At 39.6% G+C, this 144,179-nt stretch overlaps 2 protein-coding genes across 8 annotated transcripts; both read right to left on the reverse strand.

The window, feature by feature from the left end:
* Positions 1 to 6,165: 6,165 nt before the first annotated feature.
* Positions 6,166 to 114,562, reverse strand: SLC24A2 (solute carrier family 24 member 2). 7 transcript variants are annotated; one of them, XM_072358906.1, is made up of 11 exons: positions 114,423 to 114,562; positions 111,581 to 112,653; positions 58,750 to 58,788; positions 57,595 to 57,703; positions 41,393 to 41,443; positions 36,322 to 36,417; positions 34,126 to 34,214; positions 23,143 to 23,271; positions 16,187 to 16,276; positions 15,603 to 15,769; positions 6,166 to 13,502 (listed from the first exon to the last, which is right to left on the reverse strand). In XM_072358906.1, the coding sequence occupies exons 2-11, from the start codon at positions 112,511 to 112,513 to the stop codon at positions 13,253 to 13,255; spliced, it is 1,953 nt and encodes a 650-aa protein (XP_072215007.1). In that variant the 5' UTR covers positions 112,514 to 112,653; positions 114,423 to 114,562; the 3' UTR covers positions 6,166 to 13,252. The 7 variants fall into 7 exon arrangements, with proteins under 7 accessions (XP_072215007.1, XP_072215008.1, XP_072215005.1 ...); XM_072358907.1 differs by lacking the exon at positions 114,423 to 114,562 and adding an exon at positions 114,276 to 114,411; XM_072358904.1 differs by lacking the exon at positions 114,423 to 114,562 and adding an exon at positions 114,199 to 114,411.
* LOC140263754 (uncharacterized) lies at positions 71,991 to 76,273 on the reverse strand. Its single transcript, XM_072358903.1, has 2 exons — positions 72,997 to 76,273; positions 71,991 to 72,610 (listed from the first exon to the last, which is right to left on the reverse strand). The coding sequence occupies exons 1-2, from the start codon at positions 75,784 to 75,786 to the stop codon at positions 72,590 to 72,592; spliced, it is 2,811 nt and encodes a 936-aa protein (XP_072215004.1). The 5' UTR covers positions 75,787 to 76,273; the 3' UTR covers positions 71,991 to 72,589.
* Positions 114,563 to 144,179: the final 29,617 nt, after the last annotated feature.

The raw sequence follows: 144,179 nt of genomic DNA on the forward strand, positions 1-144,179 counted from the left end.
ATTAACTAGTCTTTGTTTTTGTTTTTGTTTTTGTTTTTTGTAGAGGCCTGTAGAGAATGGGCTGTGGGAAAGTCTAGCTGGACAGTTTACTCAGTCTGCACCACAATATCAAAGAGAATACAGGCTTAGGAAGGAGCTATGCACAGTAGTTAAATGGGGGTAAATTATTACGGTGATGACGAAACAAAATGAGATGCTGCATCATGCAGAAATTAAGATGTTCCCCTCCCTGCTATATTCCCTACCTGCTTTTACATTCTCCTCTTGACCTCTTATCTCTGTACCCACGGGGTGATCATCAGTCATGTGGCAGAGCTGTGCTGTCTGCAGCTTTGATTCTGAGGATTTAGAGAACCTGGTCACTGAGTTCTCCTTCCTGAACATTTTGCCATTGTTCTTCGTACAGAGGCACTGAAGGTAAAGTGAATAGATGCTTCTTCAGAGCTGTTGAAGGAACATTTATTTCACATTTGGGGAACACATAAGAGCTTTTCCACCTTCAAGTATGGAACATATTTTACTTAAGAAGTACCTTCCCATAAAAAGAAGCAATTATGGAAATACAAAACATATTTTTTTATAAGCATCTTGGGGACAGGAGATAACCATTTCTCATGAGTTTTCACCAGCTGCTGTGAAAAGAAAGCTGAAATGCCTAATAGAGCATGTGGAATTAGATTAAAGAGAGCTTGTAGAAGGAACACTGTATTTAAGAGATGTTGCTTAACTCAAACTCTGTCAATTAGAGTATATTGCATTGAAAAATTTACACTACTTTCCAGCAGCATTTTATTTTTAAAGTGTAAAAGCTACCTTGTCCTAATAGTGCACATAGGAAATACATATTATTGTTCTGCTACGTTTTCAACCTACATTAGCTACAGCACCTCAGTTAACAGAGTGTGAGGGCAGAAAGATGTTAATGGGGCCAGTCAGTGCAAAGAAACCAAGATTTCATCCCCCATAGGTGTAGGTATATCTTCTTGCTGTAGCTCAGTGTAAGGTGTCACCTTATGCCAGAGGAGACTCTTGCTCTAAAGCACGTGCTCACTAGCTTACAAAGTTAAGCATTATTGCAGGAGGTTTGAGTACAACAAAAAAAGTAATAGAGCTTTTCACTAGCTGAAGCATAAATGCAGAAGAGGAGCTGTAACCTCAAGAACTCAGTACTCACGGGCTAAAAAACATAGGCAAGCAAGACAGTTACACAAGGCAAATATCTAGGTCTTCAGCAGTCTGATGGATGTAACACATACTAACCAACATACAGAGAATGGATATAGAGATGTGTACCTGTAAATTAAAAGGACGCTGCTATTTGAAGTTTTCTCCCAGTGAAGGACATTAAATGCAATAAATCACAGAAATATTTTAATACCTGTTTTGTAATTCTGATTAAAAAAAAATAAAAAAATGTATTTTTCACTGTTTAAAATACTCCAAATAGCCAAGATTCTAGGCACTAATTCTGTTTGCAACTTTGATACCATGAAACAGATGCCATTTGTCTTACACCACAGAAAACACCTCTCCATCAGTGTGCGGAGTACCTTCCTAGCAATAAATTCATACACGCAGGTGTTGGCTACTACTTGCGTGAGATTTCAGTTCAAAATGACTGACTTGATTTTTTCTATTTCTACTTAATCAGGCTTTTCAGGACCCAAATGAAGGCATAAGCTCTTGAGACAAACTCTGTCCTCTGTAAATGAAAATTCAGGGGGAAAAAAAGTGGAGTTGTGGCTAGAAAAACAACTTGTCCTAAATTAGCTTGGATTTCCTAGTTGCTAGTTCATTCAAGATACCTGCATTTTAACTGGCATTAAAGAGGGTGCTAACCTACAGAAAAAAACAGATTCACTAAGGACTTTGCTGTTTGTATTTCCATGTAGGTTCTAAATGATCATGTAATTCCCTGTTCTTTCTTCTGAAGGACTACAAAGCCTCTTTGCTGCAGACTCATTGGCTGCCATCAGGGAATAGGCAGTGCGGCCTCAATGCACCTTCAGGTGCAACTGAGCTGGACACATCACTGCTTGCATCCTGTTGGTCAGTGTTCTGTGTTGCATTGAGAGTTCATGCATCTGATGATGATGGCCAGATGAGTGTTTTCACTCAGGGTCCTCCTGGTATGTGGGCACCTCCACCATCTACTTCTGAGGAAATAATACAACTGAGTCAAATGTCACGCATTTAGGGAAATAGTGGTCAGTGTAGAAAAACAACAACTGCAGGTCTTCCTAAGTATGCTGTGGGGCTGAGGAAATGCAGCCTACGTGGCTCCAGTTAAGAAGCCACTTGCTGTGCAGTTAATGAAGACAAGCAGGCTCATCATCTAGGCCAACCCCCTTTGTCCTCCCTGGGACAGGTGAGGAAGACTTTTCACAGTGGTAATGTGGAGAAACACAGGATTTTGTGTAGGGACCTGCTTTTTATCGGCAGAGGTAGTCAGTGCTCTCTATCAATTCCCCATTGCTGCCCTTATTCTGTGACATTCAGCCCAGAGGATGATGCTTTGGTTGCAAGGTTGCCAGCAGGAATTTTGGCTGGTGAGTAGAACAGCTGCCATAATGCTAAGGTAAGTGTAAATTTGGAACAAGAACACACTGCTTACTCTGTGTGCCTTGGTTGCACATTGCTCTCTCCTGCATTTGGGGTTTTATTGTTGTCTCCTTGACAGCAGGGGTGATTGCCTGCAAGTGTCCTCAAACACACCTGCTGCTGGACACTTTGGTATTGATGTAATTCCAAGAAAACGAGGGCTCTGGCAGCCATGTGGTGCCGTTTATTAATCCAGATGAGACTGCTCATGTGCACTGAGGACATGACCTTGTGCTGCAATACACCTGCCTCCCTTGGCACTTCCTAGGAGCAGTGCTTCTCTGGGAGAGCAGTGAGCCGAGCTCTTCCTGATGCAGTTTGTGGTAGAACTGGTGGCTGGCAAACAGCTTTTTTGCCTACTGCCAGAGACCTCATAAGTCCTGTATCTTGAATTCTGTGGCTACAGCTGCTTCAGCCAATACACACACACATATATATTTTTTTTCTATTTCCCTTCTGTAAGCCAGGACTGTTGACTTCACCAAGGTAGGTTAAACACTGAGTGCACGTAAATTAGTGTCACCTTCCTCCTGGTACCCAGACTTGGGCACAAACCTACTGTGAAATGAATGAGGACATGCAACACTAATGAAAGTTTCTCCCTTTTCCTTCCATGACAGTAGAGCTAACCCTCACCTCTGTACTTTCATCTACTTACTGGTCCCAAGGACAGCTAAAAGTAGCACGAATCATGCTGCCAGGTGGGCAAACTGGCCTCGTCTGGAGGACAGCAGTGCCTGAGGTGCACCTGGAGAAGTACTTTGTTGGCATCATTCCCCTACTCTGCTCTTTTCTGTAAGCAAAACTACACTTCTCCTTGGGGTCCAATAGATTACAAAGACACAGGTGGCTTGAGTTACTAATTTAGCTGAAAAAGTAAAAAACCTCTGAGGTTTAAATAAAATCTTCAAGCTGAGAATCAGGGTTGCATTAGAGCTATTTCACTCTTATTTGTCCAGGGCTGTGGTGAGGGTCCTTCCCACTGCCTGGGTTTTAAACAGGACTTAAGATCCTTGTGCTCTGGGCATTGCCTAACTTTGACCATGGAGTACCTTTTTATGACAGCCTTTATTTCAGGGACTGGGCAGTGTGGGGAGTGGAGATGGCAGGGGTGTGGAGAGGCCTAGAGCAGTAGAAAAGGGGGCAGATTTGGCTCCACTGTGTTTGTTTTTGCCTTTCCCAGGACAACAAGCTAGCAGGTTTCAATAGACCTTTTTCCTTTAATTTTTTTCTTCTTTTTCTCCAATGAGCTAAGGAATTCACTGACGCTTCTGATAGCCCATAAACACTGAACCATTCAGCTCATTGCCCTGGATGGATACAAGTTTTCCAGTACCAAAACTAACCCTTCTGAAGAGTCTGGTGTGTTGTGAGACGTGCTGCAGTGCCTGAGACAAGAAAATGCAGATGCCAGGTTAGTGAAAGCTGGTCATTGCCCTGGGAGCCCAAATCGACCCTGACAGCATGGCATGGTATCAGGACAAGTATATGGGAAGTGATGTCATGTGTAGGTATAGATGTTCACAGGGAGACAGAAAATTCTTGAGTGGTTTTCCTTTTCCCTCAACCTAGTTAATAGCCAGGAATATGAAATAAGCATGTGAGGTCTGTGTTTTTTGCTGTCACCAAACTGAAAACCGTACTGTCACTTCACAGTACAATTAAACCAGTCTGCAGGGAGACAGGAAGGAAAGCAGTCTAATGAGTAATTCTAGAAACAAATTATAACTGATAACTTTCTTATCAGTTTTCCTCATGCTTCCCTCCATACCCACACATCCTGTTCTCTGCTCTCTTCCTGGAACTAAATGTTCAGCTCTGTGGCCTGCTGTCCCTGGCAATACCCCTCAAACTGCAAGCCAGACCTCCTTCAAGGCTCAGAACCAGCTCTGCTGCAGGCACTCGCCCATTACTGAGGAACAAGCATGTCCCATTTTTGTACATCTAATGCAGCTGTCTGGGGAAAGCTGTAGCGGAGGGTTTGTATTTGCACACATTTGCAGACATCATTGCCTGTAGAAAGGTGAAACATGGCTGCAGGTACCCAAGAAGACTTCTGGAGGTAACTCTGGCTCATTCGAGTCTGCCAGTCTGTTAATGAAATGCCTAACTTGATGCCATGTACCTTTTGCATTTGTGGCTTCGGGGAGAATTACTGTAGATTTAAGGCCTAATCACTGCCACCTCTGTGCCCCCCGAGACCCTTGCACACAATAAGTGAATGTCACACCAGACACTGTTAAGGAAATCTGCATATACAGGAGATGACAGGATGATTCAAACACCCTGTGTATATAATCTGTATCTCTGTGTTCTCTACAAGGGTTTGGCACAGATATTTTTCTCTGAGAGAGGTGCTGAAAGAGATGGAATTCCCTGTTTTAAAGAGAAGCTCTGAAGCCTTCCCAGAGAAGGGATCAAATACTCAGTTTTAACAGCACACATCACTTTTCTCCCTGCCAGTGACCCCTCCAAACAAAAGCCCTTGTCAACAAAAGAGCAATAGCGAGTGAGCAGAGGTTTGTTTTTAGTAGATGTGGTGGATGAGGCAGTGAAGTACTTGCCTGCAGCAGAGGAAACTATCCATCATTCTCCTGGAGAGGACTGAGGAGGTGACTTAACATGTTTTTCTTCCTCCCCTGCACCTCCAAGGCACGCTGTAGTAGTAAAGGATTTCAAACCTTCTGCCTCCTTTAAAGAGTAGTGACAGCAGGCACGAATATCTCAGGACACCACTGTTAATGCATACTGTACTTGTAAACTACTTGTGCTTTTCCAACCAACATTTTTAAAGTTTTGGTCAAAGATGAATTAAAGATCTCTATGAGCCCTGGAACTTTAAGTTTTGCACAACACTTCGTCATATCTTAACTCACTATGAAGGAAGATCTGGGCTACTACAGAACAGTAAGTAATAAGGTCTCTTTGATCAAATAGAATTGCAGAGTGCCCTGTATAACTTGTGATGTCCTCTTTGCTGGAAAGAGTGCTTGATTATAGGAATTTATTAATATTACTGATCTTCTTTTGCTGTTAACTGTTAAAGAACGTTCTTTCCTTTGAAAGCATCTTTCATCAAGCCACAGACTTTAAAAAGAAAAAAAACCAAATATCCTAGTTTACAAGGATGTAAGACTGAGCAGTCAACAAGGTGCAAAACTAAAGAGCTGCTTTTAAAAGAAACTGAAAGCAAACAAATCAGTGAACTGCAGGGAAACTCAGCCCAAATGGGTCAACAGACAAGCTTCAGGAAGTTGCTGTCTGGTAGACTCACGCTGGGATTTTAGTGAAAAATTCCCATTTAACTAAATTGTAAGCTCACTCAAACACAAATATTCTCTTTGCTCTGTGTATGCACAGCAGGCAGGACAGTGACTTGGCAAGAGGCACTGAGTGACGCTTTAACATCTACAATTAAAAGTAGTCATGCAGATCCCCATTCAGCAAGCAGTTAAGAAACTATTATTTTCGAAGCCATGCTGGATCCAAGAAAATTAAGACAGGAAATAATGAGCAAAGTGACAGACCACCAAGCCTTTTTATTATTATTTATTGTTGTTATTGTTATTCACACTTAGACAACTCAATTACATAAAGTGATTTAGATGAAGAGCTGTATCAATATCATAAGGTCCACATATTTATGTGGAAAAAGTGTACACAACACAGTGAAACATTCTGTAGATGCAGTGAAGTAGGACTGTTGATAGAAGGGATTATTTCCGAGAGCCTATGTACAAACAAATATAACTTTCATACTATGTACAAACTTATACTCACAGAGAATACAGTGATTCAGAGATAAGAGAATTTCATATAGTGAGTAATGATCCATACACATGAACACAAGAGAAAAACTGGAATTTTCTGGGGCTTGCTTGGACCAACTTCCACAGTAACAGATTTATTTAATATTTGAGATGAATAAGATTGGGGACATCAGGTTTTTATCGCAGTAAGTTGAAAATGAGAGATGGAAAAGTATGAAAACTACAAATTGAAACAATCAAGCTAAAAAATCTGTATTACAAAAATAGCATCTGATTGTCAGTTATAGCATGCTACGGTTACTTTCACACGACAACGCAGAGGCCTGATCTTGCCATCTCTAATGACAGAAATAATTCCCACTCGCGGGAATCAACTCCCCAGAGTCAGGACTGCAAAAATAGGACTGTGTAACAGAGATCTTGGTAATGGAAATGAACACAAAACCAAACAAATTCCCTTTGACTTGACCTAATTTTGACAGAGGATTAAAAGAACTGTTTGATTTGTGATTTGACCATGAAATACTTACCATTTTCTTTTTTTATTTCTTCCTATTTCGCCTTTATTTATTTGCTAGAAAAGATGTGACAGGAATAACCTGGATCACATGCTCTTCCTGAAGTATGGGAGCCTTCCTTTACAGTGGTCTTGGTGGGACAATGTGTTGGAGTAACAGGAGGATTTAATTGCGTCCTTGGGCCTGACTCTGCGAGCATTGTATTCCTTCTTCTGGGGTGAACATGGATGGCAGGACTGAGCTCCTGCTGCAAGGCAGTGTGCAGCATTTTGTACAGTCTCACAGGGAATCTCAAGAGTATGAGCAAACTCCCTCTGACTTACTCACAGCTCCACTAAGGCAAAACCAGATCCTGCTTTACTGTACATTTGTTCGATGGTATTTTACATCATACCTTAAAGATGTGAAATGGATTCTTCACTTTAAAATTAATTATCCCCTTATTTAGAAACCCGAAGCTAGTCTTCTGGGCTTTTATGGCTTCTCTTTGCATTAAGACAACTATGTGACTTAAAATGAAAGTAAAAAAAAAAAAACAACAAAACAAACTAGTAAAGTGCAAGATCTTTCAAAACACATACAAATTTTGTTGTTTAGATTGGTTTTGTGTTTGATGAGGGGTGAATTTGCAATTAATCTACATGAATGTAAAGTTCACTTTCCATTTTCTACCTGCATCATTCCTTACTCAGTCTTGTCCTTGGCTACTTATGGCTCATTTGGGAATGAGTGCCCAGCTGCGCACCTCTTCTACATGTGCTCTAAGTGGTTACATGGCTTCTAGGCTGGGGCTGACTCATATCTGGCTGACCAGGAGCAAGGGCTCAGGTGACTACATGGCTTCTGGAGAAGAGATGGCTTACATCCAGCCAGGCTGGCTCATGGGCAAGGAGAAAGTGTGAGCTGCCTGCACACATCCAGGTGAACAAGTCCTGAGATACCGTACACTGACCATTAGCAACACACAGCAGGTCCACATTACTTATCTGGACTATGGGACTGTGATACACATATGACTTCTGTATCCAATGGCGCACTAACTTCAGGCTGGAAGTTCATCTACCCAGCCCAAAAGGAATATATGGCTAATATATATATATGACTAATATCTCAGTGATGATATTCCCATAAATAGCAAGAGATCCGAGAAGAAACAACCTTAACATCGCCCAGGAGCGAAGCCCACATCTGACGGACTCTGCTCCATGCATCTCAGTGCAAACTATCCCATTTGCAAGTCTGTGAATCACCATTTGCCGATGTATCTTCTGCTACAACTTGATGCAAGAACTGCATCAAACTTTTCAGGAAAATAAGAATAACCTGTTCAGAGGAACTAACCACTCCTCTTTCTCAGTTAGCTGTGTCGCTGTTATTTAGGAGAGGTAAAATGTTTTCCAAGAATACAAGGGAATGCCTTTTTTTCCTCCTTTAATACAGCCCCCAGAACAAATTAGTGTGTTGCAGGACTGCATTTATGAAATACAGGATCCTAGGATAAAAACCTGTCTCTTGTCCAAGTAACTGGCAGAAATTGTCTGGATTTCAATGGGCTGGTTGTTGGAGAAGGGATTATTTCTTTGTTATATGTTAAATAAACCCATTTGATACAGACTCATATTTCATTCAGAGCATAAGTTATATGGATCCCAAGATGCTATCTTAAGGAATTACAACTGAGAGGAGAATCATTAAAAAAAAAAAAAAAGAAAAGAAATAAATGTATTTCTGCTCTTTCTCAAAATATGTGAAGAAGTAAAAGACAACCAGAGAAATAATCCCTTAAAAAACGCCCAAAAGGTACAAATATTTCTAAGCATCTATTTCTTATAGTACTTGGAATAACCACAGATTTAATCTACCTCTTTATGGACCTTCATATCCACACACAATGGTACCATGAGTGACAGTTACCATAAACTACTTCAGAGTAGCATATATGGAAATTACACGGCAGGTTCATTGCCAGTACAAACATCAAATGGCAGTTAGATAAGTTGCTTTGTCACTCACTGTGCTTCATGTTTCATGAGGATTACTCAGACATCAACATCTACTGAATAAATAGGTATAGGCATACAGGCAGAGAGAGCCTGTCTGCACTACACAAAAGCACTACCTCTCAGTAAAACAGACAACTAAGAAATGCTCAGGCATTTGCTGAAAGATTTTTTCCATGCCTACATGTAGCTCTTGAAGAGATCATCTTCAGATCACACTTCTCACTACGCTTCTGTAGTATCTACCCTACTGGTTCTACAACAGTATCTTCTGCAAATGGAAGCTGGCTTTTTTATTATTTTCTTCTTCTGCATGTGTGTGTAAAACAGCACATTCTTGCAGGGCTTTAATGGTATTTTGCATTCTCTTCTTTAATTCCAACAATGTCAGTGCTAAAAATGAGCACAACAGGTTATAATCTGATTCATGACCTTACTCGAATGTTACTGGAAATCCCTTCCAAAAATAATGTCCAACACCAGCTCTGCTCAGGTGTGGGGATGCCATGGAGAGCTCGCTACTCAACCTGAAGCCTTATTGTCTACTACCTTACCACGCTGCCAACCTGGGGCTGGCCAGAAAACACTAAGCAATAACAAGATTTTTATTTTAATGCCAATTTTGATATTGATAATACTTTTATGCCTTGAGAGATCATGATCAGCTGAATAAATAAGCTCAGGCATATGAGCACATGATCATCAGACTTCCATGAGGAGTAATGCAATGCAGGACTCAGGCTGTCTGAGGGACCAGTTCCCTAATAAAGTAATTCAGACCTTTTTCTGAATGAAAATAGCTATTTGATTTCTAGGTGTACAATGCTGAGAAATGTTCACACATCCTAGAGCGAAATGGTTATGGACAGTGGGGAGCACCTTCTGCTGGGAAAACAGTGATTTCTGAAAGAAAAGGGTGAAGTTAAACTTTGACGATTCATCCCATGGTAAATCTGCTCTCGCTTTGAAAAAGGGGTGTCTTAGCAACTGGCATGCTCTGGGCACACAGTGACTGCTGCTGCAGCTCTCAGCTTCTCGTTCAGCTCCACACTTCACAGCTTTCAAATTTCTCCTGTGTGGGAAGACGGGTCTCCATTCTCTCCCTCTTTACCCTACCAGAACAGATACTGTCTTATTTCCAAAGAGTACACAGTTATCCTGCAAGTTCGTTCCAGGAATTCTACAAGTGGCTTTCAGAGCCAGCCTCTCCTAGAAGCACCGCAGACCTGAAATCTCCCCTATCTCTGGAGCTGAGCTGCCTTAGCAGCAGTTACCCTGCTGCTTGAATAATGACCCGCCCAGCAGATGCAAGGCAATGGGAGCTGTGAGCTGTCTCCTTCCTGAGGGGAAGAAAATTACTTCTAATACCTCCCAAGATAAATGTGTTGATAGGGGCAAGCAGACAAAGACAGCACCCTTCAGGAAAGAAATGAGTCAGTTATTTTAACAGTGTATGAATGCCATTATAGAACAGCAGCCCTAGCCCTACACACACAGTTATACCTCCAGCCTGTAATCATGCCATCTTTGGAATGACATGCTCGCAGTGTGCAGGGCTTTCAACTCTTACTCCTCACTCCCAGCCTGCCCTCAGTGGGGCAGGCACTCCACTGCTGCTGCCTGAAGGTTTTTTCCTTTTCATTCCAGGGATTACCCTGCAATGGCCATGTATGTGAAGAAGAAAAAATAAACAATCAAAACAAAACAAAACAAAAATAAATAAATAATATATATATATATATATGTATGTATATATATTCCAAAACAGAGTAATACACTGAACAGAGATCAGACTCTTGGCATCCCTTGGTTTCTTGATCTAAAATGTAAGCCAGTTAATCTAAGCATTCTGTACATTCTACGTGGCCATGTACACTGCACAGACCCATCTCAATCCTGCACATGCTCTCATAGGTCACACTGCCTTACACTGCTCACCTGGGAAAGAATCACTTGGGTCACACCAAAAGCTGCCTTGAGCACTGTCAGCAGAAACAGAAAGTATTTGGTGGTTCTCCCAGGGCAGGCTCTACTGCAGAGTCAGCTTTGTTTCTTGGGACACCGGCTCCATTTGAGCTCAGAATTTGAGTCATGGATTTTCTTTTGCAGAACTGCTGTTCTTTTCAGCAGAGGGCACTGTAGGTATGTCTGTACCTATGTTCCCCTTATGTACACACATACACAGAAACAAACATTAAGAGGTCTGTAGAGCTACGGTTAATACAGGTGATGATTCTGGAGCAACAAAGGATCTTAAATACAGCTACAGTTTTTTGCTCCTAATGAGAGAAAAGCTTGCACCAAAGTTCACTAAGAAGCAAGAGATACTGCAAGTATATGCTGAAGATCCAATGCTGCTTCTGAATGCAATTCTTTAACTAGGACTTAATTTAGAATAAGACATGAGGAACAGACATTGCAACTCCTAGTTTTCTTGCTTTTGCTCAGTAATATTTCACTTTTTTTCATAATATCTCACAATAGTAATATTTCAGTAGTTTTTAATGTGCATTTCTTAATGTTTTCTCTACCATTGCTTTCTCTCAAGTTCTTATTCTTTAGCCAGCTACTGTTATATACAAACACACATAACAGGAATACAATAACAACAAAGGGATGAGTGAAAAGCAAATAGCAAGGGACACAGGCAGGAAAGCATGATGACAGCATCAGAAAAACAGACGAGACAAAATGTGCTGAGCCTCCTGTTACACAGCTGTGAGCATTACAATGTCATTGTGAGCACAATACGAATACAAAACGATGTTGAAACAGGTCACAGACATATACTGAAATTTCATGAACTCTAACTGCAAAGAAAGACTTGAAGAAACAAACACTGAGTATCTGGAATAATTTCTTAACACCTGTTCCAGTTCTCCTGCTTTTTAATCATCCAGGAAACATGAACACTGCATTGCTTTCTCTCTCCTTATTGTTATTATATATATATATATATATTTATTTATTCTAGCTTTGGACATCCTCCTCCTCCTCCTCTCAGGATTTCAGTAAAAGAATATTGCATTTTCACTCCTTTCCAGGCTTCTTTGGACATTCACACTTCCAGCAGTAATGAATATTTTTCACATAGGTTTCCTGCAGTTCCACTATTTTTAAACTATTTTTTCATACCTAGTACAAAGACTTATATGAGCAAAATGAACTGCCTCATATCTGTACAGCAGCTGAGTATTTCTTTCAATAATGACTATCTGTAGCTGTGAAGGTCTTCACGCTTCAAGTAATGGAGAAAGACAGTTTGTAAAGTATATATCCACTTCAGCAATTAGGCTGCCATTTTACAACTATCTCTATTTTCTGTATGAAATACTATGCACAAGCAAATTAGCCTTTTACTTCTGGCATCAAAAGGCAAACTCATCATGGTAACAGCATCTGAAAGCCATTGGTACTGTTGGTAGTATTGCTGCGTTAGAAAAAAATGCTGTGTTCACATATCAGTTGTATCATCGCTTTGCATGCTGCACTGGTATTAAAGAAAACAGCAAATCCCCAGACAGAAATCCCCAGACAGGCCTCGCCTGTGAATAGAGTGAAAATCTGCATCAGTCATATATTGGTCAGCCAACACAGTCCCTTCAGTGCTAGCACTGGGGTTTCAGCAGTCTGAAGAGCTTTGCAAGATGTAATAAATCATCATTGACATCCTGCTGATGGCCTTTGTAGTCCTGTGATGCAGATGACCAAACCACTGGTAACTCCCTGGCACTGCTGAAATCACATGTGAGTCCATCTCAGCGAAGAGACGTGCAAGATCTTCCTTCCCTGTGAATCAAGCACTCAGCAAACACTTTCCACTCAGCAGCATCAGGAGATCATCAGATAAGTGTGGGAGGCAGTGCCTCCCCAGAGTCAGTATTAGCATTCCCCTTTAAAAGATTATAGCTTAAAGAAATGAGTACTCTGTATATCTGTGTGTACTATGACAGAGAAAAAGAAGTCTGCGGATGTGTACCATAGGCAGTGGAGAAAGATTAGCTTTCACCCTCTCAGTGCGTGTGCAGCATCCCCAGTGCTGAGTGGCGAGGTTGCTCTGCAGCCAGCGAAGAACACCTCGGTACAGCTGGCCTCAGCTCCATGTGTGAGTGCACTGCTCTGCAGCAATCAGTCTTTACTCCAAGGTCCTCTCTTTCTTTCTCTCTTTGAAAACTGAATGGTAGGAGATTTACAATTTCTTCCATAGTGGCTTTTTCTTTTTTTTTTCCTTTTTTTTTTTCTTCTTTTTTTTTTTTTTTAATTTTTATTTTTTCCCATTTCATTTTGATATATATACGTATATATATATATACTGCATAAATAAACATCTATAACTCTGTTTCTCAAGAATTAGCACTTTCCACTAGATGGAGACAGGACACTGGATCACTTTGTCCTCCAGGAGGACGCTGACAATCAGGAACACGAAATAAAGCCCAAACATGAGAAAGCCCAGGAATTTGTTCATCCTCCACTTGCAGAAAGCGATGGAGAGGATGACAAAGAGCAGCATGATGAAGAGGAGGACGATCGCGCAGAACAGACCATTGCTGCTGACAGTCACTGGGGAGAAGTTGTTAATCACAGCATACAGGAGCCATGGGAGAGGAAGGCTGTTAAAAAGAAAAAAAAGAAAATAAAAATAAGAAAAAGAAATAGAGGAATTGAAAACACAGCAGAGATCTAGAAATAGGAAACAGAAAGTTTCCGGAGGCACTTCAAAATGCAACCAGAAGCTTCATGCATAAAATGAGGCATGAAATCTTCTAATGTGTGCATAAATCTGATTTATCAACATGCTTGTGGTAGCATGAGATTCAGGCTCCTCACTCTCCTTTCATCATGACATTGGTGAATGGTATTTCCCCCAGCTGGAAGAAATCATTGGACACCTGCCTGTGAGCAGGGAGACTCTTTTGTTTGTTTCAGGACTTCACACCATCTGCACAAGAACCTACTTCATGTTCCTTTCCAAGAGCCCACCAGCAGAAGGGTGGCTTACCCAATGTGTCCTTCCCATAAAGAACCAGCACTCCAGAAGGCATTACCCCCTAAGTTCAGACTTTCAAAGTCATGATGCACATTTACCATAAAGCCTGTGCAAAAATGTGAACTTCAGATGAACCTTAGCTTAATTTCTATTTCTGTGTTTACTGTCATTACATTTCTCATCTCTGATGCCACAGAATGAGGCAACATCCCTCAGGAGGATGTCAAGCTGAAATAAATATTTAAGCCCCCGATCAGAGCTTAGCAGGCTTAGAATGCATGAAGAGAGCTGTCAGAAGCTCACAACATTCAAGCTTTGAATAAGCAGCTCAAGAGAGAATAATTCACTACAGCCTCAATGCTAACTAAACCAAACCGCAGCTACACTGTGCCATTTCAGTTGTTCAGGCGCTAAGTCTAGCAGACTGTGCCACAGGACAACAACATTTCTGCTGCTAGGAAGACAAAACATATATTACAGAAATGAAGTATTGCCAAAGAGAAAAGTTCTTCCATGAACCTTACATGCTCTAGACTGAAAAACTCTGTAATGCATAAGGTTTTCAGAAGCCTTGCTGGTCTGTTGCTAGAGGAATTTATTTCAAACCCTTCCTGATTCTGGACTAATGGGAAAAAGAAAAAAAAAAAAAAAAAAAAGGCCCATTTTTTTTATGCAGTGTCCAAAGGTACTGCATTAGCTAGGAAATAGAGTAAAAAAAGCTGTTTCCTTAAACTTTGGGGTTCCATTTGGTATCAGTGCAGTTGCTGGTATATTTTCATCAGCTCACACCATGATCTGTTCCACACCTGTACTGTTCTTCTGACTGGACTCTGACTATGAACATGTCTGTTCTTCAGAAAAAAAACATCCAAAGATGGAAAAACAGAGAGTGGACATGACTCAGTGCCTCCACCTATGCTGAAGATGGGAAGGAATAAAGACAGTTCTGTTTGTACACCTCATACACAACTTTGAAATACTAAGGCACAGATTACAACATGGGACGGACCAGGACTTGCTTGATCTCAGTGGGTCAAATAGGAACTTGAGTCCCAATACATGCCTCACATCCCTTCCCTAGAGCTGCTGTGAAGCAGTAAAGTATAAACAGAGCATTTCCACTGTATTCTACTGCATTCTACATTGCTTCACATTGTTAGAGATACACAAAAGCACCTTTGTGTTAAAGAGAATTTTTGCAATTGTTAGTAGTTTGGAATTTGTCAGGTATATAAAAAAAAATCACATCAACAACAGCTTATGAGAGTTACACAAGACATTGATGTCCATTTGTTTTTAACAATGCACTGAATACTGCAGAGGCAATGAATTATTTGTTGATCAGTGGCTATAAAGAAAGCCCTAGTACAAGTTCAGTGCACAGTAACTCAAGAGAATGACCTGACAAAAGCATAAAAACCTTCAAAAATTCCTTCTTGGAACAAAGCCTTTGGACTTCTTAAAGTGTAATTTACTTGCCTGGGCAGTTCTGCAGTGAGTGAAAGAATCAATCAGGCAACAAGTCTGTAGCAAGTCCATCATTCAAATGTCTATAGACTTCTGAACACTTAAAATTGCAACATCCATTGACTATTTTCATCACTTTCTTTTTTAAACACCAATAGCAGAAAACTGTTTTAGGTAATGCCTTCACAAATCTAAGGCAACAATTCTAAGCACAAAACAAATTTCTAAAACACAGCTTTCTTCCTACAGGACTTACCCCACTGTGATGTCAAATATGTTGCTTCCAACAGAACTGGATACAGCCATGTCCCCCAGACCTTTGCGTGCTACAATAACACTGGTAATAAGGTCAGGAATGGATGTGCCAGCAGCTAAAATAGTCAGACCCATAATTTCTTCACTAATACCAATGGTTTCTCCAACCTAAAAAGGTTTGAGCAAGAACATAAAAAAACATGAGTTGCAGTCCTGTGGCGGAGAAATGCTTTCTGCTGTAAAGCTGCTTAGGAGGGAATATTATCCCAGAGCTTCCTGACTATCTCGGAGAATACAGTCAGGACTGGAGAATTACTGTTTTCACAGAAAATCAGAAGGCATTGACAAGCAGCTGCTGATGGCTCAGATGTTACCAGAGTGATCAAATCCTGTGATCAGGACAACCACAGCTCTCTCAACTATTTTCCATTTACTGAGTACTGATTTTACTTCACCCACTATTGCAGCTCCTGAAATAGAGGGTTTCTCAGCATGAGAGACACGATAGACTCTGATTCTAAATGGTTTCTCACAGTGCAGAACACAATGCAATGCTTGTATTTTGTGCCAGCATCACCCTCTTACCTGATGTGCCCACCAGACCATCAAGTATGAAAAAAATGCAATCCAACTGATTGAGCCAAAAAACGTGATAGGAAAAAATTTTCTTGACCTCTGCAAAAGAAACAAAGACGAACAGTGAACACCTGTGTTGAAGGCTGTTTTGCTGAACTCTTATTTATTCACTTCCTGACCTCTTATTTCTTCTTATAATCTGTTATAACTATCCACTCTGATCATTATATCATTAGGAAAAAAGACATTAGGAAACTGTTTTTCCTCACTGCTGTGTGTTTACCTGTGCCTCATTCTTGTACTGGCTTCTGTTGTAAAGGAGTCTATGGCAAGATTAATCTCTGAACAACAGCTTTCATAACAAATGGCATGTTTTTCTGTTGTCTGTTTCTATCACATGCTGTAACACTACAATTTGCTAGTGTTGAGCTGAATGGAGATCTAGAATCTAGATTTATTAGTAGCTTCATGCCTATTGGGAAAGAATGTTTCCAAGTTTACAAGTACGCATACATTTCATTCACATATTAATAGCTTTCTGCAACACAGTCACTATAACAAATGTTGTCATATGGCGGATTTGGAAAAATACATATCCAAAATTTATTAGGGTATTAACGTTTCTTGGGAAAAACAGCCAATATTTTCAATTAGAACAGAAGATGCATTAAGGATACATTTGCAGCAGCTTTGTAGAGAAGTTTGTTGTAAAAAAACCATGAAACGCTCCCCCTGAGGCCCCTCATTGAATTCCAAAATCTGTGTCACACCAGAGAAACCTCATTTTCATTTTCTGTGTCTCTTCTACTAGTATTGAACTTTGAATAAATAGTATAATTGCAGCCAACTAATAGGTTATATTCAGATTAATGATTTATTTTGCTTTTTGTTCTTTCCAGTCTTTTGCATCATCCATTTCCCACTGCTTGTTAGATTTATGAAACGAAATGTGATAACTACTATGAGAAGTAAGTGTGTCTGCAGTTAAGCAGCAGATTATCACTGTATAAATCAGATCACTGTTTAAAATGAAATTTATACTGTGAATGAATGCTACTAATCTTGAATGAAACCAGTTCTTTAGGGGCATTCACCAGCTGAAAAAAGATCATCACGGCAGAAGACTTCTGATGTGCTGTTAGCAAAGTCCTACAAATTTTCCTCAATGACTAGTGGGAATGCCAGAGGTCAGTTATACCAACCTGGCCACCTGTTTGAGCTGCTTCTAGATCCTGTGCAAACTCTTCCTGTTAAGCTTTCATTCCACTTCTTGCTGTGCATATATGCCTCTATGGAAGTGCACCTTGCCTACAGCCCTCCGCACTGTAGGATGTTCCCCTGCAGCACCACCAGACCCTGCTGAGTCCTATGGGCTCTTCCTGGCTGTTCAGGGAACAGACAGGACTGAAAAGTTTTCCATCAACACAACTTCTGCAGGGAAAATGCATTGTGTGTTTTGGCAGCTCAACTATCTTGAACTGTGACAAAGCAATGGATGCAATACAAACCCATTGACAAAGGACAATTAAGACATTTAGATCAGCTTTACAGCAGGTGCACTTATAGGCTGTACTGTAGAACACTTCCTCACTTTCAGTGGTACTTCTCATAAAGCTAAATGTCCTCCTGAAAAGTGGGTTGCAAACACTGACTGGCACATCCAACACAATCCTGTAATTGAATGTTCGCAGCAGTACACATTAATGATGGAAATTTAACAGTGCTCCACAAAAACACATAGAAATACATAAACAATAAACTGAACTTCAGCTAGAGTATGAAAACCATTCCAGAAAACTGTCTTAAATGAATGTTGTTTAAATTCAGGGATAAATAACCACAACAGCACTCGAAAACTTATTTTTAATATACATTTCACTATTGTCACAAGCACAGTTTCTAATTCAATTAGATTTGGTTGATCTGCTTCTTAACTCTTTATGGAGCAAAGAGAGTGACTTTTTTGAAACAGAAGTCTGAACTTTCATTACTTTAGAAAATCTGGAACTGAAATCCCAGTTTTAAACTTGTTCAGAAATCATACGCCCTTTTGATTCTAAAATCAAATTTTTAAATGCACTGGGGGTCTAAGGACCTTGGTCTGAGCAGGAACTCGTATTTAAAGGAAAAAGAGGATGGCCAAAAAGCAGAAATCTGACACTGGAGAGAGAGAAGAATCAAGTCCAGAAAGGATAAAAAAATATAACCAGCATTTTGAGTTTTTAAACTTAAAGGCTAGTAGATTTTTTTTCAGCATTGCTAGCAGTCAAGTCTTTCAACATCCAACTTTTTTTTTTTATCTTCCATGTAAAAATGGGGACTTTTTTGCAGTATATGTGGTAAATGAGTTGGTAACCTTCTTGCAGCTGGTCACAAAATCTAAACAAGAGTGCATCATAGCAGGGGAAATTCAGTGATGAATATACAGCACTCCAGAAATAGGCACACACACTGGCTTACGCAAATCCAATACAGCAATAGCTGTACTGGCCAGTAATAGCTGTCAGCCTAATGAGAGTATGAGATTATATATACCAAGCTCTTGCTAAATAACTGGGCATTTCAAGAATCACATATCTGCATAACATGGAGAACTGGATGGCTAAAGATTATCAGCCACTAACTTTGTAGGCTGTGTATTCCCAGTCTCAGTCTTCCACCAGTACAATTAACTGATGTGCAGCTGCTCAAGATTATGAGTATTTTGATAGACTTAACAGTTTCATTACCTACTTTAAAAAGAGGGATGTTTAAACTCAAAAAGGGCAGAAGTTGAAACTTGTTCATGCTTTAAGTAATGAAATCAAGGATGGATGCCATAAATGCTGCTATATAATTTGCATATAGATGAAATTTTTAAAAAGAAGAAATAAGAGTGCCATCTTTCCTTTTTTTTTTTTTTTTTTTTTTTTTTTTTTTTTTTTTTATGATGGATTTTTCTTCCAGAGTAAAGTAACAGTCATGCCTGTTTCGTAACTATTGACAGTATTCTTTTGAGATATATCTCTTTGTAGCTCCCTACTCTATAATATACAGGGCTGCTAATTCCAAATATTTTCTTAAAAGAATTAGTCAGAGAAAACAGAGAGGAACGCTTCTGTCCACTGTTTTCTGGTAGCCATTGTGATGGTTGCCTTACCAAGGGAGAGAATCCTGTTTATTACCAATTGGCTTTGTTGTGGTCATGGTAAAAGACAAAGGAGAAAAAACACACTCGATTCAGTTTGTATTCTATTTTCTTTAAACAAAAGAGAAAGAACTTTGTAGCTTTGCTGTAAATTGGTTGGTTTGGTACTTTTCCTGTCTATTAGTAACTTAAAGGACATTTTTCTTGTTACATTTCTGTATTGAATTCATGTTAGTCTCTGAAAAACAGGTCCTGAAAACAAGCGGCAAGAATGATGAAAGTACGATAAAAAGTGAAGATTTTTCTTTTAAGAGTTTGATCCTAAAAGACAGTGAGTCCTTAGTAATCTGCAAAGTATCTAACTTCATTTTAGACAACATTATTACTGATATCTTTAACCTGAATGAACCATGTGTTTGTCTCATGCATAAATTTATCCGTACTGCAAGCTTTGATTTTCCTTCCATACTTGACAGTGCTTAAATCTGATTACTCAGAACCTGTTCCTGTAACTGGATCTGTGAAGGAACATCTTGTCCTTGTCCCCTTGGTAACAGTGCATCTTTGTGTGGCAACAAGAGTTCATGTAAGTTCTTGGCTGGTGATGGGAATTTGCAGAGATACATAGAACCATATGGGTCAAAAGACAAGAAAACAGGACTAGTGATAGCTAATTTTCTGTCCTGTAACAGAATCATAGAATTACAGAATGGCTTGGGTTGGAAGGGACCTCAAGGATCCCACAGTCAGGGCCACCAACCTCCAGGTCTGGTACTAGATCAGGTTGCCCAGGGTCCCATCCAACCTGGCCTTGAACACCTCCATGGACAGAGCAACCATGGCCTCTCTGGGCAGCCTGTTCCATCACCTCACCACTCTCTCTGTAAAGAACTTCCCCCTGACATCCAATCTAAACCTTCCCTCCTTGAGCTTAAAACCATTCCCCACTGTTCTATCAATATCTACCTGTGTAAAAAGTTGATTCACCTCCTGTTTATAATACTCTTTTAAATACTGGAAGGTTGCAATAAGGTCTCCTCACAGCCTTTTCTTCTCCAGACTGAACAAGCCCAGCTCCCTCATCCCGTCTTTGTAGAGGAGGAGCTCCAGAACTCTGACCAACTTCATGGCTCTCCTCTGGATACTTTCCAACAGCTCCACATCTCTCTTGTATTGGGGGCCCCAGACCTGGATGCAGTACTCCAGATGGGGCCTCACAAGAGCAGAGCAGAAAGGGACAACCACCACCCTGTCCCTGCTGGCCACCCCTCTTGTGATGCAGCTCAGGATACCCTGGTCTTCTGAATTGCAAGAGCACACTGCTGGCTCATGAAAGGATAGATTGCTCAGTATGGATGAAACAAATGAAATGGCATTCAATATCTGCCACTGGACCATTGGGTCACCTTGGTCATCTCACTGTTCCTTCAATATTTCAATATCCCTAACTGTACAGGGTGGACAGTCACATTTATGATCTTCGTACAGTCACTGGGAAGATGTGTTATTAGTACAGAAGAATTGATTTCTTTGTAAAACACCTGAATCACACAACCAAATAGTTCCCCAGAGGCACACCTACTTCTGCCAGTAACATCGTTGGTGCTACAGTAAGGCTTTTTGTGTATTCTTGTATTATGTGAACAGATAGTTAAGATCAAGGCACTACACATACACTTAAGCAGGTCAGCTGAGGAGTCAGTTCTATCTGCACATCTGCATGACAGAGCATAACAGGGCAGTGAGGACTTTTCAGACTTCATAACCAGAGTTCTCGGTAAATGAAACAATTTTTCTAGAGCTTCTGGGTGTTAGGAGAGAAGTACAGCTTGGTCTAATATTAGTAAATGCAATCAACCTTTCTCCACCAAGTGCAGGCAAAATATACTTCAGAAATGAAATTCTATGAGGAAAGAAAAACTCATTTTTGAAAAGTGGACACCCACAGAGGATGTCAAAGGCTCCATATGGTCTCTCAAAGCAGTGTTTAGCAGACTAGTGCTCATTTTGTACAACCACATGCTAATCTGAGCATCCTGATGCAGAATTTGGATTTCTGACTAAAATTACCACACTTGCAAATTGAGCCCCTGACAGTAGGCCTACCTACAAAATCTATTTAAATACTGTTTTAGTGTTTTAACTTTTGCCTCACAGGTTTCATGGAAACTTGTTTTCTGATGCACATGCTGAGCTGTGAAATTGTGTTTTCTTTTTGTTAGGAAAGGAAGAGAGGGGATGGCACACAGGCATATGTGAGAATATTTTAGAGACAAACACTCTAATGAAGCCTCCTTTAAAAGTTAGACAGCTGGGCACAGAGAGTTTATGCAACCATCTGGTTAATTCTTTGACAGTAATGTTCAAAGAAAGCAGCTTCTCTTACCGCTGCAGCCTGTTACCTCTTTTGCTATTATAACATGTAATTACAATCTGCATTTGTCTTGCTTCTGTATAAAAGCCTGTGCCTTTTATTGAATTAATTTTTAAAATGTTGTTGCTCATTGACATTGCTGACATATAAACTGTACTTACTTTTTATGTTACAGGAGGTTATTTTAGTTGCAGAATGTCAGCATGTCCACTCTGCTGTGAGCAATACCAGTGTAAATATTCACACACATAATACACAAGTTGCACACAAGTTCCTAATATATCTGCATTACAAAACCATTGTTGTAACTGTTCTCATTTGTACTGAGCAGAATAATGGAGAAGTCTTCATGTTCAAAAGGAAGAAACAAAATTCACATAGAAGGTGGGCATGAGGAAAGAAACAAACCATTTAGAAATCCATGTAGTATCTTTTCCTCTATTACCAAACATAAAGACTTCACCAGAGTTGTTCAAAAACTTGAAGAAAATAAAGCTTGAAGGTTGGAAGGGAAGATGTCAGTTTGTATCCTTTGAGAAAATTTTATCTAAAAACAGAGGTCCTCTTTTAGCTGTTTTTTTGTTTTGTTTTGTTTTGTTTTTGTTTTTAGTACTGAAGTGAATTATTCGTGTGTCTGGGATGAGAAATATGATAAGGAAGAGAAAAGAACTCAGGGTGTTGATTCATAAACTTATATGCTGTGTATTGTTCTCTTGCAGCACTATTTTTGATCCAGAAAGGAAGGGAGATTAAATCAGTACAAAAATACTTTTCAGTCTATATTTTTCCTTTTCTTCTACTTTCTACAAATCTTGGTATTATATGGATGGGGAAATGTAAAAGTGGTAAGACTTGTCAGCTTGTTATTTTAAGTCTATTTCTTTTGGGAAGCAGTCTCACATGATTTCAAGTCATGTTGGGGATAACACTAAAAAGTGTTTTAAACATGGGAAGACTTTGGATCTTGCTCTAGATTGAAAACTAAAAGATGAGTAGAACACAGAGGTCTAGCAGAACATACATCTAGGAGAGATGCATATTGTTATATGGGAACTACAGAGAAAATCTAAAATCCTTCCAGTCTCGCTCTTTAGGGCACTGAAGACGGGTGGAATTCCTCAGTACTGAGCAGTACTCATAATGGCAGAGATCTAGAAACGCAGATGTGAAGGCCCCGAAGAAATTTTCAGAGCTTTCACTCTTTTTCATAAAATATTAAAGAATAAGAATGGCAATTTTTTATGGAGCTATTACCAACCATTTGCTCACAAGCACTGGTATGTAGATCTGAAGATTAATGACGTTACCCCCTTAAAGAAGAAATGATTATACTATCACTAAATCACTATTTCTATCTAAAAAAACCCACCTCACAACAGTCTCTTTCAGGAGACATTCAGGCATTTTGCTAGAGAAACCCCCCAGCTGCGCAATACACCCCAACTTGTAACAGCAGGTACTCACAGGATTTCTGACATCCGGGAGAGAAACCCACAAAGGGAAAACAATGGGCAGTACAAGAAGGTAGGTGAGCTGCTTGCGTGGGGTGTCAGGCCAGGCGAGGCTGAGAGGCTGGTCCTCGTCCTCTTCATTCTGTACAAAGAAATGCAGGGTGCAGAATATGTAAATGGATAAATAAGGCTAGGGACTGTTTAAAGGGAGTCCTTAGGATTGCACTGTGTTTCAGTAAGAACCCATGGGGGCTCAAAACATCAAATCAGTGCTACACTTAACAACATTAGGTAGGACATGACATAGTAAAAAGGTTTTGGCCACACTATGTGGTACTCTCCAGAATAGGCTGCCCAAGGATGTGGGACTGTGGCTGTGCTGACAGTGATGCTGGTCCTTTGGGATGCATGCAGCAGTGTTGCACCTCCTCCCTAAAAGGGAATTTCACTCTTCCCGTGCTTCTGAAACACCTCTGTGACCCCACAGGATACCCCCTGGGATGTGGGCTGGTCTATTCAGGGATTAAAACCAGTCTGCACAGCCCCAAGCCTGGACACAAAGATTGATATATACATAAATAAATGCATGGTGGCATACAAACACAGATATACTAGTATATGCAAAGATGTATGCATTACAAGCATGCAAACTACTTATATATATGTGCATATATATACATATATACTTTGTAGATTATGTACCAATGTCAACAGAAGATCATGTTTTGTTAACACCTACATTTTGTAAAACTCAACTTATGTGATTGTAAGACAACAGTAAAGTGACTAGGTCATAGTTGCTATTGTTATTAAAAGATCTGAAAAAGCATGCAGACACAATTTGTAACAGTCCACACAGCACTAAATTGGCTCCTGAGAAGCTTAGGCTAAAAACCCCTGGCTTTTAGCTTTTTACCTAAGCCAGCAGATGACTTTTACCTCATGGCCATAACTTACTGAAATCTGACCTTTGGCAGACTGTAAGTGCAAGAGTTTATGGGGTTATTTCTCCATAAATTAATCAATTCTTTTTTATTCTGGTAGATGCTGTTGAGATGGGAAGATCAAACTGAGCTAGATGCTCAGCTTTGAAAATTGATGACTGAAGTAAAATTTCAGCATTAAAGGACCAACAAAGGGTTGCCTAGGTAACCTTTTCTGAGTGGCATGCATATAACTCCATGAGCTGACTTAGCAGGAATAAAGATCCACAACAAATTGCTTTATAAAAGAGTACTGAATGACAAAGTACTTTCTGAATTGTTGAATTTATAAATTAGCTATGATTAGCAAGTATATTTAATCATAAAAATATCTTTACATTAGTCTGATTTTGCACATAAATCCATACAATTTTCATGCAATGGTACTTCAGCACTGGTCCTGCACAATGGTAGTATGAATGACAACAGCAAAGCAGCACAAAGAATTATGTCTGGAGGTCTGTCAGATGTGTCTTGGGAAACCTTGCTCCACCTGTTTAAGACCTTTCACTTGATGGCTGTATTGCTTCATCCATCTTCCCAGGACAACTACAGCTCAAAATCTACGTCCAAATTCAAACTCAGAGTGGAGGAGGGAGAAAACATTTTCCCTGCTACTGTAACTGCAAGATACATCACCGGTGCTAGAGACTGCATCTCCACTTCCTATTCCGTAAATTAGAATCAGCATTTCATAAAATAATAGAATCATATAATTGCTCAGGTTGGAAAAGACCTCAAAGATCATCAGGTCCAACTGCAGCCTAACCATACTACCCTAACTTAACAAACCCTGTGCTAAACCTCACAATCCTCTGCTTAATTTGATTTTCAAATGCTGGCCTTCCAAAAATCAGTGGAAGTAAGTATGTTAAACACAGCTGTAAATACAGCTTGTGTGGACTTCAAAACAACGCTGAGCTATCCACTGAGACTGAAGAAATGAAAGAGAAATAATTTTCAAGGCTACAGTGCTGTGCAAATGTGGATGTCATGCTCTGGGCTAAGCAGCAGTGATAGAGAATGACTTAGCATGGATTTATGGTGGAGATTGCTTGCACTGTGGTTTCAGCCTATCTGCAATACAGATACTGAATATGCATAGACACAGTTTGTAAGAACTTTAGATGGTATGACAAAAACTCAACATGTAGAATATCATGCACAATTCCCTTCTTCAGGGCTAAGACGACAAACATAATGATAATATGATATGCATGGTAGAATTCAGCTATCTACAAATGGATATGCTGCTGTCATTTTTTATGCCTTCTGGCATTCCGCTTGACCTCCAGATGCTCAATCAGAAGCTTAGAATATTCTGCTAGTTTACAACATCTCTGCCTCCACTTTGCAAGAATCTCTGTTTCTCCGTTCCCACTCAGGTGGTGCTACCCATTTCTATGTAGAACTCCCTTGGTATTAACACTGCAGCTAAATAGGTTATAAAGATACTATAGTGACTATATGGAAAAGTCACATTATGAACTCTGGAAGTACTCAACTGGGTACACAAAAATTCATTTTAAACTAGATCTAATTGCTGCCACAAAAAACGCAGACCATATTATAGTGAAGTAAAACCTGAAGCAGTATGAACAATCACAGCTCTCCCACTTTTCCAAGTTCATTCTGGTATCTGTAGGGATGGTCTGGAATATGCAAATGAACAAGCAATTGTACCCTTGCATATAAATATATAAGTTGTTTTTTACATTACAAACCACAAGAATTTTCTAGATAGTCATTAAACATATAAATTCTTCCAGAAGCAACTGACAACAGTTCCATTTTCTCTCAATCAGCACAATCAACTGAAAACTTATTCCCAAGCCACATTTAAAAGTTGGTCTCTGGTAGGTAGTATGTGCTTTGGAGGAAACAGAAGAACATAAAATAATGCAATATTTCTGGTTTTTGAAGATGCAAACAGTGACTGGACGAGGAGGACAGAAATAGGCAAGGTCCCGGTTTTGTCAGCACCTTGCTTCTGGCAACAGCCACACATGGGCACTCAAAGAAAAAGTACTGGATTGTGTGGTATATCTTCATCTTTCACAAATGAAAAGCCTAGACAAAAGCTGCATTTGATCTTCATTTACAATAGTTATTTGTGCACTTCCATGAAATTTTCATTAGCTGTCATAATTCTTTCCAACCTTTGTTTACTGCACCCTAGCTTTTTTCCTGCTGAGCTTGGGACTTCATCACGTACACATTTCTGTGCTCATTATTATACATATACTCATACATAGATGGGATAGATATAGTACCTTAGTAAGAATTAATAACTATCAAATTAATTCTCTAAAAGGCAAACACTCCCCTTGCCTATCCTACTATGGTTAGTGGAGCACATCTGTAAATGACAAAAAAATATAGTTCTGATTTCCTGTTTTGAAGAAATGAAGCAAGAAGTGTGATTCTGTTATATGTTGTCTTTCAGAACCTGTAACAAATATTCTTTCAACATTTGTTTCTAAACAGACACACACATACTCATAATCTTACTCCTGCTACTTCAGTTTTAATTCTAACAATAAACAGTGAAAAAATCTCCTAAGCTTCCATTGTTCACACTTTCTACACTTCCATTGTTCACACTTTCTTCCATTGTTCTACACTTTCTTTCAACCAAGAATATCATCTAAATCTTGTCTGTAATCCCACAGATGAAATCTCTTATTGGTTTACTCAGGATTGATCTGATGACTTCTGCCAATCTCCCCCCCAAAAAATCTTTCCAAAGATAGGAAGATACGTGTTTCACTTTATACGAGCAACACAAACATATGGAGACCTTTCACCAACAGCTATTTTGTTTGTAAACAACAGCTTGTAGCAACCTCCATCTACTGAAGTCACAGTGTAAGATGCTGCTTCCTGCAGGCATCAGAAAGTTGTTTCCTTGGATGCTCGCACTCAAAATTTATCATCTTACTAAAAATAGCTGCTTATCTGGAACAGCACCAAACTGCATTTTTATATATATATTTAACTGGCTGTAGTAAAACATGGAAAACAAGTAAAATGAACCATCTCAAACTTATCTGAAATCCTGAATCTGCTGCTGCAATAGCACATGTCTTACAAAAGATAGAGCACTTGAATTGCAGACATTATATTCTGGGGGTTCGCTTGTTAAACCAACTCAGATGAAGAGCTTAGCCATAAATTCTCCTGGTTGTACATTTACTGCACGTTTTGATACACGACATCAGTAATAGCAAACAATTTGTGTCAGGATACCAACAGATAGGAAACTGTAGACAGAGAATACATACAACTTCAACTTCCTCATGCAGGTATAGATACAGTACCACCTAAACAACTTCTTCCTTTGCCTGGTAGTGATGTAAAGGACTGTTGAACTATATTTTTTCTTGAGAGTGAGGAGTCAAACTCCTTACAATTATCAAATCAATAAACAATTATGTAGTCTCAAAATGTTCTTTCTCAGGTGCTATCATTCATTACTGAAACTGATGTTTTTTTTCTTTACAATAGAAATTCTCACATTCATTTATTTCACCAGAAAGGCAGAGGACAAGGGCTACTGGAACCCTACTGTGAATTCTGCAACAGCCTCGTGTCCCCACTTCAAGCTTTCTGTTTTTTATTGGGATCATGCATTTATTTTCTGTTACATCTCATTTGGAAAAACATGTGAAGGAAAGTGAAATTCTGAGGTGGTATGGTAGTATGCAATTTCTAATGAGTAGGTAGGTCAGAAAACAATGGTGTCTCTCTCACATTCTGAAGGAAAATTCAAGAAGGGAGTAAAATTAAATCCCTCAGCTTTTAAAACATGTTTAGTATTTATGGACTGACATCTCAGTGCAGTCAATTTTTATTAATCATCTCTTCACCCTGAACTGACTGAAAATAACTATGCTTCAAGAGAAGCCTGTGGAAATGAGCAAGACACAAGTAGGTATTTGCTCCAGATTCTGTTATTGCAGCCATTGCCATTTCAGGCTCTGGTGCACATAGCTTAAAGCAGCATTCCCCAAGCTTATATGCAGTTTTCTATGCCCATGTAACCACTGAAACTCTTTGGGAAAATGGAAAAGAAATGACTGTAATAGTCAAAAGCCAGCCTACCAGCTGAAGTAACAGCTATAGTGCTATGGAGATACAGTTGAAGAATATGCCTTTGTGTCACTCCATTTTCACCTGCCCTAATTTTCAGGTAAGTCAAAATGGCATACAGCAGAAAGAAAAATATGAAGTATGCAACTAAGTAGCCTTAGGAAATTAAAGAACAATCCGTTCTGATGGGAGTCTAATGCAATCATACAAAGGGTTTTATTGGCAAACAAGATACTGGCATTTATTTTAGGCTGAATGTGGCAACTGAAAAGAGTTTTTGCCTTAGAAAAACATATTTTTAATGATGACACAAATGCCAGGCATGCTGGAATATATCACTGTCTTCCAACAAAGGCTGCTCTCATCTTCTCTACCATCTCTCAACTAAATGGAAATGCTTTATATAGCCCAAGAATTATAGCCTATGACAGAGAAGGCAACGCCACTTGGATTCAAATCATCTTAATTTGATGCAAAGGGAATGAGGACTCCATGGTAGCAGAGAGCTGCCTCCTTCAGAGACTCTGTTCTGAAATACACTGCATTGTCTTGCTGCTCTTCGATGGGGAAAGGAAAATACATCTTACCATGCAGTATCTCAGGTAAGTGTCATGGTTGGTATGTAAACATTTTCCAGTGGAGTTACCATGGAAACTGGTAAAAGTGTGCGAATGTGTATGCATGTGCGTGTGTGTGTACGCACGTGGGTGGGAGGAAGAGGTGTTATCTCCAGCCAGGGAGCTATTTTTAGGAAAGCCACTGGCTAAAACGACTATGATTGAGCACACTTAATCAAATGCTTGTTAAGAAGGTGGCAGTGGGTGGAGGGGAAGCAATTGGACTTCTCAAAAGGATCATTTCTCTGAAGGACACCCTATAAAACATTTAATGAGATACTGCCAGTGTTCTTTTAGTCTTCTCTCATTTCATCACACACACTCAGTATTGCACTATGAAGTTTCAAATAACAGAGTTTTCTCCTTTGTGGCAACCTGCTAAAGGTTAAAAGGAAGAGTACAGCAAGTAGAAAAAAATCCCCCAGGAAGATGGAATATCCAGCAGGAGGGAAGGCAATTTCTGTCAGCAAATGAGGCAAGAATGTCTTGCAGACTTTATGATGGAAGGAGGTATTGTTCCCTGGTGGGCTGGGAAAAAGATGACAGACGTCTGTCCGTCCTCTCCAGGAGGGGGATCCTGGTTTTATCAAAGTAGAGGAGATCAGCTGCTGCTTTCAATGGGAGTGGTATTTTACAAGTATTGCTGTCTGGGACAATTGACTGCATTTCCGGGTATGTTTTCTGAACAGCCATTCTAAACACCTGGAAGCAGCAGCAAAATAGAGTTCACCTTGCTGAGCAAAAGCTTGGGCTAGCAAGAGGAGAAATGAGGTTCCTGAATACCAGTGGATTTGGGTTGTGCTTGTTTGCAAGAGAGAAAAGGATGATGACCACAACACAGACTGACAGTGGGGGATAAATTATTAGATCCCTGTTTAAACCTTCTAGATCCTTGGTGCAAACATATCTTAGGAATACTCAATGACATGCTGTGTGGGAGTAAACTCTTCGAAAGGGCTGATAATAGCAGGACTAGGGGAAATGGTTTTAAGTTAAAAGAGGGAAGATTTAGGTTGGATGTTAGGGGGAAGTTCTTTACTAGGAGAGTGGTTAGGTCCTGGAACAGGCTGCCCAGGGAGGTTGTGGATGCCCCGTCCTTGGAGGTGTTCAAGACCAGGTTGGACAGGGCTCTGGGCAACCTGATCTAGTAAAGGCGTATGTTTGGTGGCCCTGCTAGGCAGGGGGGTTGGAACTACATGATCCTTGAGGTCCCTTCCAACCCGGGTCATTCTGTGATTCTGTGATTCTGTGGAAACACCCATACCCAAACCCATAACTTTCAGGACGATATTTTTTCCCCAAAGGCATATTTGCAGCTTGGTTCTTCTAGATGGACAGCATATCTAATCTCTTCAGTTCTATATGAGCATCTCTGGAACACGCAGTTACTAATGTTTTCAGTGATTTAGACGTCTGTCTAAACAAACTTACAAACTGGTTATGAACCATGTATTTGGACATACACAAATTGCAGACTGCAAAGGAGTAAATTTTATATTGCATTTCCAAGTTCTGCCAAATTCTGCCATATAATTTCCTTTTGCTTCAAAAAAATCATGCCGCCATTATTAATCATACTACCAAACCAGACAAAAATGACATTCTCAGGGTAAAATGGTGAACGATTGTACTCAAAAAGATCAAAATTCAGGGGTATTTGTTGGCAAAGACTTAGCTGTAATGAGCTAGTTCTTGTGGAAGAAAGAGAAGAAACTACTGTCAGGGTCTAGCTGTCATACTATCCTGTGCCTTCAGTACCACTTCCCTGATAAAAGGTGCTCTTGGCAATGATAACACTGTCTTTGAAGATATGCCACTTCCTAGGGTTACGCAGTGTCTGCATAAAGTTTGGAGAAGGTAGAAAAAAGTCCCATCAGGGCAATGACCTGTTTCCCCTCCTCTAATTCTAACCTTCATCAAGTAACAAGGTCTTATGAATGCTGTTTGTGGGATTCCACTGTTGTCTACAGCTTTATAACCAGCAGTTAATCCTGTTAGCTTCTACGAGGTCAATATACTAAATAGAAAAAAAGGGAATGGTACTGAGTTTGTCCTCTTTTTTTCTCCTTCCTGCTTCCTGAGGTGATGAACAGCTATAAAAACAGCTAGAGGATGAAATGTATGAGCAGCAAGCAGACTTCACCTTTCACCAAGGTTTGGTTGAATGATTTCCCTCTACAGGAAGCAAGTTCCCTTAGATGTCAGTGGAAGTAGATAAGGATCTTTGTTTCTTTGCTTTTGTGTCTCTTGACCTTTACTTGTCATACTATCTGAAACCTTTCTTTTTCTTTTCTCTTTCCCCTTCTGTTCTTAAACTGCTTACTTAAGATCTGCTGTATTTTGCTAGCTTCAAGTATCACAGCAAGGCCAGTTGTTAGCTTCAGGGTGAAGCCACAGCTTGGGAAAGTGTGCCAGGAAGCTGTGCACAAAAACCTAGGCAATTAATTCAGGAAAGCTCCCTGTACAGAAGGGAGTAGCCAGGGAACCTCATAGGGAATCAGGGTCCTAAGTACCACAGAGATCTACTTGCTTGTTACGTACATAGCACGAATGAGTAGACTATTTTTATTACAGCCTTTTCAGAATTCCAATATATATACTTAAATTACAAAATAAGTTCCAGCGTATCAGTTAGAGAAGCAGACTGAGTTAGAAGCAACTGTCAGGTTATCACTGGAAGAGGACAAAATTAGAAAGGCCACTTGGGAGGGAGCCAGCATAAGCCATCTCAGAATGGTATTAGGAGACTGCTATTTTCTTCTGTGACAGCAGACACTTAAAATCCTTTCTTTCAGATTGATGGAGATGAAAATGCAGAATCACTCCTCCACCAGTTCCAAGCCTCACCATTTGCTCCATCTTTTCATTTTGACAGTGACAAATAATGTATCCCACCCCTGATACAGCACAGTACATTTTCAGAACAACCTAATACTTACTTGCTGAAATTAACAAAAAAGTTCCAAAGCCTCCCTCATCAAAATTTTGAAACATCTAAATGGAGATGGGAGGAAAAGGAAGAAAGCATTGCTGAGCAATGTACTCCTACAATAATTTTCCCTCCTTATCCTGAGATGTTTGAGACTGAAAGCTTTGTCTTGAAGGACGAGGCTGCTTGACCTTGCTGATTTCTGAACAAGCTCAGGAACCACTTCATTAAAATGCAAAGTGATAGCATAAGGACATTGCTGTGAAATATGATTGCTTAAGATTACTCTTCCTTCTTTGTTTTCACTGAGCAGTTTCAGTACTAAAAATGTGGCAGAGCAAGAACAATTTCCTTGTTAAGCTACTGAGCGCTCTTAGAGTCTATTAGAGTTACCATACATCCTACAGACTGTTTCACCAAACAGGTTACACCAGGCTATGCTATCCTTTATTGACATTTGTGAACAGAAGTTGGAAAACCACACTGCTTTGGATTTTATTACTTATTTTGCTGAAGTTAAATGACCTAATTTACCCTAAAATGTTGAGTATTAATGTGGAATATTATAGTGCTGAGATTCTTTATGCCACAGATTCTACTCAACTCTTTTACTTGAGTAATGTTCTATTAGGATAATAAGGATCTTTTAAGCAGTATGTCAGTCTGTACAGCTTATATCAACAAAAAATGTAATTTAATGTTCTACTAAGTTCTTCTATCTATGGCAGACTCATTACCATTACTTGATTACTCAGGAAATCAAAAACATCCATCTTTATAGACAGATCCTCATTCTCCATTTCTATTCTCAAAGACCAAAATTATCTTCAAGCAGTGAAGAATTAAAAAGCCTTCTTGTCTGATGCAGTGCACTAACCCTCTTGTTGGCCAAAACCATCTTGCCATTACTCCACCTCTGGCTTTGTAAAAAAAAAACACTTTTCCCAAAGACTCATTCTAGGTTTTTCTCTCAGTCTTGCAGAAAGAGGCACAAAGTTGGGTAATGTAATCCAAATATATTTATATTCCAGTTAAATTATACTGTTTGTAAAGGATAATATTGTTCAGAAAGCAGCCAACAGAAATAAACAAACACTGTTATTTGTACAACTTTTTTATCATTATTATTATTATTATTTTTTCAATGGCTTGCAGAACCTTTCTAGGAGAGAGTTATACTTACAGAGATATTCCAGCCATGAACAAGGCAAGGTGATCTCTAATCTGGACTAAATTTTTTGTCAAAGAAAAAATAAGTGAAAACAGCTAAAATATTGAAACCTAAGCCTTGCATGATCCAAAACAAAACAGAGGCATTGCATTTTTTGCATGATTTTTCTGTGCGTAAATGCAAGACAGTTCATTTATATTATGGGGAAGATCATACTATGGCATAAACCTCTTTTCAGCCACCTCTAAAAGCAGCTTTCTTGTGTCAGTACATACAAACAAGACCATTATACAAAAAATCCATGTACAGACTATTTTTAACAAGACTTTCTTTGTGTAGGTTTGGCTGCTTCAGCCTAAAAGCAGGGTCTAAGTTTAGCAAAATCAGTTCACCATCTTTTTCTACTTGTTTGCCTGCTTGGGTTGTAGGTCAGACTAGTTGTATTTAAAAAAAATAAGTCATAATAAAAGATCATGGGAAGGCCTAATTTGTCAGTCAGCTACACCTGAAAATCAGTGTTTACTTCAGAGAGAAACTAGTTCATCCACGCAGCCATTTCAGTCATGGTGTGAGTTACATTGAGTTACAAAGTTACCTAAAAATGTACGCGCTAAAATAACTCAATTTAAGTGTTTCATTTCTTCTTCTTTAGGTTTTAACCACATACAAGAAGAGTCACAGAAACACTAATATAACTATATTAAAACATAATTTTTTATGCCTCAAGATAACAGAAGGCAGAGCTGAAAAATCTGTACACAGCTCCTACTTTTGCACCTACTTTTAACTACCCTACAAAGCACAACATGATAAGCTGCATTCGTATGAGAACAGGTTCTGTGCAATATCATGATAATCAGACAAGCAATTTCCATTCGCTGTGCTCAGGGCTGTGAACATCCTATCTGATGAGCACAAATGTGTTTCCTAAAAGAATACATTTTAGACTGCTATCTTATCCAACATAGAAGGGCATTGGAAATGTGCAAAGAGACTTCAGTTCTTACATACAGCAAACCATATTATAATATACTGTGTTCAGTAATAAATGAAGATTATATTTATTATAGGCTTCCTATTTGCAAGTTTTTGCTTTTAGGAGGCATACTTTCACTGAAAAGCAGAATCAAGCATGCAATATATTTACTGATACTACAAAATAATAATAATAATTAAAAAAAAATAGAATTAAAAAATCACTTACCTCTTCATCAACATTATGGGCAATTCCATTCTGCACTGGTCCTGAATCACTTGGTGGTGTTACTGCAACTTCCACTTTTGCACCTTTCTCTGTGGCATCATCCACAAATAAGAGCAAGAAAACAACACAGTATTAAAAAAAGAAATCTATTAGTGAAACTGCAGTCATGTATTCAGTCTGTTTAAATCATCAGATACTGACGGTGAACAAACCTTTAAAAGAGAGAGACCAAAATTCTGGCTTTCATTTGACCTCATTTTGTATCAAATTCCTATAAGTCACAAACTTGTGTTTGAAGAAACCATTGTACTGGGGCTTCTGCTCCAGAAAAATGTACATCCTTGGCAATACTGCATGTTCTTTATGCTAAACTGAGCCTAACATTTCAGGTAAACACAATATATAATGATCTACAAAGACACTGAAGAATGCAAGTGAGGGTTTGCTTTCAAGAAGAAACAACTTCTTAACACACTAACCTCTGCAGTTTCTAGTTACTTCCAAAGTGTAATAAAATACCTTCTTCTTCAAAAATATGGGAAAATAATAAATGGATGACCTTTAAAACAGAGTCCTAATGCCCTTGTGCAAAACTGTTAACGGGATTAAAATGATAAAATTGGGCCTTCAGTTTCTGACAGAACATTTATTCAAATTTATTCTGACTTTGTCTATCTTGGAATTCTCTAAACAGCTATCACCTCTTTCGGTATGTGCTAGCTGAAAATGTCAACAACCAAAAATCTCTTGGAAAATTTGAAGTTATGGGGAATAGTAATAAGAAATGTCTTACACAAGTTCAGCATGCATTATGGTATGCTCTTGTGAATGTAAGTAAATACAGCTGTCAAGTTACATTACTGCTATCCTGAGATTCCTCTAAATTAAAAATCTGAGATCACAGCCGAAGCTGAGTGCCAGACTGCCTTTAATTATTTCAGTGCATGTGTATTGTCTCTTAACCCCACACTCAGCATTATGGTTTATCAACAGAGTCCCATTCAGTTGCTTGACTGAGGAAGTGAATTTTGTCTAAACATAGCACAAGGTCAGAAAAAGTATCATCTGAGAAAATGATTCAACATTTATCAGACACATTTGCATATGGTTTTCTAATGCAGAGAATATTCCACAGTAGACAAAGGATAATATGGATTTCTTTCTAGTATAGAAACTTTTGAACTAAAAGACAAATTCTTGCCCTCAGTGAAAAGCCACTGTAGGCTAATTCTGCACAATTAATACAGATGGGCCTAAATGACTTTCAACAACTATTAGATTCACAAATCAAATCTTAAATAGGATGGTTGTTTCTTTTTGAGGCAGGGGGTGTACTACATGGGACACACATAATCCTAGATTAGCGATTCTTGATCTATAGAGACTACATCCTTCCCTCTATAACATAGGAGCTACATGCGTGAATTTCTGATGGGTTTCACTTACTTACTCTCCAGAAAACTATTAGGGTTCCATAAAAGGAGAACTGGTGAATATGGTTTTCTTTGGGTAGGTAAAACATGCATGTATGGCTGGGTTCAGCACATGGAACAACAGAGCAAAGCGCCATCAGAAAACAAGCTGGTAATGCTATAAACCAGCTAAGACTACTTCAGGTATCTGTTTGGATTGCGGGGATGGTGTTTATCTTGCAGAAACATTTCCTTTAACAACACTGCACTAGGGCTGATCTAACTGCAATTGTGTTGCTGTCTACTACTTTTGCAAGTAGTTCAGTAATACAGACACAGAGAAACCACAGTGCTTAGTCGTGTAGGTCAGTGCTCTCTTTAGACCTATGGGTTGAACAGGAAGATTACAGGGAAAAACTACAGTGATCTGACCCTGCACCAACCTCTCACAACTCAAAAAACTCACTGAATTTTGACATGGAAGCTGCAGGTAAGTTTCGCATCTATATTGCTGCCAGTTCCTTGTTTGTCCAAAATCAGCACTGCATTTAACTCTTCAGTCCTTCTGGGAGGCTTTCTACCTCCTGATAAGACCTTCTCATCTTGCACTTAACTCCCATACTGTCTTTGGATTTCATCCCCTTTTCTACAGGGAATCAGAATATGTTTAGCAAGACAGTAAAAATGAAGCAGACAGACGAATTCACCTCTAAAGATTTACAAGCAAGATGAAACTGAAAAACAGCCTCAGGAACACAAGACAGATCTGCATGGCTGTACTCACCATGATTAGCAGCTCCATTCTGTCTTTCACTGTCTTCTACCTGGCACTTCTTTTTGGCGATCTTATGCAGAATTGACGCCCTCTCCTTGAATTTTCCTAAAAGGAAGTGTTATTATTATTCAGACGCAGATATTTTGAGAGGCAAAGTTTCTTTGCCATAGCTTATGAGCCAAAAACCATTGCTAATAATTCATTTACATCCCTCCCCATACAGCAAATGCTATTAAACACTATCTGATGTTCTTACTAATGCTTTTTTGTTTGTTTGTTTGTTGTTGTTGTTTAATTTTTTTCCCCGTTTTGAGAACTCTGCAGGAAGCAGAGCAAGAAATGGAATCCAACTTTTCTTCTGAAGCAGTCAGTAAAGTTCCAGCTAAATATCTACTGGTGTAGGATGTGAGGCTAAAGAGAAGATGAATACACATGAATACAGATATTACAGACAAATGCACAGTTTCAGGACTCAATTAGTAGCACAGTAAGACAGAATTTAAGCTGAACCCATATACCACATCATGGTGGACAACCTTGTCACTTTGCACTCAGCTGTATACTTATAAATTCTACAGATACTTCAGATGGGAAAGAAGAAATCTTCAGAATAAATGATTTACATGCCAGCTTCACAAAAGAAAATTTCCTTGTCACCATGCTGTCTCCCATAAGGTTGACTGTACAGCTCATCATATAGACTGCCTTCAGGGCAACTCATCCCCACCTAAGAGAAAGTTCCAAGTCCTACTACACTTCATTGATCAGTGTTTCCAAATGATACATTCAAACTAGACAAAGTCAAAGTAGGCAAACATAAGCAAAACAAATTCACTCCGTGCTTCACTTTATTTGATTTGCCCATGTAAGAGCTTATGATGGTATATGTTTTGTAGACATATGCAGTATGTTCCCTTCTGTATTGCATCCTCATTGATTTTGCTTTTTAGGATGTTTTTTCTCTTTTTAAAAGTATAAGTTGTTGACTACAATATATAGCATTATTAGGTGGTGGTCTTGCATGCTTTAGCTATTCAACTCCAGTTTAAAATTCCTCTGAAAACAGTTGAAATGCTGAAAATCAGCATTCAAATAATAATAATAATAATAATAATAAACAGGCTTAAGGTCAAAATGTATTTCAGTGGAATCACATAATTGATTAGCAACCCAAAATACTACTGGCCATGGATGAACTCAGGTGGTTGGATAACAGAGAAATAGATCACCATTTCTAGGTTAAAATAAAAGACATACAAGAAACAATTGTTGGCTGAGAAAGAAATCCTCTCTTCCCTCCTCACAAACCAAAGATTATCAGAAATTACACCATCACAAGAAATAGGTTCAAATGCATGTATTAAAACCTTTGTATGTGCAAAAATTTATGCCCAGTACATAGAGACTAGCAGTTACCATTCACTTGGAAGTGGAGTTTGTATGTCAGCAGCAAATCACTTGGAAAGAATTAAAACACTACCAACATTTAATAAGCAGTACTATCCTATCTTTTCACTAGCACTTCGTGCTCTGTGTAGGTAACCAAACGGCAGGAGGAAATCATTAAAAGACATAAAATCAACTACCAAAAGCATGAAACTGGAGTTTCACTGCTGGAAAAAAGTAACGCCAGTCTGTCTGAAGACAGCGAGAAGTAAAAGAACACAGACAGACCTATGACTCCTTCTTCCCTTTGATTTCCTTTTTGTCTATCAGTTTCAAACAAACCAAATCAGAACTTGTTCAGCAAAGGGGAAGGACAGACCCACATGGAAAAAGAACCACCTCAGGAAATTTCAGGAAGCCCCAAGGATTTCAACTTTTTTTCTCTTGACTTCTGGTGTCATTACTAAAATAACCAACAGGAATTTTATGTTACCATTCTTGTTTTTAGGAGAAGCTAGAAGTGTGCATTTCCTATACGCTGTAGGTTTGTATAACCAAGCATAGTTTTCACAGCAACTGGTGGCATGCAAGTTTAGATTGATGAAAATATTTGATTGCACAGACCCAAAGTAGGATATTTGTTCCAGAAAATTCTTATTCTAGATTTGCTGAACTCTGACTGATGTTGCAGTTCATTTAAGTTTAGAAAGGATAGCTCTGAAGGAACAAGAGATGAAGGACAGTTGATTATCAAAGAAGGTTTCTAAATTGGTTACATTTGAATATATGTGAACAAATCAGTATTGTACAGTACATACACCTTGATCTGCATGAGTAACTCCAGCTGGCATCAGCAGAAAGAGATTCTCTTGCTGATCATGGATATATTAAAAAATGCAGCCCTTGGACTGCAATCTAAATTAAAGACTACAGATTCCTTGGGTCAGAAGCCTTTGATTTTACAGAAAAGTAACTTATCTTCATAAATTCAATTGTTCAAAAATTTAAGACTTTGCAATTTGTCTACTTCTCAGTCTCATATCAAACACAGTTAACTACATCAGTGCATAACCAGCACCACAGCCAAGCTTGCCATGTGTCAGAAGACATCAAATCTGTGGCTGCTGAGCAGTCAGAACTGTGCATTCCAGTCCTGCTGGTGCCCAGCTGCAGAACACAGCTGGGGGGTGGCAACTGATCAGTTGTGGAAATTCATCTCATGTGATTTCAGCTTGAACTGCAAAAGTGCTGCACTTTTTTTCACCTGAAAATAAAAGTAGTTTTGTCATGTCATAGGCTGTTGGTTGAGGTTACTCGACAGCTCAGGACTACTGCAAGGGTTTTTTTCCATCTAGTACGGTACATCACTTCTTTGAACTGGGTGTCTGAAGAATCAGCATTTAATATTAAGTCAATTTCTGACCAAACAGAAGCAAATATAATGGAGATCAATTTCAAAAATGTGAAGCACAGAGGCCCTCTGGCTCTATCTGCCATTGTCACCTGTCACTTTTGTCTACAAAAATGGATGTGCCTGTCTTCTCCACTAAAGGAGAAAAAAGTTGCTTCCTATCTCCACTCAGGGCTTGGGGAAACAGGGGTAGGGTTGTATAACATTAGAAAAACCTGCTTAGAAAGATCTGCAACTGATTTTGCATTTTTCTGTAGCTAACTTACTGCAGAAGATGTATACAAACCTAATTCAGGGAAAAAAGTAAGAAAATAAAGAGTGAAAGAGATGATGAAAATAAGCGTGATGTGCAGTGATAGGGATTATGCTTCTGAATATTCAAATAGAGAGATGAAAATATAGCACACTTTGATCTAACTGCAGCTTCTGGGGTTATTGCCTTATAAAAGACACAAAAATGATGATGGCAGTTGTATTTAAGATCCTAAATTGTATCACAGACTCTTGTCAGTGTTAATACTCTTTCAGACAAAGAGCTTCCTTCCTTCTTTTTGTTACTGGAAGATTTTTGCTACTGGATTTTAGCTACTGCTACAGCATGCTCTTTGATTGTTTATTCATGAGGAGGGCTTTCTGAGGTGACATTGAATATTAATAGTATTACTTCAATGTAGGCACAGTAATAATAAGTACATATATTATACATAGCATACTTGAAGGATATTTTCCCACAAGTAACTATATTTAACTACCATAATAGGATTTATGAAAAACTGAAGACTACGTATGCAGAAATTGCTTTTGAAATGGTAAGTTTAGCACTATGGAATAAGATACAAGAACTTTAACATATCCAACTCTGAGGCTAGAACAAGAAATGACATTCAGAGCTTGATTTGAAAAAAACACTGAGATGAGACATACTGCAAAAGCTTTATTTCTGGCAGCCTTATCTTAATTGCTTCAGTTGACAACTAATTTCAGGTTCTTCAGGATCCTTTAGAAGTGTATTTAAACAACACAGAGACTGATGTTTGCCAGGTATAATCTACTTTCAAGCATCATCTCTTATATTGGTACCAACCCCGTGAATCAGACAGTGAATCTGTGCAACTAGAGGTGGTGCTCCTGGGCTGCCCTACAAGTTGATGTTCATGCCTGCTCCAGAAGAAACGCACATCTATCAACGATGGAAGGAACCATCCTCTGTAGATGGCTCCAGAATAGTGTGGGTTTATTTGAGTAACAGTAGCACATACAGAAAACAAGAAACAGTCAAAAGGTACCTCTGTGGCTAGCAGTAAGTCTGTAATGAAGGTTTTCTATAAACCCTTCTATCAAGATCAATCTAAACTAGAAAGTAATCCAAACTTGAATATGACTGTGTTTGTAAATACAGAGAAAATAAGCTCTTCACCTTTTATTTCCAGCATTAAAAAGAAGTAGGAATAGGTAGTTAACCTTTCAACAGACCTCAACCTTATCTCTCTCCTCAGACAGGCCACTGACTACTTATCTGAGCACTCAGAACCATCTGCCTGGCAACCTAGCCAAAGAGTTGGACAACAGCCTTGATCTTATTGACATTCAGGACTCAGGTCTGGTACCTTCTGAGTTACAGAAATGCTGATGCACTCGGGCTGAAAATGTGGGGGAAGCTAAGGAACTGCACTTCTGAATCAATGTAGTAAACTATAATGCTTTTTATTAGCAGAACTCCCGAAGATTTCGGTAAGCCCTGATTTAGGCCCTGATTATTTCCTTCTTGTATTGTTAGAATCAAGAATTTAAGCTGAATACTTTCTGCATTGCAACTGAGCATGCAATTAATTTTCCACAAATATTCATGCCTAGTTTTTAGAATTCATTCATTACTTTTGAATAATACAGTAAACTGAAGTCACTAAGTGATAAGCACTCAAACTGAGAGGTTTAGCCAAGTGATTTCATCATCCATAAATGATCTTCTTGAATGCACTGTGAAATACAACAAAATGAGCATTTACAATTCATACTATACTGCACTATGTAACTCCTCAGTATGGTTTTGCATGTACATTCTTCTTCAGCTGTATTTCCTTATCTGAAAGTAGCAAAACTGAAAAGTTGAAAATAAAAACCTGAAAAAAAGAACCATAGCTGATCACACTGTCAATGAGTTCATGCAAAAAGGAGTCATTCAAAAATGGAGAAAACTGAAAACAGAAGGAAAATGAAAGAAAAAGTAAACACAGAAAAGGCTTTGAAAAAAGTTGATACAAACAATTCTAAAGTATTTCTTACCTTCTTCAGTCATTGTGTCATAATATTTTAGGTTTCCATATGATCCAAGCTCTACAACATCACAGTAAAAGACACAAAGATAAGGAACCAGCAGACATTCAAGAAATGTACATGTTTCTGCACGTGCTTCATAAACTTCAACAGTGATTAATGCGAAAAATTCTGCAGGACAGCGACACATAGATTACAGAAATGGAAGTGCCTTTCCACCCCCCTGGAATTTTACAAGTCACTGATTTTAAAAGAGCAACTTGCTAGAGGGTGTTGTAGAAGAAGCACAGAAATCTAGAACTCGAACATGTCAAGGTGATTTCCAATTTGGTATCCCTATATTTGGGAATACATAATAAACCTTGACAGGACTTGATCAGCAGGAGCTTTGGAAACTAAGCTATTAAACAGGTCACAGGTCATACATACAAATACTTACACGTCCAAAACACACAAAAACATAATGTCAGGAATTGTGAGTAATATCATCTCACACACATTATTCTGACGTGATGGCTTGTTACAGAAGGATTGCTTCACTTGACCACTCTTGTCACTTGTGAAATCAGAAAAGATGTATTTACTCACTTTCCTGGGGATTATGAGACCTAAATTCATTAAATCATTGACTAGATCTTAATATAATGAATTATTACAGACCGTGAGGGCAGAGCAAATTCAGAGATCTCTAGATCTTTAGGGCTATGTTTATTTTTCTGTGTGATACAATCGCTTTCTCTGGAATTTATCCAGATTTTACTTTACATCTCATTTCTGTGTGAAAATGTTATTTTTTTCTTAAAGTTTTGCATATGTATAGATTCAACAGTTAGCACTGGTCTCAACTTTCTGCAAAGAGGACAGGAAAAATAAGCACAAGGAAGAACTTTTAAGCAATCTTTTGAGGAATTTACAGATGATTTCAGTTTCTAATTTCATGTAAAACTTTACAATTTAGATTCTGAACATCTAACCTTTTGATTGAGTGTAATCCTACAAAATGGATACTAAATGGTGTGATAGTGATGTTTTCTTTGGAAATACTCTCTCTTCATGCTTATGAAACTGCTTAAGAAATTAACTACAAAATGCTGGCCATTTTTTTTTTGCTTTTAGTTGATGTACTTCATGATCTCCCAGTATTTTTCCACATAAGTGAATTCACGAAAGGTCTGGCCATTAGTCCTTAACTGTAAAATAATGTGATGATACATAAGGCTGATGTTTTGAAAGACTCTAATTTTTAATCTATTCTTGGATACCTAAATTTTCCAAAAGAACATTTAATTCAATGCAAAGACAAAAGCTGTGTCACTGGATAATACAGTGTTACATTTTTAAATGAATTGTGATTGACTGTAAAGATTGCTTCACAGGCACACTTTAATAAAACCAATTACAAATACTGGCATACTCCTGCTTGTACAATGCTGTCTGTTATCTGCACATAAGTATGACCATTGAATTTACTTTAAGTCCCTGTTAAGGCAAAAAACCATGTCATTAAATAAATAATTTAACATACTGTTTTATAATAGTATGCAATCCATATTTTGTTTTGTAAGACTGTTCTTACTCTTGAAATATAATCTTTGTAATTACATTTGCATAAAGGAATCGATTCTCCAGTCATCCTGATTTTAGCCCTAAAGATTGGTGTTTTTTACCCTTGGAGAGCTCTCGGTATCTTCAACATGCACGTCCCTGCATGGAGCATTTGGGACCATGTGTTCTGTTTAACTGAGGCTCTGTGTCCACTGAGTGCACTTCTGTTTAAACTTATTTTCATTGATCTCTGCCCTCTCACTTCTGTGGTCAGGTTTGCTAAGACCTGGGGTAAGGTGTCCGCTGGGGGAGAATGAGAGTGGAAGACAGATGCCAAAAGGAGCCCAAGAGTAATCAGAGAAATGGGAGTACGTGCAGGAGACAACACTGCCAGAGGGGGACTGCAGAAACTCATGGAGAAATGAAGAGTAAGGATGCAGGTGAGGAAGGACAAAGTTGAGAAGAAGGTTGTACCATGGCAACAAACTGAAGAACAAACAGAATGATAATGTGAGGCCCCATGGCTGAATCAGAAGAGGTTTCAGAGGATGGTGACAATAATAGTGAATTATGCTACACTTTCAGAAGGAATAAAAGCAGCAGCAGAAGGGCAGGGCACCTGACATACTGGAAATCTGGTTTAGATCTGTTTGCTTCCCATCTGAATTGAGAAATAGAAGACAAATAGGAAAGTAAAACAGACACTCTGACATAACAAAAACAGAGAAAAGGAACAGAGAGGCATGAGTGCATGATGCTGACAATAATCACGTTCCAGGCAATACTCAACACAACAAGGATTAAACTAGGCTAATTCTTGCAGTTAGGAAAATTATTTCCAGGAAAAATCTAATCTCGCTGGTGAGATTATGCTCTTTAGAGCTTTTTAGTCCCATATGCAGAGAACATTTTATATGATCAACAGTTCACTGACTGCAATGCACACAGTAATGATGCTGCAAACTGTCAGCCGCATATTTGCATGAATTATTTCATGGACTTCAAGACTCAACAACAGCAGACATCTGCCTTTCCAAGCCAGCCTCTAATGTACCAGCTTCTGCTATAAAGCAAATTTTGCTTCTGTAATAAGATTCTGTTCAACACAGCTGTAAGAAAGCTTAAACTCAATTGAAGAACTTTAAAAAAAATACTGGACTTGGGAAAGTTTTCTGCTTTTAAAGTAAACTGATTTTAAATGGTCCTGAAAATCTGAAATACCAGGATAAAAAGTGCATGAAATGATATATAAAAGTCCAACATTATTAAAATTGGAGAAGTCCAGCTTCATGAACATGCTACGCGGTTCCCACAGGGACAGCACAGCAGACAGACTGGCTGCCATCCAGTACAAGCATCCCCGCTGGCTGTATAAAACAAAAAGGATGCATGGATGCAGATTAACAGCTGATCCTTGACAGTGACAGAGTCAATGAATTAATTTGTTCCTTTCTTCATATTTTTACACTGGGAGAGAACAGAGGGTTCCTGGTAATCCTGTCTGACATTCCTGAAGGATTATGACAACAGTTGCCTTATTACCTACTGTTCCCTACTGCATACAGTACAACTTCTGCAGTGGTTCTACTGTAGTTGCCACACAGTATCAAGGTAAACAGAAGAATATTGTTACGCAGTAGTACCACACCGACTGCAGCTTCAAACAAGATACCTAATTATTTATTTTCAATGCTCATAAATACCATCTGTGGTGAAATACTTATTTCTGCCATTGTATTGCATGCTGCAGGCTCCCATGAAAGGAAAGCTGGTATTTCCAGAGCTCTCTGATCTCCAGCCACAAAAATCTCAGATATTGCAGGTGTCCCTAGTTGCATCTGAAATTAGCCCAGCCTAAAGATTCTCTGAATACTCAGAGGACACGCAGCTACTCTAAAGATAGCAAACTACAGGTGTGTACCTCTTCATGACAAAGTATGAACTCAGATTCTCAGCACAAAGTGATGCATTATGAGTTTCTTAACCAAGCATAAGACTTACACTTCCCATAAACATACACATTTGCATAAAAATTCATTTCACGCTTCTTCAAAGTAATTACAATGATTCAAAACTGACATTTCCTTTATTCTAAATAAAAGTGCTGAAGTGAAAGCACTGGTGGCAGTCCCTTCAGTGTTTAGTGCAGCTTCACTGTTGTGCCTGACTTTTCAAATTATAAAGGCATCCACGCTTAATACTTAATTGACATTACTGACAACTTTGTCTAAAAGAAACTGTTAGGTTTCAGGAACAAACATATGAAAAGCACAGTTTTTTTGTTTGATTCAAACACAAACTCATAAATTCAATAGGCTGAATACAGAGTACAGAGGGGAAGTGAAATAAGAGAGTAAGGGCTCAAAACTGATAATAACATCAAGAATGTGCTTGTGGTCAAGAACTGCAACTTAAAAGCAAGCAAATGATTATTTAAGATGTTGTGAACATGAAGCCTAACCAAGAATTGGAGACAGAAGTAAATTTTTGTGCAAGAGTTGCAAATTTGGCTCTGGAGGTGAGTCAGCATGTTCCTGAGAGCACATCTGAGGATGCAGCAAGGACTTCAGTTTGGTCATCCACTCTTATTCTTCTGCATTCCACTGTGTTCAAGTGGGCATTTAGAAAAGGCAAATTGTATATGAAATCAATATGTCACTAGTTGGACAAGGCCAGATTTTCTTCTTTTACACTCAAAATCTACTCATTAGGATAAAGGGGTTACGTCTGCTCAAACAAACAAACCCCATCATTTCTTTCACCAAGGCTTAAACCTCATGTGCGATTGTCTTCTCTTTCTGAGTGGAACAAAATGGGCAAGAAAGAAAACCAGAGAACCAGGGTCTCAGTAAGAAAGGCTAAAGAGGATTCATGATTAGGGACTTATTGTTTTAAGGTTGTCTTTGCCTGCATTATTGTTTTTTATTAAGTCTTTTGCATTTATCATAATGATCTTTTCCTTAGTTACATTGTGGATGTACTTTTTGTGAACAGACATCTTAGGAATTCCTTAGTTTAAGGAATTAAACTTTCTTTAAACCCTTTAAAATTCCCTGATAAGAATGCTGATTTGTACTTACTATTTTCATGTTTTACAGCACCTTCTTCTATTACATTTTTTTTTTTTTTTCCAAAGAAAGCTGAGGAGTTAGGCCAGAGGCTTAGAGAAATTCATGTTATTATCAAGGAGGAGGTTGTCTTTTCCTGACCTTTTCTGTTGCTTTTTCTAGCTGTCATAGTCTTGAAAATTCAATCTAGAAAACTCAATTAGATAACCAGAGAGCTAGCCCGAAACATAAAAAGGCCACTTCTGAAGTTTTGCTAAATGCATTGCAATGGCTATGCAACCTAAATTTAAGTAAACATTTAATTTTTTTCATCAGTGATGTTAGACCAGGTACAAAGGACCCCTGATGCTAGAAGCATGTGAAGCATGTGACTCCCATCTTCTATCTACTATATAAACCTCTTAACTTCCTTACTGACTACTTATATCCTATGTAGGACAGACTAGAACTGCTGTAGGAGTTAGTATGGATTATCACTGCAGTATGCAGAGTAGAGAAAGCAGATGTTATAAAAGGTTAAAAAAAATGTCATACTGCCTCCAGATAACCTAAACTATGCCATTTATAATTCAGTGCTGTAGCCTACATTTTCACTTGCATGCTTTCAAGCTGGAAGTTCTTGCAAAAATGGAGGCCTTGTTGTTGAGATGGTGTAGTTTAAAATGTAAATGGATTTCTTCAGGATCTGAGTAATACAGTAAATAATAATAATGACACACATTTTAGAATTATATCTATTAGTTGTTTTATTAAGCAAATAAATATTTTAAATGAAGATCATAAGGCAAAATCTTACATTAATACTTCTGGCTGATATTCAGTTTCTTGAGGAGCAGCCAGCACACTGGGTAATAACAAAATAATATTATATTGGCTATAAAGAAATATGATCAACTTTCATCTTCTCTACTGATTATGAGCCTCTTTTTCTGTTTTTTCTCCTTACATGTCCTTAACTTGTTTTTTACTGTAGGTGATTCTGCCCTGAAAATAATCATATTAAAGATGTCTGTTTTTATTACAATTATTTTACTGCAATTGTATGTAATTGCAGTGTGAATAGAAACATAAATAAAAATGTATACGATCTTATCAGTAGAGCTCTGGGCAGCTCCAAAGCACAGCCAAAAGAAAAATCTGTTACTTTGCTCCTAGTGTACCACTTAAAACGAAGGCTGAAGTCCCACAGCTCTTACACACCATACCATCCAGAAGGTCTTATGGTGCCAAAAGGAATTTGTCAGAGGATCAAATGAGCTTTGACTGATCAAAGTTAAACAAGAAAATATTTTTGAAGAAGTGATCAGTGGCTTCTTATTAACACTTAAAAGTAACAACGTTATTTCAGTGACTACTGTGTGTCAGAATGTGCTTCTGATGCTTCTAGGTGATAGTTTTGTTTTTTTTTTTTAAATTCAAGAAAGGCATCAGGTGGCTTGTTCCTGATGGATTTGTTTCCCTTCCCACCTTCTTTCATTCATGTGTTGTCTTTGTGGCACCCACCAACAAACTCACTGAAGAGAGGTGCCACACCATCTGGAGAGCACAGTAACTATCTAAGGATAACCATTATACCGACAGAGCTGCCCCTGCCTGGGCCAAATATAGCCCCACAGTATTACCTTTGAAAGAATTTTCTGTTATTAATTCAAACACATTTGTAAAACATAGAAATGAATACTTGCTCATGAAGACAAATGATGTTGGGAGCTTTAATGCTGATTCAGAAGGTGAGAGGGTTTTCTCTCTTGTCTTTGAGACCTGGCATTATGGCATGCTGGACACATTTGACTCCAGCTGCAATGAATTGCTCTTCTGGTTTTCAGGATTTCTGAGGAGAATAAGGTATGGGCAATGCATGCTCCTCTCACAGTCTTGCTAAAAAATCCATTTTTTTGTTGTTGTTATTATTGAGGATAAAGTAATCTGCCATAAGCAAATTGAAGTAAAGGAAAACTTCCACCTTCCCACTCAAGAGAACCTCTATTTAAGCTACTATTACACCCTGATCTATACAAGCTTATAACTTATTCATGTTCTTTGTTGCCAATATTTTTAACAAGCAAATTCAGATTTAGGAAGAAACTTAAAATGAAGCTAATGCTATTAAGCATGGAATTGCATAGACAGGACAGCTGTACCCTGCTCTGGGATAATGCCCGTACTTAAATATTCATGCCTTTTTTCACGCTCTGTAGGGACTCCCATGAAGAATATGCTTTCTGAAGAACAGAGCCTCACTGGAAAATATCATGGGATGTGAGACAAGAATTTTGCCTGCAGCAAGCAGCTTGAGTAGGTTCTAGTTAAAAGAATAAAACATGACATATAGAAATAAATTGTTGAGAAAACTAACATTTACCACAAAACAAGGGATACATTTCAAATATTCAAAAATAAACCATAAAAAGGCACCAGTAAACTCCAATTACTCAGACTTTGCTACCTACACAGAAGAATGCAGATTTTAAATGTGACCTATGCAACTCATGTCAGAAATTCAGGATGTTTAATAGAGCCTTTACCAGTGTGGAAATAGTAACTTAATAAAAGCAGGGGAAACAGAGCTATTAGAAAGGAAAGACATCTTCATCTAAAGTAAAAACTCGCAATTTCCTAAGGGGAACAGCTATTTCCCTCTCAACATCCTGACAATTAAGAAGGCTATCTAAGATACCATACATAGCATCTCTGTTTATTCATATAGACCTGCCCTTCACTATCCATAATTCATGATTTCAGCTTTACCCATGCTGTTACTTGTACTGGCAGCATGGGGAGTTCTACTCATAGCTTTTGAAATCAGTTTGCTGCTGGATCTATCTGTAAAAATACTAATCTAATCTACATTTACCATGTAATCTCATCATCATGTACCTAAATTTCTGTGGTCTCTGTCATAGCTGAGAAGTAGAGGAAATGGAAAGAAGGCCTCAAAAGAGAGAGATGTTTCTCATCACTAATGGCTGTACTGAGAACCATACCACTGAAAACCAAACTAGTAATACGTGCTTGCAGGAAAGAAGATTCACATTATGCTGTGCTGCATTTGTTTGAGCACTGCAGCAGTCTGAGGGAGGTATTTTTTCTCCTCTACTCAGCACTGATGAGGCACATCTGTGTTGGGTCCCAACCTGGGCTTCCCAGTGCAAAAGGGTCAGTAGAGTGAGTCCGGCACCTGTCTACAAAGATGATGAACTGCTTAGCCTGGAGGAGGCAAGGCTCAGAGATCTTATCCATGTACTGAGGTACCAGGTGGGAGGGAAAGAAGGGAGAGGGTCTTCTTGGTCCTGTTTGACCAACATGATCTCCTTCTATGATCTAGTGACCCATATGCTGGATGAAGGAAAGGCTGTTGATGTGGTCTACCTAGACTTCAGCAAAGCCTTTGACACTGTCTCCCATGGTATTCTCCTGCAGAAGCTGGCAGCCCGTGGCTTGGATGGGTACACTCTCGGCTGGGTAAGGAGCTGGCTGGAGGGCTGGGCTCCTTGAGAGTGGTGGTAAATGGAGTCAAATCCAGCTGTCGACCGGTCAGGAGTAGTGTTCCCCAGGGTTTGGTGCTGGGGCCTGTCCTCTTCAATATCTTTATTGATGACCTGGATGAGGGCATTGAGTGCACCCTCAGTAAGTTCGCAGATGACACTAAATTGGCTGGGAGTGTGGATCTGCCTGGGGGTAGCAAGGCCCTACAGAAGGATCTAGACAAGCTGGAGAGCTGGGCTGAAGCCAATGGGATGAGGTTCAACAAGACCAAATGCCGGGTCCTGCACTTCGGCCACAACAACCCCAGGCAGCGCTATAGGCTTGGGGCGGAGAACATGAGCCGAACAGTGTGCCCGGGTGGCCAAGAAGGCCAATGGCATCCTGGCTTGTATCAAGAATGGTGTGGTGAGCAGGACTAAGGAAGTCATCCTGCCCCTGTACTCGGCATTGGTGAGGCCTCACCTTGAGTAATGTGTCCAGTTTTGGGCACCTCAGCACAAGAAGATATGGAGATACTGGAGCAGGTCCAGAGAAGGGCAACGAGGCTCGTGAAGGGCTTGGAGAATCAGCCCTACGAGGAGAGGCTAAGGAAGCTGGGGCTGTTTAGTCTGCGGAAAAGGAGGCTGAGGGGAGACCTTATCGTGCTCTTCCAGTACCTGAAAGGTTCTTACAGTGAGAGTGGGGCAGGTCTCTTCTCACTAGTGACAAGTGACAGGACGAGGGGAAATGGCCTCAAGTTGTGCCAGGGCAAGTTTAGGTTGGATATTAGGAAGAACTTCTTTACAGAAAGGGTGGTTAGGTACTGGAATAGGCTCCCCAGGGAGGTGGTTGAATCGCCATCCCTGGATGTGTTTAAGAGCCGTTTGGATGTGGTACTCAGGGATATGATTTAGCAGAGGGTTTTTAGAGATAGGGTACTATGGTTAGGCTGCGGTTGGACTTGATGATCTTCAAGGTCTTTGCCAACCTGGGTAATTCTACGATTCTATGATTCTTGGAAGAAACCAGTGATAGGGAAAGAGACAGGGGGCAGGAATTAAAAATGAGAAAATTCCATTTGAACATAAAATTTGATGTTGGTCAAACATCACACTGTGTAACCTAGAATGAATGTGAGGTATCCACCTGTGGAGACAGTCCTCAACAGGACTCAGTCCTGGGCAATCTGCTCTGGCCAATCCTATCTGAGCCGAGTACTGGCTTAGGTGAATTAAAGACTTTCCCCCTAACCAAAATGAAATTAAAAAAAAGATTTTTGTGAAAGGTAGCTGCACGAAGGGCATTAGTATCTGCATTTGTAAGACATTAAACTCTACTCATTGCCCTATACATTGTTTTCCTTTTTTCAAATCAGACTGAGATTCCACAAGATGGAGATAAACTAGATTATAACTAAGAGCTATTAATTTGTGTAAGAGCCTGGCTGGGAGCCCCCATTTTCTTTGGCAGAAATTCCTTGCAAACACTTCAGCCTTCAGCAGAAGGGAAAGCCAGAAAGCTCATGTTTTCCTCCTCAGAGGGCTGTTATTCTATAGTGCGCCAGAACAGGAAGCAAGAACTTTTCCAAGCTCGCTGAGAACAAGTGTGCAAGGAGGATGTTGAGCTCCTTTTGAAGCCCACAGCTGTGACTAAAGGACACTCAAGTATGATGAAGGATCTAAAGTAGAGAATCATACATAGTAATTTTTGTTATTTTTTTCCATATTTGCATTTTTTTTACTGTTAGATAAAATGTTGTTGTAGTTAGAAGCCACAAAATAACAATTCTTTCATCTTTACCACAGTGCTAGGAAGTGCACTGCAGTCCTGAGGAGATGGGAAGTACTCAGATAACTTAAAGAAGTTAAGAAGAGCCCACAGGCAGGTGGAAGATGTGCTGCCTGGCCTTTTTTCTTCTGAAAACATAACAAGTAAACAGTTTTTGCTGTTAATGTGGTATCCAGTTGGGCCCCAAGAACAGTGGAAGAATTACAGCACAAGGATTTTGCAAAAAGAGGACAAAACTGGAATTCTACTGGGTGACTAGTCAAGAGAAAACCTACTCAACCTTTTTGTCTTTGGGTTAATGTGACATTTTTCATCACGTCTTAGAAAAGAACACAGATACCAGCAACAAATTAAGTAAAATAGCTTGAGGTGAATGGAAGAGCTGAGAAATTAAGATCACTATTTAGGAACAAAACAGGATATAGAGAGTAACTAGTAATAATTCACTACTGCGTCATAAATTTTGATAATCATTTCCTTTATTTTCCTGAGAAGCATGAATTCAGGTTGCTGCCTTTTCTTTGTCAGAGCAGACAGTGGCAGTAGTTTGTTTTCCTGCATTCAGTGAAGGAAGTGACAGAAATGTCAGATTTATGTAACAGAAGGTTACTTCTCTCACCAGAAACATGCATCATATTTATGTTTTAAAAAGTAAGTACATAAGATAAACTAGAACTTTTCTGCAGAAGTATATTCTGTAGTTTTCCATTTGGAACTATGTCTAGAGGAGGGAATAGGAGAGAACTGCCAAAGTTATGCATCTATGACTGGGGACTGAGCTGTGGCATAGATTTATATCACACTCATTTTCATACAGAGAATGTCATTTGCATGAGTTATATCCTTGTCACACAACAGCAAGGGAGTCAGTATCTAGCTAAATCCTCCCTTGCCAAGGAAGACATTTTGTTGGCCTGTGGCAGCCTACCAGAAGACTGAAAAGTGGCATGGTAAGCTTGTCAGTTGCTAAGGCTGTGCAAGAAAAGCAACATAGCCTCAGGCTGCGGTAGTGTTCTGAATCCCCACTTCACCAGCTATACCTTCCCTTTTTAACAGACCACCTGTGTCAGCTTCCATGGTCCTGATGGTATAGGTCTTTACAACAGTAAGAGCCAGTGGTTCCACAAACGCAGAGGGATCCCAGTCTTCCCCCTGACCTCTCTCTGTTGAGCAACTTGTGTAAGATACAGGCTGTAGGGAGATGTAGGGAGATGGTAGGCTTTCTATTAATAGTAGAATAATGTGGTAGACGCTTTCACAGAAAAATCATAGAATCATAGAATGGTTTGGGTTGGAAAGAGTCTCCAGTCTCAACCCCACTGCTGTGGGCAGAGCTGCCACCCATCAGATCAGGCTGGCCAGAGCCCCATCCAACCTGGTCTTGAATGTCTCCAGGGATGAGACACCCTTAGCTTCTTTGGGTAGCCTGTGCCAATACCTCAACACTCTCTGATTAAATGATTCCCTTCTAATATCAAACCTAAGTCCTCCCTTTTTTAATTTAATCCACAAGAATTCCAAAGTTCTACTCCATAGGGCTGCTCAAAATGAGTTCTTCCCAAAATTGTACAGGAGTCCATGATTTGCCCAACACAAGTGCAGCACTTGACCTTGTTGAACTTCATTCAGTTCATATGGGTCCACATCTCAAGCTTGTCCAGGCTCCTTTGGATGGCATCCCTTCCTTTTGTCACATCAACTGTACTGCTTAGCTTAGTATCACCTGCAAATCTGCTGACTGTCCACTCAATCTGAATATCCAAGTAATTGTTAAAGATGTTGAGGAGCATTTGTCCCAAGACTGATCACTTTTGGCACTGCTCTGCATTCTGACATAGAGCCATTGATCACAAAATACTTTCCAGGATTTTCCTTCATGAAAAATAAAAGCTCTTTTCCATTAAAAAAGAAAGAAAGAAACAAAAAACAAAAAACGCAAAAGACAGATCTTAGTAAATCCTACCTGTTCATAACCCAAGAACATCCATCTCAATACCAAGACTTAGACAGAAGTACCTCAGATGTAGAACTTAAAAAAAAAAAAAGAAAAAATCCACAAATGATAAAGGACTGTTGTGGTTTATGTTTGAGCTGCTTGGATTTTGGAATGGGGTCTGATCAACACAGCTGGTTTGATGATGCAGTCCTTATTCATGTGAGTAATGCTGTTATGAATAGTCCAGGTTGCTACTGGGTGAATGAAGGACTGCCAGAGCAGCACTTAAGCAGAAACAAATTTGGCACAGGATTTCCTGGGGATTATTGACTGGCTGGGAGTAGATGATAGCCTGATGCACAGGCAATCATTAATCTTAATCTCCAGGAAATGATCTCTACCAAGGTCATTATATCTGTAACAAGATAAAAGCAACAAAAAATGAATGTCATATGGATATTTATATTTGTAATGAACAATGAGGTCTCAACTATAAAGTTCATATGCAGCAAATGAATAAGCTACACATTCACCTGTTAAAGTGACTGATCTCTTATCTTCTTAGAAGCTTTAAACTGAGACCAAGATTTCAAGAGAAGCCTCTCTTGTCTTAGATTGTTAAATCTGTAGCATGTATGCACATCTGCCTGAATGCAATGTTCTAAACATCCAGTGACACCCACTGATCTCAGGTTTATTCATCTCCTATAGGCGTGCTGGACAATTTGCAGCCCACTTCTCACCAAGTTTTAATACACTGTCCTTAACAAGACATGCACGAGCCATGGTAAAAGTACATTTGATGGAAACAGAGTGAAGAACAAGTTCACAAGTGTGGAATTTTATATCCTGATCACCATTCATCTGCATCTTGTAGAAAGAAAAAACTTCTTACTCATTTAGCTATCTTTTCATATTCTCCAACTTACAGTCATTTTCCAGAGGCTCTCAGTTAAAGCGGAGGTTGCTTGTGAACAAACAAGTGAATTCAGAAGTAAAGAGCATGAATTGGTTTTCTATACTACATCACATGATAGTGTAAAAGAACACTGTAGGCCAAATTGACCTTAAATAATCATGTCATCAGCTTTTCTGGAGATTAAATATCTGGTTTGTTTGGATGGACCTGCTGAAGGGCTGCCAGTGTCCACTTGGGAAGTGCTTCAACTGAAGGAAACAGCAGGACACAAAGAATGCAATTACTGAGGAAGCCATCCTAATGGAAGAGGGAGAAAGGAAGCAGGTGCAAGTGAGGAAAAAACAGCATGAGGAAAAGAAAGGAAAAAAGAAGGGAAGCAAATGATAGCAAAATGGGGAAAGAGAAAGCAAGGAAGAAAGGAGTAATAATGGATGACAGAAGAAATGAGACAGGAAGGATGATAGAAGAATGCCCAAATGCAGTGATTGCTGGTGTGCTTACATATGTCGTCGGTGCTTTGATTTACAGCTTTCATATTTCCTTCCTCTGAGAATGGCACTTCAAAATGTTTTCACATAATTTGCTGCAAATCCAAAAATATGATCATAACAAGTATTTCATCCACAAATTTAGCCAAGCCCTTGTACAGTGGACTCTCTCAATCCATTCATCATCCAGTCAGTATGACATTTGGGACTGTCCAGACCCAGATACAGAACCTTTCACTTGATCTTGTTGAACTTCATGAAGTTTGCATAGCCCCACCTATCAAGCCTGTCAAGGTTCCTCTGTATGACATCCCTTTCTTCTATTGTATCAACAGCAACAGTCAGGTTGGTGTCATCAGCAAGCTTGCTGAGTGTGCACTCAATCCCTCTGTCCATGTCATCAAAGAAAATATTAGACAGCACAGGCCCAAGGTGGATCCTTGAGGGACATCACTTGCCATCTAGACACTGAGTCATTGACAGCAACTCTTCCAATGCAGACAATTCCTTATCCGCTGACTAGTCCATCCATCAAAACAATGTCTCACCAATTTAGAGTTGTGTGGAACCATATGAAAGACTTTAGATGAGTCAAAGTAGATAATAACAGTTACTCTTCACTTGACCACAAGTACTGTCACTCTGTTGTAGAATACCACCTAGTTAGTCAGGCATTATTTGCCCTCTGTGAAGGTCTGTTGGCTGTCCATAATCATCTCCTTGACTATCACCTTGACACGGTTTCTTGAAGGTTCTCTGCCATGATCCTAACAGGCATGGAGTTCAGTTGATACCTGACTGTCAGTCTTCTTAACCCACTGCAGAGCTAAATATTTTGAAAGCCAAGCCTCCCCACAGAAGAAGAGCTGCCTCAGAGAGTGTTAATGACCATCAAATGTGGCAGAATACAATGGTATATATATCATACATATATGATATATATATCAGAACATATTAGTAAAAAATAAAGCTGCAAATGCAAAAGTATTCACTGAGTTGCACACTGGGATTTCATTAATTAAAGTTTTAATGTTGTGCAGTTGGTGGATATTTGAAAGTTTAGTTCCTTTGATGTAATACTATATTCAGTGTCTGCACCCCATTTTCCATGCTTCCATACTCCTTGGACATTTCCTGATAACTCTTCATAAAAAGACCATATCTACTGTAAACGTCTTTATTTTTTTGTTTTTGTAAATTCAAACTCAGCATGTCATTTTTGGTGAAACATACGTGTTCCATATCAGTGCCTTGTACTCATATAAGGAGTCTGTGCTGTGACAAAGGGGGAAGACTCTGTGCACTGTGTGGTACAACGCTGCTAGAGGGGAAAGGCACTGGAAGAAAATCTGAATGTTAAACAACCTATTTTTAGGGAAACAAGTGAAATAAGAATGAGCAGTGGAGAAATACATATTAGTTGAGAGATGATCTTAATTGTAGAACCTCCATTAAGCCCAAATTGAACTCCAGTAAGCATTTCTAGTTTTCAGCCCAGGTCTTCAGTCAGTCTCTTTTAAAGGGTTTTTTCACAGCCCACTTCTGTTCTATCTTTTGGAAATGATTTGATGATTCCTATTCATCGTTTCTGCTAGCACTTAGTGCTACTTAACACATCTGGCATATCTTCAACCCAGAACCAATGCTTTCAGGGAAAAGAGAAGTGAGAGGGTTTGTCAGAGCCTTTTTTCTTTTCCATGTTCTGAGTGGAAGTCTGTTCTAGCAGAAGAAAAAGCTTGACTAACAGGTGGGTAAAAATGAGACTTCAAAGTTTGCAGTTTGAAAACCAACTCACCTGCTACAGTGATGGAAATAAAGGAAGCAAAATGCTTATCTACAATAAATTACACAGCCCTTTTTCAGTATTTATGTGAATAGACAGAGCATAGTCTGTTTATGGCTCCACTCTAACAGGCAACAGTCTTGGGCAGTGAATAGTATAGCACTAACCATAGCAAAAACATGTACTTCACTTCCTTCTGGCAGTGGATCATGATCAGAGTAGAAATAACTGTGTAGAGAAGGCAAGAGCTAAAACTGCCCTTGTGTTGACAATGTGAACATCAGCCTCATCATTGGAAGAGGGAAATGGAAAAGTAGATTTGCCTTGTCCAGGACATGAAGAGCAACTTAAAAACTGTGTGCAATGTTGAAATGAGAAACATAAATGAAACTTAAATGAAAGAAAATGCTATATGTACCTTACGATTGGCAATATTTTGAATTTATAACTGTCAGTAATGTGTCTCTTTAGTTTCTCACACAATTTTTGCAATTGCTATTTCTCAAGACAATTATTAGTCCAGCAAGAAGTGTTACAGACACATATACACTTAGGGTATGTCTGGCCTTGAATTATTTTGGAAGTCTACCAAACATGGAGATTCAAGTCACCCCAAAACTGTAAAGCAATTATGGCTTTCCTGACACCTATTCAGACCAAAGCAATCATGGTTTTCCTGCTAGCTTCTCACAGACCAAAAAGTATACCAAACTTGGATAAAGCAAACAAACCAACAACACTTGTGCTAAATTTTCTCTAATCTCAGCATTAATCCACCCAAAGTCAGACCAGTAGAGGCTTAACCCTTGCTATAATTCCATGACAAATTACTCACTGGTTTGGCATTTTTCTTTTTTCTTTTTCTTTTTTTTTTTTTTTTTTTTTTTTTTTTAAATTTAACCTGATGTAATAAAATTAAGACTAGGAAAGAAACAAAAACAAACAAAAAAAAATCTACAGAAGTACAAGATGATTGAAGGTTTATAACTTTTAAGTTGCTGCTGAACACAAAAGTGGAGGAAAACAGTTATAGTATATATCAGTCAAGAGATCAGTTTTAGTTATCACCACAATGAACAAATTTCCCAAGTTGCATGTTTTGGTAGGAGTAAGTACATCATGCCATTCAAATGCAAAACTAAGGAAATTTATATACACTCAGAAAACATGTAAAAAATAGCTTAACAAGGAGGAAAAAAAAGAAAATTAATAGGCATACCTTCTGCAAGTGGGTCAAGTGTGTGAATCATGAGCTGGAAGATGCTGTTCCTCATCAGGCTATTGTGGAGAGATGCAGAACTTCCTCCCCGCTGGAGCCGTGGCTTGGTCTAAGTTGAGAAATAAGGTACAGAAGTTCGGTTTTGTTTGTTCTTTGTATAGAAGTTGGCCTGAAACACTATGGATTAATCTCACCCCTTGTTGTACAGTGAAACATTTTCAAACATAATCTATAGCATATTATACTAGACCACACACTCTATTAAACACTGTTATATGTATAGCCAATTTCTCTGGAGGACATAGTTCACCAAATTAAGTGCTAGTCTCACAAGGCTTAGGTAAAGAGAAGTGAAAAAGAATCCTTCTCTGTTAAGACTCGTAAAATATCAAGAAAATTATAGCCTTTTAATGTCATCAGGAAGAATTCATAATCTACATCTTTGCAGAACCTTGTGGTTGAACCTCAAAAGTAAATCTTAATTTTAAATGCCTCCAGCGCACTGCAAATACACAGTCTTGATACCACTGTTTTGAGAGTAACATCCTAAAGTTCAGTCAAAAGTATGCCTCACTTTGGTTCAGTTCAGTAAATTCTGATCACAAAAACAGATTGCTAGAGTGGTAAGGCAGTGAGCGCACCACGCAGACTATATTCAAGCATCTTCTGCATGATTTAAAGGAAATTTTTAACATATCCTGAGGTTCTTCTCCCCCAAGCCACTGTCTTATACCAGATGTGATGTATTTAGCATACCATGCTGACTAAAACGGCTTTGTGGAGAGCCACTTCCTCTTTTGGATAAAGACAATAATCAGAACCAATGGACTGCTGGACAACAAAGTCCTGAAACCCAATTACAGGAAGAAAAATCCCCAAAACTGACTGAAATAAGGCTTTGTTTATTTTGTAATAAAAACAGAATATATGCATTACTCTTTGGTATCGAACAAATACTAAATGCAAAATGACAGAAAACGAACAAGGGAGTTCACAGTTTTGTCACTCGAAATTAAATATTTAAATTCTATAGTAGCATAGGAGGGGAGAAAGAAAGCCCAGTGATACAAATGTTGATGTGTGCCAAAACAAAGAAATGTTTGCCTTACCACTCTTGAGAAATAAATGTTCAGACAACTAATAATTGTTGCCTACCGTCAGTGTTTGGTCATCCTTGTCGCCAGCAGTAGGTGACTGCATGAATGGGAGAAAGAACAGAAAGAAGTGTCAGATGGAGAATGCATAAAGTGGAAAGGCAGTACAACAGCACAGATGTCTGATTATCTGAACTCTGCTGTGGTAGGTTGTTGAACCAGTTGAATTAAAGCATCCTAAGGATCAGGTAAATCACAGTCAATTCACAGTGCAGGGCTGCAGGAGTCTTTCATTCTTGCCGGCTGCTTGGATAGGAGCTGCCACAGTTTCAAGGCCTGGCACACAGAGGCTGCATTGCCAATGATGGTGTTCATTTCACACAAAATACACAGAGATGCAAACTCCCAGTGTACCAACCGCTATGAGAGAGTCAAGAACAAAAAACTAAATATGGTAAGAAACTTGAAGCTGACCAAGGAACTGTTCAATAAAACCTGAAGAAGGAATAGCATTATACTGGTACTTTGCAGGAAGGGACTACATGAGGAAGTGAACTATTGATCTCTGACTCCTTGAAAATAGTCATGTATCCTAAGCTGGCAGCAAGAGTTAAGGAGAGGCAAGACAGCACACAGTGCTCTGCCATGAAGGCAAAGGAGACAGTGGCTGAGTATAAAGGCAGCGAATGCTGCCAGGTAAGTGCTGTGTCCTGGTGATGATATGTGTCTCCTATATGTCATCCCTCAGATAATAGCAGCAAACCACAGACATATTTGCACTGAAAACAAGTACACTCGATTTGTAGGCCTGAATTTTGGTTGTACCTTTAATGAAATTAACAGTTGCATTTAATGGGGACCCAGAACCTTTTTCATGAAGTTTCAGCAACGTACTGTGATAAAGCAATGACATTTTTCTTGTCATTCTGACAAGCTCTAATGAAAAGCCAGCACCTTGGCTCATGAATTAAGGAATTCAGTTGTTAAATACTTATTAAAAAAGGACATAATGCCAAATCCAGCTGTCTCACATCCTTATCTGATCATAGCTCCTTCCCCACAAGCTTACATACAAGTCATTTCTTCCGTACCAAGATTCACGGTTGGTGTGTCACACAGAAAAAAAAATTTCATTGCAACAGTTCTGTGTTACACTTCCCTGTGCAGTGAATCTGTTTTTGACACACGTGAACTTCAATTGACAGAATGCGCCTTCTGAATTAGTGAATTAACCCTGAAGGTCTGTGGAAGACAGGCAATTATGTGCTAATGCTGATAACAGAACATATCTCTTCTGCTCCATAATGAGGAAAAGAATAATCTGAACTAAACTTTTTGTGTCAAAGACATTCCACCAGCTGTCAATAATAACTTGGACACAATGAACCAGAGAAAAGGGATTTGTGCTCTGATAAAGGAACTACCTGTCACCTCTGAAATTAGACTGACTTTCTGTGAGAAACAGTGAGAAAAACAATATGTTTTATGCATCTAATGACAGCAATCATCAGGGAAAAGTTTTAATGGAGTGGGAAAAAAAAAGGAAAGAGGAAGGAAGAAAGTGCAAAATCTGTGCTCTTAAATGTCAACAAAAGAATTAAGGCACTGTAGACATTTTTGACTTAATGCACATAACTATGAACAAATACATATACTTCTTCAGAAATAAATGACATGTTTTGCTTGGTCACACTTCTAGAGATCTTCAAGGGAGGGAAACATTTTCTAGCAGTAAAATTCACAGGAAAGCAAAAAGAACCATCCAGGATGAGTTTCTCTTGTCTCTAAAGGAGAAATATTTGGCCTCATAATTCCACAGATCAGTGGTTACACACAAGTAAAGTTTGTGACAGTGTGGATGACTGTCAAGAACTGGATATTATTGGACAAACCACATTTTGGAGATGGCAGGGAGGCACTGGCATGGGCTGTCCAGAGAAGCTGTGGTGCCCCATCCCTAGAGGTATTCAAGGCCAGGTTAGATGGGGCCCAGGGAAGCCTGAGCTGGTGGGTGGCAGCCCTGCCCATGGCAGGGGAATGGGATTGGGTAGTCTTTAAGGTGTTTTCCAATTCAAATTGTTCTGTGATTCTATAGCATTTGCTTCTTAATTTTAATAATGAAAAACACAAGAATACATTCCTTGTACATTTCAGCTTACACCTGAAGAAGGCTGAAGAGCATCCCTTTCTTTAAGTCCAAGAGAATCTGAAAATATTCAGCATTCCTCAAAAATCCCAAGTACACTAGGCTTGAGATGAAAGCATTCCTAAAGAAAGGCTTTCAAGTTACAAGGAACACTGTCACTGGAAATGGAACTGGCTGAAGTTGCATGAGTGTAAAAAAAACTAAATGCTAATTTGTAACACATAATTTAATTTGTATAAGACAATTACGTTGTAAAGAAAAAAGAATAATGAATTACTTTTTGCCTATCTATAAAGGAAATAAACAAAAAGTGAAAAATAAATTTGAAATAATTTAATTCGCTCTCAGAGTACATAATGCGTTACAATACCATGAAGTAGATCTTTTAAATTGTTTTTTTCCACATGATTAGTGATGTAATTGTGTTTGAGCTTAACTTGCCAGTCAAGTTACACCCTAGAAGAAATGTTCAAGGCTCAAATAAAAACAGAGTTTCAAGGCAGAACTTTCCCCACATTTTTAAAAACAGGAACGTAAATAATGCTTGAAATTTCAGTAACACTAAATGCTTATAATGTCCGGATTATCTCCCGGATTAGTAATAACAACTTTAAAAAAGTGTTAAGTATTTCATTAAACAGTGAAAAATTAATGTGTGGTGTTTTTACATGAATTTTTGATGACATTTTTTCTCTGTTAGGAGATCAGACTGTTAGCAAATCAAACTGCTCTCACAAAGATAATAGTGAATTTTGTATTTACAAAATGCTATGCAATTTGGTTATCACACACTGAATGGCTAAGTATTTTAAAGTATCATTTTTCTCTCACAGAAACATGTGCAAGACATTTTATTCAGCTTTTTCATTTAAGGTCACAGTGAAAAAAACTGGTCCAAATTTTAATTTTCTTATTCCAAAAGTAGAAAATAAATGTTTTTAATATACTGGATTATGTATCTTTAAAGATACATCTTTGGTGAAGGGAAGTTTGCTCTTAAATCTTGGCATCTACTGCACTTATGATAAGAAAGAGATGGAAACTGAATGTCATCTGTCCTTTATGTGCATTCCTGATTAAATCAGTAGCAGAAAAAACTCACAAACTCATGTTACAATTTCTGCAGAATTATCCATTTATTATAGCTATGCAAAATGAAAAGAATGCATTTTAATATGCCTTTTTTGCAAAAGTATTTGAGACACAACTTTGTGCTATGCTTGTATGAGAATTATAGAAAGATTAATCATGAGACAGTTCACTATTTTCTTGGAGAATTTACCAAAACATTTGTGGGTTCTCCTATATGCCATAGCAGCACATAGGATTTTGCCCATCCTCCTACCTATGTCAGTGATGATGTCTTCCTCACTCCACCTGTGCTAAGAGCCTATTTTAGAAAGAGCACACCAAAAACTTTCTACTTGCTAAGAAAAAATGATATTTGGTTTCTTTTCACATACTTCTCTTTCTCATACCTTTTTTTTTTCTGACTGATGTAAGTCTACCACTGCTAAATCTGGCATCTTCTTTGCCAATGCGTTTACCTTCTGACCTCTAAAAAGCTAAATACTATTGCTCAAAAGTGCTGCAAGTATTTTTAATGCACCACAACACTCAACAGTATTTGACACAACAGTGCTCAGTACAGACACCATATTTGACCACTTTTGAGAATATCTTTTCCAAATTGTTGAAATGACTATGTATCATCATACAGTGGTGTCTGTAAGTAAGCTGGTTCAAGCTTAATAAATAATAGGTAATATTTCTGCAGAAATAAAAGATCATGTCCTTCCCACAGCTAGACAGAATGTAGCTCTAAATATGATCCCATATCAGCTTCAAAGTCCATGTAATTCTTCGCAGTTCTCTTAACAGCTGCAAGTATAAGGAAGATATTTTTGCTGCTCTCCTAACAATGTCATTTCTTTCCAATGAGTTGTACGATGACTTCCAATTTATGAAAGAAATAGCTTGTGTTACACTTGAGCAAGGGGTTCCTGCTCTTGTTAAACAGTCGCTATTTCACGGGTCCAATAGTCTGTGGCAAACCCTCCTCCTGGTATTGGAAAGCAGGCATTTGAGTTCAGCTGCACCAGCATCAGAAGACAGTGTCAAACAACAGCAGGTAAACACATAAACAAATTCCAGTACCCAACCTACAGTGTGGGTTGACATTTCTTTCTTGTCTGTTAAATATTTTCCCATGATAATAATTTAAAAGCTATTTTTATTTATCAATTAATTTTAATCAGCTTTTATGGGAATAATGAAAGTCCATGACACACAGTGGCTGTCAGTGCGTGGTGCCAAATGCAATATGGTTTCTCTTATTATTGTAGATTATGAGCTCAAATACAGTTTGGTAAAATAACTCAACCATGCATTACAGTCAAGGACATCTGCTAATCTCCCTTATGTCTGTATCTGGACTCTGCAATTTTGTACATATCAGTGAGACACTGCTTGACAGTATTAAAGAAAATTACAGATAGTAGTTTTCTTTGTGTGCACGGGGCTCTCTAATCTTTGCAAGACACTTTTAAGGTTTAAGGCTCTCTCTCTCTCTCTCTCTCTCTCTCTCTCTTTTTTTTTTTTTTTTTTTTTTTTTTTTTTTTTTTTTTTTTGCTAGGCTGAAACTCCAAAGAAATTACATTCATTTCAAAGGCAGACACTTAAGTCAGTCTAGTTGACTTAACAGGACCTGGACCCCTTTTAAAAATTGTTATCTACAGAGTGCTATAAATGTACCTGAAATAGAGATGTTACATATTTTTGGTTAAGATAGATAAATGCACTAAGTAGAATCCGAAAAAAATAAACTCCAATAGATTACATCGAATGAGCTTTTTGAAGAAAAACAAAATAACGAATAAAGTTATCATTTTATCTAGTTCTCTTACTAAGTAAATCTTAGAGTTTCACCCAGCTAGAATCCCTCAGTCCTCTTTCCTATGTACATCCCAAGACAATTCTATGTCACAAACTTTGTCATGGAAAATAGTTCCCAGAGAGGTAGTGGATGCCCCATCCTTGGAGATATTCAAGGTCAGACTGGACAGGGCTCTGAGCAACTTGATTGAGCTGTAGGAGTCCATACCTGTTCAATGCAGGGCAGTTGGAATAGATGGCCATTAAAGGTCCCTTTCAACTCAAATGAGTCTACGATTCCATGAGTAGGATTTATCTGGTTGGCAGTAAATCGAAAACTGCAACTCCTAGTGGTCTCCAGAAACTCAAACCAAAATTCTTTTAGACATCCACCTGATTAAATTGCCACCATGATCCGTGGAAGCTCTATAAGGCATTCAGTGGTGCCAGTGTAGTTCACTCAGTAAAGGTGATGCATCTCCTCACCCCTCTCTTGGTTATGCAGAAAGGTTGTGACTAAAAGTGCATATTTCTATATTTAATTATGATAAACTGTTGACAGGGATTTTAGCTTACATACTAGTTGATCTTTACCTGAATGCAGTCTGTGACCCAAGCTGTACAAATAACCTCATGTCTTATTTAAACAAAGTACACTGTAGAAAAAAAATTCTTTCACTATGCCTGACTTCCTTCTTTTACCATTCTATTTCCAAAAAGAAAAAGAGTTGTATATTGTTGAGTAAGATAAGTATGATTCACAAGAATCATACCAAAAATTAAATTGAGGTTGTAAGCTTGCTACTTTTCTTTTAATTAAAATGAAACATTTATTAACTTAAGCTTTAACAGAAATTGAACTGTATCAAACTGAAATACCTGGACACTTTTTCAATGCCTTGTATACTGTGAAAGGTGAAGCCCTGAGCAAACCAGAATAGTTGCCTTTATTCAGTTGCCCTTTTTTATGCCATTCTTTCTGTTCATACAGTGCATAATGTGCCTTCATATAGTGAATCCTCATAGATGTTCAGAAGTGTTGTGGCTTAGCAGATTCATCACAAATGGTAGTTTAAGCAACCAGCTACAAAATTAAATTCTAATGCTAGGCCATGTGATTTTAGTCCAAATTTCTATGCATAGTATTATATGAAGAAACATATACTCTCTCTTTCTATACATGTGTATATCTATATATATATGACTCTTATGGTCAGCCAGCAGGACCAATCACATGTTATGCACAAGAAAGTCAAGAGTCTGCCCTATGTCTCTTACCTTCTCTGAACTTACTTAAAAGCAGGTACCTCTGGCTTAGGATGTCAATGTAATAGCTCAAGATTAAAGTCTTGATGAGTTTTTAATCACCTTAGTGTCAGAAGTAATCATGCAGTTTTAAGTTGTCCTCTTATCCTCGTTTCAAGATTTGGCAATGAAGTCACCTTTTCCTATTTATTTTTTCAAATTATATAAATTACTATCATAGTTCTGTAACTTGATGGGAGACAAAAGAATCTTTTGGAAAGAGAAATAAAACTAACATAAGGTACCCACAGCTGTCACTGGGCACTCACAACTTGCTCACTAGTGACAGTTTAAGTAAATAAGCATGGCTTTATGTAGCAAGCTTTAAAATACCTGGACTTAAAATCTTGAATATGCTACGACTTCATCAGTAATATTATTTAGAGAACGCCTGAATCCACAAAACAAACTGCAGGTTCTGGGTGGGCGGATGGGAGGGTTTTCAGCCTAACTCCAGACACACTATAAAAGCTACTGACTGTATTCCATTCCTTACAACTCAATCAAATCTGCATGGCTTAGCAAGAAGACAGCAGAAAATAATTTCCTAGGGCTCCTGCTTACCTAAGTGTACAAAGGATATGCTACAGACTGTAGGTGTTTTAGAGTTTGCTCTAAAAATAGACACAATAAGTCTCAGAGAGGAAAGTGTCTGACAGGCCTCAGTGCATGTTGCTGCTACGATGATTTGCAGCAACCGAACACACCTCATTGCTGTGAGTGGGCAACGCAGAGGACTCACCGCAGGGATGGCAGGCCTACAACTACTGATCCCCTGGAGACCCTGCAGGAAAGAGAATCCAGCCTGAATGGCCTGAGGAAGGAAAATGCTGAATCAGTGCATCCTCAGCTGCCTGGTTGTGTCCCCTTCCCACCAGCTTTTCTCACTTCTGTTTTATTTCACAGCCACTGTGTCCCCTCAGGGGACTTTTTGTCACTAGAATCTCAGAATTCATTATCAGCTGGCTGGAGTGCATGCCAGATCCAGCTCTCAGAGCAGTGACTGCAGGTGGAATGTACCCAAATGTGAGATGGGCAAATAAAATGATGAGGGATACTGAGAAAGCCAACTGAGCTGTTTCTGTACTGCTAGGAAGGAACGGAGAGCAGAAGGCAAAGCTGCTGGCACTTCAGAAGAGAAAAAGGAAAATCTTGTGCTGTTTTCTGTGGGACTGCCTGTTCCGTGGAACATTAATGACATTTTTCAAGTGTTGTACCTCATAGATTTTAAAAAAGAGAGAGCAAAGAGGAAGGAAAGCATTATCAAAACAGCTGGGAAGATCCTTAAGATATCAACATTTAAAATGAAAGGGCTTCCAAAAGTGAAACCCTTATTCAGTAGGAGCACATCACCACTTCTGATCAGCAGGACCCAGGGTATCATCTTACATGAGACTAATGGGCAAAATCCAACAGATGGTTTTGCTTCTGCTCCTCCATTTCCCCATCTGTAAACTAGGGACAGCAACAATGTCTGTAAAGAATTTTGTTCTGATGAAAAGGGCTGCCCGCCTTAGGGGCAACTTGCTGGGAAGGCTGCCCTCTTCATCAATCTGCTGTGCTTTTCATCCCTGCCTTTGGGTTTTGCATCTTCTGCTGAACACAACAGAAATGTTAGATGCAATATACTAAAAGCATCACTTTTCTGACAGCAGCATCTCCAATAGCTGCTCATAAAACATCAAAATGTTCCTCTGCTTTATTACCTAACAAATTTCAAACAGCTTTTATTATTTCACTATTTGGTTCAAAAGATTGGAGATTACAGGTTTAAGGGGCTATATAGCAACTGATGCAGTCAAAGCATATAAAACATTTGCACTTTTTACATGCGATAGGATGTTAGGATGATTCCTCAACACTGTAAAAGGAAAGCAGATGAAATAAACTTTATTTAATTCACTCAGTTTTTAAACAGGTAAATAGGTGTTAAATTTGAGGAATAAGGAAAGACTGCTGAAAGTAAAACTTCAATTTTGCATCTTTGACTCAACAGTATTTCAGGCTCCTCGTCTTTATAATTGATGTTGAACATATTCAGCCTCCAAATTTGTCCTTCAGAATACCATTTTCATGTACTTTTGCCACTGCCTCCTAAGTATTTTCTATCACTTAAAATGTGCTAATGCCATCCAAAGGTATCCATTGTACTTGGGGAAGGCCTAAGAACTGGCAAAGAGAAAAATATTGACAGGAAGCAGAAATTTTACTGAACAATTTGAAGGTAAGACATCAGCACTGTACCACCGGCAAGTCTGATAGAACTGTGGACTGAAATGCAAATCCAAAATTCCTACTATGATCTACAGCTATAAGGTCACACAAGTTTACGTTTTCTTCACACTAAGTGAAGAAAAATAGAAGACATCAACTTGTGTCTTACCTGGATTCCTTCCACATTCTAACTACTTTTTCTATAGTGCTCTGCTTTGCATTAAAGTGAAATCAGGATTATCTATCTGTGTAAACTGGGCTTCTGGAGATCACAAAATACTATGGAGAATGAGCAGCATGCACAAGCTAACTTACTTTCAACTTCTTTGGAAGTGAAACTGAGGCAGAAAATAACTGGATAGCTACAACATTAAAGAAAGCACATTGTCTCTTAGTGTTTTGGACACCTCACTTGGGAAATTATGCCTAGTGTGACACAGCAAAGGACAGAAAGCAAATCTCTTTGCGCTCATCTTCCCTCATCAATCTGCTATGCCACGCTGCTTGTTAGAGTATTGATTTGTCTCTGCAGCTATGCACCAGATACTCACAGACAACTCACTGACACAAAGCCAAGGAGCAGAGGCTTTGCTGGTCTCCTCCATTAACTAAAACTTTTGGTTCTTCCAAGCCAACTTTCTAAAATTTAAGGTAGCCCTCCAAGCACTACTCCTGTTATGAATACAGAAATACCATATGTCACTAGAGGAATTAGGGAAGACTGAGTCATGGCAGGGAAGAGCAGGAGAGCACAGGTATTAGATGGTATGAGGAGGTTTGCAGTCAAGTAGTGAGGGTGGTACCCAAGGCAGGTAGCAGGCCTAGCTCAGGCTGAGGAGTATCTTCCACCCTTATTTCCCACTTTCAGATTCAAAGCAAAAGCATTTCCTTACCTCCAAGCTGCAAGGTGAGCTTCATTGCAAATTATGCAGTTTCTCAGAGACTTTTGCTGAGCAATGTTGTTTTGGACACTAGCCAAACTTACAGTCTACAAGGTCTTTCAATTAGAGAAACTCCAGGCAACCCTATCCATCTCTTATATAATCCCATCCTATCACACACAATCATAGAATCTGTTTTCTCTATGCACTGCAGGAATCATAAGCAAGAGACAGTGTGCTTTCTCCCAGATGTAACCCTCCTTTTAGTCAGCAGTTGCTCTACAAACACTCAGTCTCCAATTTTTATTTTTTTTTTTACCTTCCAGAACCTGTCCTTTGTCATCTCCTGGATTTTTTGCTGCTTGTTGTCCTCCTATCTCTTCAGGAAGTGCAATGCTCAACACCCATCAAAACCTGGCACACTATACACACCCTTCTTCCTGGGGCTTGAAAACCCTTTTTATCTGAGATGGTGTCATGGTTTTGCAATTTTGTCATGGGTGCAGGTAGATTTTAGGTTAAACCGTGACAGATGGACATTCCTATAGTTTCAGCTATCTGCCTCCAGAATAACAACAACCACGCTTATCTGAATTTACCAATGAGAAGGTTTTTACACACCACCAATTTCCATCCTGTCCTGTTCTGCATAGGCGGTTTTCAGTGTAAGAAATGGAAGGATCAGTGGAATCCTTTAACACAAAAAAAAAAGCCCTTGCATTAAGTGTAATCACCACAGTGAACGAGAATTGAACTTCTGAAATTTTCTGGGACTGAAATGCATTAAAATAAAAATGAAAGCTTTTAGATCCTCCTTATAAGTACGCAAACTATTTGCCAATATTTTTAATACCCAGTTCCAGATCCTGTGACTAGGTTCCAGGTTGGCATGTCTTTGGCCTTAATGACATCCCAATGTAAATCTCTGTTTCCAAGTAATGCTGTCCCAATATACAATAATCTTGTTTGTTCCAAGATGAAAGGATACATCTCTAATACATGCAAATTAACCACATAAAGGAAACTGCAAGATAAGTAGTAAGAAAACATTATATTCGACATAGCTGTAATCAGTTTGGAAGAAATCCCTAAAATGATTTTTGATTTTAAAGGAAATTCCCATAGCCATGGATTTACACATTTCTCTTTCTATGACTGCACTCATTCTGCCAGCATGTAAAAACTTCATAAACAACCAGTCCATGGCCAAGAGAATGCATTCACTTGAACTTTGGGAAACGACAGTTTGTGTCAAGCTGAACTGCCAGGAATATGGCTCCCTCATGTTGGAGGCTATGAGGTACCAATCAAGATTTCATTAAATTCGATCACTTTTTTTTTTTTTATAATATGGTGTTTCTGTACATGATGTTTTATGCTAACTGACTTCTGTTTTTACAACACTGATCAAAAGAGTCAGAGAGAGAACAAACTGAGTGAACAAACTGATGAATAATACTATCTATCCACTGTAACATAGCACATGGCCAGAATGAGAAGAAAAGCAGATTCAACCTCTTTTAGTTTGTGTCATTTTTGCTTTATCATCAGTTTTTCTGGAGATATATCTGTGCATGTATGGTTTTAAAATGCTTCACACAGAATTCTTGCAATCCTGCTGTGAATGTCTATGGCAATATCTGAAGGGTGCTATTTATACCAATTATTCCTTTAATCCAAATCTGTGCTTACTGAATGAGAAAGAATCATTAGGACTGTTATTGAGAAATTCCTGTAAATTTTGTCCCATTTCAAAACTGATCTCCCATAATCAATCGTAGAAATCTCCTCCTGAACCATTCTCATTTTTCAATATATCAGGATCTTAAGAGAAATGAAGACATAACAAACACGGGGGACACTGATGTGAAAAACATCCAACAAATCTGGCTCCAAGTCTGATTTTACACACCATGGAATTAATTCCATGTAATTAGTATTAAAATAAATGAAATAGGAGTAAGATCCAGTTGAGACTGCAGGAGAAGAGGTGATATTTATTTCATAGCACTTTTAAGCAAGGTGTCAGTCAGAACTAGTTACATATAAAGCAAAATATATTGAGAAATGTGCTTTGCAAGATGAATGTTTTCTACCCTCAGGGGTCTACCAACAGATCATACTGCGTTTGCATCTGGAAGAACTACTAAAGCACTAGCTATTGTATGCAGCTAAATAAAAAAGTCTCTGGATGTTGCTGACTGCTGATAAATCTGTGGTTTTATTTACATTCATCTTTACAAGGTGCTCCTATTTCACATCTTCTCCCAGACCTTTGCAAGGGCTTTGTCAGTCATACGGGCAGGCTCTCTCCACCCTGCTGGCTGTCAGGACTTTGCTGGCTCATCCCAGAGCCTGACCCAGCAAGTAACAGATGGAAGAACTTTGAGACCTTGACATAATTTAAAGTCACATATCCCATCTGTGCAGTACTGCAACAACCAGAGCTGAGAAAACTGAAGGCTCAAGATCTAGCTGCCTTCTCTGATGAGCCAGATCAGACTGAGTTGTGGGTCAGAAGTCAACTGCATTAGCAAGTTCAACTGCTAGAATATTTTTTGAAAAACTAACTTCTAGAGTTGGCATTTAGCAACTCTTAAGAGCAATAACACACACACAAAACAAAAATAAAACAAAAACAAAAACAAAAAACAAACAAAAAAAAACCACCACAGTTAAAATGGCTTTCTTGATGGTATGACGGTCTATGGTGAGCTGTGTCTCTGATTCTCCCAGCAAAGTGATGCCCGGACATTCCATCAGCACACCCAGAATGACCACACACAACGCTAGGCAGGCATACAGGGTCCCAGCCACCCTCTGCGTTCCTGGCCTCTGCTATCACAGGCAAGTAGGGACAATGTTATAAGCCAATGTCTGAGGTCATCAATGGATGGCAAAGCAGGAACTGTAACAGGATGAAAACCCTTCTTGTCTCACTTCTGGCTGAAAGCTTGTTCAGGTTTGTGATAAACATGAGCTGCTCCAGCCTGCTGGATTCTTAGTGCCATCTGTCAAGCAAGGACTGTAGAATTGATCTGGGTGTCAGCAGATTTCAGTGCATTAACAAACTTTGCTGCAACATCTTCAATGCCAATCAACCTCCTGGGCACAGCCACAGAAAAGAAACATACAGATTTGTGTAGAGTTAGTGTCAGAAGTATTGCACAGCCTTTGGAAAATAATGCTCCCCAAACTACCTGCACTGTAGAAGAGTCCCATGTATGCAGTTATCAAAAGGAAGAAGGCTAGATAACATGACTGTCTTCCTTACAAGTATGTTAATATGTAAAAGACTCATCCTATGTAAAATACATTCTCTGGTTTAGACGACTGAGAATGACCCCAGATGCTGGATGAAAAGAAGCCAAGAGTTAATTAAAAACAAAACAAAACCAACAACAAAAACCCTAAATAAATAAATAAATAAATAAAGCTCCACAGGAAACACAGAATGTACACATTTCTGCAAGCATGGGGAAAACAAGTGTTCTACCCACAGAGGCAGAGGTGCGTTTTTTATATATCCTGCTATTAAATAAGGACATGCTCTGCCGACAGCCAGAAAATTCTATCTTAAGAAGTTTTTACTTTCTGGTCAAGAATAAACTGTGGACACGTCTGTACACTGAATTCTAAACATTATTTTCTGGGGGGAACTCAACGAACTTTTACTTTATAGGTCCTCGAAACACAGGATGGAAATCTTCCAGAAAAACGTTGACATGTTGGCTACATCTTTCCAACCATGACTGAGCAGGGAGGATTAATCCTGGTATTTACAACTACATATTTTTGTCTGAAAATGATAGTGATGATGAAGTATTCGTGGAGCAAGCTAACTTTGCCTTCCTCAACCATGAAAAAATAACCAAGAAATTGTAGACTTTAAGACCCTAGAAGTCCGCAGCTGGGCCAATTACCGAAATAACACCAAGAGGGTGAGCGGTAAAATGGCGATTTCTTAAAGCAAACACACACTTATATAACCTACGCCCTTCGTGTACGCCTCTCTTGTACGCGTCATCGATCCTTCCAGAAATTAGGGAGGGCCTGTCGCGTGACAGCCCGAAATCCCCGTATTTCGCCTAATACAACATCTCCCCCTCCCCATGCTAAGAGAACTTAACCCGTTACAATACGCAACACTACAGATTCCTAACAAACCCTTAACTAAACCTTAACAAACTCTCTATAATATAATTAGTAGCATAAGGCACAACCATGTTATGAAAACACCACCACAACTGTGTGGAGCAAGTGACTGAATAGTCCTCTTCTTGTCAGGAACCTTTCGAGAAGCAATTCTCGTCCGCGATGTTTTCCATCCCTCTTCATTCTTCTTACGCCTGATGTATCTTCTCTGTATGGTGAACATCCGTCAAAGTCTTTCTGTCCATATCCTCGATAGCGTCCATCAGCTCATCAGCACACAGCAGCATGCACCATCATTGCATTAATGCGTACTCGATATGTAGTGACTAGGTAACTAGAATCTCAACCTATAGGATAAGAAGATCACACCTTAAGAGATAAGTGAAGTTGCAACCACAGATTATGTGAATCTACTGTTGGCTGAGACCCAACAATTCCAGACTGAATCCCAAAGGTCCCTGCACTTGTTGTTCGAGCGATACTTATCACTGAGACCAACAGGAGCAGAACAACCTCAGGTACCAGATTCCCCATTGACTGCTCCTGTAAAGAAAGAACTCTTATCCCACTTCCCATAGTCAGTAAAGCGAGAAATGAAGCAGGACCCATTGTGAGTCCTAACGTAACTGGGCAAACCAACCACAGCAACAGCGATTGTCCAATGGTATCGGACTGCGGTCGAGCCAGACCTGACATGCTGAGTGGCCATAATGACAGTAGAGGAGGTACTCACAGCAATAACCCACCATTGGCAGGGAGACAAGCAAGGCTCCCAGGTGACATCCATTTGCCAGATCTGCAGCAATCCCAGGCCAATGACAGGTGTGCTGGTAACTTTATCTGCTGTTGCATTACCTGTGGCAAAAAGGCTTGGCACCCCAGAGTGATCACACACACGTAAGGGTGCAACAGGAGCTGTGCGGAAGACCAAGGCCTCTCCCAGAGTTCCAGCAGCCTCTGTACTTGAGAGACCTTCCTGGCCCATCCGGGCCAACTGCTTGACTGCAAAGATGGAATCTGCAACAATGTTAGAGGGTATCATTTGCCAGAGGTGCACTGCAGCGGTTACAGCCATCACCTCAAGCATCTGCACGCTGACCTTTCTGTTTGTGAAGACAGCAGCCTGCCAACTACTGTTGGAATCCTGCCAAACCATCGCCCTGAGACTAAGAGTCTCATGCTGCACAAGCGATCCTTCCATGCAGCTCTGTACGACCTTTTGCCAAACTGCAGGCCTTTCGTTAGACCGATTTTTGAGTTCTTCTGCATCGGATCCCTTTAGCTGACCATACAAGGGTTTCCTCAATCCTGAAGGCATTCCCAAAGCACTCCGAACCCACTGGAGGGTTCCTACCATATTCTGCACATCCCATAGTGTCTTTACATGTGGTTGAATATCAAGACCCACCAGCTGCATTATCTCAGGACTAAACTTATATCCCAAGCACTCTGCTCTAATCCTCCCCTGCATGACTATACCATGCACAGGGTGAAAGGAATCATCCTGCTCAGCTGCCAACACTCTCCCAAGCTCTGTCATCCACCCTTCTTTCCAGAGTGTGTATTGCACCCACTTGAGAATCACGCATGCGAGGCTTTCAGTGTCATGAGAGAGCACAGGGCCATGCGCTGTCAAAGTTTCCGCTGTGTTTAAAGCTAGAGGCAAACGAAACTCTCGGCAGCAGCCAGCAGCCCGATGCCGGAAGGCGGAGCGGCTCCGCGCCGGCGAATCGAGCCCCGGTCCCCTGCATGACAGGCAGGCAGCAGGAGTCACAGCGAGCGAACAACTTGCAGCTGCGGGCCCTGTCGGTCCCCTTTGGACCTGGCTACTCCCCCCCCCGGGATAGCACCACGTTTGCGCTCCCCCCGGGTCTGGAACACGCCTACTTCTCCAACCACTTGAATTAACCGCGCGCCCGCACTCCCCGCCCCCCAATGACAAAGGAGAGGGGTCGAGAGGGGATGCGGTCGCAAAACTCTCACTAGTCAGTGGGGTGCTTTTCTGATGGTCTAACACATACTTAATAATTTGCCCTGGGGTGGTCAAAGTCCCAGGCGCCGCTCTAATTATCTGTTGAATCTCCGGAAGCGATCTCTGCTTGAGGCAATCTATCACGACCAAGGACTGAACGTCCTCGGGCAGGTCAGACCCCTCAACAGCACGAAGCAAACGATTTGCAAAATCAGAGAATGACTCAGAGGGCTCCTGTTTGATGTCAGTCCATGGGAGCACAGGCTCTGCGACCTTAGCCACTGTCCGCAGGGCTGTGAGGGCTGCAGTTGTAAGCGCAGCCAGCTCCCCTGCTCTAAGCGTCCTTGCCTGGCCATCAGGAGATCCCACCATACCATCTGCTAAACCCAGAAGGCGAGGGAGAGTGGTCCGGGTGACTCTAGCCCCTCGGCCCTCACCTTCACGTTCATTGGCTGGGTGGTCAGCATTGCGATTCGCCTCTGCCACCACAACCTGAAGCAATCTATTCCATTCATCATACCACAGAGTATACTGCACGGGTTCAAGAATGACCCGCATCAGGTTGGTCACATCATACGGTAAAAGACTTGAGGCCATAAGAGCCTCAGCAGCCGACATAGTCACCGGAGAACGCAGACCCTTGTTCTTAACTAATTCAGCAAGGCGAGTAATCGCCTTGGTATCCAGAGGGGTCCACGCTGAACCCTCCTGCTTTACAACTATCGGAAGGGCAAACGTTGTTGTTGCCGGGTCAGCTGCCTGGAGATCTTCTGTCGCCCGAGCCCAATCAGTGAGTGTGGGCGGGCTCACGAGGGGGGGTGCTGTGGGGCCACATCCCCCCTGGGCGGGCTCTTGGGCTGCCCGCTTCAGATCACCACACCCACAGCCATGCTCACTATCTTGTGGGGTGGAGTGATCCACCCCCTTTTGGGAGGGAACACTTTGGCAGGCAGAACCTAACGGTGGGGAGGTACCGCCCACCCGCTGCCCGCTGTTATCAGCTCCATTACTGACATCACCACATTCCTCAGGGGGCCGCCCTCCCCCTTCGTCCCTAAAAGGTTTCAAGGAAGGATATAGGTTCCGAGCAGGATAAGGAGGTGGGGGCTGGGTGTCGTCCTGGTCAGAGCGGTCTTGTGCAACTTCCTTCTGGGTTGTTCTCGAAGGTGAAGCATTGGGTGGAGACGAGGAGGTCGGCGCCATCTTGGCCCCTTCCGAACCTGCAGAAGAGACAAGATTCCCCCCCGCCTCCAACCCCAATAGCTCCCTAGCACGCTGGATTGCGAGTTTCTCCTCCCGCGCCGCTTTCAACGCCTCTAAGATAAATCCCCAGACCTTGAATTCCGACACCCTACGGATGGCTAGCGTTCGCTGAGATAACGCGGTCGTAATTCTATCCCAGTTGTCAGGGTTATATAAATCAGAGGGGGATACTAATAGTCCTTCTTTCTCCAGCAGCAAGAGGACTGCTGTAACCTCCTTCTTAGAAGGAGTCTGTTTTCCACAGTGAAGTTTACAAGCATGAAGAATTACCTTAATAACGGCTTCCATGTCGCCCCGGCCCACGTCTCCGGCCGCCCCCGGGCGCTTCCCAGACAGATCCTGGGGATTCTGAGCGCTCTCTGTCTCTCCCCCGACGAAGAATCTTGGCCACGATCTCTCCGTCCCGGGCTTCTACCACCCGCGGCAAAGGGAAATGAACCGCCGCCCGTGGTAGGATCCTTGCCGTTATGCTAACAGCTGCCCCCGTCTCTTCTAGGTCTTCTAAGTTTCCTTATCAGTCTACACTGTTATAAATCGCAGCTTATCACGTCGGGGTCACCATTTGTAGACTTTAAGACCCTAGAAGTCCGCAGCTGGGCCAATTACCGAAATAACACCAAGAGGGTGAGCGGTAAAATGGCGATTTCTTAAAGCAAACACACACTTATATAACCTACGCCCTTCGTGTACGCCTCTCTTGTACGCGTCATCGATCCTTCCAGAAATTAGGGAGGGCCTGTCGCGTGACAGCCCGAAATCCCCGTATTTCGCCTAATACAACAGAAATGGACCTTCATAGCCCTCTGTTAAGAAAGTGCTGTGAAAAAGCTAATAAACAGAAAGACACTTCACCCTCTGTATCTAAAGACAGCACAATAAATCCATACCAAACAAAAAATGCCCACTCACACTGCAAGAGGAAACCTGCCACTCTGTCAAAAGAAGCTGGGTTACTTACACAGCTGTGAAAGATTCTGCTCTGGCTATTCAAATCCCACTTACATAAAATTTGTTTAGACAGAAATATTTCTCTACTATCTACACAATCCTATGATTTTCCTGTGATAATTCACTGCTTGCTATTGAATTGAAATAGAGTATGTTAAAGCCTTTGCAACATCTTTTTACTATCAATTTTCATTTAATTCATCCTACTGCAAATTGCTGTACAGCTTTGTTTAATTATTTCAGGCATTTTATCTCTCGCAGTGTTAAAGTCCAAACAGAAAGGAGGAATTAACATTGTCTCTGCTATATTATCTGCCATCTAGAAACTTAGAGTTCATAGTGATATGCGTGTGCCCACCTTCTATAGAAAAATATATCTACTTTTTCTTAAGTCATATGCTATCTTCTTATACATGACCATAGAATCAATCATAGAATCCCTAGAGTTGGAATGGACCTTTAAAGCTCATCTAGTCCAACTCTCCTCCAAAGAACAGGGACACCATAGCTACATCAGGTTGCCCAGGGCCCGATCCAGCCTCAGCTTGAATGTCTGCAGGGATGGAGCATCAAACACATTCCTAGGCAAGCTGTTCCAGTGCTTCACAATATCATTATACAGCATATTCTTATACATCATGTCTCATATGTTTTATATTGTCTCTTGGAAGAAAATTCTCTCCTAATAATTTGTCTGATATCAGCAGTAATTTTCAGGATTAAGTGTGTCTCAAAAAAAACAACAACAAACAAACAACAAAAGTGCGTACCAGATCCTTTATAGCTGCTGCTTCTTATATTCTTCTCAGTGAAAGCTTTAAGAAGTAGGTGACTCACTTTTGTGAGAAATTCTGAACAACAACAGATAAATTTTCCTATGTCTTTTAAAAATCTTTTCTAGCCAATCACAGTTTCAGGACCTTAAGCAGAAATGATCCTACTTCACCTATTTAATGATTGAGGTTTCACAGTCTTCTGCAGAAAAGGTTTGATGCAGCCTGCTTTCAGCCTTGTTTTAAGATCAACATTCTCAAAAAAAAGGACAGTTTGATCTTCTCTCCTTCCTTCCTTCCTTCCTTCCTTCCTTCCTTCCTTCCTTCCTTCCTTCCTTCCTTCCTTCCTTCCTTCCTTCCTTCCTTCCTTCCTTCCTTCCTTCCTTCCTTCCTTCCTTCCTTCCTTCCTTCCTTCCTTCCTTCCTTCCTTCCTTCCTTCCTTCCTTCCTTCCTTCCTTCCTTCCTTCCTTCCTTCCTTCCTTCCTTCCTTCCTTCCTTCCTTCCTTCCTTCCTTCCTTCCTTCCTTCCTTCCTTCCTTCCTTCCTTCCTTCCTTCCTTTCTTTCTTTCTTTCTTTCTTTCTTTCTTTCTTTCTTTCTTTCTTTCTTTCTTTCTTTCTTTCTTTCTTTCTTTCTTTCTTTCTTTCTTTCTTTCTTTCTTTCTTTCTTTCTTTCTTTCTTTCTTTCTTTCTTTCTTTCTTTCTTTCTTTCTTTCTTTCTTTCTTTCTTTCTTTCTTTCTTTCTCTTTTTTTTTTTTTTTTCTTTTCTCAATATTTTCTGAATTAGAATTCTGTTTAGGTTTGGTGTCGTTTGCTTTCTTTTGATAATGTCTACTAGCATGTTCACTTTTTGTCTTGACTTTTTCCTCAGAACTGCCTATAAGGACTGTAAGGATTGAAATGGACTTCAGAACATATGAACTTTGCAGTGGTGAGAAACACCCAACAGAACTTTTAATATTAAATGGAAAATGTAATGCAAATTTCACATATTCAGAGAGATTGACTAAAGTATTAAAAAACAACAACAACAAAAACCAAACTATCCCTGATAGTAATTAATTCATTTGCTGCAGATTAAACAGATTCATTTTTGATTAAATGCCATGGAGAGATGAAATTATGATTCTGGTCTGTTCACTCTTATTCTACTCACACTTATTCTACTCAAGCCAGAAAAGTCTGCAGCAATATTCAGTAATATTCCATTCACCAGACTACACTGCTGAAGGCAAGAAACATCAGGAGGAAAAGTCTGTGGACATATCCAAATAACAGCTATTTCTCAGTGTTAAAATAAATAAGCAAACAAAAAACATAACAAAGCTTTTCAACTGGAGAGTTCTAGACCCTAAAGCATCATCAAGTTGTGTATTGTTTTCATAATTAATGCTTCATTACATCTTTTCAAATAACTCCACAGATGGTTTCAGGGCAACAGCTATAGTAGTTCCAGACAGAAATGAAGTTAAAAGGTAAATCTCCCATCAGCATTAATTTTCGACAATGGATGAGGAAGTGTAAAGACACATAATGATCAGCTCAAAGAGCTCAGCTCCTCAGGTCAAGGAGTCTTATTCTATCTGGCAAAGGTCATCACAAAGGGACAAAACACAAAGGTAGGCTAGGAGACTTTGTGTTACCCAAAGGCACCTTCATCCAGCAATTTAGATGAGAGAGGTAGTCCAGTTTGATCCCTGGGAAAGCCATAGCAAACTAGGAAGTGGTTTTCTGGTCATGAATTCATGTCTACTCTTGAGGGACTGTTTTTATCATTTCCGATTTATCTGAACAGACCTCAGAGCCCAACACCTGAGAGCTAACTCCGGAGCTGTACCTGCTCTAGGTACAAGGACTACTTTTTATCTTCAGTACCATCCATAATGAAGGATTTTAAATATAGAGATTTGATTAACATCTAGCACAGACAATCCATCTGCATTTTGATTAGCTACAGCATGAATGCAGGTAGGACAAATATCCTTGGGAAAAGACTGAGTGGAGTGGAACAAGATAGTTTTGTAGACTATTTGGCTCCCGTGGGAATTTCTTGCAATTTCCAGCTCTCTGGAGGCTTTTTTTCCAAGTCGAAGATGGTGATCATGCAGACCCTTAATGTTCAGTGGCATTAAATCAGGCAATTCATTGAGGGTCTCGTGGAAGTAAGAGTTTTTGGGACTGAGCTCATAATTTCTAAAAGCAAATACATTAGGATTTTGTAAGCTCAAAAAGGCTTGTGAAACTATTAATCCTTAAAGCTTATTAAGCTATTAAGGTAACCAAATAAAGCATCTGCATTTTGATCTGTCTCCAATCTAAATGCTCAGCACACAGCTTTCTCAGTGATACAAAGAAGGAAGAAGAAATCATTCTCCATGAGGCAATTTTCTATATTTCAGTTTCTGTTGGGATTCTGAAAGGATATAAATCCCTTGAACTTCTTCCACTTTTAGGAGATCTTTTATCAGTGCTGTGCTTTCAGTATCTTAAAAGTCTTCATCATCTTCTCTATTGAAATGATTTCTCATTCCTTAAGACAAATTACACAGTACAGAGGTTCCTCCAGCCTATGTATATTTTTACTTATTTGCAAAGCCATACGTGCTGCAAAATCTGCCAGGGCAGGACTTATTTCTTAGGTTGTCACATTACTCACAAGGTCATTACAGATTCATTTGCTATTTGTTTTTATTGGATAACAGTTACTATTGGGTAGGTGTTGTCCACAAGAACTTGTTTCTTTTTCAGTTTTATCACTTTTAGTTGGAATCTGCTGCTCTGATAGTAACAGTCAAGTTTGAGATCTAAAAAAATCTGGAAATGACTGCAACGAAATGTGAGCAAAGAAGTTAATGGATCACAGAGTCACAGAACAGTTGACGTAGAAAGGAATCTCTGGCTCCATCTAATCCAATCCTGTTGCTCAAGCAGGACACACAAGCAGGCTGCCCAGGCCCAAGCAGCTTTTGGAGATCTCCAAGGAGGAGACTCCATAGCCTTACTGGGCAGCCTGTGCCAATATTCCATCACCTGCACAGCGCAGAAGTGGTTCTTGGTGCTCAGGCAGAACCTCCCACGTTTGGTCACTACACACTACTGGAAATAGCATGTCTCCTTTCTCTTTGCACCCTCCCTTCAGGTATTTACACATACTGATGAGATCTCTCTTGAGACTACCCCAGGCTGAGCAGCCCCAGCTCTTTAAGACTCACCTCAGAAGAGAGGTGCTCCAGTCCCTTGATCACAATGCCAGCCTTTCACTGTCCCCTTTCCAGAACATCCAGGACTCTTGTAATGTGAGGCCCAAAACTGGACACAGCACTCCAGGTGTATACAAACCAGTGCTGAGTAGAAGGTAGGGATAACCTCTCTTAACCTTCTGCTCGTACTTGGCCGTATTAATACAGCCAAGAATACTCGTTAGCCTTCTTAGGCAGCAAGGGCACACTGTTGATTTATGGCCTACACAGAATCCACCAGAACTCCTAGGTGCTTTTCCGCAAGGCTGCTTTGCAGCTGAGTGGCCTCCAACATCTGCTGGTGCTTGGGATTGCTTCTCCCCAGTGTAGGGTTGTCAAAGCAAAGTCCTAGGGGGCTGCAAGGTGTACAGCAAGTAGCAGTTCCTACTGGTGCTCATACAAATTACTTACAGGACAAAATGTAATCTTTGACATTCATAGTGTCTGCTTTCTTTCAGTCATTAGGTGATCTGAGTGATGAGCTAACACAAGACCAAAGAAAAAAGATAAATTCCTGAGTTAAATTAAGTCTGGTTTTCCTTTTTTCTGATATAAAATGGAACTATATGCTTTATAATAATGTTGAATTTTTGATTTAAACATCAGTATATACTGCACTTCACCTCTTGACTTTGATCAAGAAAGAGGTTGTCAGAAATTTCTTTTATAAGGTTGCGGATAGGAAATGGTCTTGCAAGCTACTGAAATCTCCTGTCTTTAGATTTGGAACTAGATGAGCAGACAATGTGAAACTTGCAGACAAATTAATTTAATTCTTAAAAAAATAACCTTAAAGATACAATGACATTACTATGCACACTAATGCTTACATTTCTATATAAAGAATTAATCAGAAAAAGCTGATCCAAACCCTTCGCTATCTTCCAGTAAGGGAGGTTAAAAACAGTGACATAAAGTAGCAGAATTTTGTCTTTATTGAGATCTTTATTATTTATCAAGACAGATAAGTCTTGGATGACCTTGGCAGTCCCAGCAGAGATTGAGGAGGAAAAAAGTACAGGTGCTTGCAAGCACTTATGAAATATCTAGCAAAAGCCAATAAAATATTAAGGTTAAGGAAATACTGCTAATGTGACTTAAAGCTAAGAACCAATTCACTTTCTGCAGGTTCTGCTTTTTCATTTCTGCCTGTGTTTGCTTTATTCTAGATGCTGAAAACTGCAGGGTCTATTCTGAAACTGAAAACCTGATTTGTATCTTTCAGCCTACTAAAATGCGTGTGCTTAAGAATCTTCATAAAGAAGGTCCTTAGTGAGTCCTCTGCATTTTGATTAGCCACACAAAATAAGAAAGAGTAAAAGTAACATGCCAAGACTTAAATTTACATTTTCTATGATCATCTCCCCTCCAAGAGAGGGCTGCACTGTTGCTGTACATTTGCAACAAGCCGCAGTTTTAAAATTCTACAAATAAGCACTATTTCCTCAAACCAGAAAGTTTTGACTTTTGAGATTGTGTAATCAGCAAATAAACAGATGTTATAATTGGGAAGTATACAAAAGAGTTAGGCTAAACAATTTGTTATGTTAGAGAAGAATGGATGGAGCTTACCCTTATCCTACACTCACTAAAAGTCTCCATGAGGAGAGACATCTAAAAGAGAACCTTCCCCCAGTGGTAGTCAGCTCTTAAGTAGGGTCTAGGAGAGGCTTCACCCCTTCCGGTAGTACAGGAGAATTGCCTTCACCTGTGCTCTCAGGGCTGACTTACTGCTTGCTTCAAGTGGTTAATAGTTTGGGCTGTGATTCAGCAGTCCCTATACACAAATTAAGATATACTCCTGGTTCCCTCTTTGATGTACTGTGTCTCTGTTCATTTCCCCATCTGCAAAAGTAAGATAATGATGCAGACTTTCTGTAAAGAGCTTTGACAGAATGAACTAAATATTTGGTTCAATCATGCAGCACCTTCAGTATTCTCTGGTCAACTGATATTTCTATTTCCATCTGTTTCTAGTTAAATCACATGCATCTTGGGCAATATTTTTGGCCAGCAATGAAAAAAACAACAACACTTGAAGAGCTACTCTTCCTAGCAGGTGCTCAGAATGCCTTTTATTGTAGAAATGCATGTATGAATTCAAACGCAGGATTCAAAATACGTCTTAGTCTGATCCTAAGTCCTACATAATAGAAACATCTGTATTTGATTTGATGAAATTTATAAAAACAAAACATTACAGTACTGAAAGTACCTACCAATAAGCATGTACCAACAAGTTAAGCCATTATCTGCAGGATGTAATTGGTGCAACCACAATCATTACCAGAGTAGGGAAATAAATGAGTAAAGCTCTCCTTTCATATTCTCCAGGGTTCTACTGCTAGGTCTGATAGACTTTGTGAAGCAAGTCCTTAATGAATACCTGTTCCATAAAGAAACAAAAAAGCCCCCTTCATGTCAAAATGAAAATGCGAACTTGTTTTCCCTGGAACAAACATTTATCTATCTTCCAATTGCAGCAGGAGCCCACACCTAGGTTTGATATTGCTCTGTAACCTTTTGAGAGTCCTGTGAAAAAGCACAAGCCTGTCCTTCAGCTGTGCACATACTAGTGCTGTCTCAGAAATCTTGTAATGAAACAAAAACAAATTCCAAATTAAATCTTACCCATAAAGCATAACAATGAGTTCTGAACTTTAACAGCTTAGTAGGACTGATTAGCATTTTTTAAGTTTGCATATCTCAGATTTAGCACAAGTCTCACATCAATTCTTTTAAAATTCTTGGTCTTAGTTGCTTATGCTATTAATAATTACCAGTTAAATTACAACAGCGTAAACATGCCAACTTAGATCGGCTACCACGATCACTGAAAATACATGGCATCCTCTGATTTCAAAAATGACCTTTTTTAAGGTACCTCGAGCCACTGCATAATCAACTCAAAAGCAGTTGTATGGACCCATCTTCTTTCAGAGGATGAGATATGCAGCAGGAATATGAATGCTGCATTGACCTTGGCACGGATGGCATAAATTCTCATGGCTGTAAATTTATGGGCCAACAACTAAAAGAGCAAGTTCTATTGATTTCAGTCAAAGATCAGCCCTGCTATTCCTTTAGTTAAATATTTCTCCTAGATCTGACATTCCTCAGTTATTTTAATGTATATTATTAAACATTTAAAATGCATGTGCATTGCCACAGATACTTTTTGCTCTGCAAAAAATGGGTATACTGACAAATGTATATATAGTGCATCTTCTAATTGTGATGCTTAGGTTTATTTATTTCATCCAAGGAGGCTCAAAAATACAGTGCCAGAAGGAAATGAAACCACAGTGTAGGCCCTCCTCTAATTTTCTTATTCCTATCAAATCATCAGGGAAGTATTTCTTCAAACAAGGCATTTTCTTGTCCTATTTATGTAGGCTACCCACCATTTTTTCTCTTTGTTTTCAGTCCCACTTGGTGGAATTTTAATTGATGCAATGGTTTTCATATTTAAATGAGAAATAATGGGGAATTAGGGGTTGTTTTTTTTTTTGTTTTTGTTTTTTTTTTTTTAATTGTTTTGTTTCTGTATATACTTTATGCTTTCTCCTCAAATAGTATTAGGCAGGGTAATTTCCAGCATTTTCACCTGTCTCCTATCATGTGGTGATTTGCTGAATGTAATGAAGAATACTGAGGCTTAAATACTGCGGTTAGCAATAGCAGTCATTTAACTGAGGGGTTCTTTGTACAAATGAGGCACTGGAAATCAGCCCATGTCCTTCTCTGCATGTGTCATAGCATGGCTCTTACTGTGCAGATAAGGCAGCCAGCCTGACAACAATGACTGCAGGCTGTTCTTGTTTGATGAAAACAGTGCAGATGTTCCCTGTTGGACATGAAAAGGTCAAAGAAAAAACTTCAACTTAGAAAAGGCATACTCAAGTATTTGTATTTTTTACTTTAATTATTTTGTGACGTAAAGAAAAAGGAAATGAATCATTAATTCAGGGTTTGTTTGTTTTTTACCTACTCATTTTTAAAGCTTCTGAAGTATTTCACAGAATCTAATTTACAGCCTCACATGAACTGCCTGTGAATAAATATAAAAGAGATATACATTACCAACAGCAGAAAACGATGGAAAAAAAGTGCCATTCTGTGCATGTCATCTGCCTTTATTCACCTACTGGGACAGAAATCTGTAAATCAGAGCATATTGTCCCTTTCTCACTCCTTAGCATTTTTACTTCCTTCCCTTCAGTACTGATCAAGTCAAACATGATGGCTGTTCAAATGTGTGATCTCAGTATTGTTTTGCTAAAACATCATTCAAGTTTAAGAAGACAGAAGAATTCTTTATCATGATTTCTAGTGAGCTGATGGTCAGTGGATGAACTTCCTTGCTTTTACCAGCTTATTCTTAAAACACAGACATCCATCAATCCGCAGAGGCTGCCTTGCGTACAGTAACAGTGAATATCACCAAAACTACATTGTTCTATATATACTGTAGCACATGTATTTTGAATTATTATCTATGGCAACTATGTCTGCATACAGGAGGGCATTTTATAAAGACATTCTATTGCCTCCATAACATTAGAATTCGACAAAACCTAGAGAATCACTTTTCAGTAAGCAGCAGTTTTCCACAGTTTCTTCTATCAGCAAAGAGCTTGTCAGTAAGAAATTCTGGAAAAGGAGAAATGTCGTATTCTGTCAAGGGAGGAGGATGAGTCACCTACATGTTTTCATTATGGAAAAGCTAAATGCTAGGATATTTCCACTAGAGATTGGCACCTATTTGAAGAAAGCTCACCTGCAAGATGAACAGCTCTAGTCATATGCCAGAAGGAAATATGGATTCTGACTATCACACTGCAGGGAAGGACAAACAGATGAAGAGGAGACGAGAGGAGACTGTAGAGCCTGATTCCTCTGTATGTGAGTGCTTCCAGCCCAGAAGGCCAACAGTATTTTGGGTTGCATCAAAAAAAGGCTGTACAGCAGGCCCCACCTGGAGTACTGTGACCAGGCCTGGGGCACTCAGCACAAGAAAGATGTGGAGCTGATGGATTGGGTCCAGAGAAGGGCCATGAAGGTGATCAAAGGGCTGGAGCACCACTCTTACGAAGAAAGGCTGGGGGGAGTGGGCTTGTCCAGCCTGGACAAGAGAAATGTCTGGAGAGACCTCATTGTGGCCTTCTGATACTTGAAAAGAACTGATAAACAGGAAGGGAACTGACTTTTTACATGGTCTAACATTATTAATTACAAGAGAGAATAGTTTAAAACTAAAAGAGAGAAAATTTAGAGTAGAGGTTAGGTGGAAATTCTTTACTCAGAGTGTGCTGATGGGGATGGGACTGGGTGGCATTTAAGGTGTCTTCCAACCTAAGCCATTCTATGATTCTATATGGAAAAGAAACAGCAAGAGAAGGAACACAAAGGTGATATAATCTGTCCTCATAAATGACTAGACTAGAAATGGTAATGGTTTCCATATGTGGAAATGCTGGAATTTTGAGCACCGATCACTTCAGTCTGCCTTTTTCCTGGAACTGGAAAAGTGTGTGTGAAAGATGACACAGTGTCCTTATTTCCGATTAAAGACAAGACGCAATAGCCCAGCCAGTGTAGTGTTGTCATATTTTGCTCTGAGAATTTGCAGCATACCCACTTGAAAATCCAAAATAAGATTCTAATTTTTGTGGGATTCTTAGAAGAGATTCATCCATTCAGAGACTACATAAAAGGAACCAAATTTTCCTTTATTATAAAATGGAAAGTTCAGAACACTCTCATGAAAACACTTCATTATGAAGGATAATTTGTTTCTATTTACTTAGTCATCCTATTTTAATAAGTAGAATATACCTTTTTTTTTTTTCTTTCTTTCTTTTTTTTTTTTACTTTTCCTGACTTGGCTGCCAGTCAGCGTAATTCACTGGTGATTCATCACTTCAGCAGTTGCTGATAGACTTCTATGGAGTCATGGCAGGACAAGTTCTCATCAGCTCTGTTCCCCCCTTAGAATGCGGGAGTGTATTTATGACAGAGAAAATTAAATATCTGGGCTGAAGGGTTCCCTCAGAAGAAACTCTGAGCCGAAAGGATGCTCTGAAGTTTTTTGTACTCATCTACAAGCGTAATGCTGAATTACAAAAAGTATATATGTGTGTCACTGTGTGAAATCTAATATCAAGCAGATTCATACTGTTTTGTTCTCTCTGCACACTAAGTGCAAATTTCAAAACAAGCACTTCTGCCTGATGCAGGCTTTGACCACGGAGCTATTACAAGTGAACTAGAATAGCACATGGAGTGACAATCACAGAGAATTCAAGTTACAACCTATTTCATCACTATACGAAAATCTTGCTCATCCTTCTAGTTCCTAGATGAGATATTTTATCCATAAACCACTGATGACAACAGCTACTTTGTAGGACTCATTGGGGAACTATTTTTAAATCATTGCCTTTGAAACTTTCCCATTCTGGCAATTGTGAAAGGCCATCTTTATTGTGCTACGCCTGCACTTCAAATTGAGGACAATATCTATGTTCCTAGATACAAAAGCATTAATTCCCTTGGAAATAATGTGGCCAATTAAATCCAGGATGTAAATGTAATACTATATCTAATGTATCAGAAACTATAATCATTAGAGTATTTAGCCATATTAATAAAATCTTGAAGAGTTCCATGAAGAATTAAAGGAGAAATCTGCTTTACTTTAAAATGATAATTTGACAACATAGTACTTAATTATCGTACTCATATAGTAAACTTATTCCATACTCTTCACAGAACAAGCTGATGTGGCAGAACTAAAAGTTACATAACAGGAAATAAGAACAAATGTTACTCTAATGCATGTATTTAATGCCAAGTTATTCAATTTGAATTTTATAACAGAATTTACTTTGTGTAATACTGAACTGGATGCAAAATAGTTATAGCTATGGAGTTATAGCTTCAAATGCAAATCAAAACTAAAACACTTGATTAAAATAATAGGAGAGGGAGGACGCTGCCTTGAATATGCACTTGTATGAGGATATTTTTGTAATAGTTCCTAGAGCTGGATGTAGCACTCCTGTCCCACTCCTCTCCCACAGACTAACTTGTACATGCACATGAATGCAAACACCATGTCCAAACGTGCTCACACAGCTGTCCGTCATGTTGAAATAAGACAATAAGAAGAAAAAAATAGAAAAAAAAAAAAAAAGTCCAGATGAGTATGTTCTCTCAGTTTTTATTCAAAAGCACTAATATTGAAGTATGTAAGATCTTCCAACGAGTCTGAAAAATTTCTTTGATACTGCCTTTATTAAAACAAGCAAACCTTCCCATCTGGATTTCCTTTTTCAAAGCAAGCACTGAATGCACCACTCTGAGTGCATCCTCACACAGGAGCCTGGCCAGCATCAAGCTCTGTAAAACAGAATTTGGGTTCCTCTAGGAGGTGGCTTAGAGGTCCACTGTACTATGGCATTTTGCTATGGGCTGTAGACATGTTAAACTCCTCCACAGCCACTTAAATAGTTTAATCCCAGAGGGCACGTCCTGAGGCCTAGACAGGCCAGGAAAATGATTCAGAAACCCTGCTACATCCCCCCTGATTTATTCAGTTTCCACTGAAGCCTCTGATAAGGGAAAAGTTTAAACCTTTAAAAGTTAAAGCAGATGCTTTATATAATATTTAGTCGCTGAAGAGAATATTCTCTTCATCATTGGCCAGATCTTCTTTTCTACTGTTTTCCCCGGTCCTCTTTTGCAGAAGACTCTTAGGTCTCATCTCTCAAAGAAAAAAATTAGGGGTGAGCTTTTATCAGGAAAACCTTTAAGACTAAAACTTTTTTTTTTTTTTTTTCTTTTTCCTTTCTTTTTTCTCTCCATCCTCTCTCCCTTTCAGAAGGGAGGATGAGTTCAGCCCTTGCAGCTCAGAGATTATGTGATGCAAGGCTCCACTCTGTAGTACTGTCTGCCTATTTTCTTCCAGTTTTTGTGGCTGTTTTTCAAATGAAGGAGGCTACTTGCTAGTGAAATAGCTTTTTGCAGTGCTGGAATCTGCTCATTTGTTTATCACATCCCAATTAAGTTATTCCAATGTATTATTAATTCCTTCTTATTCATTGTCTGAAAATTACTCTAAGCAAGAATAGGAGCTAAATTTCTCAAAATTTGCAGTCTTGGGAAAGAAGCATAGTGAATTTCCTTTTTACACTGCCTCTGCCTTGAAATCCTGATTTCATATTTATTGAGTTTAGATACAACTACATTCTGATATTGTACAGTTGCAGCTTTCTGATCATGTTTGCCCTGCTGCTTTCCATGGACCTGCCATGGGACCAGGCAAAGAGCCATTCTGCTGACTCAATCCCATCTGTAACAGCCTCCTAATACGGTTTTTCTGCAGAAACCACAAGAACGTTTCCTCACTGGAACAAATTGTTCATTAGTGTTACTTCACAAAAGGGATGTAACACGCACTAATGAAATCTCTTGCATATTGATGAATCTGAATGTAGGAAGCATGAACTGAGTTAAAATATGATCATTTTGAAGAGCTACCTGCACAGATTTGGCTTAATCATATGGAAAATCATTTCCTCCTCTATGGCATCAGAATTTTCCTGTAAAGCTTCAAATAATCCACACTATGAATGCCTGAGTGCTAAAAAGACATATAATGTGAGCAGAAAGTGAACAGATCCTTTCATGTGGATCTTCAGAATTTATTTCAGCTTGTTGGCAGAAACAAGGAAAAGCAAATCAGTGCATCAGGAGAGCTGCCAACAGCACACTCTGCACTGAATGGCAGCTCACTGAGTCCACTGGGTGCACAGTGGTCCCACAGAGAGCAACATCACAAGGGGATGCACCCTGTCAGGCAGTCCTGTCCCTGTGGAATGGTACGGCTTCCTTTGCCAAATGGACCTGTGCAGCTGCAGAGAATTGCCTGTTTTAGTAGGACTACTCAGTAACTTAAAAGCAAGGGAATAAATCATTTCAAAATGTACTCTGGTCACTTGACAATTGCTGCATAGTGTTAATTATTTATGGTAACATCTCAAAAAGCATTAACTGTATGGAGGAGACATTATAAACAATAATGGCTTAGGAAGCCTGGCTACAGAAATCTTCTGTTAACTCTTTCCTGGGAATAGTGGAGACTCACCCAAGATTTCGGGCAGATTTGCAATGTGTGGATTATTGCAGGTCTGCTATATTCTCATTTTGAAATAATATTATTAATTTTAATTCTTTGTAAACCAATTCTTCTGGTAAACACGGGGGGGGGGGGGGGGAGGGGAGATCATAAATTCATTTTCAAAAATTTAATAGCTTACCCAATATGAGCAGCTGAACTCATTTAGAATCAATTTTCTGTTATGACATAAAAAAGCTTCATTAAGAATGCAGCTTATAAAAGAAGTCAAACCCTAATCAGCTGTATTGTTGCAGTGTGTTGTCTAGTATAATAGATGGTAATCTTATTAATAGAAGAATATTTTATGGAAAGTGTTTCAATAGCAAAACCAAATTCATTACTGGAAAAAATCTACCAGACACAATGAAAGTAAATTGGAAGATCATATGAAGTATTTTCTGTGACTTATGGCAAAGTGATTTTACTTCAAATAAACTGTTTGATGAAAGATCTGGAATATTCTGTAGATAAAAAATGTCCCGTTTATCATCAGCTACAGAAAGTGCCATGTAACCACTAACTTCTTTTTTTACATCACATCAATAGTTGATAGCAAGAGAGCTCTATCATAACATTTGATGAGCAAAAACATAGCAAAGAGGAACAACTTTGATTTGTCTGTCTAAACTGAAATTAAATCTGCAATTTGCTTGTTGAGGACACAGAATTGTAAAGATGTTATAGAGTGATTCAGGCTGGAAGAGATCTAGGGAGGCCTATAGACCGAGCCATGCTTTCTCATGGTCATGAGCCCAGGCAATGTCCAGTTGGATCTTGAAAATTTCTCAGGTGTTTTATTTTGTATATTCTGTTGTGTATGTGTGTGTGTTGTCTGATAAGACAGTCCTACAAGGACTTGCTTCAGGTCCTATGTCACAGGGTGGTTGAGGTTCTGCATTGTGTCTGTGCATATGTGCTAACAGCTCAGCCATGAACACTACCAAACAGAAGTTACAAACTTGTGCAGAACCACAGTTCAATAACACTGCTATTAGATATTTCCAAGATTAACCAACATTTTAAAAATTGCCAGATTCTAGACTTTGGCACCTAAACTTCATTCAGTGAAATGCAGCTATGTTTACTTAATTAACTCTCTTAACAAGAGACTATCATTCACAGAATCACAGAACCACCAAGGTTGGAAAAGACCTAAAATACCATCCAGTCCAACCATCTACCAATCACTGACAATTCTCACTAGATCACATCCCTCAACACAACATCCAAATGTTCCTTGAACACCTCCAGGGTTGGTGACTCCACCACCTCCCTGGGCAGTCCATTCCACTGCCTGACCACTCTTTCAGAGAAGCAGTACTTCCTAACATCCAGCCTAAATCTCCCCTGGCACAGCTTGTAGCCATTCCCTCTAGTCCTACCACCATTTACACAAGAGAAGAGGCCGACCCCCAGCTCACTACAACCTCCCTGCAGGTAGGTATAGAGCAATGAGGTCTCCCCTGAGCCTCCTCTTCTCCAGGCTGAACAATCCCAGCTCCTTCAGCCTCTCCTCATATGGCCTGTGCTCCAGACTCCTCACCAGCTTTGTTGCCCTTCTTTGAACATGCTCCAGGGCCTCAATGTCTTTCTTGCAGAGAGGGGAAAAATCATTCTTATCTAGAAAGAAAATTCATTCTTATCTATTAAACCCATTCTTACCTAGAGCTACATACTAAATATGACCAGAAAGATCAACTTATAAATATAAAGGAATCATTGTATCCCCGTTGATTTACAATTCAGAGTATCTGATGGACAAAACCACTATGGGATCCAAATGAGATACTGATAATTTTAACCGTAATTGAGTTATGTGATAATTTAGAACTTCACTATTTCTATTGAGAGGCTCACTATCAATTCAACAGTTGATTGACTTTGTCAGAAAGTCATCCTTTTCATTCAAAACCAAGGAACTCTTCCTCTTGGGGCAACAATTCTATTCCAAGTTATAACGATACAGTGCTGTCATTGTGAGTGTTAAGACACCTGGAAACGCAGCTTCAAGTTGCATAAACAAGCTCCACTCAGCTAAATGGGTATAACACAGTTCACTTAACAGCACTGCTGAATGTGAAGAGCCAAAATCATTGCCTCAAGTGGAATTAAAAATAATACTAAACAAAGTGTTTATGTTTCCCTCAGGATGGCTGAAACAAGTGGTGTTCCTACAAGACATGGACATTCGTTGAAAGACATCTTAGACCTGAATTACCGAGGCCTAGTGATCTGCTCAGAACTGAGCACTTTGCAAAATGTGATTTTCTCTCCCTTCACAGTGCTGAATTGTTTTCTTAACCAGCAGGTACCTGACAGATATGCAGATATTTGCTGGTTAATAAAATTACATCTCTAAATTTCCAGCTGGCATGCATACACTTAGAACAATGACAAGGCTTTCTAAACTTCTAATGTGACAGCAGAAGCTTTATCAATGGTGGCTAGCTTCCTTAAAGTTATTTATTTACTATGCATCACAGTTTCTTAACTTTTTCAATGGAATGAGATAATATTACGTCTGAGAACTGATTAAAATATTCGTGACTGGGCTGAATTCCCAGCCTGTGAGCAAAGGCACTGTAGAAGTATTCCCTTTCATTCAGTAAAATTTCAAAGATAAGTATCTTTGAATCAGGAATAGGTTTACTCCACTTATTCCTTGCTTCAAAGGATTCAGAGAATACAACAACGTCCAGCGTTATTCTTGAGTTTGGATGTTCCAGTTCTCTTGTCTAGCTCTCTTTCTCAGAAAACACAGCCTTCATGATGTGCTTCACAGAACAACTCCTGTACAAGCCAACCCTCTAAATTCCCACACAATAACTGGCATTCTTTTAATAAGTAAGAAAGTCGAGCTTCATTTATTATCTTGCTTATGACAGAATATGACACGGAGGAAGTTCATGTGCTCCTAGCACTGGCTGTTTAATAAACTCTTGATTTCAGGATTCAAATACATTCTCTTTGGATTTTTTATTTTTATTTTTTATATTAAGGGAGGTGGATTCCCCGTGAACCTTGAAAAAAGCTTTGCTGTTATGCTTTTCTTCACACTGAGCCTTAGCTATCATATACAAGTCTTAATAGCTTACTATAAGCACCTGAAAAGATTAAAGTTTAGGAGGGACTGTGAGTGATAGGGTCACAAATGGAAGGTTTTCTAGTATTGCTTTAAATTTCTTTGTTTTCTTATCACCTCTCTGTATGCAGCATGAAAGACCACTCTCTGACTGTATAAGGACAGAAGGATTTTCTGCCACTTATATGCCATCAGATAGTCAGTGGGATTTGTAAGAGCCTTCTTCACAGATTTTTTGAATGCTCTCATGAAAAAAAGAAATAAACTCCTAACACAGCAATATTTAGTTTAGTCCAAGAATGCATTTTTTCCTAAAGATTTTGTCAGATATCACTTAGAGCTCACTGAAGAAGCTCATCAAGGAAGAATTCTTCTACAGCAGAAATGGCTCATTTTAACAAGCCTATACTACCTATCAGTCTGAAGCAACCTGCCTTTGCACGTACAGTCCAGCAAAGCAGAAAGGATTGGTCTTAGAAACATCAAGCAGGCCTAGTTGCAATGTGCTCTTTCTCCACAGTCCATAATATAAGACAGTGTGTGGTAGAAGAGTTGTGTTTCTCTGCTGTTGTTGAATAACAACTCCACAATGCTCTAACTAGCCCCACTATACTTTAAGCAGAGTGCCTAGTAAATTGCCCTTCAGTGAGGACACCCACACAGATCAATCTCCTCACAAGAAAAAAAAGGAATCTCAGCACATTTAAACTAGCCAACTGCTTTAAAACTTCCCCTTGACTACAGAATGCAAGCAATACTTCTGTGCTGCAGCAGCTCCTACAGATCCCTAACACCACTACAGCACATTGCATGCTGTTGCCAGAGACGTGAGCAAACTACAGCTTTCACTGCCCACTGTGCTATTTCCTAAGGGTGAGAGAGCATGCCGTGATTCCTAAGGAAGTTTTAGAGTTGCTATATCTTAAGAGGATTTATCATAAATACTTCTATTTTTAGCACATGGGAATAAAGCAACAAGTAGAAAAAGCTGAAATAAGTAAACTGTTGTGCGTCTATTTTACTCAAGCACACAGTAGTCACTGCCTGTTTTGGCTTAATTCTATGCAACCCATTGAAAGCTGCCAAAGCAGGTTCCCTACACCAGGTCACACAGGTAGGCATCCAGGCAGGCCTTGAATATCTCCAGAGAAGGAGACTCCACAACCCCCCTGGGCAGCCTGTTCCAGTGCTCTGTCACCCTCACTGTAAAGAAGTCCTTGCGCACATTCACGTGGAACTTCCTATGTTCCAGTTTCTGGCTGTTTCCCCTTGTCCTGTCTCCACACTCTGATGAAAAGAGTCTGGCCTCCCCACTTTGCCCCCCCACCTCAGATATTTGTAGACCTGGATCAGGTCCCCTCTCAGTCTTCTTTTCTCAAGGCTGAACAGACCCAGTTCACTTAGCCTTTCTTCACAGGGGAGATGCTCCAGGCCCTTCACCATCTTTGTGTCCTTCCACTGGAATCCCTCCAAAAGATCCCTGTCTTTTTTTGTACTGGGGAGCCCAGAACTGGACACGGTACTCCAGATGAGACCTTACCAGGGCAGTAGAAAGGGAGGATCACCTCCCTCGACCTGCTGGACACGCTCTTTTTAATGCACCCCAGAATGCCTGGAGATGCTCCAGGCCCTGTAAATAAAAATGCTGTGGAATTTACTTTTCACCTTGTAAACAAGAAGCTTCATAGAAATCAAGCCACAGCAAAAGCAATACGCCAAATCTACACATGCCTACTGCAAAAATCAAGTTCTTAGCAGAAGACAGGTGACTGAGTAAAGCTCTATCTGCTGGCAGATTAAAAGCTCTTATTGCAACGTACCTGTCCTGTTAACTAATACAAACCAAAACTCCTCAAAAGACTTTCCATTTGTGCTAGCAGCCCTTACGAAAATGAGTCTATAACTAAGAAACTAAGAAAGCAAAACATCAGAAATGTTATTGGGTTTTAGACACAATCATAGATAAAATAAAAGTAGCTTTCGTCCTCATTAACCTTGTTTCTTTATAATCCCAAGGACACTTAATATCAGCTTCGTGCACCAAAAGAAATCAGAGATTAAAGGATTTCTATAATGTATGCCACCTCTCCAGAACTGGGTATTAGTGCTGCTTAAGAACACCTTGCTTACCGCTATCTTGGACAAAATCTTTTCTAGCAGCTCTGCACTACTGACAGCTTCTCCAGCAAGAGGAAGCCACAAGCTCTCCTGACGAGTCTAGTCTGTTTTATTAAAAAGTGATATATTTTAAGTATTTTCAACAAACTTCATCTACTTTGTGGCCCATTAAGGAAAGCAACCTATTATATACTTGCTCTAATTTTATGTGTACCAGAAGATTTTGTTCTCCTCTGGTTTATACCATGCTGCTTATGGAAATCAGTAAATTAGTTCTTTTATCTACTCTCCATATGGCCTTTTTACGTGTTTTATCTTAAGTAGTATAAATAGGCATCTGGGACTCCAGAAGTCCAACATTAAAGCAACTCTACGTGTAACTCTCTTAAACCTAGTGCTGTACAAAGCAAGACTTTTCTTTCTCATCAGTTATTTAAACTGAAATGCATCAGAAGAAATCGAGTCTGCAAAATCTAAAATATTCTTCTGTGACAAGAACGTTGATAATACATAATACACATCTAAAAAGAAAGAACAGCTAAAAACTGTGATCTGAGGTAACCAACATGAAATTTGCTGCCTTGACTGAGGAACTCTAAGTGTGACTCCACTTAATTTTATTTTGTGCTTCCTTTTCATTTGATGAGTGAAAAAAATGTGACTGTTTTTTAACTAGCCCTGCTCAACAGGCACAGGACAGAGAATGAGGGTTGGTATAAAATTAATTAGGTTCTCAGCCCACAGAAAATTCATAATATGATAAAGTCTACAATAATGACCTAATATAATGAGTGCTATCAGTCTCAGGACAGAGGCTTAATCCCTGAATTCATTAACAGGAATAAAATAAAATAATAATAATAATAATAAACAAACAACAACAACAACAAAAAAATAGCAGCAAGGGCATATATTGAAATACAATAAATACAATAAATTTCTCCTCAGCTTTGGGATATTTATTTATTTATTTATTTTATGGTGTGGATTGTCAGACAGTAGAACAGTATGGAGTCCCTTTGGAGATATTCAAATCCTGCCAGACATAGTCCTGCTCATCCTGTGTTAGATGACTCCGAGTGAAGCGAACACTCAAGAAGTGCTGTCAGATTCAGACATAGCTTGATCTTAGATGCACAGCCTCATTAGAGGTATTTTAATTAAAGCTCTTTATTTCAGTAAGATCCATTCTGCTGTCTTGGGCTAAGAGGGGCAACATACATGAAGACTCTCAAGACACCAAAGAAAACTAAAACCTGAAATTACAACAGTCTTGTCTTTCAAGGTCCAAGAATGTAGCTGACACACTTGATGTCCAGAATTTAAAGTCTTAAAGTTCAAACCAATTTTATAGGCTTATGCCTGCACTATTTGTTTTTAGTACCATTGGAAGCTAAAATCATAATATTTATGATTATAATCTGCCTATTAAAATTACCAATTTATTCTTTTATGTGTGTTTGTATCTGCAAATTTGTCAACTTACTAAGAATCATCCCACTTATGTCTGGGCCTTTCCATTGACTTATTCACTGTACGTGACATATAAGATAACTGGTCTCTGCTGGCATTTATTACCTTCTAGCCCACAGTCTGAGTAACTATTAATCTACACAGCCTGGTGAAGTAATCACATTCCCTTCTTTCAAGTGGATATAATTACCAGGAAAGAAATACAATACTGTATTTTGCCATAACAACAGTGTATAGCAAAACAACCATACTTCCCTTTCTCTATCTTTAAAAATGAAAAGGTAGAAAAAGCAGGAAACTTATCCAGAGAAAACATTTAAGATCTTTATTTATCCTATCTGCTGTTGACAAAGATATATTAGCAGGTTTCCCATCTGTCCTTCAAGTAGTCACAACCACGACACCAAGACAGACTTCTGAATTCTCCTTGTGCAAGGCTAGGAACCTGGATTTGCATTTCATTATTCTTTTCAGCACAGAATCTGAACAGGATCATTAGCCCCAGCAGTTAAGGGCTGAGCAAGTGACTAAGTGCTATGACTTGTAGTAGTGTGGAGAATCTGCTGCTCCCAAGGAGATCAGGCCCTACTGCAAGTGCCATGACAAGACAGCTCTCATCAACAACTGCTACAGCATATGTCAGCCCACTGGCTGGAGGTAGTGGTTTAATAATGCCTAATTTCATTATGGAGTGGCCTGGGTAGTGCTGTTCTCAGTTGAAGTGAGAAGCTGCATATGCCTAACATGATATGTAAAAGCTGCTCTGTTTTTTCCCAGCGTATCTCCAGGGAACCAAACACCCTCCAGCACTGTACACTGGCACTGGAAGAGCATACCCTCTGCCATCACAAATGGGTTTAAACCACATTTCCTTCACAGATCTAAACTTTGAGGGAAATTGTACCTTAAAAATAAATAAATAAATAAATAAATAAATAAATAAATAAAAAGAGATAGAGAGATAAAATAGGTCTAAAGATTTTCATCTAAGCGCAAAATGTCTGTTGAATCACATATTTTTACTCCATGTTCTAAAAGAAGGTCACCAGATGGCACTATTACACATTGTCTTTCTGATTTCAGTCTCTTAACACATAAAAAAAAGTTTTTAGTCATGGGAGAACTGGCAGTTCTGTAACTGACATAGCATTATATTTTTTTGGGTGCAAGAGTGATAAGCAGTATCTCTGTCATAGTCTCCCTAACCCTATTAAATTCTTCCAGAGTTGAAATCCTGTGAGAACCTCTTCCACAGATTCAAATACATGTTAAAAATAAAGGAAAGGGACTATTTTGTATTTATTGCTCTGCTCAAGAACTAGCACGTACCTGGAATTGGAACATATCACAGCAGGAATGTACACAGATAAGTCTATGCTGATTTCTCCGCTTTGATAAGTGGAAACCCTCTGCTGTCATTACACAGAGAAAACACCCTAGGAATACTGTAAATATGTACTTTTCTCAATTATACTGACAGAGATCTTGTGTATCCAAGCCACATCTTTGGCCCAATTTAAATGCATCTGCACACCTACCAGCAAATCACTGCATGTGACACTGATAGCTGGTATTTGAGCACCTCTTGACTCTTCTCAGCTCTCCTTCTAATGACACAAGCAGAAATACAAACCGCACGACTCCTAGCAGGCATGTCACTCAGAAATGGCCTGTGATCTTGATACCTATATTTCATGCATTTTATAATATCAGACTACTTCTTATTTCTGTAGCTACTAATTTGCGATCCACTACTAAATCCACAAAGTTGTGGTAAACGAGTCACAACTGTTGGAAGAGTAATTTATAGCTGTAACTTAGACTTCCTAATCCTTTAAGCTTGCAGTGGTTTTGTTTGTTTGTTTCTCCTTTTCAAATATAAAATCCCAGTGAACTATTTTTTATAAGTCAGCACACTCAGAAATGGTGAATGGTGAGGAAAACCAAGCCATGAAATTTAAGAATGTGTCAGGAATAGTTAATTACCACAAAAAGTCCTCAGATGATTGGAACTGCCTCTAGCGAATCACAGACACTGATCCTGCATTACCACTGGCGTTTACATGATAGCAGCATTATTATAAGTTTGCGTTATCACAAACGTATCATCATCATACACACCATGCTGGAGATGATAGCAGCCTTTTTAAAGAAAAAGGCTGGAAAACACCAGAAAGATGCCTGTTTCTGTAGATAGGGAAGCCTAACTTTTCAGTACTGTATCCTTACTTTCTGATCTCAATTAAACCTTTTGGCCGTAACTATAGACTTCATGCTGCTCTGGATATAGAGTGCCCACGTGGCACTAACCAGAGCCATGAGAGCAACACTGCCAGCACACAGTGCAGTCATATTTTTTCCTATACTTCTTAACATTTTTATGCATGTCACAAGCAACAAAATCACCCATTGGACATACATCTCTGTCTGTACTAGTGCCAGATTTTAGACGCACACTGAATAAGCTAAATTTCTCTAAAACAAGCTGTTCTACTTTTTACTGAAGACAAAATTCAGTAACACAGATTTATTCTGCATATCTTTCTGTTCGCAGAACTGAGCACTTCTCTTCAACACAGGTTGCTCTGTAGCTTCACAGAGTTAAGTAAGTTTCTTGTGTCAAGAGTATGGGCCACATCCTACAGCAGTACTTTTGTTTTCAGGTCTAGAATAAAGCATGTTCCCAGCAGAATTCTGTCTGCTAGCTTGTTGATATGGGTCCGTACAAGTAATCAGCAAGATACAGGGTGTCATCAAAAGCAATAAAGTCCTGCTTCTCTTTTCACCATGCTCAGTTCCAAGCAACATCCTAATGATGACCATTTTCTGCACAGAGAATGCTGTGACTAGGTAAAGTTGTTTTAGCACTCTGAATTTATCCAATGTTCATCAACAGCGGCAATACACAACTACCACAAACAAAACCAGCCCTATGCAGCTGGTCAGCTCTGTGCAGTCCTTGCCTGATGATTGGAACTGAAGGAACAGACTGCTTCTTGCTCATGGTGTCAGATACTGATTTTCTGTGTGGTCTTTCAGGGGCTGCCAGAAAGTGTTTCTTGAACACCACCTTGGGAAACCCACCTTGGGAAACAGTGACAAAACAATTTCAACAGCAGACAACTGAACTGCATTAGAACTAAAATGCTGATAAATTAGGAAACAGTTTAGTTATGACTCTTAGTACACAGTCAGATTGTTTGACTTATTATCTGTTTGTTGCCAAGGATTTGGTGACCAAACTGCAGCCAGAGACAGCCCAAAAAGAGGTGGAGAGTGCTAACTGAGGCTTAGGCATCTCTTGTTCCTCTGCACACCAACACCCTCTCCACTCAGGCATACTATTTGCCTCTCAGATGGGTGCTCAGCAGTAGATTATAGGTTTTCATGGCAAATGGATAGTAGTATGTATGGTACAAAATTTGTAGTCATGCATAAAGATAACTATATGCAAAAGAACAAGATATGGCATCAAATCCTTTATGTAAAGAGAATAATTTTGATTTCTAAAAATACCTGTTCACTCATTATCTACTTCCTACCCTTATCCCTTACTCTTATATCCTTATACTGACAAGTCAGTGATCATGCCAAGAATAAAAGGCTGGTGGTCAAGACGCTACAATGTTAACACACAGATAATGCACTGATGTCATAACACTGAGGATTTCAGTGGTTATTACACTTAAGGACATTCAAGTGATTATTCCAGAAACAAAGAAGACAGGTGTAAATTGTTACAAATCTAAGTAAATCTGAGCCATAGTGATTAAAACAACCTTCTCATGCTCAACCAGCAAGTCTGAAGGAGTAATGACTGCAGCACTGCTTTCCTTTGTTAAGGGACTGTTTGCATGTGCGCTTCTTTATGGGACTCTAATCCCTCACTATACTGTAACGTGTTTGAAAACAACAATTAGCAATTAATTGCGAAGAACAAATTTCCAAAAGCAATGAAAAGCAGATGGAGCAAGAACAATGTAATCAAAAATTTCATAATTAACACTCTTTTTCCCTTTGGAGGCAAGAGTTGCAGAATCCTGCTAACAAGGAGTTCCTTGTCATTTTAGGAGCTGTATACAATTTAATTCATGCATTGTAAATGTTCAGTCATCTGCATTAAAGACTAACGCAAAGCAACAAAAGTGAATTCAACCAATACTGCCATACTCTGAAAGCTAAAACTGTATCACATCTTATTGAGAAGATGATCCAGAAAAAAACTGCTATGAATCATACATGTTAACAGTCTCCGTGGCTGCAGTGCCAGTGACTTTTCTATAAATAACAGTAAGACTCACTTAATAGCTTATTTGCCACATTTATGAATGAACATTTCTTCTGGAGAGAAAAAAAAGTGACCTTTTCTCTGCATGAAATGTCAAGTAGGAAGGAATAGTGCGCTATAGGCCATTCCCATGTTAGAATCAATTCCCGATTATCTCACTGGAAAGCAAGAAACCATCCCTCTCCACTGAAGCTGACCTCTTGTTTTTATCCCTATAGATGCATGTGATAATATAAACTACTAACATGATATAAGGTATGATAAAATAAGTTAATAGTTCAGTATTCCTTGAGACACCAGCACAGACTGTCCAGAGGAGCTGTGGCTGCTCCACCCCTGGAGGTGTTCAAAGCCAGGCTGGATGAGGCCCGGGGCAGCCTGAACTGGCGGGTGGCAGAGAGATGGAACTGGATGGAAATTTAAGGTCTCTTCCAACTCAAACCACTCTGTATTTCTGTATCTTCAGCCTTAGGCAGCAGTGACTTGCTGCTTGGAGGGAGTCCAATTTAAGAAGTAAATGCAGACATATTTCTCTGGACAGCTGATCTGGAGAAGAAAAATGAGAAATGTGTTCCTTGGAAATTTCAAATATCTAAGATTTATGGAAATGGGATATCAGGCAGAAAACTAGTGAAATGATGTAAGAAGCATGCAAAACATCATCCTATAGATCTACATTGTGTATCATTGACCTTTAATATGGTCTACATGGCATTTCTCAGGCGTGATTTAGAAACCAGTGGAAAGAAAATAACTGTGCCTGTTTCAAAGTTGCACATGTGTCAAAAGTTCATCCTGAAGGGGAGTACTTAATATCATGGTAATCAACACAGAGAGAGAATAACTGCTTTCTAATCCGTACTGTTCAGAGTACTTTCATAACTGTTTACATCAGTATGGCATTCAAACATCCAGCCAAGAAGCCTTCCAACAGGACATGCTTCTGTCCAGAAACATCCTAGGTTAAAATAAAAGTGTAAAAGATAAATAGAATGAATACTAAGAACAGAGTGACACAAAAGGAATACTGAACTAGCAATAAAATCACACGAAGATTAGCTTCGGTATAGCACACGTTCAGATTATTTCAGATGACTGGTTTAGAAATAGCAACAATGATATGGAATGTTTCTAACTTTTTTTCATTACCCATAGACAAAGGAGTTTCTAGAGTTTTGGTCTTTTAACCAAGCAATAGATTGGCAATTGTGCTGGAATCAGCCTGGTAGAAAGAAACAAGATTTGGTAATTTGATAGAAGATTGCACCACAAATTAATTAAACAACAAAATTAATACTCTATTAATCCCAAAAGAGGTGCTCATCCTCTATCCTTACAAACCCCCCAGACTTCATCCTCCTCCCTCAGGCAAAAGCCTATATAAGTGGACAGGTCTCAAACCGTGCCCTGCAGGTCACGAAGCACAGGCTGTGACAGCGGACACACCTCCCCCTTAGTACTCTATATCTGCTGGAGCAGTTTTACTGCAATGTGAGAGGGTGAAAAGTTAACACTGGCTGGTTACGCAATAAATGTCACTGGTAATACCACTGACTTTGGACTAGACTCCCAGCAGTAAGCAGTTAAGAGGTGATAAAGCAGGATTAATCGCTGAGCAAAATTTATGATTGTCAGCAGAGGATGCAGTATGACTTCCCTGCAATCTTTATTCTTCCCTAAAAAAGAAATTATTTTGCAGCAACCTGTCTTTCCTTTCTGCAGCACGTTGTAGGGGAGTTAATGTCACCACGCATATACCTCTAAGCCTATTCACATACACCCAAAAAAGTCATGCAAGGTCATTGCTATTTATGGCTATTCATGTAAACGAATACAACTCCACTAACACTGAGAATAATCATAGAATCACCAAGGTTGGAAAAGACCTAAAGGATCATCCAGTCCAACCATTCACCTATTACCAATAGCTCCCACTAAACCATGTCCCTCAACACAACATCCAGTCTTTTCTTGAACTCCACTACCTCCCTGGGCAGTGCATTCCAGTGCCTGACCACCCTTTCTGAGAAGTAATACTTCCTAATGTCCAGCCTGAATCTCCCCTGCTGCAGCTTGAAATAGTATGAAGCAGTAATGAAATACTGCAAACAAAACAAAACGAAAAACAGTAACTGATCAGAAACTGCTCCTTAAGCTGACCTGATAAAATTGCCTCTACCAGTAAAATTGCCCAAAATAAGGCACTGCTCACAGAGGTAGAGAAGTAGTTAGCCACGTAGAGCTGCTCTGGATGCAGCATGAGCTCGGAACCTTCACTTACTATTGAAACAAATACATGATCATATATTAAAACTCTCATTGCCCTCCCAAGTTGCAGAGCTCAACTATACTGCCAGTCAGACAACAACTGCTTTTCCACAGTCTGCATTTTTCATTCCCTCTTTTTGGACAGGAACACACATAAACCAGCAAAGAACCATCAGTGAAGGCAAAGAGTAACTGTTTCCTCAAAATAATGGAGGCTGCATACAAAGTGACAAAACACATGATAATGTACTGTGATTTCTTGTTTTCTGGTAATCCTTTTGCCAAAAGTATCCCATAATGCTGCTCCAACTCAGGACTTCAAGTCTGTCAGTGACAGTGACTGTGCTTAACAATGGAAGGGTTTAGCGCACAAATTCACCACAAAAATAAGTTTAACCCAAACTGTCTGTTTTCCCAAAAACAAAAACAGAACATGGAGCCTATGACTTCGTCTTAGGTTCCAATATACAAAAGATGCTGCCTTTAATTAGATGCAAGTTTGACTGATACTTGCTAAGATCTATTTGTAGGTCATATAGAATAATCAATTATTTCTTTAAATTGTCCCCTGGACAGGTATATCAAATAAATAGTCAGCAACTCAGTGACAGCTTTGATGATGGGAAAAGGACTGTCAGAATGCTAATTATATAAAAAGGGTAAGCATATATCAGTGTACATAAAATTATGTACAAGATGAATCATACCCTTCTTCCCAGGCATTTGAATGGCATTTATCTTTTTCCACCATCAGCTACTGAGGAGAGAAAGCCTCCTGATTCTGATTTCACACAGAAATGTAAGCACAAACTGAGGAGGACCGATTATCATCTCAGCACTTGGATACATTCTATAGCAGTTGAAACATTTTGTGTCTGTGCTAAGATAATACAGGGTCAAAGCATTCTGTAAGGAGAGTTCTCAGGTAAGTACGCTTAACTTCATGCTGATAAGGGGAAAACTTTGAAGGGAAACATTTAATGTGAGGTTTTAGATTGATATCACAAACACACACACAGCTCTCTTTTTCCAGATGAGCTCCCACCTTGTGACACAGCTGATCCATGCTTTATTACTTCATGACAACTACCTGCTTTTCCTCTATCATTTCATTTTAGGTTCTAAAAACCCACCAGTTCCAAGAATGAGTTAGAATCTCAAACTTGTGTCCTCAGCACTCTTACTTCTGCATAGTTTAACGAACCCAAATGTTAACGTAAGTAATATGTCAATAAGAACTGGCTCAAATACAGAAGAATGTGGCTAACCTAGGCTAAGACAATTCTACAGAATTACTAACACCACATTAACAAATAGCTTGTAGTTTAACACTGTAGATGACTGTGGAGAAATTAAGAAGTCTTATTCATTATGCTGTACAAAACTCTTCCAGTATTCATTCAGCTCATATGACCTTTTCAACTGTAAGCTTTCAAACTTTGCCTCTGTATTTCTCTGCCTTCCTGACTAAAATTAAATCTTTAATTTCTGAAAGGACCATTGGAAGTTTTTTAAAAATATTTCACATTTTGTATTTTGAAGTAACATTTACCAGAAAATACTCACTTGTTTCATATGCACTGCTTTTTATTAGGGGTTAAAAGTTTAGCAAATGTCCAGGTCCCCCACTGCCTTACATCGTCTTCATAAAATATTCAAATATCCAGCCTGAAGTAACAGAACAGGAACCCACAGTGTCCAATTTTGGCTGGAGCTGTCAAAAGCTTTCTGTTTTTCTCACATCTAACTTTTATGATTATAAAACTTGACTTTTAACAAACACCAGACAAGGAGGGCACATATCTGATCCTTACGATTCTCTGCTTTCACATCATCATTGTTTTACAGCTTTCTTCAAAACAAATGTATTTTGTAACAAATTCAAGTTAGTTGAAATATTATTCTACACTTACAGCAGCAAAATGCTTCAGTTATTAAAAAAAAAAAAAAACTCAGAAAGAGAAAGAACTCAAAAAGGGGCTGTTCCCATAACTTTAAAGGTAAGAGTGAAATATTAACTCATGATAAATAACAAAAACAACAAATCCCAACAGTAAAATCCCAGAAAATCACCAGAACAGAAGCATTTCATCAAACTTCATTCTTTGGCATCTGGCCCTGGCCATGTACTGCTGGCTGCTGGGAAGTGTTACCACTGAGAATCTCCAAAGCCACTGTAAATTCACTGATGTTCAGAACCTTATTCAGTGCCAGCAGCCTCAGTCTTGTTAACAATCTCTGTCCTTGGGACACTTTCCACACACACTTTAGAAAAGACAAGTAATTATGTTCTCGCTGAAAACATGGTGCTTAATATTGCCTTTTCATGGAATCAGAAGGTTGGAAAAGACCTTCAAGTTCATCACATCCAAGTATCAACTTGACCTACCAAGTCCCATCACAAAACCATGCTACTCAGAGATACATCCAAATGTCTCTAGGGATGCTCAGGGATGGAAACTCATCTGTTTCCCTGTCCAGCCCATTTCAGTGTTTGCACCTGGGGAAGTTCAGACTGGATATCAGGAACAGATTCTTCACTGAGACTGTAGCTGGGTACTGGCATAGGCTTCCCAAGGGTAGTGATCACAGAACAGAGCCTGCTGGAGATCAAGTGTTTGAGCAACACTCCCAGAAATATGTTTTCATTTTGAGGTGGTCCTGTGTGGAGCCAGGAGCTGGACTCAGTGATCCTGTGCATTCCTTTCAAATCAGGATATTCAATGGTTTGATGGTTCTAGGTCTCCCTCAGCACAACTTGAGGCCATTTCCTTGTGTCTTAGTAGCTATTACCTGGGAAGAGAGACTGACAGCCACCTCACTGCGATATTCTTTCAAGTAATTGAAGAAATAAATAAGGTCTCCACTCAGCCCCAGTTCCTTTAGCTACACCTCACAAATGCCTGATTTTTTTTTCCCTTCACCAGCTTTGTTGCTCTTCTCTGCACACACTCAAGCAATTCAACATCCTTCTTGTTGCAAGTGTCCAAAGACTGAAAAGCCACTTGAAATGTGGTCTCACCAACGCCATGCACAAAAGGACAATCATTTCTCTAGTCCTGCTGGCCATAACGTTTCCATGGCAGGACAGGATACCATCAGTCTTCTTGGCCACCTGGGCACACTGATTAAAATAGGGCCAGAAAAGCAAGAAAATGAGCTGTGCCTTGTCAACCACAATACAGTGAGAGGAGAACTACATTAAGTGAGTAATGAATGCAGGAGATTTGAACATAATTGAATTAAAAGTTATGGATTCTCACAAACAGAGTTTGAACGGCCTGTAAGAAACCATAGATTTGTAGCTTGAAATCTTAGCCTGATAGGTAAACTTGGAGAATCAATTTGGGAAACATAAGTAGAGGTACATACGTAGCACCATAGTGCTCTATCCGGTTCTGCTATTTCTGAGCAAGTCTTGAAGCAAAACTACAGTCTCAGAAGATGATCTCTACTGAAAAAAAAAGAGGCCTTTCAGACTTTAAGTATCTCCAAGAAGGCAGACATTCTGAGGGTTGATATTCTGGTATTATGGTTAAAATTCTACATACAAACTCCCGAAGTTCTGGTATCCTCTTGAGGACCTGCACCAAAGCAACCAAGACTGAGATGGCAGAAGGAAAAGCATTTATAAACCTTTCTGAGTTTAAGACTGCAAATTCTTGTTTCTTTGTTCATCTTTTTAGGACAGCAGATTTAGTTGCTTCTGGAGTTCTTCCAAAACACTCCATTGTGTAAGTTTGACAACACAGCTGCTTTTTTGCAGCCTCTAAGAAGTATCACTTGACTTCTTTTTAATTACCTATTCTTTTTTAAATTTTAAACTATATTGATACTTTTTCCTCTCACTGTTAATGGTGGCAGGGTTTTACTCTTCCCAGTATGATCAAAAAGTGTTGTTCAATCATAGCAGATCAGAAGAATTTAAAAGCATTTAACCTGTACTGCATTTCCACACTGTCATTTTCTGCTCTTTTCCATGACACATGCATACAAAACCAAGACATTCAAGTGGTGAAAATCACCATAATCATTGCTTTGTCTTCAATAGGTTATTGAGAGGTGTTAAGATAAACTGAAAATAGCACCAGTTTCACTGTACAAAAGGTTGCATATAAAGTATATCAAGCTTTGGGTATGTCAGTAATAACACTAAATTGCTTCAACTGCTGAATGCTCAAGGTAAGTCAACTAACAGCTGCTAGTAGTAAAGTAATATTCAGTTACCACAGAAGTAACTTCAGAGTTTTAAAGATGTAGGACTCAGCTACACTTCTGTCAGAATCAACCAGGTAGAAGAACTCTGACATGTTACATGTACATAAAACAAATCAGCTTTCTTTCATGCATATGCAAGATGCAGATGCTTGTAGCTCTGTATTCATGTATGTGCTTGCAGCAGATCAGTAGACCAACTGAGAAATACCGGTAGAGTAAAACTCCAGTCTACCTATGAAATATCACTTTAAGAAGCAGCTTATTGGTGGTCCAAGAAGAAAGGGTATTCTACAGATAGAGTAACAACTAACGGGGTCTGAAAATTCAACAAGAAGTCTTGAAAAAAAAGAACATCAACAAAACTGACCTCTTCAGGTGTTCACATCAACTACAGTGAACTTGGATCTTTTGCAGACTCCAGATTTTCCTGCAGCATGCAGTCATTAATACAGCCAGTAAGTAGAGAATTGCCTAAAAATAGCTCTAACAGGCTTTCCTTTAGAATGCAAACACTGCCGTTAAATACAATTGGCAACACTTGGGATCAGTGTGGATTTTGAAATATCACAAGCAAGCTCATACAACAAAAATAGCAATAAAAATAATGTCAAATTTTGTCTTGCTGGTAAAAATATCTAATTTTCCAAATGTAAATGTAAAAAAAGAAAAAAGAAAACAACAACAACAAAAAAAGGCCTGTTACGGCTTCTATATACCATCGATTGCTTATTTAAATGGTACACTCAGTGAAACAGATGTCACTGCACAATATCTCTGTTCCACCCACATTCTGTTCTCCTAGTTGCCAAACAGAACTGTTTTGAGTTATTTACTGAGTAGTCAGATTGAAGTATTTCTGCAATCGATCTCCATGCTACATGAAAAAAAAAAAAAAAAAAAAAAAAAAAAAAACCACAAAAAAAACAAAAAACAAAAAACAAACAAACAAACAAAAAAAAAAAACAGTACTTAAAAACCAAAATGGAATTTCACATGATGTTCTACTGTGACTTAATCTGCTCAACATGCCTTTGCTATTGAAGACTACCAAGGCAGACCAAAACCTTCAACAAAGTGTCAAAAAAATCTTATTTTAACAGCTTCATTTTTTACCACAGGTCTCTCCGTTTCCTTCTTCCTGACCCTTATACTGTTCCAACTTTATGTTTTTAAACAGCTTGACTCAACCAAGAAAAATGTAGAATTATCACCAAACCTTCCATCCCAGTCACCAGAATTATATTTTCTTGTGTAGGATATCTACATGCAACCTTAAATCCATGCCATAATATAACTGAGGTTGGAAAGGACTTTTAGAGGCGTCTGGTCTAACTCCAGTTAACAGGCAAATTCAGCCCACAGCACTCAGTGGCGTTTTTCAGCGATGCACCGCCTGCACCATTCTACACTGTAGAACAGAGCTGTCTTTTTTTTTTATCCCGTCCTTTCATGGTGTCTTCCTTTTGAATCTTTCCTCCTTCCTTCTCCCAACCTTGTCACAGTGATCTCCAGTTGATTACAGACTGCCGCTAGGCTTCCTTAGTGGGATTGGGCAGGAAAACCAGAGCTCAGTGAAAACCTTGCCAGCTGTGCCCCACACAGAAATACCAAAGCAACACTAAATGCAAAAAAATAAAATCAAAAAACTAAAAAAGCTATTAAAAAACAAAACTCAAACAAACAACAACAATAACAAAAACAAAAAACAAAACAAAACAAAAAAAAAGAACATTTGTACTCTGTTCCCATCTGCGTCAAACTGTCAAAGGAAACTGAGTTACAAGATTTCTCTAAACCTGTAATCTTTCAAGAACCCAAACTGTATTTGGTTAAAAGTTAGTACAGGAAATTTGAGAACACAATGAAATTAATATACTCTACATTCATATTCACAGGGAACTGATGTATAGAACAAAAGAAGATTAGGGAAAGTTGTTAAGCTTGAATATTTGCAGAACTCAGTTAAAAAAAAAACAAACAAACAACAAAATCAAAACAAACAAACATACCAAAAAACCCACAAGCACTTCAATTCTCAAACATAAGTAAGAGGAATCTAAGACACATCTAGAGATACATGCGCATTCTGCAGCACAGTTAGTACACATATAAGAAGCAATGGCTAAGCAGAAAAACCGTATATATGATCTTTTCTCATACTAAGTACGGTCCTTGTTAAAAACATGAAACTTTATTCAACCTCTGAAGAAAAGTGGCAGTTAAACTACTAATGTTAACATCAATATACACTTTAGTATTCCAAAGGTTTTTCATCTCATCAGATTTTCACTCTTCAGTACTTGTTTGTTATTAAGCCACCTAACCCTTCAACTTTCCAGCTTTATGTTGCCAAATATAGAACTCTTGACTTCACTGATCTGCTTTCAGATTACAACATAAAGTCTTAAGGATAAATAAAGCAAGCACGTTTTTTAGCAGACTACTTGCTGGCTTAAGAACAACAGAATCAGTAATGGATAGGGAGAAGGAGTAGAGTTCTCTAGTTTTTCATTCCCACCAAATTTCTCTGCATGTGTAATATGAATATGCTTTAAGAAAAAGCAGTGAATACATCAAACCATGGGAGTGCTTCAGAAGTGAATGAACTTGACTTTTTTTTAAACGTCAGAGTGCTTAAAGCATTTATTCAGTGCTCAATGTGGATCTATTTTTCCATCCAGTAGAAAATAACTGAGCACTTGTCATGTTATTCTGCGTAGCTATTCTACTCAACACTGTAGCTGAGAGAGTCCAGTGCAGTCAATTTGCATGCTGACTATAGTTTAAGACCAATTATGTATTCACATGTCTTGCAAAGCTAGTTTCTGGACAGATGATGGTGCTTTAATTGTTGATAGCTGCTTCATACTCCACAGTCCCTTCTTATTATTGCTCATGTCTAGCACTGGCTGTGGGAGTACTTACAACACACTGTGAAAGAATACATTTATCTGGAACCCAACTAATGTGGTTAAAGAAGCACTTCATTCATTAGGGCAAACTGTTAGTGTTCACTCTTCATTTTCTTTTAAAATCCCAATTATGCATTTTGAGTAAGATAAAGATGAGCATGCTGATTTTCAAAAAGAATTGGAACATAGAGGAAAATATGAAATTACAAGAAAGCATATGCGTTAAATTTGGTAAGAATATATATGGAATTATAGAATCACCGAGGTTGGAAAAGAACTAAAAGATCATCCAGTCCAACCATAAATCATTCAGTCCAACCCACCCAATCCAATCTAAGAGAGAAAGTCACATCTTTATTTGAGTCTACTTTTCTTTAGTTTCAGTCCTAAAACTGAAAGCACCTGTTTGTACCGCTCAGGTATCAGTGCTGCTCTTCAAAGTTCAGCATACAGAACCATCAGTATTCTGTCAGTCACAGACAGGTAGCCTCTCTCATTACAGGAGCTCAGTCTCTATGTCATTCTGTTTATATGCCCGTACACTTTTATGGGGTTGTGTCTCTTCTAAAATACTAATATGCCACTGTGAAAAGAAAGACATGAGTGAAGTGTTTCCTGACACTCTGAGTAATTACTGGATAATAAAAACGTATCTGATGAATAATTCTATTGTCAAATAAAACTAGACAGTTTGATTTCATTATCAAGCATTCAGTTAAGACAGAGTCTACATACTTAGGCACATATGGGTTCCACTTTGAGAGTCCTTTAAATGCAGCCTGCTTCAAGAAGAGATCTTCCTAAGAGATGATGATAATTCCTGAATATTCACTGATCATCACTGAACACAAACTTCCTTCCTTTTTCCTTTTTTTTTTTTTTTTTTTTTTTTTTTTTTTTTTTGCAACAAACAACAACTTATGGCAAAGTCAGAGGACAAAAATTACCTTGTTTAGTTGAAACACTGTGAAAAGAAAACCATCCCAATTAAAACAGAGGACCTCTGAGTTTTGCCATTGCCGTTGTGATCATTGCTTTTCCAGATAAATTTTTGTCACATAATGTCAATAATTACAATGGGATGTTGGCATAGCATATGAACATCAGTAAATGAAAAACATCTCCAGAAATGATCTATAATAATGACATTATATGTTGCTTCAAGTGTAATTGCTTTTTGTGTAGAAGGAAGTGCATCAACAGCCTTTAAAAAGCCAAGTTTTGTCATGAGATTCCCTATAGCTATTGTTACTGCTAACCAAAAAGCTTAGGGAAAACAAAAACTATTACATCTCAGACCTCATCAATGTTGCAAAATGCTGAACAAAGGTTATGTCATTCTGCTGGCATTTTGTCTTGCTGTCTGTGCAATCTGGATCATTCTGGAGCTAAAAGCTATTGATTTACTAGAAAGCAGCTTCATGTTTTGTATTTTCAATCCTATTGGCCTGATTAAACTAAAAGACCTTTCAGCAAAAACACAGAACCTTTTATATTACTTACTGTACTCAAGTCTGTTACAATAAAGGAGTCGGCACTGATAACAGCAGTATTACACTTACGCTCATTAAAAATTGACCAACCTTTCCTTCAGCGTCTCCTGTTGTAGCCTTCTCAACCTTGTTCCTGTTCAAAACTTTTTTCACCCATTCTTCTACTTGAACATTGAACTTCATGAAAGTCACATAGCAGAAGTATGCTGTCAGGAGCGTTAAGCTTTCCCACCACATGATAAAGTTATCCAGAAAAAAGATGATTAGCAAGATCAAGTCAACGATGTAAAAGGACACATCTCGAAAGAGTGGCCACCAAGTAAGATTCAAGATTTCTCTAGAAAATAAAGCACACATTCCAATCACGAACAGGATATTAAACACAGCAGATCCCACTATTGTCCCAATGCCGACATTGCTGTGGGATATAAACACTCCTATTAAAGAAGTGAAGAGCTCTGGGGCTGAGCCACCAGCAGCCATGAAGGTTGCCCCTGCCACATCATCGGATATGCTCAGCTTTTCAGTGATGACAGTCAAGGAAGGAACGAAGAACTCATCACAGACTATGGCTAAGGCTATGAACATGTAAATCATTCCAATTACATGGAGTATCACTGCACCCTTTCTTCTGTCTTCAAGAGAGAAAAGGTCCTCTGGGTACTCTCCCTTGGAATGTTCTGTTGCATTGTCATGTTCAGCTTCATGTTTCATAGACGCAGTTGAATCTGGAGTGCCGACTTCATTCTGTTCCATGAAATCCAACAGAGTTCTTTGGTGCCCATGCACCAGCTTTTGGCTATCTAGGCTGCTGGCCAACACCTTGCTATGCGTTTCCATCTTGAAGAAGGCACTAATTGAAAGAGAGAAAGTACTAATGGCCACTACACTGACAAGAAGCCCTATTATCCTTATCATTCTCAGTTTTTTCCTAACATTCTTGTGCCGTTTGCAACCAAACAGTGGTTCCTTCAAACACCACTCTTCCAAGACACTACCAACAGTTTTTTTGCAAAGAGCCATTGTGAGTCCTATGTGAAATGCTGAGGGAGTCAGATGGATTGTTCCTTCATACTTTTCTCCAGCTTTGAAGGTAAAGGTGCTTTAAGGGTTCTTCCACCAAGTACTGTTATTCTTCATAGGAAGTATGTCCTTCATTCGTACTAAAAGGGGCAAACAGGTATTATTAACATTAGCAAAAGAATACATGAACAAAAGCTTTTATAGACTTGGTTAAATTTAGAATTTAAAGCAGAATATTACTGACTGCAACACAGTACCCTGCCTCATACCCTCAGGCACAGCAACAGTGTATTTGTTTCAGCATTAACCCCGCAGATAAAAGTCTATCAGTACTCAAATCACTTTATGCCACTGCTCAGCATTAGGACTCAGCTGATGACAAAAATAAAATAATAATAATAATAATAAAAAAATCCTTGCAGAAAGGAAGAACTGTCCCAGATGCACCAAAAAAATAAATAATTTAAAAAAAAATAAAATTGAAGAAACTACTATTTTAATTGCTACACCAAAGGTTATCGTCTTCTGTAATTACTTTCTTCCGCAATCACGTAATGCCCAATTCCCAAACACAGAGGCAGTAATGTATGAAAAAAGCAATCAGAGTGTAACAAGCATCTCATCAGGCTTCCATGCAGCCGAGGTAGTATTAATTGAAACATTACACACGCATACAGCAAGTCATTCTAATATGCAGGTAACACACTGAGTTGTTGGAATAGGATCGAAATGAAGATCTGAGACACACACAGCATTTTTAACTCCTCTGCAAAATCAGCTCAAGTTTACAGAAGGAATTCAGCTTGCTTCTGGCCAGATCTAGAGCATTAGTTTTGGCTAGATAACACAAGTGTTTCTTTCACCTTTGATTTTGTTTTGATTTATCTCACACATTCAGCTATAAAAGTAGGAAGGTTTGGCCATGTATTTTTTAAAGGCGCCCATCTTACAGATTCTGTTAAATAAAACAGTTTAAGTTCGTGCCTTAAACTTGAAGGTGATGCTGAAACTTTGAGAATATGAGAAGGACTATTCATGTATGTCAGAGCAGAGAGTGGTGGAAGGACAATACTTTTGATACTGGAAAAAGAAGTAGTTATTATATAACAGGGACCGTGATTACCTAATTCGAAGACTATAACGTAGAAATTAATTATATACACGTTATGCACAGCAAATCACATTTTCTGCAGCACAAAATATAAAGTTGACTATCAATAACTTCTGATTACGGTGTAAAACCACTGCGTTACACCACACACTCAAGGCATTTGCAGTAAAAGCGTAATTATGAAGAATACATAAAATGCCGATTTTGCAATCTCAAAGAGAGAGTCACAGCGACAGCACAGAGTTACCTACATAAAAGTTCCTAAGTCACGTGCAGCTTTTCCTGATTTTACAAATGGTACCCGCGTTAAGATGTCATAGAAACACGCTCCATCCGCAAAATACAGACACACCTGAGAGTTACGCTCACCAGCCTGCCACAGAAACACCAAACAGTGAAGGCAGAGTAACGGCATCATCGCTTCGTGCACCACTCGTGCATGAGGGGACGACACCCCTACCCAGCTTCCCACTGCCCAGCCTGGCCCCAGTACCCCACCAGCCACTGCCCGCGCCCCGCTCCATCCCCGCACCCCGCAGCGCCGAACTCAGCCTAAGTTCGCCCCGCTCCGCACCGCACAAACTTTTCTCCTCTCCTTCCGATGAGCCGCCCCAGCCGCCCTCTCCGTGCCGCAGCCGCCTAGGCACTGACCTGCCCGTCTGCGTGCGGCAGCCTGGGACACGGGGCGCCCCGCAGCAGCCGGGTACCACCCAAGGGGGCGGGCAGCCCCGCCCGGGAAAGGCAGCCCCGCTCCGCCGCAGCCCCAAGCCCCGCCCGCCCGAGCCCAGCATCGCTCACCCGCAGGTGCGCTATTCGGCTCCGGCTCCCGCAGGGGCTTTGAGCACCCGCTGCAACCGCGACTGCCCCTTGCCGCGCTGACTGCGGCGGGCGGCGGCTGCGGGTCCGCACCGCCCCGCACAGGCGGGGCAGGAGGCGGCCCGCTCCCGCCCAGGGCCGCCGGGGGGCCTGGGAGCCTCCCCCCCCCCCCCATCCATCTCCGGCGGGTATGGGAGTGCGGGTAGCGATAAGGGAGCGGCGGCAGGGGCTGCGCGTTTCCTCACGTCTCGGGTTGCCGGTTAACGGAGGTAAGTAACATTCGCTGCCTCCGTAAGGAATGAGCTTTGAGGAGAGGGGTAATTTTAAGAAGGAAATGTCTTCTCACCAGTGTGTCCTTTGTTCCAGATGTTTCATGAAGGGAAATCAGGAAATGAAAAAAAAAAAAAAAAAAAAAAAAAAAAAAAAAAAAGAACGTTGGGTTTTGGTTCTGACTTTAGAGACATGCCCACTGATAGTCATTAATCATCAGTAATTTACTTAGAAACATACGTGTCTTTAAACTGCTCTCCAAAGTTGGCACAGACACCGATGAACTGCACTCCTTAGAAAACAGGGAAAGTTCAGATCGAGACCTTTCCCTTCCTTTATCTTTCAATATAGTTATATCCTTGGTAGACTGTGGTTTGTTAAGCAATAAACTCAAGATTCAAATACAGTGGAGCTGCTGCAGTGCCTCAGCATCACAGTTGCTTCCGTGTGCTAAGTGTTGCAGATCCTCTAGGGCATACAGGTGCTGCTCTGCTGGAATACCACTTGCAGTCCTCCTTTGTTACAGGAAGCCATGTAGCAATCTGTAGGTACAGCGATGTAACCTAATGTAGGCAGACTAGCCCCACAGGAAGGTGTTGACTGAGTGAGCAGAGCTGGGAAAGACTTTCATGCAAAAATACCTGACAAGTGCAGAGATCAGGTGAGAGCATGAAGATGCAGCCTGCTCGAATAGGGGTGGGCAGTACAGCCTTGCAGTTGGGATCTAAAAAATGCTTGGTTGCAGCTCACTCATTCTGTTTCCAGTAGTACCCCTTTCAAGTTCTGAAGAGGTCTACTGCAAGCAGCAAGAAGATGGTACTCTTGGCCACTTTTTCCAGCCTCTACTGCCTTCATTTCTGAACTTTCTCACCAGATGGTGAACGACATAACTGTATTTGTGGGGAATACAAAGATGTGCTTTGATTAAGTGGGGGGAAATAACAACAATAGGCATTTTAAATATCCTCACAGCTCTTCTGGAGGTATTGTAGGAAGGATATTGGTTGTCAAAGTAAGTCTCAAGCATGTCATCTATTTCCATCTCCATACCTCCAGTTTTCAATGCCTTGGCCTTTTAGATTGCCTCAGCAATGATAGGAAAACAGTAAGTTCTAGGGAGCTGTGAGATGTTGAAAACTTGTGCACAAAAAGCATTGGATATCTAAGGGACAACATGGACATGCAAGAGATACGAAACGTTCACAAAGTACTTCCAGAAATTCAAAAGTCTCCAGCAAGGGCAATGCCCTTTAAGCACCCATGGAAGACAGTGTTGACACAGGTGGTTTGATTGCATTTCACAATAGGAACTTCTCATTTTCATGGCTGACAGGTAATGGAGAATGCCTGTTGTTTACCCACACTTGCATCATCCTGTACCTGAATCATACAAAAACATGTGGAAACTGCTTTGACCATCCACCTAGGGCCATGACATACACAAGAATTTATTAAAATACAAGTTTGTGGCCGGTATCCATCTACGCAAAGCACAGATGGAAGAGCTGCATCTTAAATATCCAGCTGTGCTCTTAGTCAGCAGTGCCAGGGGTTAGAGGTAAGTGTGCTTATGTGAGTTCTTGTGGTTGGTGCCTTGTGGGCTTGCAGTTTGTGGAAAAAAAAGATCTTGAAAAAAGATGTCCAGATGTTCTTGCAGTTTTGCAGATGGCCAGCTGCAGACTGGGATACGTGTGTAATGCCCAGAATCCATCAGCTTCTGAAATGCAAGTGAAAGCAGCTGCACCTTGTGAATGACCACAGTGAGAGAAAATCTGTTGTAATAACATTATATATATTATAATGAAAAGACTTGGATTTCAGTATCCTTATGTTTTACTGTACTTGTGGCAGTTTTGTTCCCAATAACGAACATTCATTGCAGGCCAAGAAAAACAGAAGTCATAACACCAAAAATGATACAGTACCAAGATAGGTATCTCTGCCTTAACCTGACCTGTCCTCACCTATGTGTTGCATAATAATAACGGTGACAGAAACAAAAAAGCACTGTTCAGTTAGTGTTAGGAACACAGCGAACAATAAAATAGATCCTGTATTATTCTCTCAAAATTAAATGTCAGAGCATATCCTGGCTAAATGCAGTATAATTGGGTTAGTTGAATGAACCTATCTTTGGCCTACATCTGGCTCTATGTTTCTCTTAAGTAAGAAGAGAAAAGGCATCTACTAGCTAAATGCATTCTGCACCTTTGCGTTTGTGCCCATGACTAGGCATTCATTTTTATATAAGCACGACACCTAAATCATTTTTAATTTACTATATGAGATGCACTCTCTGAAACAGTAAAGCGTTTTTCTTTATTCTTTTGCAGTATTCCTCCTGCTGTTTCACATCCTAGACTTGGTATGAGCAAGCACAGATGTGTCTTTTGTGCAGGAGAGGGAAGGAAGAGAGAGCCAAATGAAAAATCCTGAATGACAACATCTCCAAGTATCACAGCAGTACCTTCTAAAGCTGGAAGATAAAGCTGATGAGGTGGTTACCATGGCTACAGAAGCGGCATATTTGAATGAAAATTGATTTTAAGCTTTTAAATGCTAATTGCATCTGTGAACAGGTGACATTTGAAATATCTTTTTCTCCCCCCCATCCACACAGCCCCCCTCATATTTTGCAGAGTATAATGAGTGAAAGAAGAGGGTGACAAAGGTGACAATACAGAGTTAAATTAAAGCACTGATACAGTCTTTGACACTTAAGTATGTCACACCGTTTGCTTGTGCAGCAATAAAAGTAATAAGTTAACACATATATAGATCATAGTGTCTGAGGAGCAGAAACTGTATCTATAACCCAAGTAATATATTTTTCATGATACTGTGAAAAATTAAACGGCCTTGTTTCAATTAATCACCGGAGCAGTTGTTTTTGGTAGCTCATAATAAAGAGGCTGTTAAAACTTAGCATTCAGAAACTACTATAAATTCTCAGTGATGAGGAAATTTTGCAGATGCCTGAAATTAGAAGCATTTCTTATTTCACTTTGTACATCAGGAAATAAAGTTGAATTTCTACACAGTGGTAGACTCAGACTAGAGAACAAAGATGCTGTGTAGACCAGTGTCACTGTGCAACTGCTGCTAATTGCTGTCACACCACTGTCTGACCACACTTAGGCTTCAGCTGTAGAAGACGTAGAAAGTGTAATTTACCTAACTGTAAGCATAGTTTTAATATGATCTCAGAGCTTTTTAACTTGCTGTGGGTTACGTTCCAATTGTTAACGCCTGCTTTTCAAAGCTTCTCTTGATATGATTACTGTGTAAGATGTGATCAGTTGTAATGCAAATGTATATTTTTTTATCAAATATGTATATATCTATTGTAAATCTTTGAGGGGTTTCAGATTACTTTAGGTTTGTTTTGTGTTTTTTGTTTTGTTTTGTTTTCCACTTTTTTAATATGCAACATGAGAAATGTAGTGGTTGAGTCTGTATTCTGCTTAGTTGCAATGGGCACTGTAACAACCTTCGGTAAGGAGGCTAAATTTTTGTTTCAGAGTTACTGCTAATGAACACTATGAAAGAAATTTAGAAATACCATTAAAGGACAAAGGCTTTTTTTTTTTTTTTTTTTTTTTTTTTTTTTCTGCCGTCTTTACAGAATACTAAATAAAGTGTTCTTCTTATATAACATTCAAAATAATGACTAAGCAATCATAAATGAGTATGGTAGTCTCCCTAAGGGGCAGCCTTCATAGAATCACAAAATAGCCTGAGTTGAAAGGGATGTATAAGAGTCATCAAGTCCAACTCCTAGGCCTGAGACATTCATATCAGAGCAGAACCACCACAACATAACACCTACTGACATGACAGAAAATACGCTGCATCCTTCTTGAAATCCAGTTATCTAGACATATAATGCCCAGATGATTGTTTTTACTTAAACATCAGTAGAAATTTCCAGCGAGCAGGGAATGAGACAATACGACTCTCTCCTTCAGATGCCCTTCTCTTTCAGACATGCTAATTGCTCCTATGATGCTCCATGTATGTTAGTGCCATTATACAAAACAAGTGATGAAAAATGCCCAGCTACCTCCAAGTAGCATCTCCCTTCCAGGTGAACTCCCTCCAGTTTTACTGTTCAGAATGATGAATATAGCATGGAATATACTTTTGGTCAGTTGGGTAAGCTGTCCTGGTTCTGTCCTTTCCCAGCTCCTTGTGTGTCCTCAGTCCAAGAAGCTGAAAAACTGAAATGCCTTTGGCTCTGCTCTGCACTGCTCAGCAACAACTGAAGCAATGCTGTATTATCAAAACTGTTATTCTCCTAAAGCCAAAACACAGCATCATACCACACACTATGAAGAGAATCAACTCTGTTCCAGCTAAAACCAGGACAAGGTCAAGCTTGATACAAGCTATAACTCTGATTACTTACATGATCTGTTTTTGCCTAGACTGTTGTCAAGGCAGAGCTGGAGGTAAACGTCTCCCCCTGACCATACCATTCTTACAAATTAAACTATCTTCCCTGCTATGTTATCATGCTGTAATTACTCTTTTCTTTCTTTGTTTCTATCCATATGTTCAACCTTCTCATATTTCTTGCACTTGATGAGTTGCAAGCTATTTATCTGCGTCTTTGCAGTAACATGATTTTCAAGTAAACTCAAACCTCATGGAATGCTTCAAGGAAATAAATCTAAGGTTAAAATTGTCCTTGAATAGTGAGATGTAAAATGGTAAGCATTTATGAAATAATCTACTGACTAACCCACTGCACATCCAGCTGGTGTGCAAAAAAAAAACACCAAACCAACAAAAAACAAAAAACTACCAAAACAAACAAACAAACAAACAAAAACAAACCAAACAAAGAAGCAGAAATAAAAATAAAATAAAATTACAACAACAGCGCCTTAGGGCTGAAGTCAATGCTAGCTCCCAGATCATAGAATCAATCATAGAATCATAGACTGGCCTGGATGAAAAGGACCATGAAGATCATCTGTTTTCAATCCCCTTGCCATGGACAGGGTCACCAATCACTAGATACTTCTGAGGAGGAGAGGGGAAAGGGAAAGGGAAGATGTCAGTCCCCTTACACACTATTAGGTCCTTGTGTATACAGTACCAATGAATACTGCTTGGTTAACAGTCCTGCATGCGTGAACTTAAAGCTGGATGTTTGTATACAACATGCAAAAACATACTGAGGCCAAAAGGAGACAATATTGGAGTTTCAAAATTTTTTGATGGATGCAGTAGAAACAAAAATATTTCAAAGGACAGACAACATAGTAAGCTGTGCATTTCATAGTGGTCACAACATTGACTCATGTTGTATTGAATTTAAGAGTCAGATCAAAAGAGTGGTTTAAAGCAGCACTACAAAATTAGTCCCATCATCTGAAAAAAAAAAAAAAAATAGACCTTTCAAACTAATAAGAGAATCTGGAATCAAAACATGAAAGGGAAGTTGGAACTGGAGTAAATGGATACTCTGAGAAGCTTTCTGAAGACAAGCTAGTATTTTTTTAAAGTGGAAGGCTCAATCCTGGACTGTCTAAATAATTCAACTATGAACAATTTTTCTGCATTCATTATAGCTCTTTTGTGGATACTTGTCCCAAAACCTAGCCATATTTCCCAAGTTTACAAACTTGTGTTCCTTAGAATAATTCTAATCTTTTTGGTGCACTGCAATAGTTTTTAAAACATCAGGCAAATGATAAAACATTCCAACAGAGTAGTTTGAGGGAAGCAGCAGAGAATTACTTCCACAATTGAAATTCAAGAGAAAATACAATAATGGGATCTGGAATTAACCATATGTTTGTTTTAAAATCCATCTTGATTGTGATATAGTTTAATGTGTAGGATAAGATTGGAATAAACAAATGGTAGATAATTTGGAACATGGCTTAAATATTAAAAAAGCTCAGATGCGTTGCCAGTTACGTAATCTAAAGGTCACTGTAACATCTTCATTACATTGAGGACAGTTTAAGAAAACGGAACACAATTACTTGATCTGGGGCTAGTCCAGGTATGCAGTCCTTAATGATGAGATTCTCTGCTCTGTGTCAGATGTGAAAGATGTTGACTTTTTGCATCTGCCTCCAGCTGGACCACCAGCATCACTTCCTGCACAGTCTGAAAGTCTTCCTGGAAGTACTTAATGGCTGTCATCACTTAGGATGTCAGAAAAGCTGGGAAAGTGCTGCTTGTGTTTTTTCAAATGTACCAAAGCAAAAGGGTTTGGGACTGACCTTTGTTTTGCAAAGGCTGTGTCATACTCAAGTGGCACTTTTGACAGGAGTGAAAGGAGTGGGAAGTAAGCTTACGTTAGACAAATAGAGGCTTGAAAGTCACTTAGGTCAGTGTAGGTGTTTATGCAGAAAATCAAGAATGTGGCTTTCAAGTGCCTCCAGGAGGGAGACATCTCCACTAAAGTGGCCTGTATGGGCTAGCAAAGCATAAAAGCCAAATGTACTTTGGCAAAATTGTTCCCTTTGTGAACAATTTCTTCTACAATGACTTCTACCACCTCCTGTACAGCACAGAAGATGTGTTATTTTTTGTAGACTATGGCTTGCTTAGTTGAAAAGTTCAAATTGGATGAATTAGGGAAATTACCTCAATTGCTGCAGTTTTGTATGGAGTCAGAGGCCCTGTCAACCTCATGCCACTTCATCCTAGCTTTGTGTTTTATTTTGTGGGGGTGGGAGGATAAAGTAGTCTACCTGTAAAGTTACTATCAAAACAGAGGACTTTGCAGGCAATAGAAACTGGAAGTGCTGCTATTCATCATTTTTGTTTTTATATGAGACCTGTTCTGCCACTAATTGTCCTAAGCTGCTGATTAATACATTTTAAAAATCAAAGTTAAATACTTGCAAATGTTATTTTTGTCTTCAGATCTGTATGCTACACTCATCTCTAAAGTTTATTATCTGAAACTTTATTATGGGTAGAAGGTAATGATTTCTTATAGTAAGCCTTCCTGGTTTCAGACAGGACCAGGCTGATTTTCATAGTAGTGTGATATGATGGTATATTTTGGTGTTAGGAGGGGAAACAATGTTGATAACACATTGATGTTTTCATTGTTGCTGAGCTGTGCTGTATAGAGGTCTAAAGTGGCCAAAGGGATATTCCATACTATGTGACATTGTGTGGAAAAACTATAAAACTAAGGGGAGTTGATGCAAAAGGTTGATTAAAATGTCCCTCCACTTACAAGAAACCAAAACATAGCATTATATCAGGCATTATGAAGAAAATCCATTCTGTCCCAGCTGAAACCAAGACACAAATCAATGCAATTTAATACCAGACGGTCCCTCTTCTCTCCAGCAAGTGTATTAGCAGATCACAGATGCCATGAGTCTCAAATAGAAGTACCATCAGCAAATGTACTAGTGAGCTTCTGGACTGTCCTGCACAGCTATTATTGGGGCAGCCTTGTCAGACAGGGCTCCTGGTTGAAGCTGGGAGGAACCGAAGGAAGACAAATGGCAGTGTTCTGCTGCAACCCATGCCCTGCAGAGGGAGGCATGAATCAAAGAGGAGCTGTGCTCCCAGATGCTTCTTGTGTGCATGGAGGAGCTAAATGGTTTGTGGGCACTACCTAGGACACTGAGGGCCACAAATGGCATGGGATGTGGTTCTCCCCATAAAGTTCAACCTGCTGCTGTGAAATCCCATGGAAAGCTGTATGTTTTCAAACATCAGTGACTGCAAACTGTTGTAAGTCCCACTGTAGCAGGCCTACTCAAGACTAACCGAGTATTTCACAGCTCCATCTCCAGATATCAAACCTGATTTTTCCAAAGCATAGATCCTATTGATTCATAACATGCATTGTCCAATTCCTGTAGTTAGTCAACTTATTAAGCTTTATAAGCATTTTCATTTGATCCATAAGCACCTTGTACTGTAGCTGAAACTTTCAGAAAGTGGTGGCTTTGGTTTTTTCCTATAGCAGATGATGTCCTGATATATCTTGATATAAATGTAACTGAATTTGGGTCCCTCACACACAATGCTTTCTTCACATCTCTTTTCCATATCAGATATTCTTTTGGTTAGTCAGCGTTGACACCCTCCACCCCCATACCCTTCCATGACTTCAATCTCCACTCATTTCCATCCAGAGCAGATCACCTTCAGTGCAATCAAACAACATGCAAAACAGCCAGGGGATCAGGCCCAGCCAGCATGGATTCATTAAAGGCAAATCCAGCTCTACCAGCCTGATCTCCTTTTATGACCAGGTAAAGTTTCTGATGGATCAGGGAAAGGCTGTGTACCTGGAGTCTAGATTCTAAATTTTAGACTAAAGTTCTAACAAGACTAACTAACTAAAGCTCTACCTAGAATTTAGCAAAATCTTTGACACTGTCTAACAGAGTATTCTCCCTGAGAATCTGGCAGCCCACGGCTCAGACAAGAGTAGTCATCTCCAGGTAAAATACTTATTAGACGGATGTGTGCAAGAAATGGTGGTGAATGGAGTTAAATCCAGCTGGAGACTGGTCACGAGTGGTGTTCCCCAGGGATCAGCAGTGGGGCCTGTCCTGTTTAATATCCCTATTGATGATCTGGATTCAGGGGTTGAGTGCACTCAGTAAGTCTGCAGGCAACATCAGACTGGGAAGAAGTGTTCACCTGCCTGGGGATAGGAAGGCCCTGCAGGGGGATCTGGACAGGCTGAATCTCTGGGATGAGGACAAGTGTATGAGCTTTAAGCAGACCAAGTGCCGGGTCCTGCATGTTGTTCACAACAACCCCATGCATTGCTACAGACCTGAGGCCGAGTGGCTGGAAAGCTGCATGGAGGAAAAGGACCTGAGGGTGTGAGCCAGCAGAGTGCCCAGGTGGCCAAGAAGGCTGATGGGTCTGGTCTGTGTCAGAAATAGTGTAGCCACTGTAAGGAAGTGATCACTCCTCTTTAAGCAGCACTGGTGAGGCTGCCCCTTGAGTTCTGTGTTCCCTTTTGAACTCACTGCAAAAAAGACAATGAGGTGCTGGAGCAGGTGCAAAGGAAGGAAATAAAGCTGGTTGGGGGTTGGAGCAGGAGTTTTTTGAGCAACGGATGAGGAAACTGGGATTCTGTGGAAGAGCCTCAGAGGAGACTGTATCACCCTCTACAACTACTTGAAGGGAGACTCTAGCAAGCTGGTATTGGCCTGTGTTCCCAGATAACTGTTGATAAAATGAGAAGTAATGGCCTCAAGTTGTACACCAGGAGGTTCAGATGAATATTAGAAAAAAAAAAACATTCTCTGAAAGAGTGGTTAGGCATTGGAACAGGCTTCCCAGGAAAGTAGTTGAGTTCCTGGAGGTGTTCAAGCAGGATAGAGATGTGGCCCTGAGTGACAAGGTTCGGTTGGCATGGTAGTGATGATGTGGCAGCTGGACTAGGTGATCTTAGAGATCTTTTCCAACCTTAATAATTCCATGAATCTCTGATTCTAAATGTGTAAACATATTGCATCTCCTGAAATTGCAAACAATGTTGGCACTTTTTTTGGTGAGTTGTTTTTTTTTCCTCTTTATTTTCCCTTTTGGATGCAGCCTTGCACATATTTGCGTAATTGTAGCAACCAAGAGATTTCACCCCCTATTTTAACAATTCATTCTCATTTTCAAGTGGAAAACTACGAGAAACCCCTGTATTGTCAAGCCATAATTTCGTAATGCCATTTTATCTTTTAACGATGCCAACTATTATTAAAATCTGACAACAAATACCATTTTTTGTTTGCTGCTGTAATTATTTTATATCATTTTTCACTAACCTGCTGAACTGATTTTGTTAAGATACATCAATTACAAAATCTACCCTCTATGCCAGTTCCTCAACTTATGTCTATTATGTAACATCCCACTGTCAGGCATTATCCGTTCTGTAGTATCTGGCAAGAAAGACTGATGCAATATCATGCAGCACATTGTGTTCTGTTTTCTAGCAAAGCAGTCTCTGAGGTGTTAGAAGATCAATTCCTAGTCAACAAAATTGAAGTTCTTTAAAAGTCTAGATTTTCCCTGAGATTGAATTTAAGCATTTTTGGTGTTGGCTTTGCACATTTTTTGTAACACACAAGATACATTTCTATCTGTTTATTTGAAGCACAGAGACAGAGGATGAGACCTTTTACTTTAGAAGCAGTTATACTACATCAACAACCCAGGAAAAAAAAAAAAAAAAAAAAAAAAAAAAAAAAAAAAAAAAAAAAAGGCCGTATTTGCTAACTAAGAAAAGCAGGAAGTTTATTTTAATCTCCTGAACAAAAAACTGCATTGCTCCTTGCAGAATACAGGAATGAGTGAAAAAATGAAAACACTTAGGGAATCATTTCAGAGAATATGTTCAAGACAGAACACATCCTCAACTCCTCATCATACGGCTCATGGCTGTTTTGGTCCTTTTAAAAAGTGTTTTCCCTGCAAGCATATACTGGTACAATGCTCATGTGCTCTCCAAGCACTGTGATTGGGAAATTAAACATGTTCTTTCAATGAGGAGCACAGGTAACAAGAAGATGAGCTTGGAGTTTCCTATCATACATGATATCAAATGAATTTAAAGGGAAAAAACACAAAGAAACAACAATATTTGTCAAGAATCCCATGAGATCTGTGACATGAATGGGATAATATGAAAGTTTAGGAACAAAATTACCTTAACAATTTACAATTCCATTTTCAGCCATTAAGATGGATTGAGAACCAATCATTCTACTAAGCAATTTAGGACCAAAGGTAATGTATTATTATGTGAAATTACAGTCAGGCAGAAATTGGAGTATGTTAGCTATGTAGCCTACAAATTATGTTTTACAAAATGATCATAGTTGGACACCATGACCTAAAATGTTGTTTGCTACTCAGAAACTAGATTTTCCCTTATTACACTAACCATAGTAGATGAGCGATTCCAGCCCAATGGAATAAGTGAATATTTCTGAGTAGTGGTAGTTCTTTTCTGCAATGACATGGTGAACAAAGTAACTTTGCAGGTTCTTGTGACCTTTCAAAATCAGTGAAAAACAGATCTCTACATTATTCACCATAATAAAATTTCAGAATAGTTACAAGAGACACTGCCAAGCCTTCAAACAGAAACTTACAGGCACTATAGCCATTTAAATGAATTCAGTCATGCCGTCATGCAAGGAGGGAATGCTAGATAACTTCTTAGGAAATGATGGCAAAAGTGCTGGTAACAGCAATAGCTGCTTTTTTCACCCTCGTGTATTCACACAGTAGTATACTCTGTTGAGATGACATCTGATGATCTTGTAGATGAAAGATTCTGTACTTTATTTACTGGTATGATATTCTCAGACATTCTCATTTGCTGTAATGTTTGAAACTTTCAATTGATGTATTGTCTTCACAAGTAAAAGTATGTGGTAGCTGATCTCACATGATTAAGAAAATGTAATCGTTCCTCTTACTAAAAGCACCTTCTGCAACTTCCTCGGAAAATTTTTAATAACTCAGCCAACTCTCTGGCAGGCATGTTTGTCTTTCAAGAGGGCTGGCTTTTGCTTCAACATCCAAATACAGCCAAAGACAAAGTTTGGGCTCTCTCAAACCAGAAAGACTTTGAGGCCCTGGAGCATGTCTATAGAAGAACAACAAACTTGGGAAGGGGTCTGGAGCACAGGTCTTATGGGGAGCAGCTGAGGGAACTGGGATGGTTCAATCTGGAGAAGAGGAGGCCAGGGGAGACCTCATCGCACTCTACAATGACCTGAAAGGAGGTTACAGTAAGGTAGAGGTCAGTCTCCCATGTAGCAATGATAGGATGAGAAGTAATGGACTTAAAATGAGCATGGGGAGGTTCAGCTTGAATATTAGGAAAAATTTACTCTCAGAAAGAGTGGTGAGGTATTTGAACAGGCTGCCCAGGGTAGTGGTGAAGTCACTGTACCTGGAGGTTTTGAAGAAACATGTACATGTGGCAGTGAATGATATGGTTTAGGTGTCATGGTGGTGATGTTTTGACAGTTGGACTAGGGGATATAGAGGTCTTTTCCAACCTTAATGATTTTATGAAAGAAGGTAAGGATCTAAATTTGATTGCTGAATGATTCAAACTCTGCTATTAGGAAATAAAATCACCTGAAAAATAACCCCTGCATGAGTGGGGTGCAATGGCTAAGGATCACTCCAAAGCAGAGAAATGCTTAAGTCATCTTGCAGCATGGTCTGGTATTGGCAGTGCTGCAAGCTAGGATAAAATACCTGTTTTTCTTCTCAGTCATTCTTGTTCTGAACCTCAGTGCCGTTACTTCAGGTTTATACTGAGCTGGCAGGATTGACCTTGTTAATTACTTCAGCTACAGCCACAGCATCACCTCATCTAGATCAGGCTGAAATCCAGGACAGCAGCCAAGCAGACTGTCTGTGCAAAAATAGCACTTTCAGAACTCTCTCCATATTGAGCTTTTTAGTGCACTTTACCGGTGATATTTTACATCATCCTCATCATTGACAGTTGTATTATTTTTGGATTTCATAGAATCTGGATAATGAGAATACATTAATCAAATATCTTTGTTCATTTTAGCTCCACTGCTAGCCTCACATTACAGTCTTAGACTTTAATGTAAAAATAGTGTGTTGAGATGGAACATACTGCAGAAGAATAGCTCTACTCAAAACACAGGGAAGAGGAACCTGTAGCAGACTGCCATTATCATGGTTAGGGTTTGGTTGTTTGGGTTTTGGTTTCAGTTTCAGCATAATTATAGAACCCTAAAATGGCTTGGGTTGAATCAGTACTAATGTTTAAAAAAGAGAAAACAATTTTAGAATTAGGCTGGGTAATAAAACACGTTATTAAATGTGTAGCTTGGAAACTCCCACTTATTTAAATTAACTTAAGTTTTACTGCTGTAGTAAGTTTAAGATGCATAGAGATGAAGAATGAGGAAAAAAACATAAGGTCTAATATCCTTGTCTATGTATACCACATGTAAGGTTTAAATTTGGATCAGGTTACAGGAAATAATAAACTCTATTTTCACAAATTCACATGGGGGCCAAAAAGTCAACAAATTCTGTATGTATATTGATGCATATGGCCCACGGCCACTGCAAGGCACAATTTCCACCTAGTGGTGATTGCAAAAGAACAGTATAAGAGTTCAACTGAAGATGCTGCTCTCCCCACCAGATAAACTCTAATCCCATTTTAATCTCAGAGGGCTATATTAAACAAAAGCAGAAGGTCTGGATTTTAGAAGAGATTAGCCTTGACCTCATAGAGATCAGACTGACTAAGTAATTAGGTATACTTAAATTGCCACCAACCAGTTATTCTAACGATGCATTTTGAGTAGCAAATACATAAAGTAAGTAAACATTCTGTGTGCTACAAAGCAAGAGACAACAGTCACTGCATGGCTAGGTTGTGTGGAAGTTCATATCATTTACAGGAAGGTTCCTTCTCCACGTTGAACATTTTGCTGATTTTAAGGAAGAAAATTCAGTTTCTGCATGCATTAGGAGAGGATGAGAAAAAATACTCAAAGTGGGAGCTACTCAGGACAAAGTGACTAGGACGAGAAGACTTTTCAATACAATCAGTAAAACACAAACATGACACAGTAGGGATAATACTTTTTAAAACCTCATTGGTCTGAACATGAAATTCAGTAGAAACACTCCCAACCTACCACCCATCCTCTGGTTTTCTATCATATCATTACTGCTGCAAAACCTGCTACCTATGACTGAATCTCCAGAGTTCCTGGCTATACAATCTATTTTTGCATGTTGCATTGTATTACAGGCTTCACAAAATACCTGCTCCCAGGACTTCTACCAATTCATCTTCATCTTAAAAGCAGAAAACTTAAGGTACTCCTAAACAAAGATGTTATGTTTTTATTACACTTACAGGTTGTACAACTGGCTAGTGATTTGTTCCATTTGCCTCTAAATTTTAACTATTTTCTTCTTCAGAATTTACTCTGAAAATGTATGCGATATTAAAGTTATTTTATAGAATAGTGACAGTATGGTAAATCCTGTTTCAGAGGATCCAATACTCCAAAACTCCACATAATGCAAAGCACTAGATTGGTGTTAAATTTCTTTATGAATTCAAATAATTTTATTTTTAATTTTTTTTTTTTGAAGGATGGAGCTTGTTAGATTTTATTCTAATGTTATCTATTCAAGTGTTATCTGTCTTCATGCAGCCAGTGTAAACCTGACACTATATCATATGCTGTCAAATTCAGCAGATATAGGAATTATGCAGTCCCTCTATTCCAGTTCAGCTTTTCACTACCAAATGATCTGTGACTGTGCAAATATGACCTTAATCATCATGTAACTGCAGCCTAATGGCTGGATTGGCTTTTTGCTTTTCTTTGCTACGAACACTATTCTCACCACTTTCTTGGCACACGGTATCAATTTCAAGTTTATTAAATACTCTGCTATTTGGGCTGTGATTTCCCCTTCCATACTGTCATTCTTATTAGACATTCCTTCCCTTTATCCATGTTCAGTGCCATCATCTTTATCGCACATCCAGTTAGAATACCCATTTTTGTAAGTACGTAGATGAAGCTTAATAATCACGTCAGCCTCCCACAGAGATTTTTTTTTTTCCTTTTTTTTTTTTTTTTTTTTTTTTTTAAATTTTCTGCAGGTAACACTGGTAAATCTAAATTTAATCTGCTTCAGAACTTCAATCTTAATTTGAATTTTGGCAATTCTAACTTTATTCCTAAAAGCAAAGGCATAGTTTCACTGGCTGGAAGATCCCTGTTCCAGGGAGACTTTGCAGGCTGGGATTGTCTGGGTCAATGACTGTAGGAAAATGAGGGGAAGGAAAAGCATCACACAGCTTTTTCTTGTCCTTCTGGAGCATCTTACTTCTTCTGGTAGACTTCCTCTCAAGTTAGGATCTCATTGAGTCAGTCATGTTATTTTGATAATAGCTGTCATGTTAGTGAGATATGGATCAAAATGAAATGAAGATACTAGGACAGAAACAAGATCCAGGGCCAGAGGTCATTCTGCACTGTATCTTTTGAGTCAGGACAATCTGACCTCAATGAGGATATTTCTGTTGTTTTTGCACTGTTGTCTCTTTCTTTCCAACACACAAATACAAGAAAAAAGCTGTATCTTCCAAGACATGAAATACAATCAGGCTGCTCTACAACTCATGTGTGCTACACCATTAGGTTCTGGTCAGTTGCTGAAGTCCATTTGCAATCAGACATGGGCAGTGGAAATATCTCCATTGAATTCTTTAAATTACAGTGGAAATAAACAACAAAGCCTTTCTTGCCAGCTTGGTTTAGAGAATAGCAGAAGAGTTGCAGCAGGTTTAACCTGGCATTCTGCTACAGGAGGCAGAGAATGGCAGTGGCTGGCACAAGGGTTTTGTGTAGGAAACATGTAAGAAGTTCCTTGAACCTTTTCGTGTTGACATTTTCTCTTGTCAGTTAGGCAACAGTTGAAGTATACATAAAGAGAGGTATTTACATGGAAGAAGAATATCCTGGAACAGGCTAGTATGCTTTACTACGGGTAATCTGCTAATGAGCAGCACACAGTTATTGCTGTTTGGGGGGGTGGACAAGAATTTCTGTAGCTACTTTCCTTGGCTCAGAGATAACCTTACAGTTTCCACTGTAACCTCTGGGAATGGTGTCTTCCCTCTCTCCTCCCAGTGTTTAGCAGGAACCTCAGGAGAAGATCTGAACTCTCTTTCAGTCTATTCAGAGCTTCTTGATACAAACAGGGAAAAATAGCCTGTCCCCTCCACCAGCAATAAGGCAACTGTTTTCAAAGTTCTCCTTTGCCTGTTTAGATCTTTTGCCTAAAGGCTGGCTTAGCCAAGCTTGAAACAAGACCTAGGATTTGGGAAATCCTTCTGGGAAATTTTTAAGAGTCACAGGAAAAATCACCAGGCTTTATGTATGTTTAAGGAATACTGTCAGTGTTCCCGTGTATGGCACTGTCCCTGCCTGAACTACACTGAATAAAGACAAGAAAGTGAAGAAAGCACTCTCCATCAAGAAGAGGAAGTTGTATAACTCCTTGTTGCTGATTGCACAAGTGCATTCAAAAAGCCCTGTATAATTCATTCATCCTCCCTTGTGCACAGCTCAGCACGGATACAATGCAGTGTTTCTAGAAGTGCCCTGGAAGTTGCTGCAGGTTAGCTGTTCGAGTGGCCAGGCTGAATTTTAAGCTGCCGCCATCCCTCCCCCAGCTCTAAATCTGTGCAGGCAGCAGTGATATGAAGTGCCTATGCTTTTGAAGGAACCCCTCCATGATTTCTTTGCTCTTCTCACTTCCTTTGCTGCATGCATGTGGACTGGGCAGGAGGTAGGGCAGAGCAAATGCTGCTGCAGCACTGCTGGTGCCGTGGTGCCATACTGTGCTGTGAAATTGTTAGCATTCTCTAGTTTGTGGCCTATTTTCCCTTAATTTAGGCCAATACAACTGGAGATCATGGGTTCAGTAATACTGCAAGCAATGCTGTACATGAGGATGTTATTGCAGTTTATGTAGATGTACATTTACTGGGTGTTTTGTTGACCATTGGCCGCAGAGTCACAGAGGTTTTAGTTTCTGCTGTAGCTCTACTGCTTTCCAAGTGAGGCAGATCCTTCTGCTAGCAGCAGCCATGCCTTGGATCTGCAGTGCAGACACCTCTCCTGTGAGAGGCACTGGAGCTATTAGCATTTCCATGCACTGCGTGAGTTAACATTACACTCTAGAAGAGCCTCTTAGGATAAAGAGAGAAAGCTTATAAAAAGGAAATTGATTTTCATGATGGATATCATTTCCCTACTCAGAAATGGATGCCCGTAGGATGAAAACGCTCTTATTCTTAAAACAGCAATGTAACTGTTTTCCACCTGAAAATAAATAAATAAATCAATCATTAATAATAATAATAATAATAAGGAAAAAAGAAAACCATTTTCTAAAGAAATGAATAGCTATCCTGTTATTTTATATGTGCAAGTCCTTTTCTTAACCATCTTTTCTGTTTGTTAATGGCCTGGTATAGTGTATGTTCAATAATTTAAGATTGAGCTAAAATTGGGGCTGGTCTACTTTCTTAGAATATCCTCTGGGAAAAAGCAGAAGAGAATGAGAGAAGCAACGATTTGCTTCCCACAGCTGTCTATGTAACTGCTTGCTTTCTCATAAAAGTGGCATCTTGTACTTTCACAGCCGAGGTAATGGAGAAATGTGGGACACTTAAGAGCATCAGTGAGTCCTGGGAGGCAGTTAGCACGGCAGCTTGGAACTCATCTCCTTTTATGTCACGCAGTTCTTTGTGGGGAACTTTTCTGATGAGAGCTCTCAAAGCTCAGCCTTTGACATACATCGTCATCTGTTTCCTCGGTGTTTGATTAAAACTGCATCTAGTTAGTCAATCAGTGATAACCCTGCCCATACATTTTTTTGACCCCATGTGCAAGAAGGGGAATAACACTGAAACTGGGTTAGTCTAGCTCTCATTTCTGTTCTGAGGGACCAGAGGCTGCTGTATGGTTTGCCTGGTTTCTGTACCATATTGATACCAAATGAAAATAGCTTAGGCATTGTCACAAGTTGTTACTCCCAGCTGATCTGTTCTCAGGCTGTCATCATGTCATCTAGGGAACCAAGAAATGACTCAGATCATTTTTTGACTCCTCAGCACCAGTTTTTGCCTCCCTGCTGCTATAGGCTGGCTCAGCAGAATTGACTGAACAAACTTCTAGCAGTACAAACAACAAGCAAAGTGAAGGATGCAGAAAGCAATGGGTGAAGAAGGCACTGCTAGTCTGATGAGGACCCTGCCTGTGTATAAGTAATGAAAATCATATTTGTCTTTATAAGCATTCTCTTTTTATCCCAATAGACTCTGCTAGAATGTAATGTTAATTCATGCAGTGCATGGAAAAGCTAATGGCTCTGATGCTTCTCACATGAGAGGCACATTTGAACTGCAGATCCAAGAGCATTGTTAGCAAGGCTTGGGCTGGCATTTCTGCTGCTCACATCTGAACACCAGGACAAGAGAAGAGGGAGCTCTGCTAGCCTACGCTGCCACAGGGAGTTGCAGGAAGACATTTTATCAGTGGATGAGTCAGTTACTGAAGGCAAACTTATAACGCATTACAGCCCACAACTGGTTTGAGGTCTTGAATCCTCTGGGACCTGTATGTTCAGTACAGAATGGTTTCATGTCAGTGCCATCTGAAGAACAGCATCAGACCAGTACAGCTCTCTTGAAGCCTCTACTGTAAAAAGCACACATATATACAACATTTTCAAAGAAGCCAGCCCTGCACTGTGCAAGAAATAGGTAGAATAGGCCCAGTACAAGGGGATAATCTTAGACAGTGTGACGCTGTGGAACAGTTTTAAGGTAGCTTCCGAAATTCTAATGTTAAATGAATGCAGAAAATGCACTTTTTCTTCCCAAGTCACTTTTAGGAAAGTGACTTGGACACACATTGCGTTGACACACAAGCTCTTTGTAGAAATATAAATGAGAAAAAATATTTGCAGGAGTAAGGATGATGTTTATTGCCTGTGCCTTTCCAAAGTTTTCCAGTAGTGCACTGGCAGGAAGACTATTTTTCAGGGCTGGGCAGCTGAACTCGGAGGACTGAGTTATCCCTCACTAGCAGGCAACATAATGCTTCAAACATTGCAAATTATTTTTTTATGATCATTGTTAATAAATAATGTTGCAGAGACATTGCAGGTGGCATACACTGCATATGAGCTTTTAAACTATTATGAATGCTACACAGACTCCATCTCCTATGTCTTATTCAGCACCTTAGGTTTGCCTGATGAGGCACCACTCTTTTTTTGTTGCTGTCTTGCACTGCACTTCCAAGCTTCGACCACTACAGCAAAGGAAGAGAGTTTCATAGAGCCCAGCAGCTGACTGAGGTAGCAGCTGAAGGAAGAGCTCACAGCAGCATTTCTCTAGAACTCTCTCCCAGATTCCCTTGGTGCTCTAGGACTTAACCAGTGGTGCTTTTTGTTCCTTCCTATTTAAGGGCTTCACTGGATTACTCTCCCATGAGCTCATGCAGTGTCCCCTGATAACCATTAAGAACACATCATGGCAGTGAGCTCCACAGTATGGGAAAAACAAACAAACAAAAACACAAAAACACTGCTGAATGAAGCATTATTTTTTTGCCTCCTCTTTCACTGCTTTCTTTGATAGTGAAATAGGTTCCTTCCTGCCTCTTCACATCAGCCAGAATGATATGGACCCTTCTGTGGTGTACCCACTTGTTTCCTTTTCTGGCTGAAGCACAGGATATGCCCCACTCCTTCCATACCAAAGCAAGGTGAAAACTGCTCTTTATGAAGAGGATAAAGTGGAAGATGCTGGACAAAGCTGTCCCAAGTATCTCCTCCATTTTGTTTTGAAAGGACAAACTCCAGAAGCCAGACGGCAGTTCCTTTTCTGAAAGCTTCAGCTAAACAGTGCCAGATGGATTTGCACTTCCTGAGGCGTAGCAAGGACGTGCTCTGTCCTCTCAGCCAGCAGAGGCCCTATGCTGCCTGCAGACTGCAGTGATTCAGTCTGTACTATTGATCTGGAAGTGTCAGTTAACATGCTGGGACAAACAATTTTATCCCAGGGATATAAATAACAGCCTGAGCATATGGGGAGGAGAGTGCTCTTGATCTAGAACCAGCTTCTTCTTTATAAGTTTAATCACTAACATCTGGTCCAGCTCACAGTGACCTGCAGAACATCCAGGCTCTTAAATATTGTTCTTCCTTATGTTATCCTTCAGTCTCATTCAGCTTTGATCTTGTACTGTCACTTAGGGCAAAGCCCAGACTTGTGCTGGTGCAGCTAAGTGCCTGCTAGAAAACATGCACCTTGGTCAACGTAGTTGTAGTACTAAAGTTACCTTGGGAAATGGCAGAACAAAGTTGGCCACCGAGCTCAACTAAGTTAAAAAACATTGTCAGTTAGAAGTGTTTCTTTTTATTTGTCAGCTGCAATTCAGGAAGCAACTGGGCTATCAACAAAACCGGCCACTAGCACTCAGCTGCCCCACAGGGAGAGGGGCAGAGAGAATCAACAGGGCATGTGCAAATCTGCATCTGAGACTGCAAAATTTCAGACACAAACTGCATGGTGCACTCCCTACAAAAATATCATTTAAATTTAAATGCTGACTCAACACATTGGCTGTTTTCCTGACTGTGTCTGTGCATCTATTTGCTGCCTATTTCTAGCTTTGGATGCAAGGTAACTTTCAGAGATTGAGGTAGTTTTGCCACTGATGTGCTGTTTGGCTTGGCTCATTTGCACTTGTGTGTGTGCATTCTTACAAGCACTCAACTCACACTCCAGTTCCTGTTGAATAATCCATTACTTGGCATAGTACAACAGCTTACACTCCTGGGGAATCTGAAGAATCCAGGAGGATGAAAAATTGGGAACAAGGTGAGAGAAGATGAAATGAAAGTATATTTTATGCATCTTTAGATCTTCAGGTTTTGTTTAATGTTGCTGAGAAGATCAGACTGTGTTAAATACGAGTTGAATAATCTTTCTAACAGCCTGATCTAGGTAATGAGATTCTCAGCTTCTAAAACTTCAGTGAATCTTTTGTTCATATCTCAGTTTTCAAGCCTAAAAGGCATAAGGAGTTAGATTAAAACTGTATTTGAATAATTATTACGTATCTCATATTATACTTCACCTAATCCTTTAATGATAAAGGCAATGAGAGTATGCTCCTCTGCCAAACAGTGTTTCAAATGCTGAACAATTTCTATACATTCACAGACTGCCTGGATGTGTCTGTCTTCTTTGGCTGGAGGACAGCAGTTTGTTTAGTCCTCAGTGTGACCAGGGAGATTTCTTCCCACTGTTCTTTCCACTTGGTGGGTATGCATGCTCTGGGGTAGCTTGTGGGGACGGAAGCAGTGCCAATCTGTAAACTCCTTCTGTGCTGCCTATTTCCTATCTTCAGTTTGTGGGAGGAAGCTGCAGACGAGTCTAGAGAGTGTCCATCACAAAGATCTCTCTGGGTACAGAGAGAACCCCTGCAGACATCAGGGTCCTTCAGTTGTTAGGGAGATTAGTGGACTCGGGGTGTTACCAGTTCTGGGGAACTTGTGTTGGACTAGATGATCTCCAGAGGTTCCTTCCAACCCTTCTGTCATTCTGTGAACCATTACGATTTTCGAAGCCCAGAAGGTTTTCTCCTTTTCATCTATTCCCTGGGCAGTCACACCCGATACGGCAATAATGGGATGTGGCAGAAATCCAGTGTTTTACCACCACCCAGTGGGGAGAACTGGGAAAGTCCAGAAGTAAGGGGCACATCAGGAATATGCAATTGTACACTTAAGATAACGAGGCTCGTGTATTTGTTTATGTTTGTTTCTAAAAATAATAATAATGATAATAATAAATTGTGTGTGTGTGTGCACAATTTGTGCATCTGCTGATTAGGACTTTTTATTTTTGCTTCTTTATTGCTATTTTGCTTTGGTTTTAATGTGATTATTCATATAAAATATAACAGACCTTTAAAATTTCACACAATGAGTCATCCAGATTTTGGAAAATTTCAGTTATTTGGCTCTAAATTACTACCTGGAAGCCATGTGTACTTTTAATGCAAGCAAAGTACTATATTTTATCAGTGGCTTTAGTCTTTCTGTGTGACTGTTCACCTCTGCCCAGTCAACAGTGAAAAACAGCAATGAGCTTGGAGCACACAGCTCCCACAGCACTACACCTGCACAAAGCTGTCCCTCCACTGAAGCACCTCTACTCAGACTGCAGGAGCTGTGCGGCCTTGCAACAGGCAGCACCTACGACAGTCCACTGGTTTGTGTGATAAGCCTTGGTAATAAAAACAATATATAAGACAGATTTCTCGCAACTTCCCAAGTCAAGTAAACAGATATCCAACTGGCTAGATGTTCTATCAGCATATGGGGACCATAAGGAAAATAAGAATGGCCTTGTCAGATCAGATCAAAGGTCTATCTGTATTTCTGTTTGCAAGCGTAACCAATAGCATATGACTCAAGGAGAATTTAAAAAGCAAGCATGTAGTGCTACATTCCCAGATTGCTCACTACTGTTTCACAGATCTGGGGCTTACGGACCTCTGAACTTCCAGGGGTATATTGGCATTTCATAGTTCTTTCTCTCATAGTACTTTAGTTTATCTCCCTAATCATGAATAAACTTCTAATATCCATTGCAATCTGAGGCAAGGAATTCATTTGATTGTATTCTGTTCAGTTCTAAGCCATTATTTCCTACTTTCATTTGATGCTCTATCTATTGCACTGTTGAAAGAGACATTTAATAAGCTCCTTTGCAGCCATAGATGAGATGAGATTACAGATTTCTTTGATTTTTTTTTTTTTTTTTTTTTTTTTGCTTTCATCTCCTTTTATCCTATTCCTTCCCTTTAGCAAAGATTTTCACATGTATAGAAACCATCACAGCTAGGATAAACTCTACAGTGCTCTTAGCAATACTGATTTATTTATTTATTTATTTATTTATTTAGAGTTGGGATCAATCCAGACCAGATCAGAAATTTCATTAAAATTGTGACAGAATATGAAATGAATGGGATTAATTACTGTGTGGGACTTGCTGGCCTTAGAAAAATAATGAGGCATATGATGGAAATCCAGTGATTCAGATATTAAGTCAGAATCAATAGGAACTTAAAAATGTGAGAAGTGAGAAATGGCTTTAAGCCTCAAGTTTCACAAGTGTAACATAGAATAGGTAGGCTTTTTAATTTGGCTTCTATGTTGAAACAGGAAGAAAAAACACACAAGAGAGATATTTCCTGGGATAAAATAGATAATAGAATCATAGAACCAGAGAACCACGGAAACATAAAATCAAAGAATCATGAAGTTCAGAAAAGACCTCTAATCTCACTATGTCCGATCACTTACTAATCACCACCATGCCCACTAAACCATGTCACTCATGGCCATATCTCCACATTTCTCAAACACCTCCAGAGTCAGTGACTTCACCACTTCCCAGGGAAGCCTGTTCCAATGCCTAAACACTCTTTCAGAGAATGTTTTTTTTCTAATATTCATCTGAACCTCCTGGTGTACAACTTGAGGCCATTACTTCTCATTTTATTAGTAGTTACCCAGGAACACAGGCCAATACCAGCTTGCTAGAGCCTCCCTTCAAGGAGCTGTAGAGACTGCTTTGCTAGAAAACAGAACACAATGTGCTGCATGATACTGCATCAGTCTTTCTTGCCAGATACTACAGAACGGATAATGCCTGACAGTGGGATGTTACATAATAGACATAAGTTGAGGAACTGGCATAGAGGGTAGATTTTGTAATTGATGTATCTTAACAAAATCAGTTCAGCAGGTTAGTGAAAAATGATATAAAATAATTACAGCAGCAAACAAAAAATGGTATTTGTTGTCAGATTTTAATAATAGTTGGCATCATTAAAAGATAAAATGGCATTACGAAATTATGGCTTGACAATACAGGGGTTTCTCGTAGTTTTCCACTTGAAAATGAGAATGAATTGTTAAAATAGGGGGTGAAATCTCTTGGTTGCTACAATTACGCAAATATGTGCAAGGCTGCATCCAAAAGGGAAAATAAAGAGGAAAAAAAAACAACTCACCAAAAAAAGTGCCAACATTGTTTGCAATTTCAGGAGATGCAAAATGTTTACCCATTTAGAATCAGAGATTCATGGAATTAATAAGGTTGGAAAAGATCTCTAAGATCACCTAGTCCAGCTGCCACATCATCACTACCATGCCAACCGAACCTTGTCACTCAGGGCCACATCTCTATCCTGCTTGAACACCTCCAGGAACTCAACTACTTTCCTGGGAAGCCTGTTCCAATGCCTAAACACTCTTTCAGAGAATGTTTTTTTTCTAATATTCATCTGAACCTCCTGGTGTACAACTTGAGGCCATTACTTCTCATTTTATCAATAGTTATCTGGGAACACAGGCCAGTACCAGCTTGCTAGAGTCTCCCTTCAAGTAATTGTAGAGGATGATACAGTCTCCTCTGAGGCTCTTCCACAGAATCCCAGTTTCCTCATCCGTTGCTCAAAAAACTCCTGCTCTGACCCCCCACCAGCTTTGTTTCCTTCCTTTGCACCTGCTCCAGCACCTCACTGTCTTTTTTGCAGTGAGTTCAAAAGGGAACACAGAACTCAAGGGGCAGCCTCACTGGTGCTGCTTAAAGAGGGGCGATCACTTCCTTACAGTGGCTACACTATTTCTGACACAAACCAGACCCATCAGCCTTCTTGGCCACCTGGGCACTCTGCTGGCTCACACTGAGCCGGCTGTCTGCTCACACCCTCAGGTCCTTTTCCTCCATGCAGCTTTCCAGCCACTCGGCCTCAGGTCTGTAGCAATGCATGGGGTTGTTGTGAACAACGTGCAGGACCCGGCACTTGGTCTGCTTAAAGCTCATACACTTGTCCTCATCCCAGAGATTCAGCCTGTCCAGATCCCCCTGCAGGGCCTTCCTATCCCCAGGCAGGTCAACACTTCTTCCCAGTCTGATGTTGCCTGCAAACTTACTGAGTGCACTCAACCCCTGAATCCAGATCATCAATAGGGACATTAAACAGGACAGGCCCCACTGCTGATCCCTGGGGAACACCACTCGTGACCAGTCTCCAGCTGGATTTAACTCCATTCACCACCATTTCTTGCACACATCCGTCTAATAAGTATTTTACCCAGAGAAGACTACTCTTGTCTGAGCCATGGGCTGCCAGCTTCTCAGAAGAATACTCTGGGAGACAGTGTCAAAGGCTTTGCTGAAGTCTACACAGAATACATAGACAGCTTTCCTCTTACCTACTATGTGGTTCGCCTGGTCATAGTAGGAGGTCAGGCTGGTCAGGCAGAACCTGTCTTTCTTGAACTCATGCTGGCTGGGCCTGATCCCCTGGCTGTTCTGCACATGCTATATGGTAGAGCTCAAGATGATCGGTTCCATGATATTCCCCAAAATCACAAGGTCAGGCTGATAGGCCTGTAACTTGTTTGTTCAACATCTTCATCAATGACCTTGATGTGGGGATAGTGGCTACCCTCAGCAAGTTTGCTGATGATACAATGATGGGAGGATTGGGTGACATGCCTGAAGGCTGTGCTGCCATTCAGCGAGACCTGGACAGGCTGGAGAACTGGGCAGTAAGAAACCGGATGAGGTTCAACAAAAGCAAGTGTAGAGTCTTGCACCTAGGGAAAAATAATTGCATGAACCAGGTCAGGTTGGGGAATGACCTGCTGTGGAGGAGCTCTGCCTGCTGAGAAGGACCTGGGCATCCTGGTGGATGACAAGTTGGCCATGAGCCAGCAGTGTGCCCTCATAGCCAAAAAGGCCAATGGCATTCTGGGGTGCATTAAAAAGAGCATGACCAGCAGGTCGAGGGAGGTGATCCTCCCCTTCTACTCTGCCCTGGTGAGGCCTCATCTGTAGTACCGTGTCCAGTTCTGGGCTCCCCAGTACAAAAAAAGACAGGGATCTCTTAGAAAGAGTCCAGTGGAGGGCCACAAAGATGGTGAGGGGCCTGGAGCACCTCCCCTATGAAGAAAGGCTAAGTGAACTGGGTCTGGTTAGCCTTGAGAAAACTGAGAGGGGACCTGATCCAGGTCTATAAATATCTGAGGTGTGGGGGGCAAAGTGGGGAAGCCAGACTTTTTTCAGCAGTGCGTGGAGACAGTACAAGGGGAAACAGCCAGAAACTTCAGCATAGGAAGTTCTGCATGAATGTGCACAAGAACTTCTTTACAGTGAGGGTGACGGAGCACTGGAACAGGCTGCCCAGGGAGGTGGTGGAGTCTCCTTCTCTGGAGATATTCAAGACCCGCCTGGACGCCTACCTGTGTGACCTGGTGTAGGGAACCTGCTTTGGCAGGGGGGTTGGACTCAATGATCTCTGGAGATCCCTTCCAGCCCCTGTGATTCTGTGATTCCCAGCTTGGCATGTCTGCTATTGTCTGGGACCTTCTAAGCTGACTGAAGACTTCAGATAAATGAAGGAAAGTGTCTTGGTGAGCGCTTCTGCAAGCCTCCTCAGTGCCCTTGGGTGAATCCCATCTTTATGTTTCAAGCCTCCACAGCAGCTCCAGGTGTAGCAAGCTGTCACAGCTACAAAACTACTTAATACGCACAGACCCACTGCATATCTGACAGAAAACTATTACAAATGGTGAAGCATGAGAGTTATTTAGTTGTTATACGTGGTGGTCCAAATCTTATTTCTAGTTGAGGCAAAGATTTGTCTTTACATTGAACACCACTGTTCTGAGTTTTTCTGTGCCTGAATTAAACCCATTTCCCTGTAAGTAGAGGCTATTTCCAAAGATCCTTTTCCTTCTTGGCAAGGACCAGGGCACCCAGCAATATCACACCATGAAATTCGAAACTACTGTGGTGGTTTCATTTATATTTACTCATTTACTTCCTTTTACTTAATAAAAGATGAATCAGCTACAACTCTGTTCTAAAAATAAATAAAAGTCGGGCTTCAGTGATATATGGAGAACAGTGATTTCCGTGCACTGAAACCTAAGAGAAGCGCTTTGTACATTTCACTTTTTGCTTCAGAAGCCTGCTTAATATTAAGTCAAGACATAAATGCTGTACTACATTATTATGCCTTTTGGAGGCAATTTGCCAATCCTGGCCAGTTCCTAGCTGCAAGGAAAACATCTCATTCCTACAGTCATATGTGCAAAGTTGGGTAGTTTAAGGAAGGCTGTTATAATAACACACAAACAGCAGGATCTTCCCTCCTCTACTGTCCCTTGAGAAACACTTGATACTAGAAAATATTGGCTTTCTCTTTTAAGTCTTACAGAACAAATCACTGCAAGTTTATTCAAAACATCTCACCATGAGTTGCCACTCAGAAAGGAAGATATTTGAACTCATGGGGAATTAATATAGGAGTGTAGCTAAAGTAAGGCAGCAGAGAACTGAAGGAGCAGGCATGACTTTCTCAGCAACAGGATGCAAGGCAGCGTGGAAGAGATTTGAAATGTGAATAATGCTGGAAAAAAATATCTATATATAATAGAAAAATCAGAACACTGCATCAGAGAAGTCATGGTACCTTCTAGGAAAGCCTAGTTCACTGAAGTAATTTGGAGAGATGAGATAGATATTGAAACTGCCTTAATTCTACATGCAAGGTCAAGGCTAGCTCATGTGTAATACTTTGCACCATAATTTCAACTACTTGCAAATTCATGGTGATAGCAGTAATTTATCAGTATTTTCATCTTGCAGCAGACTCAGAAACTTAGAAAACAACTAGAGGTAAAGAGATGGGAGGAAGAATGTCTTTCTTTTCCAGACAAACATGGTAATAAAGAGAACAGAGGTATAAATGAAAAAGTGATATCACTTCCTGCATATCTTCAGCTCACAGCTTTTCTGCTAAATTCCTTTGGTGAAACAGGTTTATTTGAAGGAGACCATGCTACCAAATTTATGTGAGCCCATTACAGCCCAGGGAGCACAAGCAGAGAAGAGAAAGCACGCAGTGTGGAGAGTGCCAGAAGGCAGTACTTCTTATGGAGTTTGTATCTGTGACCAGCTGCTGGCCTGGGAATAGAAAAATCTGCTTTGCAAGCCATGTGGCTACAGTCAGAAATTAGGAAGTTGAAACATATCTTTTCTGAAATTACAAGTTAATCCTGTATGCCTGGGAACAGAATTCATAACTCTGAAATGTGTCTGTCTTCATCACGTAGAACTGTGGGATTATTAATAAAGTAACAGTGACATTATGTTTACCCAGCAACAACGTTCACATAGACAGTCAGGCTTGCAAGGTGAGGTAACTCTGGTCCTCATTAAATTACCTGTGCAGTAGCACTCAATACAGTTGATAATGTTTTGGGGGTAATATCATTTGCGTGTTTAACTCTGTAAATATCTATGTTGAAAGCTGACTCTCAGAGAAACAAATATCTTACGCCAAACTGGACTGCTCTGCATAAAAATAATACCAGTACAGCCATGGCATATACTTCACCAGTTTGAACTTAAGAGGTTAAGAGGCTGTTGGATCTGAAGCTCTGGATAAAAGGGATATCAGACTAGCCCAGGTATCAGAGCAATTGCACTGTGTGACTTCCCTGCCCCACGTCTTATCCTGTGTTTAGAGAAGACTCAGAACACTTGAGAAGGGAAGAGGAAGGAAGGAGAAACAGCATTTATGTTGTCTGAGAATCTACAGCCAAACAAATGTACATCCGGACTGACTTAAAAGGTAATTTAGTTCAGAGCTTTTCACTCAGCACCTGGCAAAAGATAAACCAGGATAAGACATTAAAGAAAGTTTACCATGAGCATTCCAGAACTCTCCTCCCTTCCCATGCTGTCTTCCTCTAAGAACTTATGTGTAATAGATGCCTTCATTTTCATCTTCAGGGGGCTCCAGAAGTGTCATTATACACGACTAAGATACAAATAGCATCTCTAGGGGTTTGCGAATGGCAGTTGCTAGCTGAAGATTGAGTCTTGAACTCCGTGATAAAACAAGCACTGTTTTTTTCACTGAGACAGACACTTGTAGTGGTACAGGACAGGTGAACCCTATCGTCTGAATAACACTGACTGCTCAGGGGCTACCTAGACTTGTAGCAAAGCCCTCTCCCAGTGCAATATTTGTCTATTGACTTTAACTTTGACAGCACAGAAGCAGGATATTAGAAACAAAGGGCATGTACACATATCAGCCATGTTTCTTGATGCACCCTACTAGGAAGCACATCTTTAGTATAGCACAGTGAAGACACGCAGAGGCAGAGGATTCTCATGTTGCTGCTGCTGGCTTCACCACAGTTAGCACCTGCACAGGCTATTCTGAACAAAAGAAGGCAGGATAAGAAGCTGAGCTGTTAATGCCAGCTAAGATGCTCCAGTGGCATGTTTGCCGTGTGAGAACAGAGCAGGACAGAGGGATCTGCCTTTGACGTGGCTGTCACTGAAATAGCTGGTGCCTTGGCTGCTGTTAACGCTGCCATTCTATCTTCTCACACACAGGCAGACTGATTACAGCCTGATGCCTTGGGAAGGCTCATAAAGCAGTCCTGTGCCGCACAGAGGTATGCAGACCAGGCTAGACAAAAGTGCAGGGGTTAACGGCTTTGCTGATTATAGCAGCTGCAATCAAGTTAAGGACCACACTTGTTATTCACTTAGGGCTGTGCTTCACTTGAATTAGTCGGTGTACGTCTCAAGTCAGTGTGTGGCTCTGCCCTTATCTCTGTCAGAGGAATGGTAAAAAGCTCCTGTTACCTTATGAGCTCTTGTGAATATCTTCCTGTTGTGAGCCATCCTAGTGCTTTGGGGCCACCAGACTCCTCTGCCAGAACCACTTCAAATAACTCTCTTCAGATGTCTGCAGGGAAAGTGTCAAGGCTAACACAAAC

Source organism: Excalfactoria chinensis, chromosome Z, assembly GCF_039878825.1.
Source record: "Excalfactoria chinensis isolate bCotChi1 chromosome Z, bCotChi1.hap2, whole genome shotgun sequence".
Classification (NCBI taxonomy): domain Eukaryota; kingdom Metazoa; phylum Chordata; class Aves; order Galliformes; family Phasianidae; genus Excalfactoria; species Excalfactoria chinensis.

Excerpts from the sequence above, each read along its gene's own strand:
- LOC140263754 (XM_072358903.1), bottom strand. The coding sequence starts at position 75,786 with ATGGAAGCCGTTATTAAGGTAATTCTTCATGCTTGTAAACTTCACTGT. Across the intron at positions 72,611-72,996 it reads GCCAATGGTGGGTTATTGCT|GTTGAGATTCTAGTTACCTA; the intron begins GTGAGTACCTCC and ends CTTATCCTATAG.
- SLC24A2 (XM_072358906.1), bottom strand. The coding sequence starts at position 112,513 with ATGGCTCTTTGCAAAAAAACTGTTGGTAGTGTCTTGGAAGAGTGGTGT. Across the intron at positions 41,444-57,594 it reads ACTTGACCCACTTGCAGAAG|AGCTTGGATCATATGGAAAC; the intron begins GTATGCCTATTA and ends GTGATGTTGTAG. Across the intron at positions 36,418-41,392 it reads TGACACAATGACTGAAGAAG|GAAAATTCAAGGAGAGGGCG; the intron begins GTAAGAAATACT and ends ACTTCCTTTTAG.